Source organism: Ailuropoda melanoleuca, chromosome 4 (genome assembly GCF_002007445.2).
Source record: "Ailuropoda melanoleuca isolate Jingjing chromosome 4, ASM200744v2, whole genome shotgun sequence".
NCBI lineage: Eukaryota > Metazoa > Chordata > Mammalia > Carnivora > Ursidae > Ailuropoda > Ailuropoda melanoleuca.
Genome location: NC_048221.1, coordinates 50,857,779 through 51,001,957, shown reverse-complemented (window position 1 = coordinate 51,001,957; position 144,179 = coordinate 50,857,779). Strand labels below are relative to the sequence as shown.

General features: G+C 45.6%; 2 protein-coding genes across 13 annotated transcripts in view; both read right to left on the bottom strand.

Moving 5' to 3' along the window:
- The window catches only part of ATG7 (autophagy related 7), a 250,057-nt gene extending 220,096 nt beyond the window's left edge, over positions 1–29,961 (bottom strand). For 6 of the 9 annotated variants that reach the window (XM_034658783.1, XM_034658784.1, XM_034658787.1 and 3 more), the window contains exons 1-5: positions 29,903–29,961; positions 12,736–12,908; positions 11,796–11,850; positions 3,121–3,238; positions 1,143–1,220 (exon numbers count right to left, since the gene is read on the bottom strand). In XM_034658783.1, the coding sequence (XP_034514674.1) occupies positions 1,143–1,220; positions 3,121–3,238; positions 11,796–11,850; positions 12,736–12,895 (411 nt within the window). In that variant the 5' untranslated portion in view covers positions 12,896–12,908; positions 29,903–29,961. Of the gene's footprint in view, positions 1–1,142; positions 1,221–3,120; positions 3,239–11,795; positions 11,851–12,735; positions 12,909–18,584; positions 18,688–29,387; positions 29,874–29,902 lie in introns of those variants that run through there. The other 3 variants (XM_034658780.1, XM_034658782.1, XM_034658781.1) reach the window with 3 other exon arrangements.
- A 5,133-nt stretch (positions 29,962–35,094) lies between these two features.
- Positions 35,095–113,781, bottom strand: HRH1 (histamine receptor H1). 4 transcript variants are annotated; one of them, XM_034658776.1, is made up of 2 exons: positions 113,620–113,781; positions 35,095–38,178 (listed from the first exon to the last, which is right to left on the bottom strand). In XM_034658776.1, the coding sequence occupies exon 2, from the start codon at positions 38,141–38,143 to the stop codon at positions 36,680–36,682; it is 1,464 nt and encodes a 487-aa protein (XP_034514667.1). In that variant the 5' UTR covers positions 38,144–38,178; positions 113,620–113,781; the 3' UTR covers positions 35,095–36,679. The 4 variants fall into 4 exon arrangements, with proteins under 4 accessions (XP_034514667.1, XP_034514666.1, XP_034514665.1 ...); XM_034658775.1 differs by lacking the exon at positions 113,620–113,781 and adding an exon at positions 113,164–113,263; XM_034658774.1 differs by lacking the exon at positions 113,620–113,781 and adding an exon at positions 58,640–59,650.
- Between the last annotated feature and the right edge of the window lie 30,398 nt (positions 113,782–144,179).

Genomic DNA, 144,179 nt, shown 5'->3' with positions numbered 1-144,179 from the left:
TCTCTTCCACTATTACACAGAAAGCATTATAACTTGTTAGGAAATGTGCTCCTTATAGATAGCCACCCTTTGGCATGGCCTTCAGTATGATTTTTATCATTCTCTCCTTTGCTCTGGGCAGCAAATCAGATAGGCAGCATTCAGAAGAAACAGAGGATTAGCTCATGAAGGAAGAAGAAAGGCAAGACCTATAGCTAGGCAAAAAAAAAAAAAAAAAAAAAAAAGGAAGGAAGGAAGGTAGGAGAAAGATAAATAGGGGGGGGGGAAGAGGATTAATATCCAAAGTGGATGAAGCTGGTAAAACAACACACTCAATACATGTCTACATCAATATGTTTCTATGCCATCTCTAAAGAATTTATTCAGTATGGCCAATACTGTTCACTGCAGCATTTTTAAAAATAGTGACTATCAGAAACAATCTAGATACACATCTACAGAACATACACTTGACAGAATATTACACAGTCAACTTAATTATAAAGGCTAAATTAATTTTATACATAGATATATATACAGACATACACACATGTATGTACGTGTGTGCGTGTGTGTGTGTGTATGTGGCTGGTATCTCTATAATAAACCCTTACATTTCCCCATACCGCCCATCACGGAGACCAGGTCCTCCCCCTACTTCCCTAGGCAGCAGATGTTACACTTACACAGAACATTTTTCATTCTTAAAAAAACACAGCTGTGTGGACAAACTATGTAGTGTGAACTCCTCTAGTCCGGAAGCTGCTGGGGATAGCCAGGATCCCCAAGATGTCATCTTTTCCTTATGCTGATGGACCCAACAACTGAGCTCCACAAGACTATACTGAACAAAAACATCAGCGACAAAGAACCACTACTCCCTGAAGCTGACTTTATTGTGTCCCGAATGACAAGACAGGGGTCACTGTGTTACATAAACCCTGCAACTAACAACAGTATGGTAAGAATGAATTAATTTTGTGCTGGTGATAAGTGCCAGCACTGTTGGGCCACTTATCAAATGAATGTTTCTTGAACAGCTCTGGCTTCAGTAACACCAGGTCGTAGCTTCAGTGCGAAGAGTGCAAACTGTCCTACTGGCACCCTGGACTCAGCCAGGGCATTTCAGCAATCGAAATGTGACTGAGAGTCCGTTTACTTACTGCAAATGTCAAGAGGAGGAACTTGTTGAGGAGGACAGGGTTTTCGAGAGCAGCACCTGATTTTATGGCTTCCCATATCTGCCAGAAGAAAGAGAAGTGTCAAGGCAGGTTCTCGGACATCTCTGAGCTTCTCACTCTCAAGTGAAGCACAGAGGCGAAAAGCTCCAAGCTCTTCTTTCCTCCAAGCCCAGCACCACTTACCTCAAGCTGTAAAGTGGGTTGTTACCTCACTCTGGCCACTTTGGATGGCCTCTCCACCAGCCACACTCCCTGCAGAGGCTGAGGAAATTGAGAGAACCCAGAAGCCTCCTCTCAGTGAGACTCAGCTTCCAAGGAGGCAAGCAGGCCATTTTCATGTCTTCCTTATTTCCTCCAGTAAATATTTACTGATTGCCTACTATCTAACAGCCACATCAGGATTACAGAATAAAAGACACAGTCCCCACCCTCAAGAAGCTTCGGGTTCAGTGAGGGAGACATGCATAAATGTTTGAGTGCACCAGCAGGTAGGACATGCTACCACAAAGACACATGGAATTGCTGGCAGGAGCACTGAACTGGGCTGGGGAGGTGGGAGGGAAAGGAGCAGGGAAGGGATCTTAGGAGGCAGTGATTTGAACTAGGTATAGGGGATTTCTGGAAGTGTCACTTGGGATTATCTTGCCCTGAGACATGAAGGAAAAGAATGATGAGTTTACGCATACTCAGCAAGTACTGTCATAAGAAGCAGAAGCTGGTACTGGTGTGTAGCTGCTGATCACAAGATGTTTTAGTAGCTAAGATTAACTGCTAAACTTTGTGTCACTAAGCAAGACAAACAGTTGTACCAACTGGAGTCACTGGGTGAAAGAGGGAAATAAGCAAAGAGAAGTTCCTGCTATTGACATAATAACCTTGGAGGAGCTGGACCAGAGAAGAGGAGGCCCTGCTTCTGATAAACTAAGGCGGTGGGAACTGCTAGGGAGTGTGGATGGGGGTGAAGGCTGAGCCCCAGGGCAAGGGTGGGATTTCTGTGGGGAACAATCTGCGATTTTTGATGATGGATGAGAACCTGACCCAACTCTCTGGGGACAGCCTTTGAAATGTGCAGCCAGAGCAGGAGCCCAGGAGCAGTCATGCTGCAGGCCAAGGAAAACCACCATCATCACCTGGGTCACGAGCTACATCCATCTCGAGGGATGTAAGGGAAGGCTTCCTCAGGACCATAGATGGAAGATTTCCTTCTCTGACCATGATGCCCACACCCATCTTTTCTTTTTTAAGACTAGTGTGAAGACCACTCGATTAAGTGGGTTAGAGGGGATAGGGATAAACTGTCCTCCTATTTTAATTCCTCACACTAACTCAGATATGAAGAAGTAAGGGAAAGACACTCCCAGGAGAGAGAATATCATGTCCCAAGGACAGGGGTAAGAACAAAAGTAGGGGAAGGAATTTTAAGTGATTTGCTGTGACAGGGTCAGAGAAGGCGAGGGCAAGAGTGACAGGAGAGAAGGGCCACAGAGGCCAGGCCACAAGGGGCCTTGTAAATAAGATGGAGTAGTTTAGATTTAGCCCTAAAGATACTGGAGACAGTACGATCATCTCTGATAGCTTTATAGCGCTTAGGACTGGAAAGCCAAGGGGCACAAAGAACAGAAAACCCAAAGACATGCAGACACAGTAACACATGTCTCAGGGACAGGTCAAGCTGCTTCCAAATGCTACCTGGAGAGCAGCAGCAAAGCTTTTCACAACTGCCCTGCCATGACTTTCCGGCCTATCCCCAGCTGAGAGCCTGAATGTCTTCTCCCTGACCTTCCCGCCAATGCAGGAGAGCTGCAAGTACTCTCTCTGGGAAATAAACCAAAGCCCACGACGATCTTTAAGTATCGACTCTGTACTAGTTTCCCTGACAGACCCACACCCCTGATCAGAGACACCAGGCCTACCAAGACCAGGGAAGACAGGACACACACAACATCGTTCACCAGCTAACCTCATCCGCTGCTTGCTCCAAAAGTAGCTTCTTATCTGCGGCCTTGAAAGCCTCGAGTGTGTTGGTGTTAAAGAGCGTTCCAACAGCTGGGCAGCAGCGGGCTGGGGTGGGAGCACTCCTGGGCACAGGAGAAACATGGTTAGGCAGGCACAGATGGGTTAGCATCGGGAGACAAAAGACAGTACTCTGCAGGGCAAAGACAAAATCAATCACACATTTCTTTGGGAAAAGATAAATATCTTTAAGAACTAAAAAAAAAACCAGGCACTATTCACACAAAAAAAGCCTCTGTATTCCCTTTACCCTCATCTTTCATTGTTCTTCCACTGCTCACCACACCCCACCCCACCCCCAACTATAAGTCCATTACCTAGTTTTTACTCTTTCCCATCTTTTTTTTTTTTTAAAGATTTTATTTATTTATTTGACAGAGAGAGCCAGCGAGAGAGAGAACACAAGCAGGGGGAGTGGAAGAGGAAGAAGCAGGCTCCCAGCGGAGGAGCCTGATGTGGGGTTCAATCCCAGAACGCTGGGATCACGCCCTGAGCCGAAGGCAGACGCTTAACGACTGCGCCACCCAGGCGCCCCTACTCTTTCCCATCTTTAACCTGAAAGGGAAACATCATTTATTCAACTTCTACTGTGTCAAGAACTATACAAGTTTTAAATTTTCGTAATAGCTCTTCCTCCCAGTTAAAGGCTTAAGTAACTTGCGTAAGGTCACATAAAGATAGGCAAAGCAGGAATCTAAAGTCAGAACTAGCAGACTTCAAGGTACTGAGCTGCCTACTCCCCCCTCAAACCCTCCCAGGCTTCAAGGCCCTACTCTGAACCCTCCCCTTCCAGGAAGCCCCTCCCATTTTCTCTGGTAATGGCTGGCACAGGAAACTGAGCATCACTTTTTAAAGATTTTATTTATTTATTTGACAGAGACAGAGACAGCCAGCGAGAGAGGGAACACAAGCAGGGGGAGTGGGAGAGGAAGAAGCAGGCCCACAGCAGAGGAGCCTGATGTGGGGCTCGATCCCATAACGCCGGGATCACGCCCTGAGCCAAAGGCAGATGCTTTAACCGCTGCGCCACCCAGGCGCCCCTGAGCATCACTTTTTAGAGTGTCTTCAAGATTGACCGTCACAGACACCCGAGTAGAGGACAGTAAGCTACCTGAGGGCAGGGAACATGTCTCCCTCTTCTGACCGTCTCCAGACCTCACCAAGCCCAAACAGGCTCTACAAAGAGCTGCTGCTGAGCCAACTCCTGGTGGTCGTCTGAGTCACACGGGGAAAATGTGTCATACCTGGGCTACCTGCCAATCTGTCATGACACATGCGTATCACACTCTACGCTGTCCCCTTACGGTCTTCAGAGTAATCAAAATCGGGGAGAAGATGAGTTAATTCGGAATACAAACTCAGATGTGGTAACATCCGGTCTCTTCTCCGAAATGATTAACTTGTATTTCCGAGGTTACAGATGCTAAATGAAAATACTTACTTCATTAGTAGCCTAATACTGTTGTCAATTACAACTACTGCAGAAAGAATGCATTTTTATTGATTGTACAGTTTCAAAGAACTCATGTCTCTTGGAGTCTGTAAACTTGGGTTCACAGGGGCTGTAAGGAGAAAAGATCGAAACCTAGACCAGGTGTGGAGGGGTGTAATGGGTGGTGAAGGTGGCTATGCCAAATGCTATGTGTGGAGCTCAAACGCCAAGTCCTGGGAAAAGAGTAACTTTCAATGGCCAGAGCCTTCCTTTGGGGGCTGACAAGTCAGCAGATCATAGGTTGTTTCTCATAACTCTACTCCAATAAAATATGTTTCATCCATGTGGGAGGAGGACATCAAAGACAGTCTTGAAGAGAAAGAGACATCACAAACGGGCAAGACTCAGTCTAGAGGGAGGAAGAAGGAAGCACAGTGGTTGGTACACTAGGTCCCCTACATTCAGATTTGGCTTTATGAAATTACTGCTGAAATAGAAGGAACAAAGCTCTGATCTAATTCTGACACACGTACAAGAAGAAGGGACCCTTCTTCGTTAGTGTCTAAGTGTGCCAGGTGTGTGAACGCAGTGTCAAAATGTCATCATGAGAAGTCAAGTAACTGCCAGCATGCTGGCCAGGCTCCTAGAACATTAGTGCTCATGCAAGTTAACAAGTGAGAACAAGGTGAACTTTCAAAGGGAAGAATTTTTCATGAGTAAAGTCCCACCAGGGGAGGTAGCCAAGGAAACGAATTTAAAAACTGATAGTGGGAGGGAAAGACATTCTGCCAACCTCTCCAGGTTCAAGTTCACTTGTTCCACAGATCGATGGCTCAGATGAAGAGTAGAAAGAGCCCTGGACTTGGAAACAAGGGAATTTAGTCCACACCCTGGTCCTAGACACATATTAGTTTAGTTTCCTACAATTCCACTGATATGAAATGCCCAGGATAGGCAAATACATAGACAGAAAGTAGATCATGGTTACCAGGCCTGGGGAGTGGGAGAAGGGAAGAATGTAGAGCAACTGCTTATGGGTATAGGCTTGCTTTCTGGAGTGATGAAAATGTTCTAGAACTGGAGGTGGCAGCTGCACAACCTTGTGAAATACACTAAAAACTGCTGCATTATACATTTTAAAAGGGTGACTTTTATGGCATGTAAATTATATCTCAATAAAACTGCTAAAGGATCAGAATTAGAAATCTTCCCCCGATACTAAAGCCAACAGTGAACTCGCAATGATGTATAGACTAACCAGGTAAACTATTGATCTTAGAAAGGCCTCAAGCCTGGGCCTGCTTCGGGATGCTACCTCCAGAAACTTGGCCTGCACTTTACTCAGTCTCCCAGTACTGAGTGAGGAAAGTACTGCAGCTGGTTTGCACCTGTTATTCACACCTGGCCAAAGGCAGGCATGTGGCCAGAGCCTCTAGGACAGACAGGCAGGGTGGTGGCCAGGACAGAATAAATCCCCCAGAAGAAAGACAGAGGTGATTTTTCATTATCTGGAGGAATCTATGCTCCACGTGCACAGCTCTGCATGCCCACGAGGAACTCTGGGGACCTAGCAGTCATACTCAGTCTGGGGGCATGCACCATTATCTCCTGCTTTCTGTAATAATCTGTGAGTGTTTTGCAACATCCTCTAACAGGCTCCACTGCTGTCTCTCCACCAATCACACCACATCTCATTTTGACAGCCATGCATTTAGACCGCTTGTAACTGATTTCAACAGTTATTCGAGCAACTAGTACATGTCAGATCTGTGTTAGGGGCTAACGAGATAGCAGAGAGTAAGAGAGCCTGTATTCTGTGCTGATGATTTTGCATATGAGTTTTATTTCCTTAACTATTTTTTAAAGTTTTTTTGATGGCAAGGGTTATGCCTTCTATTTCTCTAATTAAGTCCAACCTGAGGCTTAGAAAAGAAAATATTTCTTCTAACTGCAAAGATAAATGTTCCTCAAGGGAAAGAAGCCCAGAGAAAGACCAGAGAAAGGAAAATTTATGCTTTAATGAGTCAGTTTCACATTTATGCAGAGACCAAAATCTACTCTTCCCTTCTTAAACAGAAACAGAGTACACATATGCTGCTTGTGGTGGGGGCACCACGCTTCCCAGTCTTCCTTGCAACACAGGTGAGGACTCACACTTTCCCCAGTGGAACCTGAGCAAAGTGACGCATGTCTCTGCCAGGCAGTGACAATTCAGGTTGTTGGGGTTTTTTTAAACTTTTTTTTCTCTTTCTTTCAAGATTTTATTTAAATTCAAGTTAGTAAACATATAGTATAGTATTAGTCTCAGGGGTAGAATTTAGTGATTCCTCACTTGCACGTAATACCCAGTGCTCATCACAAGCACCCTCCTTAATGCCCATCACCCAGTTACCCCAACCCTGTATCTCCCCTCCAGCAGCCCTGTTTGTTTCCTCTAGTTGAGTCTCTTATGGTTTTTCTTCCTGTTATTTTATTTTTCCTTCCCTTCCCCTATGTTCATCTGTTTTGTTTAAATACCATATAATTTCACTCAGGTGTGGAATTTAAGATATTTTTTTTAAAGTAGGCTCAATGCCCAACATGGGACTTGAACTCGTGTCCCTCAGTTCAAGAGTCACATGCTCTACCATGTGGGAGTCAGCCAAGTACCCCCGACAATTCCGTTTCAAGCAGCACACAAGGACAAGCCCTCCAGAATGATGGGAGCCGTCGAGGGAAGAAGACTGAACCCTAGTCCTGAACTATTAAGTGGCAAGAAATAAACCTCCTTTGTGTCTGGGCCATTAGATTTTGTTGTCTGGTTTAGCAGTATACTCTACCCTAAGACAGCTCTCTCCAGTGCAAGACGGTTGATGCCCGATGAAATACGATTTGACCGCTATTCACCTAATACAATGTGGAGAACAGGATCTTACAGTGCTAACTGCTGGCAAAGACCCATCAGGCTTCTGGGGACTCAGAGGATAAGGGATTTATCTGGTGCTATGCAAAGCTGAGATACTGTTGGCATCTATAAATGAGTACTAGGACTGTAAGCTCTTCAGCTGTACCTTATTTCTCTCTGCATGCCCAGTGCCTAGCATATTCTATTGCCAAGACACAGAGGAAGCAATCAATAAGTATTTCTGAAATAACCACTACCTCTTCACATTTATTACAGCACAGAGCACACTACAATGCAAATATATATCTTTACCTCTATCCAGAGCTCTGTGTTTCCTAAGTCTTCGTATTCCTACCACCTACACATCCTGCACGTAAGAGCCATTAGGTGTCTGATGAATAAATTTATAGATTTTTCCTACAAACCCATGCAGATGTACAGCAATAAAAACAAAGAAAGAATAATAACGAAAATAATTTGAATATGAAGAATTCCTTTCTTTTGTGGAACTCCAAGCACTTCCATTAAACTCCCTCACTGTCTTAGTCTGTTTGGGCTGCTGTAAGAAAATATCACAGACCAGGTAGCTTATGAACAATAGAAATTTCTCATAATTCTAAAGGCTGGAAACCCAAGATCAAGGTGCCAGCATGGTCAGGTTCTGGTGAAGGCCCTCTTCCAGTTAGACTGCCCACTTCTCACCACGTCCTCCCACAGGCCCCACTTCCTGATACCATCACCATGGGTATTAGGGTTTCAACATATGAATTTTGGCAGGGACACAAACACTCAGACCAAAGCACCAATCCTCCTAAGACAGATTCAGAAAATCACAGACTTGTAAAATTGGAAGGAGTGTCAGAAGCCAAGTGCCAGAGATGAGGAAACTGAAGGTGAGGAAACTAAAAGCACTTATTCTAGGTAACAGAGTTAACCCGCCGTAGGTACCAGGTCGGCCAGCTCCAGCTCCGCCACTGGGGCCGCGCCTCATTCCTGCTTATTTCCCCAATCACACACCCTCGCAGAGCGCAGGTGTTCAACAGCAAAATGAAAAGTTCAAATCAAGCAATTCCCGTGAAAGTCACCGCTGCATGATCACAAATGTTCTTACCTCCGTCAACTAAAATTTCTGGATCTCTCAAGTTTAAGATGTTTGGATTTTGTAATAAGATCAAAACCTAACTTCTATGAACTACTTTTTTCCTATAATATTGTTCCCAAGAATACAATTATTAAAATCTTCTAAAAAAAATTCAGTCTAGTACTAGAATAAAGATGGGAGCAAGTTTAGCTTGCAATTAATGTTAGATTTTTGAGATCACATTAAAACTACACTGCTCATATGCCCCCTTGAACATCTTCAGATAATTTAATGCTTATACACTGTTGGTTATTTTCCTTATTATTTCGTAATTGCTTCAAAGGTAAGTTAATCTCTACCAAAACAAGAGAGAGATTACCAGGATTTGATTTGTTTTGACAAGCAATCACAAGGAATTTATTACAGAGCAAGAAAGGTCTGAAGAGAACAAGAAACAACAACACATACCTTAATTTTAAAGATATAAAGACTAATATATTTTTAAAATATTTTTTAATATTTTGTCCACATTTTATTTTTCCTAAGCCTTTCTTTCCTCTTAGAGTGTGGTGTGTTATTTATTTCAGCATATCAAATCCCTGATTTACCTGGTATAGGGGAAAGGATTAATATAGCTTTGGATTTATGTTATGCAGTTAAATTTTGCAATTTGAGATAGAAGAATCAAATGTGTTGACTTTTTGAGAGATTTTAAAAACATTCTATGGCTAAAATCAACAACACAAATGACAGGTGTTGGCAAGGATGTAGGAAAAAAAAAATCTTCATGCACTGCTGGTGGGAATGCCAACTGGTGCAGCCACTGTGGAAAACAGTATGGAGGCTCCTCAAAAAATTAAAACAGAATTACTGTATGATCCAGTAATTGCACTACTGGGTATTTACCCAAAGAATACAAAAACACTAATTCAAAGGGATACATGCACCCCTATGTTTACAGCAGCATTATTTACAATAGCCAAATTATGGAGGCAGTCTAAGTGTCCACTGATTGATGAATGGATAAAAAAGATGGGATATACATATATACAATGGAATGTTATTCAGCCATAAAAAAAGAATGAAATCTTGCCATTTGCAATGACATGGATGGTGCTAGAGAATATAGAGAAATAACTCAGAGAAAGACAAATACCATATGATTTCACTCATTTAAGAAATTAATCTTAAGAATTTNTTCAGCCATAAAAAAAGAATGAAATCTTGCCATTTGCAATGACATGGATGGTGCTAGAGAATAGAGAAATAACTCAGAGAAAGACAAATACCATATGATTTCACTCATTTAAGAAATTAATCTTAAGAATTTGAGACACAAAATAAATAACCAAAGGGGATAAAAAAGAGAGAGAGACAAATCGATAAACAGATTCTTAATTAGAGAGTATAAACGGATGGTTGCCAGAGGGGAAGAGGGTGAGGGGATGGGTTAAATGGGTGATGGGGATTCGGGAGGACACTTGCCATGATGAGCACTGGGTGATGTGTGGCATTGTTGAATGACTACATTGTGCATCTGAAACTAATACAATACTGTATGTTAACTAACTGGAATTAAAAAAAATAATAACTTCAAAAGCCAAAAGCAAATGAATAAAATTAAAATAAAAAATATACTCTAGGGATACCTTACTTGGACCACCCTAACCTTTGACTACTACGACTGCCAGGCAGTCCTTACAAAGACCANTAATAACTTCAAAAGCCAAAAGCAAATGAATAAAATTAAAATAAAAAATATATTCTAGGGATACCTTACTTGGACCACCCTAACCTTTGACTACTACGACTGCCAGGCAGTCCTTACAAAGACCACTTGGCCTTTCTCATATCCCACATCTCGACACTGCTAATGTAGAGAAAGCAGGAAACACCGACCACCTGACCACACTGACCACAGCCTTCAATTCTTCAACCATTAATTGTCTCATAGCCCCTTAATATGGTTTCAGCTCCACCCTTCTGTGTGGAATTCAGTTTGGGACTGCAAACAGCCTATCAACAAATCCAATGACCCTTGCATTGAACACTGACCCTTCTGTTTCTGACACTGTTGATCAACTCTTTCCTTCCTGAAAGCATCCATCTTTGGTTTCGGTAAAACTTTTCTGGTTCTTCTTCCTCTCTGACAACTCTTTTCTCCTTTGACAGTTCTGTACCTTCCTTCTTGCACTGCCTGATCAGATTCATTCACTGTTCCGGCCCTCTGTTCTTACTTGACAGTCTTCCTCTCTTAGAGCCTCATGATCTCCTCTACATGAATGACCCTTCCTCCTTGACCCCAGGGCCTCCTCAGCAATTCTACCAGATGATATCATCTCTAACTCAACACGTTTTAAACCAAGTGTTCCTCCTCCTAAAATCGTATCCCNTGTATCCCCCTCCTATTCTGTTTCTGTAGAAGATAACAAAATGCCCCCAGCTAGTCAGACTACAACCTCAGAAATCTATTTCACTCTTNCGTATCCCCCTCCTATTCTCTCTGTTTCTGTAGAAGATAACAAAATGCCCCCAGCTAGTCAGACTACAACCTCAGAAATCTATTTCACTCTTCTTTCTAAATTTAACCACCTACAACCTTGGGCAAGCCATTTTACCTTCTGACCTATGGTCTCCTTGTCTGAAAAAAAAAAAAAAAAGAGAGAAAAATCACATTTGGCAGGTCTGAAAGGATTATGTATGTGAAAACACCTGCATAATTAAGTCAATAAATGTCTCTCTTCTCTCCAGCACTCCCTATGCCCCCCAATCAGGAAAAAAGAAAAAAAAAACCCTTTGAGTTTATATATCATATTTCTTTTTATAATGCCTTACACAATGGCTTGTATGCAGAAGTAGCCTAATAAATGTTCACTGATGCCCATGGATAAGCAACTGAAAGAGTAAGTCAAGAAGTACCAAAAAGGAATCATAAAATATTAACTAAAATCAAAAGCAGAAGGGATATTATCTAAGTCTCAATCAATCTAGATGATACTTGGCACCTAACAGGCTCTGATAATTATCTGCTGAAAAAAATATATACAATAGTCCTAAGCATCTAGCACTTGTCTCTGTGCAATGGGGGCTACAAGAGAATTGAAGAGCTGGCCCTGCTTCCAGGGGCTCCCCCAGTTCCCCGTGGCCCACCTATGTATAAAGTTAAGAACGCTCATTCCTCACAAAAAGCAAACACTTTAGATTTTAAGCAAAAGAAATACTCACATGTCAAAAGCACTGAACTCCAACGTTAAGCGAGCTGGCAGCCCAGCAGAATCACCTGGACAGAAGATTATCACATTTTCCATTATGAGTCAGTAATAGCAGCATTCATAACTAAAACATTTGTGAATAATTTTGTTCTCTTTCTTGAGCCCTAAGTGCCCTGTCCAATTCCTGGTCATCCATATTCAACAGGGACTTAGCAGAAGATGCCAGAGCTTTTCTGAATTGGAGGAATTTGTCAAGACTATAAAAAAAAGATTCATTGGGGAAAAAAAAGTTTCCAATCTCTTCCCTCAGCAATTCTAAGTAATCAGTATTAATTCTTTGGATTAATAACTGGAGTCTCACTAGTCCTTTTCCCCACAACAGAGGAAAAGAAGTGAAAATGAATTGGTGTCAAAAGTCAGGAAATAGGGGCGCCTGGGTGGCTCAGCCATTAAGCGTCTGCCTTCGGCTCAGGTCATGATCCCAGGGTCCTGCTCGGCGGGAAGCCTGCTTCTCCCTCTCCCACTCCCCCTGCTTGTGTTCCCTCTCTCACTGGCTGTCTCTGTGTCAAATAAATGAAATCTTAAAAAAAAAAAAAAAGCCCTGAAGTAAAATGGGGATAAAAGGTACAGCATAGGGAATATAATCAATGTTACTGTAATAGCACTGTACCGTGACAGATGGTAGCTGCACTTGTGATGAGCGCAGCATAACGTACAAACTTGTCGAATCACTGTTATAAATCCAAAGCTAATGTAGCATTATGTGCAAACTACACCCAAATAAATATTAATTGATTAATTAAAGACAGACAGACAGGAAGTAAAATGGAAACCAGTGAAAAGCATTAATTATAAAAGACAAGGGTGTCCCTTTTTAAAGGAAAGCTGACCCTATACCGGTGGGCAGAGAACATAATGGAAGACGAGGGAATACGGAGTTTACTGTCACCTACCATTGTAGTAATAGCCCTTAATGTCCTTGGGAGCTTCATCTAGCCGATACTCGTTCAGCTTTCTCTGAGTCAACTCATGCCAGAATCCAACATCCAAGGCACTGCTAAAGGGAGCAAACTGCAATTTGGAGAGCCCAGGATCCCCCGGAGCTGCTGCCATTATTTGTTGCCTACTAAAAAACAAAACAGAACACAGCAAAATAGCACAAAATATGGTGAAAAAAAAAACATTTGTAATAAGGCATAATCAAAACAAACAAAAAATGATGGGAGATATGCAGGCTACCTGAAGACATAACTGAAAATCACCCTGAGTACTCTGCCTATGTTGCCAAGTTTTGCCTCCTGACAACACAGCTGATTTTCTAAGTAAAGTCCTTTCTCTTAGGCCTTTCTGGCCCTTACTTCTGTGCATCTTCCTTTCTTGTCCAAGTCAGTCTGACTGCTGCACAAGTGCTACTCCTTCGTTGACATAATTATACTCAGAAATTTTTGCCCTCCTGTGTGGTCCTGGAGAACTTCGCAAGTGCAAAACCCGAGCCCAGCCAGTCAGAAACACGATGCCAACCATCAGAGCTCTGAATGAGAGCAGCACTTGAGCACTCCCCGCTGAGGAGAATGAAGAAATTTCTGCCCACCTAACCTGAATTTTTTTACATCTCATCTTTTACCTTTTAAATGCATGGAAAATTTGCATTTTACTATACTATATGTATTTTAATATTTCATTCTTCCCCTGAAATCATCAAATAAAAGTGACCCTGCCGGCAATCAGGCATGAGCACACTGTAACCCCCCTTCCCCCCGCACACACTCTCAGGGGGACACCACTGCCAGCTGGAGAAGCACAATTCTAGAGGAACTTGGCATTTCCAAAGAGAAATAGGGGAGGTCTCTTCACTTTCCACCCTAATTGCCCTATGACCAGTCAGAGTAATATTTCTACAGCAGAATGTATGAAGAGTCACGCCAGATGACGACATTTCACATCTATTGCCTGAGTTTTGGGCCAAGATTATTACATAGCTTTCAGTTTCCCAAACTTGTTCGATTTTGGAATTAAGAGATAACAAGCTTTCGACTGATAATAACTAGATGGTAAAACGCAAAGTTAGCACTAAATGAAAGTGCTAAAAATCCAGAAAGAAGAGATGAGTGTGGGGCAAAGCAGGGAGGAAGTCTCAGGGAAGGATCTCTTTAAAACTCCCCACTGGGGGCGCCTGGGTGGCACAGCGGTTAGGCGTCTGCCCTCGGCTCAGGGCGTGATCCCGGCGTTGTGGGATCGAGCCCCACATCGGGCTCCTCTGTTGTGAGCCTGCTTCTTCCTCTCCCGCTCCCCCTGCTTGTGTTCCCTCTCTCGCTGGCTGTCTCTATCTCTGTCAAATAAATAAATAAAATCTTTAAAAAAAAAACAAAACAAAACTCCCCACTGGCTCAGTACGCATTCTCAGCATCATGCATCAATGTCTGACCAAAGGTTTTCAAACTTTCCCCACCTTGATGGCTTGGGGGGGTAATCAGAAGGGGGAATGAAGCATGAGAGACTATGGACTCTGAGAAACAAACTGAGGGCTTCAGAGGGGAGGGGGATGGGGGAATGGGATAGGCTGGTGATGGGTAGTAAGGAGGGCATGTATTGCATGGTGCACTGGGTGTTATATGCAACTAATGAATCATGGAACTTTACATCAAAAACCAGGGATGTACTGTATGGTGACTAACATAATATAATAAAAAAATATTATTATAAAAAAATTAATCACTTAAACAAAACAAAACAAAACAGAAAAAACTGAGGAGGCCTGGGCTCCACCTGCTGGAGGGGAGAAGGGAGGGTGAGGGTGGCCAGGAGTCTCCAGGTTGACTAGTGCCCCAGGCAGGTCTGATTCAAGTTTGGTACTCTCTTGATGGCTTCAGGCCGCTGGCACTCTTACTTTTGGAGGCCCCACCTCTAAATCATTTCAAACATATTTAAATGTACCCTCATCCCATATTCAATAATTTCAGGCTTTTAATTATTTGAAAGACTTTTTATAATTCTGTACTCCCAGAATGTTCATCTTTTTCCAGGCCGCATCTATTTCCATAGGCCCGTGGAAAGCTTATGGAGCCCACTCACTGGGGCTTCAGTGCCGAACTAAGAAACAGACCCTCAAATAGGTGAGCTGGGGCCTTCGTGTTGAGACACATGGTTCTAGAACACCCAAACAGCTTCCTCCAATCACTCCCTTCTACTCTTCCTCCACAATGCTTTCCACTAGTGGTTTTTGAAAGATTCCATGTTAAACCCTCTCCTTGGTCTGTAAGTTTTCTCAAAAGCAAAATTACTCATTTTCTATATCAATTTCTATTTATATGTCCAGTAAACTGTAGGACTATACTTCCAGAGAGCTAACCTCCAAACATGTACAGTTGACCCTTGAACAACACAGGTTTCAACTGCATGAGTCCACTTGTACGTGATTTTCTCGATACAGTACAATACTGTAAATGTATTTTCCTTATTATTTTTTTTAAGATTTTATTTCTGGGGGCGCCTGGGTGGCTCAGTCGTTAAGCGTCTGCCTTCGGCTCAGGGTGTGATCCCATGGTTCTGGGATCGAGCCCCGCATCAGGGCCCTCTGCTGGGAGCTTGCTTCTTCCTCTCCCACTCCCCCTGCTTGTGTTCCCTCTTTCATTGGCTGTCTCTCCGTCAAATAAATAAAATCTTTAAAAATAAATAAATAAAGATTTTATTATTTTATTTGAGAGAGAGAACATGCGAAAGCACTAGGAGAAGCAGGCTCTCTGCTGAGCAGGGAGCCTGACATGGGGGCGCTCGATCACAGGACTACAAGATCATGACCCAAGCCGAAGGCAGGCGCTTAACCGACTGAGCCACCTAGGTGCCACTCCTTATGTTTTTCTTAATAATATTTTCTTTTCTCTAGATATCTGTATTGTAAGCATACAGTATATAACACACATAACCTAGAGGTTATGTGTTCATCGACTGCTGATGTTATCAGTAAGGCTTCTGGTCAACAATAGGCTATTAATAGTTAAGTTTTGGGGAGTCAAAGTCATACATGAATTTAACTATGTGGGGGGGTCAGCACCCCATCCCCCACATTGTTCAAGGGTCATTTGTATAAGTATTTTTATTTTTTTATTTATTTTTTAAAGATTTTATTTTTATTTATTTGAAGAGAGAGAGACAGCCAGCGAGAGAGGGAACACAAGCAGGGGGAGCGGGAGAGGAAGAAGCAGGCTCCCAGTGGAGGAGCCTGATGTGGGGCTCGATCCCAGAACGCCGGGATCACGCCCTGAGCCGAAGGCAGACGCTTAACGAATGCACCACCCAGGCGCCCCTGTATAAGTATTTTTAAAGACAGGACTTGGATTTCTCACAGAAATCTCAAGTTTGACAAACCCCAAACTGAACATTTCTTTTCCCAAAATTCTGCCCCTTTTCCAAAATGTCCTAGTTTGCTTAATAGTACCACCTACATCTGAGGTCAAAACTCAAAGTCATCTTCAATTTTTCTATCTCTCACATTCCATAAATCAGTAATTGCTAGAGGTTCAACCTTGAACGGGCCTCTGGAATGAGATGAAGGTGACAGCTACTGAGCATTGACCAGGACCAGGCACTGCAGCAGGGTATGCACCTGGATTTACTCCTCCAGAAAGCCCCAAGAAGTGACAGCTCTAACTTTACAGAGGAAGAGACTGAGGTTCAGAGAGGTAAGAAGTCCACAGAAGGACATACAGGTAGGAAAGTGGGGTGAACTGGGGAGGGTGAGGATCTAAATTCCATACGCCCATACTCTTCATGTAATTTTGTGCTTCCTGTCAAAGTCAGCTTCCCTCTCTCCTCCATCCCCCCTGCCACATGACAGGCCCACCATCTCACACCTCAGCTCCTAAAGTAACATGTTCACAGGTCACTGCCTTCTGTCCCTGCCTTGTCCAAACAAGATGTTACGTTGCCATCAGAACTGATCAGCACAGGGGACTCCCTTGTTTAAACAAACAAAACTTGATTACCAGCCTTACCCCAGAGAGAAAAAGGTGCCAACGCTGTCTCAGCTTGCTCGTTTCCCAGCCTTCTGCCTTTCCCTAGAAAACCTCTCCCCATCTCCACCAGGAAAATTCCATCTCATCTATTAAGATTTTTTATGAAGCTCTCATTAACGCCCACAGTCAGTGGGTATCAATGGTTCCCTTCTCCACGATGACAGATGAAAACTTCCATTAGAGCGTTTACCATCGTGAATCATACTTGCTTTTTTGATCATACCCTTTTTAAAACTTTTTACATAATAGCAGCAGTAGTAGTTAACTATTCTAATTGAATCTTTATTCTGTGCCAAGCACTACACATTTTACACATTATCTTACGACAACCTCAAAGCGGTTGCACTATGCCTACTTCACAGAAGAGAAATGGAGGCACTGAAATACCGCCCAAAGTCACTTAGTTGGGAAGCAGAAGAGCTGAGACTATAACTCAGGTTGACTGGTTTCAAAGCCCCAACTCTCATCATGATAATGTACTGCCTTGAAGGAAGACACCCCTTTTCAGAGCCTTTATATTGCCCATCAGCCGCACATATGCTAAAGAAGAACCACTTTGAAAAACATTTACATACTGACTTCCTCTCCAACAAAGTCAAAAGAAAAAGGTCACAGCCAGAGTAATCACCCAATACAGAAGGAAATCAACACAGAAGCAGTCAGTGGTACAAATGGATCTCTGAAAGCCTCTGTGTGATGGGTCATCAGGTTCCTACATGCTTTAGTCACCCACAACTTACTCTTAAAGGTCAGCGGTAACTCATCATCATTTGGATGACCTACTGAAGTCATCAAGATGGAATTTTACCAGTGCCAGAGACAAAAGAGAAGACACTCTTCTATACTGCACTTCAACAGCTGGGAAAAAGTGACTCAGGGAGACCACTTAGAAAATAACAGATGGGCATACTAACAAAGTAATCTGCATAAGAGGCACATCCTTCAAACATTTTCTGACTTATTTGATCTTTTAGAAATTTCAAACAAAACCCAAGAGACTATTTCACAAGAGAATATGGTTGGTATTCAGCCGCTGAACTGCTGCCTGACAGGCTAAGGAAACACAAAGGTCCTAAGCAGCAGCAACATGTGATGAGGACATTGCTGGAAACATCTAAACAACACACTCAAGTATAAATGTATCACTTAGGAGCCCATACATCTGTGTCACACTGCCATCTTCTTTAAGCTGGAAGGGAAGATTTAAGGAAGTAATGATCAGAATGGAATTCTGGAGGGAGTAGTGAGTTAAAGGTGCAAAGTCATTTATGTGTCACTAACCTAGATCCAAATGTCACCTGCTTCCTAAAAAATCACTTGCCTATACAACCCTAGATAGCACAAGGTAAGAATTCTGGCCTCTGCTTTGCTTAGAGAGTTAAAGACTACATCTACCATACTTCAAGACAGCATATAGACATATCCAAGGAAGGAAACCGACAGGGGCGTCAATGTAAGTGTGGTTCAACTTTATTTCTAACTATTTCTATCATATTCAGGATGTGAAACCCAGGAGTTACACAAGATGGGACTGTGTCACTTCCACTGAAAGAGGAAAGGCTTTGATGAGGATTCAACACTGTCATGAACAAGAATCCCAGCAGTAACCAAAATATCCAGTCAAGATGTAACTGAAACGGAAGGTGGGTGATTAAGCAACACAAACTCTTGGGGCTGTGTGTACCACCCAAACACGGTACAAATTTCAGGCTTTATGAAAATAAAACTAAGTCACACTCAGCAACTTACACAAGTAGGAGCTCAAAAAACACCACTGTCTGAATACTTACCAGAAGTTTCTTTACAAATGGTCCCAAACCTTGGGTAGTGCTGTTCTTTAAAGTCAGATCTCCACAGGAAATGGGTAACAGCAATTGCCTCCCAAGAAAGCAGCTATGGAGTCAAGAGATAAGGGTGTGGAAAGACTTATTTTCACTGTATGGCCCTATTCCCTTTGTCTTTTGTGTTCGAAATTCAATGAATTGTGTATGTGGAATAACAATACAGAAACAAATAAAATTAAAAAAAAGTCCCAACCCAATGGCAAGATGCGGAATGAAAGACACCCAAGACTACCAGCACAGCCACTTTAATTCCAAGAAACAACACTCAAGAGATCCCTGATGCAACAGCCATGTCTTACTCATCTTTCTTCAGCACTCAGCACACTGCCTAGAATATATTAGAAGTTCAGTAAATGTTGACACGCAATAATAGCTCTCTTCCCCCAAAAAGGCCAATAGATGGATGCTATAATGACAAATTACAGCAGACTTTAAAAATTACTAATAGCCTGAATTGTCCAAATAAGAAACAGATTGGCTGGAGAGATAATGAATTTTCCATTAGTGGAAGTGTCCGAGCATATATTAGATGATTATTTGCCAAGTCATATTGTACAAAGGATTACTGTATCAGGCAGTCAGACGAGACCAGGGCTTGGCAGGCTTTTTCTGAAAAGGGCCAGATAGTAAATATTTTAGTCATTGCATGCCAAAACAGTTTCTGTCATAGTTTCTTCTCCTTTTTTATAACCCTTGAAAAATGTAAAAACAATCCTTAGCTCGTGGACGGCACACACACAAAAAGGCCTTGGTCAGGATCTGACCTGCATGAGGACCCTTGAACTAGATGATCTTCCACACCTGTCATTTGGGTGAAGCGGACTCAAGGTCACATTTGCTGGTCTATGATAGAAACCCTGGAATGTTGCAAATACATCTTTATGAACTGGAGAACGAAGTCTACACAGAACACTCACACATATGTCAGCATCAGTAAGCTACCATGAAGCTCAGTTAATATGTACTGAGGCTTGGGGCGTCTGGGTGGCTCAGTCAGTTGGGCAGCTGACTTCCGATTTTGGCTCAGGTCATAATCTTAGGATCCTGGGATGGAGCCCCTGCAGAGGGCTCCGCGCTCAGTGGGGAGTCTGCTTGAGGATTCTCTTTCCGTTCCCCTCTGCCCCTTACCCTGCTCGCTCTCCCTCTCTCTCTCAAATAAATAAATAATGCCATCAGTGGCAGTTCACATACAAAACTGGCATATTACCACACCTCTGATGGTTTCCTTCCTACTTCTTCCTGGACCCCTGCTACTGCCTCCCAGCTTCTCTGTGCCACCCTGGTGACCTTGCCACTCCTCACCTCTGACTTAATGCTGAAGAGACATCAAGCTGCTTGGTGCTCCTCTAACACACCTGCTGTCCTGCCTCCGCAACTCTGAACAACCAGCTTCCTCTGTCTAAAAGACATCCTTGCCCCTGTGACTGACTGCACTTTTCAAAATCAGCTCAGAGGTCATCTGCTCCAGAAAGCCTTCCCAGAGCTGCCTTTCACTCTCATTACTCCTTGTTTGCTCTTCTCCATCGGCTATGGTTAATCACTTTTGTCTCTAAGCTACCTCTACATTTAGTATTTTTTAAAAAAATTTTTTAATGATTTTTTATTATATTATGTTAGTCACCATACAGCACATCCCCGGATTCCGATGTAAAGTTCGATGCTTCATTAGTTGCGTATAACACCCAGTGCACCAATCAATACGTGCCCTCCTTACTACCCATCACTGGTCTATCCCAATCCCCCATCCCCCTCCCCTCTGAGGCCCTCAGTTTACATTTAGTATTACTGTCCAACTCTTTGCTGATCTGTCTACCTCCATCAACCTGACTGTAAATTCTACAGATACAGATCCTGGCTCATATTCCTCTCAATATCCCACAGTCCCTTGCAGAGTGGCTCTCAAATGTTACTAAGATGAGTTCTAGAAACCTTTTAATGAGTACCTTCCACAAGAGAAGCAAGAGAAAGAAATAAGCCAGGCTTCCATGATTGGGAAGACAAACTCTAAGCTCATTACCATGGAATACGGAGCTTAGAGTAAGAAATCATGAAGAACATATACAAATAGGCCATATGACTTAGAAGGTCTCTAAACCTATTATTGTTTTTTAGGACTAAGATCTTAGTGGGCAAGAGATATGCACATACAAATCAACTGAAATGAAACCTTACTCAACCAGATACAAAGTTAGTGAAGAATAGATCTTTCTTCCTCAAAGTATTCCCATGGTTACAGAAGCTAAAAGCCTACATTCACAGTCTCAAAGTATCTCTCCACAAAAAAAAAAGGTTAATTTCAAAGGAGAGAAAAAGTGACTCTACAGTGACAAAATCTGGCAGACACCATCTTCATGTAGGGATTAAAGTTAACACCAGCAGCAATGGGACAAACAGACATGTATGCTATCTGATGGAATGCCATGGAAAGCACAAACATCTATAGCACTCGGCTAAAAACATGACTTGGGGCTCAGCAAGAGGAAACATCAGGTAAACCTTAACTGAAAAAAATTCTACAAAATGACTGAGGCTAGCTTACAATCTTCCAAAGTGTCAAGGTCTTAAAAGTCAAGGGAAGACTAGAGAATTGTTCCAGAGGGAAAGAGAAAGACATGATAACGGAGGGCAACATGTCATCATGGACTGACACTCTGCTTCTATAAAGGATGCTACAGGGACAAAATCTGGATGGAGTCTCTGGGAGAAGGGTAGATGAAAGGTCTTTGTCTTATTCTTGTTAAGGTTTCTGCGAGTTTGGGGGCGCCTGGGTGGCACGGCGGTTAAGCGTCTGCCTTCGGCTCAGGGCGTGATCTCAGCGTTATGGGATCGAGCCCCACATCAGGCTCCTCTGCTGTGAGCCTGCTTCTTCCTCTCCCCCTGCTTGTGTTCCCTCTCTCGCTGGCTGTCTCTCTATCTCTGTCAAATAAATAAAATCTTTAAAAAAAAAAAAAAAAAGGTTTCTGCGAGTTTGAAACTGTTCCAAAATAAAATATGAAGACAAATTTAGCACCTGCACACACCTAGCCTATGTTATATTCAGCAGCCAAACCAATTACCTGATAGAAATTAGAAGAGTAATTACAGGCTGGGGTGGGGCTACTGACTGGAAAGGGGAAATAAGACAAACAAACTTGTCTTCAGGGAAACTAGACCCTTGGAGGGACAGCAGAAAAACAGCCCAGCCTATGGCATTAAAAAAATAATGTCTTGCTATAACTTTTCCGTGTGTGTTGTTGGGTTTGCTTGTTTGCTTTGTGTGTGTGGGGGGGGAACAGGGGGACTTTTAATGGTTCAGAGAAAAGATGCTAATGTGACTGTAGTTGGGAGCCTGGTCTTCAGATAGACCCAAGTGTGAGTTCCACTTCCACCTCTCACTGGCTGAGGAGCCTCGGGCAGGAACTTCATCCCCTGTGTCTCGATTTCCTCATCTGCAAAATCAGGATAATTGTACCCAAGCCCTGAGGTTGCTGGGAGGGCTAAATGAGAAAGTGTGTGATGTGCCTGTCCCAGTGCCTGGCCCAGTCAGCAGTCCATCAACAGTAGTGCTATTAGTTCTTCTTGTCAACACATCCCTCCCACGTGAGCCAACAGCACCTGACTAACGTGGCTGCCCTTCCCCGTGTTCACTATGAAAATTTCCTCTGCCTCAAACACACCTAACTGAAGCCTCACCTCCTTGAACGGAGCACTGCAGTCACAGCAGAGGTTTAATTAAAACGGAACGGTTGGTCTCCTGCTATAGGTCATCACAGAAAGTCCAGGGGAACAAGTTCTCAGCGTTAGGAGCACTTTGTGTTCAATTTCTCTGAGGCCGTGTGGGGCCATTCACTTCACAGAAGTGCCAGAATAACCGCAATTTGGCCCTGAAGTACCTTCTCTGGGCCAAAATGGAGCACAAAGAGCAGACTTCTGTTCTCATTCTCCCAGCTGCGGGGCTGTGAGCTCTGGCAGTCATTAAAGCAAGCACCAAACCACACGGCCCAGTCCCGCTGACAAACAGAGCATGTTCTTAGATGCTGATGGGTTAAATAAAAAAACAGAGAGAGAGAGAGATGGAGATGGCCAGGAGTGGAGAAAGGGCCCCTTCGGCATATGGAGCCAATGCACGTTTTGTCGGCTAATGATGCTCTGCAAATTCGTGAGTTTTGGAAATAATGTCCGAGGCTGCCAAAGAGGGAGGTTTACAAGCCCTCCCTTCCAAAAGGACGGGGGCAAAGTTCCAAACATCGAAGACAGATTAGGCTTTACTGGAAGATGGAAACTCAGGACTCCTACAGGGAACCAGCTGGGTTCGGAAGCCTCAATTTCTTTTAAAAATCGCATTAGAGTCAAGATGCCCCTGAGCCAAACCGATGTCTCCACAAGACACCAAGGCATCTAAAATGGCTCTTTCTGTAACTGTAGTGTGAGGTGGTCACAGCTGATCACATAAGCAGGCAGGATAATTGCTACTGCAGACGAGTTGTCTCCCTCACCTCCACATATGCCACTTCTAACCCCTACAGATTGACATTGCTTCTTCAAGAAGTCAATCAGAGAATGGACAGTCACCTCCATAGTCTTCAAACTGTAACCTTCATTCTCACTTGCTACTTCTGGGAGTTGTTTTTCCTTGGTTTTCCTCCTGCTTTAATGACCTTAACCTTCACATACAATCTGTTCTTGTTCAGCCTCAGTTTTTGAGAATAGGTGCACTGGATACCAGCACTGGGAGCAGCAAGCCTACGAGGGAGAGGTAGTGAGAGCTGTAAAAGGCCTGTGAGAGAGGAGAGACAACACAAGGAAGATAGAGACAGGATGCCTGGATGCCTGCTTTTGAGTCCTTTTTGTTACCTGCACCAATCAACAGTGTCACATTGTTCCATTCTGTACATGAGGGACAGCCACCTGGGTTGACCTGAACCACTGTGGAGCCCTTATGTCAACCAACAAGTAAAATCCGTGATGGTTTCCTAAAAGCTAGCTGAGTTATGGAGGCTAGCTTCTGAGTAACAGAGGCTCTGTGGTTTTCAGTTCCTGTGATATTTAAGGAGTCCTGGAAAAGGAAGAGGGGCTGAAAAATTGGGCCAAGACAATATTTGATACCAGATTCTCCAAATATTTGATTTCCAAAGATGAGAATAAGGTTGAATTCTACAGCCCACTGGACAGAGATTTTGCTCCCAGGAGGACTGTCATGTGGGCCATTCTAGACCACATGGCACTTTTGTACGATTAGGGAACTGCACCCCTTCCTCAAGATGGTTTACTTCCTTTCCTTAGAAAACTGCTGTAATACACTTATGGGTTGGCTCAAGACATTCTACCCTTGCATGCCAGAAAACTGGCACTACAAAAATAAACCCATTATGCCTATGACCAATGTGAAACACCCCTCAGATGTGGCCTCTTACACAGTGCACAACTTGCACAACTGTATGCAGCAGTCCCAAGTAGTTAATTATACGAGGCCACTATGGTTTAAGAACAAGTCCTGACAGAGTAACAGCACTTCTTCCTTGATCAAAGAAGAACCACAGACATAAGACATAGGATATCTGGACCTCAGCAAGGTCTCTGACAAGAATGCTCCAAATATCCTAGTAGACAAGATGATGTCATAATTGAATACACTGACATAATCAGAGGGATCAAAAACTGGTAAGATAATTCAAAGAATGTTGGTTAAGGTATGAACTGATGTTAATAAGAAAGGAGCTAAGAGTGATAAGTCATTGGCTCAGTCTTTGGTCCTGTCTAATTTATTTTTATTTATCTGTGTGAATGAATATTCATCAACATTTTCTAAGTATTTCACGTGTGCTGAACCCTGTGTTAGGGGTTTAGAGCAGGGAAACAAACATGGAAATCACATAAACAAATATATTCAATAAGGTATACTTAATGCATTTTACCAGTGACTTGGGTGATGATAAAGGTTTGTTTATTAATTCTATGCATGACATGAAGCAGGAAGGAATAGGCAATATAACAAAATTTCAGAATAAAAAAGATTCTGACCAACTGATATAACATGCCTATTTTAACAAGACTATAAACTTCACAGAGGTAAATATAAATTCACAGAGGAATATAAAAACTTCACAGAGGTCTTAGTCCCCCCCCCAAAACAAAAACAAGAACAAAAACAAAAAACACAACACTGGACAGCAATGCAGTCTGATGCCCTAGAGGCAGTATGGTAATGGAAGGGCCTAGCTTCACAAGCCAGAAAGACCTGAGTTAAAATTCCACCTCTACTACATCTAGCCACACAACCATGGGCAAGTCATTTAATTTCTCTGAGCCTGTTTCCCCACCTATAAGATGGGACACCACCTGCTGTACAGAATCACTGTGCGGATTCAACTAGAAAATGCATGTATCGGACACAGGAGGCACTCAAAAACAGAATTAATGTTGCCAGCAAAACATGTGTCAAAGACAGGGGGATTTCCATTTAGTTATTCCTTTGATAAACACTATATTATGTACAAGTTCCAGTGCTATATTTCAGCATTCAATGGCAAAAAAGCTAAGCTTTTGCAGGATCTAAGTTTTGAGGATTACATAAACCAGGATGATGGAAAATTACATTTACCATCTATCAACATCGAGTGGGCAATTTGTGGATAAAACAAGTGCCGTGCATGGTGCACTGGGTGTTATACGCAACTAATGAAGCATCGAACTTTACATCGGAATCCGGGGATGTACTGTATGGTGACTAACATAATATAATAAAAAATCATTAAAAAAAAAAAAGAAAACAAGTGCCGTACAGTATAAGTGTTTTACAGGGTGTTATGGGAGGAGGAAGGAAGGGTATCTAAATTAGACTGAAAAAGCAGGGATTTGTATTTCAGAAAAGATCTGTCTTTTCGAAAGGACACTCTGGCACCAGTGAGGGCCAGACAGGGCAAGCAGCTCAGTGGTCATGCAGGAATATAGGCAAGAAGCGAGAAGAATCCAAACTAAGGCGGTGGGAAAGAAAATGGAGGAGAAAATGTGTCAGGAGATATCGAGGAAGGAGAATCTGCAGAACTTTTAATGACTGCGTGGGATGCAATGAGAGGGAAAAGTCCAAGGTGACTCCAGGGCTCTGGTATGAATGACTAAATGGAAGAAGGAGAATGAGTCAGAATAAAGGATGTAGAAAGAACTGTAGATTTGGAGGGAAGCTGATGAGCTTCATTTTGGACTCATGGAGTTTGAGGGTTGGCCCTCAGGAGAGATCTCAGGTCAGGATACAGAACAGGGGTCTTTGGCACGTAAGTGGGAACTGAAGTCGTGGGTGAGAAAAGCACAGAGTATAAGGCAGAGCCTTGGAGAAAACTAGTATTTAAGGGACAAAGGGATGGGAAAAGCCCACAATGGATACAGGGAGAACAGCCAGAGAGCACAAAGCAGGAGTGGTTTTCCTGAGTGAAGGAATACCAGCAATATCAGATGTGCTCAGAATTCAAAGATAAGGAAGGAAAAATGTTCAGGAGTTTTGGTAACACGGAGGTGTGAAGCCTAGGCAGAGCAATTTTGGAGGACGAGTGGGTGGAAGCAGGATTTTAGCGAATGATGACTTCAGGAAGTCAAGAAATGTGGATGGGAAGAGGTGGTGTGATGGCAGAAGTTAATGGGAAGGTGTTTTGGTTTTTTCCAGATATTTAAATGAGAAGAGATGGTTAAGCAAGAAAGAAATGGAATAAATGATGGAACCAGGTCCTGAGGAAAAGGAGATGGAATCTAAGCACAAGTAAAAGAATCAGCCCTCGGGCGCCTGGGTAGCGCAGTCGTTAGCAGTCGTTAAGCGTCTGCCTTCGGCTCAGGGCGTGATCCCTGCGTTCCGGATCGAGTCCCACATCGGGCTCCTCCACTGGGAGCCTGCTTCTTCCTCTCCCACTCCCCTGCTGTGTTCCCTCTCTCGCTGGCTGTCTGTCACATAAATAAATAAAATCTTTAAAAAAAAAAAAAAAGAATCAGCCCTAAACATATTTCTTTCACAGAATTAGGCAAAGTGATAGGGTCAGCTGGAGATAAGTTTGTAAATGATAGCAGCTGAAGAGCCTTAACTGATGGTTGCAACTTAGTGAAGTCCAAGACAAGGTTACGAAGTTGGGAGAGAAATGAAAATCTGAAAGACAAGGAGATGGGCAAGGGAGCTGTCCAAACACACATGGGGAGTGCCAAGCAGCACCAGGAGCCCACAGCGTGATAGTGTCCAAGGGCAGGATGTATCTACAACAAAGACGGGCGGGGTGCTAAGGTCACCACAAAAAAACAGCCCTGGTCTGTATGGTCAGACTCCTGGAGGAAAGAGATCTTTTATACACCACACTCTCAAAGAGAGACTGTCAAACAGGAACAAGTTCAAGGGAGGGTAATCACAACAAAGGAGGTGTGAGAAAACCCTAGAGGTGATCATCTGGGGCTCCACCGACACCGAGTTGTTGTTGTTACCCAGTCTGCCAAGACCACGGAGGTGCATACTGTCTACTGGGTAACAAAGCAGCATGTCATTATTCGCCCTTGAATACACAACCAGGCCTTACAATACAGAGAGGTAGAAGGATCGGGAGATAGAAAAAGGAGGAGGGAGGCATTTCTGAACTTCACTTCCCATGGGTAAAAGTGGAGAAAAGAGGCCATTTGGACTTCCAAATAAAATCTCAGAGGAGGTCAGAGATAACCCCTCAGGGACCACTAATCAAAGAACTTCGTTATTACTTACGTCCACACACAGGATCCATCCCCTCCACCCCCAATATCCCAATTCATCTTCCTCCTCTCTCCATGTGGTGTTATCCAGTAACCAGTCCAGCAAATCCCACTTCCTTTATCCCTTAAACCCACCCATCTATCTCCCTCTGCACAGCCAATGCCTTGGTTCAGGCCTCCCTCCTCTGCCTCCTGAACCAAAGCAATAGTGCCCTCACTGGTCTCCCTGCTGGCCCCGCCCTGTCCAGCCAGTCTAATCACCATGGAACTGCCTGGGTAATTTAAAATAAAGAGCATGTGACACCCCTTTTTAAACTTTCACTGTCTCAACTCTCCAACACCACACCTTCAGCAAAGTCCAGACTTCTCTGCATGGCAATATTAATAGCTACATTTTATCATTTACCAACTACCAACACCAAGTGGGTAACATATAGCATTCAATTCTCACAGCAACCCTGGGAGGTTAGCTTACACGTGAGGAAACTGAAGTTTAGGAAGGGAGTGACTTGCTCACGGTCGCAAAACTAGTTCGATGGCAAAGCCAGCATAGGTACACAAGTAACTTATATTCCAGTCTGTGTTCTTAATTATATATTATACAGTCTTATGCTGCCCACAAAGCACTTTTTGAACTGCCTCCTGCTTACCTTTCTACAGTCCTACCTTTGCCTAGGTGAACTACCTGCAAGTTATGCAGTCACCTACAGTCCTCTGCTCACGCCACCACCAATGTCTGCAATTCATCCCCCCCTCACTCTTCTGACTAGTCTTGCTCATCCTTCAGGCCTATGAGCAATACGTCCTCACAGAAGCCTTCTCTGATGCCTCAGACTGACTTATGATCACTCTAAGTCCTCGTTTGGCAAATATCTACACATTAGCTTCATACCATAGTGCTCTTGTCTATCTCCTTGACTTAAAAAATAATCAATTCCTTGAGGCCAGGGATGTGTATCTTGAATGAGAGTCTGTACTTAACTCCTTAAAGAATTTCGAAATCATGTCACATGAAGGGCAGGGAGGAGTTGGCCAAGAAAAATGGAGGGGAAAGGGGAGATGTTTTAGGCAGCAGAAGCAGCAGGAGGAAAGGGCTACAAGTGAGACACAACCTGTAAACAGTTTAACAAGACCACAGCACAGAACTGGGGGATGGAGAAACAATTAGGCAAGACGACCTTTCACAAGACTGTTTTTTCTTCATTCTCATATTAGTTCCAAAGTCACCTCCTCAGAGAATTCATCTCTGACCAGCTAGATTTTATAATACCTCCCTCCACTTACCCCAAGTTACTCTCCATCTCATTACTGTTTCTTTTTTCTGTAGTGTCTAACAGTATCTGAAACACCCACTACCCACTAAAACCGCTGTATTATTGACAACTGCCACCACCACCATCAAAAAAGTAGGCTCCATAAACAGCACTCTACATCAGCAGTGCTTACAGTGATGCCTGGCACATAACAAAATTCTCAGGTGTTGTGGAGTTTACTATGGGTAAGTAAATTAAATGTGCTCAGCTTGGAGAAGAAATGGTGTGAAGAGGAAGACAAACTAGCAGCTTTCAAAGGTGTGGGGGCAATAAAGTGGGAGATTCCAAGGGTCTGAAGGAGGGACAATGAGCTGAGATTATGGGGTAGCTGCTTTCAGCTCAACATATGACTTAAGTCAAAGCTAGGGGAAGACGGAACAACAATAACCAGAAATAGTGGGTTTTCTGCCACTTAAGAAATCTAACCAGTGGGCAGGGGTGTCATAGAAGAAATCCAAGTAGTCAATGGGAAAGGGAACCTGGGACCCAGGGGTCTGAAACTGGCAGTCACATATATGCCTGGTTTCAGTTGCAGAGTTAAAAAACATTTTTTAAAAAATTGGTTTTGAAAAATTTTATTAGTCATCAGTGTTTAATAATCAAGAGATTACAGGCAACACACGAGTTTTGTTTTCATTTCTCCAACTTTTTATATTTAGTACTGTGCTCATAAAACTCGATTCAATAAAAATGCTTGACTATTATTGACATGGAAATAAATTTCTTACACCTACATTTACCTTACCTGATTGAATAAGCATTAAAGTCTGTAACTCCTGGATCAAACTGAGGATGGAGAATCTTAGCTCAGAAAAACCCTGACAAAAAAAACTGACTTTAACGCCCTCGCTTCACAAATGACATTATCATCACTCCCATTTTACAGATGAGGGAAGAGAGGCTCAGAAAGAGGTGGCACGCCACAGTCACACAGCAAATCCTGGCTAAGCCAGGATAAGAACCCTGGCGTCCTATCTCCGGTATTCCAATACCGAAGATGCAAAGGACTCCCTGCCAGACGACAGGAGGGACTGACTTAGGACTTTAGGAGCTTTCTAGTCAGAAGACACCGGACTGAACCAGTCTCTGGGGACGTGGCTGGAGAAGGAGGGCGAGAGCCGGAGTCAGTGACTCCCTGGAGGGAAGATCCTGAAATCTACCAAGACTTTCGCCCTCACTGCCGAGCTCGCCTCTTCCCGCCAGGCGTCCAAAGCCCAGCCGCAAGACCCCGCTACTCCCTCACCCGCGCGGCTCACTTACCGCCGCTCAACTTCCGGCAACCACAGCGTTGTCCGCAGCGCGCGCCCCGATGACGCAATATGGCCCCGCCCGCCCGACTGAGCCAGTGATGCGCATGCGCACACGGAGGCGCGGGCCGACCTGGTAAATGAGCCCCTAGCACCGGGCTGAGTGGGAGGACTTTGAGTTGCAGCGAAGGCGGAGCGTCAGGAGGTGGGCGAGGCCCCCTGGTGAGAGCCGAGCAAGGTGTAATAAACCAGTTTATCAGCTGTGGGAATGTGTATTTGCCCGCCATGCTTTGAAAAAACTGCTCCACTTTCTCTCTTTCGATTTCAGAGCATGACAGGAATTATGATCATTTCCGTTTTCCAGGAGAGGCAGCATTAAACGTATCTTAGGTGCCATTAAGGAGGCAGGTATGGAGACAGATGAGAATTTTAATGGGTAAAAGCTCATGAAGGTCGTCTGATTAACCTGTTCTTTCTAAACCAGGTATTATTCTCATAGCTCCCTGCTGTCAATGGGATAAAGTTACTCCTTCCAAGTTATTTATCGCGCATAAACTATGTGCCAAGCATCGGTCAGATATTGAAGCCACAATAGTGAGTATAAACTTAACGTGACATATAAGGCCATTCATCATAAGGAATGAAAGTGACTTAGATGTAGCTCAATAGACTCATAATAACAAGAGTAATGACTACTATTATCTACCATGTTTTCAGGGTTTCATATTTTCTAATTACCACAAAGGTCCTGAAACATAGATGTATATTATCCCCATTTTACACATAAAGGAACAGAGACTAGGAAAAGTTAAGTGGCTTGCTGAAGGGCACAGAGCTTTTGGGATAGGATTCTAATGGAAGCATGTTTGACTCTGCCAAATAAAATAAATTCAGACTTAGTAAGGAGATACTTTATTTGAAAAGATCATTGCAAGAGGGAAGATAAAGGGCAGGGAAGGAACTATTGTGATAGACCACTCTGACTAAAAGATCTGCAAGTGTCTAAAGATTATTCAAAAAGAATTTTTCCTTAATAGGGAAGGGTGAAGAAGGCTAGAAAGTACTGGGTGTGGGGAAGTGGGAGGAAAGGGTAGCTTGATTGGATAGTGGTAGATCAGAGAATGTTTTACCTTGAGGTCAGCCTATTCTTTGGAGGGGTTGTATGGTGGATCAGGCTAAGGGTAAGTCAAAAATAAGGGGCCTGGAGGGTATGGGAGAAGCTGAACTCAAGTTGGTTAACAAAGAGTTTTGTTTTGATTGATCAGTGGATACAGGTAGTTCAGCTAAACATTTATACGGCAAAGAACAGCGATTCAGAAGGACTGTCTTGCCTTGTCACAGGTAAATAAGGAAGGTATCCATGAGTCTTAACCTAAGTCATACAGGAATGGATATTTCTTTGCAGTAAACCCTTTCTGGAGCACAAAAGAGTGGAGGGAGGGTGTTGAAAAACAAATACTTCTAAAATTTGTATGGACCACGAAAGAACCCAAATAGCCAAAGTGATCTTGAGAAAGAAGAGCAAAGCTGGAGGTATCATAATCTCAAACTTCAAGATATACTACAAAGCTGTAGTAATAAAAACAGTATGGGACTGGCACCAAAAAAAAAAAAAATACATAGATCAATGGAATAGGATAGAGAGCCCAGAAATAAACTCATGCTTATATGGTCAATGAATCTATAACAAAGGAGGCAAGAATATACAATGGGGATAATACAGTCTCTTCAATAAATGGTACTGGAAAAACTGGACAGCCATATGTAAAGAATGATATTGGAGCACTTCCTTACACCAAACACAAAAATAAACCCAAAATGGATTAAAAACCTAAATATGAGACCTAAAACTATAAAACTCCTAAAGAAAACATAGGCAGTAATTTCTGGGACATCGGCCTTCGCAATATATTTATGGAAATGTCTTCTCAGGCAAGAGAAACAAAAGCAAAAATAAACTATTAGGACTACACCAAAATAAAAAGTTTTTTCCCAACAAAGTAAACCACCAACAAAACAAAAAGGCAACCTAGTGAATGGGAGAAGATATTTGCAAATCATATATCTGATAAGGGGTTAATATCCAAAACATATATAGAACTTACATAACTCAACACACACACACACACACACACACACACACACACGAATAATCCAATTATAAATAGGCAGAGGACCTGAATAGACATTTCTCTAACGACATACAAAAGGCCAACAGACACAAGAAAAGATGCTCAACATCAACTAATCATGAGGGAAATGCAAATCAAAACCACAGTGAGATGTCCCCTCACACCAGTCAGAACAGCTAGAATCAAAAAGACAAGAAATAAGAAATGTTGGTGAAGACATGGAAAACAGGGAACACTTGTGCACTGTTGGTGGGAATATAAATTGGTGCAACTACCGTGGAAAAAGTAGGGCGGTTCCTCAAAAAATTAAAAATAGAAATACCATGTGATCCAGTAATTCCACTATTGGGTATTTACCCAAAGAAAACAAAAACACTAAAATTAGAAAAGATACATGCACCCCTATGTTTATTGCAGCATTATTTACAATAGCCAAGATATAAAAGCAGCCCAAGTGTCCACCGATAGGTGAAAAGATAAAGAAGATACAATGGAAGATTACTCAGCTATAAAAAAAGAATTAAATCTTGCTCTTTGCAACAATGTGGAAAGACCTAGGGAAGACCTATTATGCTAAATAAAATAAGTCAGAGAGAGAAAGACAAATACTATATTATTTCACTTATATATGGATTCTAGAAAAACAAACCAAATAAACAAAACAGAAACAGATTCATAAATACAGAGACAAACTGGTGGTTGCCAGAAAGGAGGGGGTGGCAGGGTAGGCAAAATAGGTGAAAGGGATTAAGAGATACAAAATTCCAGCTGTAAAATAAGTCATGGAGATGAAAAGTACAGCACAGAGAATATAGTCAATAATATTATAATCACATTGTATGGTGACTTAGTGTGGTGAGCATTGAGTAATGCATAGAACTGTCAAATCAAAAATCACCTGAAACTACTATAACATTGTACGTCAACTATACTTCAATAATAATGATGATGATGATGATAATGATAATGATAAACACGTTGAAAGGTGGGGAAATCTTAGACAAAATAAAAAAAAGAATGCATATCACATAATTACATTTATGCAAAGTTCTAAAATCAGCAAAACTAATCTATAGTGATTAGAAGTCAGATCAGTGGTTGCCTGGGGCATAGAGGGGGCATGAGAAACTTCCTGGGTTGATGGAAATGTCCTATATCTTGATTGAGATGGGGATGACATGGGTGTATACATCTGTCAAAACACACTGATCTCTACATTTTAAATGGGTGCATTTTACTGTATATATTGAATGTAACAAAATTGGTTTTTAAAATACTCAGTAGGATGATACCCACCCACCTCTAGGCTTCCCTCTATTAGGCATACATGAGCCTGGTTGAAGTCAGTTCTTTATAAGCTTGTTTTCTTTGCTGAACTTCAGGATTCTTATAATTAACACCTTTTTGGAGTTTCACCCAGCTCACAATGACTCCACTTCTCTGGGAACTGTTGGTCTTCCAGCCATGTTTGTACCACATGTGCCATCTGGCCCCGTAGGGTTACCCCTTCAGAGCGGATTGCAGCACAGGTAGACACAGGATGATTCTTTCCTCTAACCTTTGGACTTTTGAACCAATGCTCATGCCTTGAGGCACCAAGATGATGGAGCATTATGAAAGATGCAAGACCAGGACCCTTAAATAGGCAGAGAATGTTCTCAGCCACAGCAGGCAATGAGGCCCATGACACTTACTCAAGATCACAGCAATTCAGATCAATCCACCTTCATCATTTGACTGGCAGCTCAGTTGAGGAGAGCACATGCTACCCACAATGGGAACCATATGCTGCACAACGTAGGCTTTGAAAGCCCAAGAAATTGTGGAATGACATATTGGCAAATTAGATCTTAAAAGCATTATTTTTTTACAGAACTTAGAACGCGTCTCAGCCAGAAGAGCCCCAGCATCCTTTTCACCCTGTGTTAGGACTTAAATCTACCTCTGGAAGGCCCATTTTCAAAAGAGACACCAGCAATTTTCTGCAAGCCAAGTAGCCAAACAGCCAATTCATCAAATGGCCAATCTGCAGACTAATGGATTTTCTGAATGAACACTTTATTAACATTACCAACTTCTAAGATCTATAGCAATTTCTATTAGATGGAATAGTTTCATAAGCTTTTAAAGATTTATGTCATGCAGTAGTTGACTGATTTTCATGTGGTCTTCAGAGAATCACTTGAAGGGATTTCTATTTATCAAAAGTTAAGGATGGTTTATTCTTCTTTTGAATATATTTAACTTCTGAAAACATTAATACAGAATATGTTCTTGAATGTACATTTTTTTGAGTGTATTAATATTATGCCACTTGGTTTATGCTCTTCCTGTCCCCCACTTTCTACTTCTCCTTTTCTGTCTGCCTTCACATTCCTCATTTTCTCTCTGTGCCTCAGTTTGCCTACTTGTGAAAACACAGAAATCTCCCTCATGAGATTGGTGTATAGGTTAAAGTAAATAATGTTCGTAAAGCATAGGACCTGGCACATAGTATGCTCAGCATGTTTTAAAACTACATATGAGGGGCGCCTGGGTGGCTCAGTCGTTAAGTGTCTGCCTTCGGCTCAGGGCGTGATCCCAGGTCCTGGGATCGAGCCCTGCATTGGGCTCCCTGCTCCGCTGGGAGCCTGCTTCTTCCTCTCCCACTCCCCCTGCTTGTGTTCCCTCTCTCGCAGGCTGTTTCTCTCTCTCTCTGTCAAATAAATAAATAAAATCTTTAAAAAAAATAAAATAAAACTACATGAGTCCCGACTGTGTATGCACCATAAACACCGTATTCAGTAATGCATGGGGCTCTTTTTTTTATGGTCTGACAATTTATATTGATGATTTCTTGTTCTTATCAGACTCAAATCCAGGTCTCTTCAACCCAAAGTCAGAGCTCATAAACATTTCTCTTCACTAGCTGCCTCAACCATTTGTCAGCATAAATAATGGGCACTTGGGAAACGTTTTTTGACCTGGAAACAGACCAGCTGAAGCTTTTAAAACCAGCATAAAGGTCTCTTTTGCTCCCCCAGTTTTGACCAAGAAGAGCTTTTGGGGGATGCCAAGCAGAGAGTGAGCCTTGTTATTAAAAGTAAGTTCTTTACTAAAGACATTTACAAATGTGACCAGAAACCAAAGAGAAAACCTATATCAGATCTTGTAATATTTGACAGTACGTTTCAATACATCTTCTCAAAGAGACTCAGAAAGGTAGAATTAAATAAATCAAACTCAGTATAGTTTCAAATATCATATTTTAAGTAGGTAAAAATCTGTCATTTTAACAGATCATGCAAACAGGAACACAAAGAGACAAAATACCAGCTTGTACACACACCCCACTTTGCTACATATATGACAGTTTGGCAATAAGTTTTAAAATATAAATCACAACCAGATTGCGATATAAACCCCAAGGAAAACTGGATGTTCCCATGCCTTTGCTAGTTCTTACTGAAGAAGTGTGACTACAAAAGGACATGGTGACTTTTCTTCAACAAACACGGCAGAACTCACAGAGAAAAATGCACACGAGGGCTTCAAAGTATCACCTTCTGTGGCCTCAGGCATATTCTATGTCAGCTGTTCCTTCTCTCAACACATCCTTTTGAGAATTGCCACCACTTTCAGGAATATGTGTGTGTGTGTGTGTGTGTGTATGTGTGTGTGCGCGCACACACGCACATGTGTTGTCTACTTAAAGGATAAATTTTTGCCTGTTGGAGGAAACGTGTGACAACGAGCTGGAACCCCACCAGGTTTTCATTGTAGCTATGTGATGTTTGGCACTTATTTCACCTTGCCACACCTCACTTTGCACCTCTAGTAACAGCATCCTCCTGCTGTGGAGTGTCATGGAGCTTCAACGAGATAAACACGACCCAGCTTTCAAGAAATATGGCTTTCTTCTCCCCGTTCCCATTTTTGTTTGTTTTTATTGTGCAACCATTAAAAAAATACCCTTTTTCTCTTTCTTTTGAGGGCAGCTTTTATCATTATTTTGTTACTAGTCAAAAGGAATTCGGGGCTGAAAACAATGAACGTACAAGCTGCATAATTTCCTACCAACTCTAAGATATGCGTGGATGAGAAATAATAAGGCAGAATTTCCAACATGGTTCAGACACTGGTTCTGGAGAAAGCTGTAGGAGGGGCTCAGAGGAGAGGTGTTCTGAGAAGTGACAGTCAAGATGGAATCACTGTCATGCCTATCAAGGTGACCCCTGGAAGGGGACAGCATCTATCTGCATATGTAAGGTCTCTGCACAGTCCTATAACTCCATTACAGTAAGGCTTGAGAGTTCCATCTAATTCAGCAGTAAAACTCTCCCCACGTGTTCCTTCAGTTTCCAATTAATTCCAGTCTGCAAGCTTGAATTACAACGAGAGTCTGAGGCTCCCACATTTCCTGAGGAGCAGGAGAACTCATCCAGATCTGATTCTCTTGGAAATATCCTGCTCTCTACTCAGAGTACAATCTCTCTGCTGACCACCGCCATCTGCTGTTCTACCAATGGTGCCTAAGAACTCTCCAAGTTACCTGGTCCTTAAGACTATTCTTCCGACTCCAGAAAGCCCAGGTGCCCGGCAACTCATAGGCCTTCATCCTCCATTTTCTTCAGGAACATCCTAAGTGTCACTTTAGTTGCATCCCCTTGTTGCCTCCCTTAGGAGCGAATGTGCAGAATTTTCTTGAATGTCTTCTTGAAGTTTTCATTGCACAAGGGGTAGATGAGGGGGTTCAGCGTGGAGTTGATATAGCCCAGCCAGATGGTGAACATGTGCACACGCTCATTGCAACAGCTCTTGCAGAAGGCAATGACCATGAAGAAGATGAAGTAAGGAATCCAGCAAAGAATGAAGGCCGCCATAATAAAACCTAATTGTTTGGCAGCCTTCCGTTCTCGGTTCATGTGCAGGCCAGACACATACTGTCTTGAATGTGAGCGGAGCCTCTTCCAAGTGAACTTGATGTAATCCAGGCCTGTGCTAGACCCACTTCTAGGTTTACCTTTCCCTGATGTTGACTCTGTGGGGGTGTCTGAGTCTGTCCGGGAGAAGGACTGGCTATCACCTAGGATCTGATCCTCTGACATTTCATTAGGCACATGCATGTTCAGGCTCTGCTCATCCATCCCAACTGGGCTCTGGCTCTGGTCGATAGCTACGAAACTCCGGCCACTCCCCTCTGCCTCAGTCTGCACTTGCACAATGTTAAGTGGAAAGCACTGGAGTTTGTCCACTTCTCTGTCCTCCTCTTGGCTGAAGACACCTGGAGATTTCATCTCGTCTGGGTCTTGGGATGGTGGCTTCAAGACAGGCTCACCACTGGCATCTTTTGACTTCCTTTTCAGAACTTCCCAGGGAGACTCCTTCCCTGGTTTCTTGGCGCCTGCCTTGGGGTTCTCTGGCTTCAGCTTAATTTCAGAGAAGGAAGGGAGGGATCCATTGATGAGCTCTCGGTGCTGACAGTGCTGCCGAACGGCCTTGTAGATCTTGGCGTAGAACCAGAGCATGAGCAAGGTAGGCAGATAGAAGTTGATGATGGCAGTCATGATCTTGAACCAGGTGACATCATAGAAGTCTGTCTCACACCTGTCATCCCGGTGTCCTGAGGACTGTGACATAAAGTGATGCCATCCCAGAATAGGAATAATCCATAGGAAAGAGAGAAACCAGGCCCCCAAGATGGTGACTGATGCTCTGGTCTTGGTACGATACTTCAGGTATCTGAGGGGCTGCTGGACAGAGCGATAGCGATCAATGCACAAGATGAAGACACTGAAAATGGATGCTGTGCTGGCCACGTAGTCCATAGAGAGCCAAAAGAGGCAGAGAGGCTGGCCCAGGGACCACCTGGACATGAGGAGGTAAAGGATGTTCATGGGCATGACGACAGCTCCCACGATCAAGTCTGCCACGGACAGGCTGACAATGTACAGGTTCCCCACGGTGTGGAGCTTCCGCTCACTCCGCACAGCATAGAGGACCAGCAGGTTGAGTCCCACTGTGACCAAGGAGATGGCACTCAGGACCACCACCAGCGGCATCAGTTGGGGGCTGGCTATGGTGGTCTTGTTCCCCTCGCACATCTTGTCTTCGAAGGTGCAGGAAGAATTGGGAAGGGTCATTGGCACAAGAGCAGCCTCCAGCTGGGGCTCCCTCCCTGGGAAGAAAGACACAAAGATTAAGATCAGAGCCTTGGAGATCAGTAGAGTCAGCTGGTATCATCAAGTTGACCTAACTGGGGTTGTATGCCATTCAGGGCAGTAGATACTGCTGTTACCTACGGTCTATATCCCCTTCTTCCTTAGTCATTCATTTCTTCACCCATTCAATGACCATTTAGTGAAATCCTGGCATTGTTCTGGGCACTGGGAACACAGCAGTGAACAAAAAAATTTCTGCCCTCACAGAGTTTACATTCTAGTGGGGGAGCTGGCAAAAGCAAGACAAAGTTTGTATAAGTCCCATGTTGCATGTGTTCTGGGAAGGTGGGCTGCATTATGACTGGTCTATGCTGGAAATGGCACTCTAGTTTGAAGAAAACTGAGAAGCCCTAACAAAGCGTAAATCTCTCTTAAAATTGAGCAAAAACAAACTGCTTCCATATTAAGACAAAGCCAGATAAATTCTTGAGAAGAAAACTAAACTTGTATGATTTTTTTTAAGATAAAAAGCAAGACCTTAAGACATTTGATCCTTTGGGAGGAACCTTTGAGTTACTTTGTCGGAAAAGCATCATGTGGGTAGCACTGATTTTGTCCCAGCTCTGCCACTGATATCCTGAGTGATCTCTCAGCCTGCATTTTCTCATGGGTCAAACGTGAAAGGTGGCACAAGTGATCCCTAAAGCCTTTCCCAGGCATCCTGTTTAGAGTCTTGCTTTGGGTATTTTTCCATATTCTCCTCCAGCTCTGAACTGCTCATCAGAGCAACCCTTCAGCTTCTTCGAGTGTTCCTCCTCTGAACAGCATCACCTTCTCCTCTTGTGACCCAGTCTCGCTCTCTGCTCCTGTCACTCTCCGCTGTCTGCCTCAGAGCCTTCCCTACTCACCCCCGTCAGCCCCAGCCATCAGCTCTCTGAGGATAATAGCCCCCAGTTCTACAGCTTCAGCCTGTCTCTTTCTCCACTTCCACACCTCAAACCAGGACCTCCAGCTTCACCTTCAGCCCTGATCCAGTTCACTCCCCTTGGAATAGCCCGCAGCCACCCCAGGAAGGCGCAAAGAGGCTACGGAAGTTCATCTCAGGTTTAATTTTGATTTTGTTTGGTAGAAAGCAGGAAACAGTTCCCCCAAACACTCCCACCGGCTGGTATTCTCAAGGTAGCTCCAACCACCCTCTGCTACAGATGTGTCTCATTTCTCTTTTTCCCTTGTTCCCTTGAGGAAAGTTCTCTTTTCTTATTTCTCTCTTTGCCTCATTGTGCACCGAGAGCCTCTTTTCACTGTGCATATGCTATTTGTCATTCAACAATGTGACAGAAAATGATTTTTTAATATAAAAATCATTGATTTTTTCTTTTTTGACTAAAAAGAAGAACTGTGATGATTGAGTTGAGATCACTGAACTAAAAATTACTGTCCCATATTAAGTGTTTCAGGGTGAGATCTACTCAGGTCTGCAGCTTACTTTGAAATGAATCAAAAAACAAGTTGGATGGATAGTTGGTTAGAGGAAGGGATAAAGGAACAGACATATAATAAAGTAGAAAGAACAAAATGTTAATTTATAACCTAGGTGGTAGATTTATAGGCGTTCGCCGTACAATGCTTCCAACTTTTCTATTTTATCAATAATTTTCATAGGAAAATGCTGGGGAAAATTAACATAGCATGTATACATTTATCTTCCTCACCTATCACTGTAAGCTTGACTTTTTGTCACATGTTCTCCTTTGTAGCTTGGACATGTTAGTCTGCATAAACATACAAGCAAAAGATCAATACATATTTGGTAAATGGATGAGTGAGCGAGAGAGAGGCAGATGCCGCGAAGCATCTCAGCTCAGAACTTACTCATTCACTAGATATTTACTGGTGAAAGGTTCCCTTCAGCTCAGGGACCTGCTTCAGGAGCAAGATAATCCATTTTTGTCCTCTGAAGCCATGGGATTGAGAAGGATTCCTGGAAAGGCAACCGCAGAACTTGCCTGCTGCATGCAGACCCATCTTGGCCCCTGCCTTCCCTGAGGAACGCGGGCTGGAGGGCAGGGCATCAGGGAAAGAGGAAGAAGCCTGAAGGAGCCATGAAAAGTGGGCCTCACAGGCTGGGCGCCCACAAGGGCAGCAGAAGCAGCCACATCAACGGTGATCTCATGTCCCACTCAGGACTGGCTATGTAATTTGCGGGGCCCAGCGCAAAATTAAGAATTAAACAATTATTAAGAATTTCAAGATGGCAACAGCAGAACATGACACTGAGACACAGGCCCTCCTGAGCACAGGGCCTGTGTGGCTGCCACAGTCACAGGCCCATCTGCCATTTCTGGTCTCTGGTCCTCTTACCCAATCCCGAACACGCCCCAGCTGGTGAGATAACTAATGTAAGGCACTCCCCCCCTCCCTCAGGGATCTGCATTCTGAAACGCAGATGGTTGAATGGTTTTCTCTCTATAAATGCCAAAGGGACGTGGAGCTGAGTGTGCAAATTACCTGGGGACATGGATCCTCACTGCACCTCACGCTACACAGAAGGCCATGCTCCCTTCAGGCAGCCCAGACCCCAGCAGGTTCTGAGGTGCTCTCTCCAGGATCAAGGCCAAGACTAGAGAGATGGTGCAGGAGATGGGTGTGCTCTGAGAAGAGAGAAGGGAAGCTAGAGAGGCACTTCGGACAGGACAACTGGAGAAGAAAGGCGGCACCTTCAGATTCTTTATAGCGCTGTGTCCCTAGAGAAGCAGGTGATGGAAGGAGGGGGTTCTCACCCCAGCTCTGCCACTTGATGGGCCCTGTGGAGCTTGGGTAAACAGCCACACCTCCAATTTCCTTACCTGTAAAGTAGGGAACACATCATTACCTCCCTCCCGGGGCTGTTGGGAGGGTCAGTTGAGGCAGCAGTGTGGGAAAGCTCTGCTAATCCCCAGGTAACGACGACCGGGTGACAAGCAGAAATGAACCCCTTTTCTCGAAGAGGCTCATGTGCACAAGCAAGTCATCATTTTTGAATTAAGGCAATGGCTCCATTCCAAAACCATTAGCTGCAGCAGGATTTTTTCCAGAGTGATTACAAATAGTCTAATCCAATCAGGCCCATGTGCCAGCAAGTAAACAAAGGTAGTCAACGTTCCTTCCATATCCTGGGAATGCTGACTGGAGCAGCCACAACAGTAAGGAGCTGAGCCCTGGGCTTTTCAGATATCGGTTATTAAATGCCTACCACAAGCCTAGAGGGAGGTCTTGTGATGATCTCAAGGTAGAGATAAGGAAATGGTCAGCTCAGGTTCAGAGAGGTGAAGCAACCAACTCACGGTCACACAGGAAGAGACTGGCGAAGTCAAGATGCAAGCCTGATTCTATCTGTTTTGCAACCTTTGCTCTATTGACATTTTGAACTGGATAATTCTTTGTTGTGAAGGACTGTCCTGTGCACTGTTGGCTGTCTAGCAGCATCCCTGGCATCCCTGGCCTCTGCTTGCTAGGTGCCAGTAGACTCCTCCCCCCTTCCCAGTAGTGACAACTAAAAATATCTCTAGACATTGCCAGATATCCACTAGGAGGCAAAATGATCCTTAGTTGAGAACTATGGGTCTAATTGAAGAATAAACACCTTGAACTGCCAAAGAATACAACTTAAGGTAAAAAAGGACTTCCTAAAATTGATGTTATCAAACAATGCAATGAATTGCCTTGATAGACAGTAAGTTCCCCATCATGGGAGGTATGCAGGGAGAGGTGGCCTGAATTTGACTCCAAATTAGAAATATTCCTTCTTTCTCAGGGGCATTTATTTACCTAAATAAACCTGCAGACCTTGGTTTTAGATAAAAGAGACCAATAGGCAGGGATTTCTGCTAATAGGAAGGGGAGGCAAGAGGAATTGGTGGGTTTGGAGAGATGCTACACTTTAAATGAGGCTCCCAGTGGCTTTACCTTCACCACTTTCCATCCCATTTCAGCAATGCTGATCCACAGAAGGCTCAGAGCTCACTTGGATGGAAGAATTGGGCAGTGGTTAAAAACCCAAGCTTTGTAAACCAGTTAACCTCTCCTGCTTCTGCCCTAATTAGCTGGGCAAGATATTTCATTGCACCAAGTCTTGGTTTTCCTCACCCCTCAAATAGGAGGAAAGCACCTCGTACAGTGCCTGACATAGGAAATGCTCAATTAATAGCAGCTGTTGTATTTTCTTCCATTTCTGGGTGAATAGCACAACGATCCCACAGCCAGTCCAGTCTGGCTCAGAGGAATCATCCTTGACCTCCTTGTTTTCCACTGTGGCAGAAACTGCTCATAGTCTTCCAGTATCAGTTCTCCTCTATTTAGGAATAGACCTCTATTTTTCTAGCTGAGTACATGGCTGCCTGGAATAGACATTACATTTTCCAGGCTCCTTTGTAGCTGCATATGGCCATGTGACTAAGTTCCAATAAAATGGAAATGGAAATGGAGTTTGCTACTTCCAGAAAGCAGCCCTAAAGGGAGGATGTGTTCTTTTCTTTGGCCTTGATTCTTCCAGCTGGCTGGAATGGTGATAGGATGAATAGGGCTTAAGCAGCCTTCTTGGGACCATGAGGAACAGCCACAAAATGAGAACAGTGAAGCAGCAATTTGGATGGAGTTGAGATCTCTGATGACTGCAGAGCTGCCAAACCAGTCAGGGCTCTCCCCCTCTGGGATAGTTTAGGTTTTCTATCACACACAGCCAAACTGAAACCTAACTGGTACACCGCCTCTGACTTCAAGGAGTTTGTCAATTAACATGAGAATAAAGACAAAAGGTAAAGGAACAGCACCAAAAAGTAAAAAATTCTAGAATGTAACTGGGACAAATATGGTGACTGAGGTAAGATCAAAGCAGATGACAGGACAGAGGAGAGAGGGACAGCCTCTCTCAAGGTGGAGTGCGGATGTCAAGAAGAACAGAGAAGGAGTGATGTGTGAGGTGGGCTTCGAAGGATGAGTAGAAGTTCACCAGGAGGAAGGAAGAGGAATTTAAGGATGAAGAAAAGAAAGAATAAAAGTACAGAGCTGAGTTCGAGGCATTAGGAGGGAATCGTTGGAATGATGAGTCCAGGAAGGCATCAGGGGACAAGGAGTAAGAAAGCGCTTTTACACCTCTATGCTTTTGCTTGTGCTGTTTCCCCTGCATGGAGCACCATCCGCGTTGAAGCTCTTAGTTGCTCCCCCTTCTGTGTCTCCACAATGCTTCTAACACTCCCCTTGACATCACCTAGCTTATCATCCTTTCTTTAGCTGATTGTTCCTAACTAAACAGGGAGCAACTCTCGGGCATGGAAAGTGTCCACTATTTCTGTTTCCGATGTGAGACACCCATGACCATCAGGGAGACACCCCCTCCTTCATGGCAGGGCCCACACCTTTTCATTCACTGCCATTCTCCCATGCTGGTACATGAGGGATTCTCAACAGATGTTTGTTGGATGGGCTCTGAAAAGCGAGGCACGAATGAATGAAGGGCAGCAGGAGACACAGGAAGAAGGATCTAACTGCAGAAGGCATGAGCTTAGTTTTCACAAATATGTCTAAACCAACAAAAATTGGAGGTAAGATTTATGCTATTGATGAATATTGATAACCTTCATTTAACTTTTCTACTTTTTCCTGGAAACTTTATTGTTGGAAATTTCTCTCATGGTAATCCAAATCATAAATACAGATTTATGCACAAGGATGCTTATTGGCACATCATTTATGATAGGCAATAAAAGGAAAGAAATCTAACATCTGGGAACTAAATATATTATGGGATAGCTACAGAATAGAGTATCATGCAGTCACCAATAATCACATTTATGGAGCACCATTAGTAATATGGAAAAATGCTTACAATGAAATTAAATTTACAGCAGATGTTGTTTATCCAGAATGATGTCAATTCTGTTATCAGGTTTAGCATAAGGGTGAGTCTCCATTATGTTATATTAACAGTGGTTTCCTCTGGGTGGTGGGTGATGTTTACTATCTTTGGCATTTCCCAAGATATCAACAACGAGAGCATCTTAGCTTTATAACAGGGAAAAATAAGAACTAACTGCATTCATTTTTTAAAACAAAATAAAACAGATTTATTCCATTGGAAAAAAAAATTTTTTTTTAAGGAAAGGTCTTCCACATTCTTAGCACATCTTTTATTTTCTTTAGTGCAAAGTGAGAGTTTGGGATTCCTTTCTTGATACATTCTAAATTGCCTCACCCACCACTCCTCATTCCAAACTGCTCCACCCTCTGAGAATCATTTGCATCGGATGCTCATTTTAGTCAAGTAAGTCTGAACATTAGTTTCTTTGCTCTAGTTCTGAGGGTGAGGTGCCATGCATGAAAGTACCCCAAGTATTGCATATTCTCATTGAGTCTGGCCAAGGCATAATTTCCATAAAACACCCAGTCTTATCAGTGCCACTGGCTGTGGTGCAGAGAGCAGACTGCAAATAGCAAAATCACATTATAAAGCCAGTGCTACCGAATAGGCCTGACTTTGAATGTAGGGCAGTGCCGGGTGAAGAGTTAGCCTCTGGGTAAGATGCAAGAGGTAGATGACCTTGTGGGAAGAGAGTGGCCCCGAGGATTTTTCTGGGGGTGGAGGTACACATTCAAATGTCTACAGAGTCAGGAAGGGAAAGTTAATAAGAACAGGGGACTGTGTGTCGAGCAAAAGGGAGTGGCGGGGACTGGGGCAACCTGAGATTATATTCTGTCTGAAGAGGGCAGTTCTTGCTTAGACACCACCAACCACTGTAGGCCCAGATCTGCCTATTTTTTAAGTGAAGCATAAAAGCTGGATTTTTACATGGAAACTTTTAATTTTAGATGTCACTTATTTAGTTGTTTTATTTGTTTTCTTGAACACTTGATCACAGGTCAAGCAAAAACAAATTTTGAGGACATGACCTGTGAGCTCCAAGCTGAAAACGTCAAGTTAGTTCATAGGGAATCCGGAGTGCTGAATACAAGGTAACCACCCTAGAATAGAATCGTTTTGGGGTATCTGCCCAGCTCACAAGCTTCCTTCTTGGAGAACAATCATCCAGCTAGGGGTAGAAACTGGCAGCCAAATTTATACCATGTAAACCTGATCCCTAGTCATGTGATTGGACTGGAGGATGTCATCTGACCCAGAAGGGCTAAGTCCCATTCTCTCTTCTGGAAAACTGGAATGGGGGTTGTGCAGCCAAGACAGTCTGTTGGTCTCATGAATTGAAGTGACAAGAAGAGGGGGGTGCGGCTGCCATTGGGGGGCGGTGTTGCTCATTATGCAGGCACACTGAAGTAGATGAAGGGATGTAACAAGGCAGGGGGCAAATGCCATGACCTGTGCTGGGATAACTGATCTCTCCATGTCCAAAGATGAATCTAGAACTTTCCCCCTCACAGCATACACAAAAATCAACTCAAAATTGACGATAGTCCTAAATATAACAGCTAAATGCCTTAAAACGATCAGACTTTGAAATCATAGGAGAAAAGCTTTGAGCTCTTGAGTTAGCTGAAGATTTCTCAGATACAGTGCCAAAGGCACAACTCATAAAGGAGAAAATTAAGTTGGACTTTGTCAAGTTTTAAACTCCTGTGTTTCAAAAGGCACCACTAAGAAAGTAAGAAGCTACAGAATGGGAGAAAATATTTGTACCTCATATATCTGTTGGATCATATGTCTGATATATCCAGAACATATAAAGAACTCTTCCAACTCAATAGTAATAAGACAAATAACCCAATTTAAACATAGGCAAAGGATTTGAATAGATGTTTCACCAAAGAAGGTACAGGAATGGCTCAGAAGCTCATGAAAAGATGTTCAACATCATTAGTCATCAGGAAAATGCAAATCGAAACCACAGTGAGATACCACTTCACACCCACTGGATGACTATATTTTTAAGAGACAGACAATAATAAGCATTGATGAGAATGTTGAGAAATTAGGACTCTCCTATACTGCTGGTGGGAGTGTAAAATGGTGCAGCCACTATAGAAAAATTTGGCAGTTCCTCAAACAGTTAAATATAGTTACCATAATAACCAGTGATTCAATACCTAGATAGCTACTCAAGAGAAGAGAAGGTATACATCCATGCAAAAATTTGCATGTGAATGTTTCTAGTATTGTTGATAATAGCCAAAACATGCACACAACCCAGATATTCATCAACTGGTGAATGGATAATCAAAATATGGTATATCCATGCCATGGAATATTATTTGTCAATAAAACCCCCCCAAAGTACCGATGTATGCTATAGCATGGATGAACTGCAAAAACATCATGCAAGTAAAAGAAGCTAGACACAAAAGGCAACACATGGTATGATTCCACTTACAGGAAAAGTCCAGAATAGGAGATCCATAGAGACAGAAAGTGGATTAGTCATTGTCTGAGACTGGGGGTGGAAATAAGAAGGAGTCTTTGGAAGTGATAGCAATGTCCTAAAATTGAATTCTGATGATGATTATACAACTCTGGACATTTACTAACAATAATTGAATTGTATGATTTACTCAGAATGGGTGAATTTTGTGATAGATTATATCTCAAAAAAGTTGATTAAAAAGAAATTCAGGGGCGCCTGGGTGGCACAGCGGTTAAGCGTCTGCCTTCGGCTCAGGGCATGATCCTGGCGTTATGGGATCGAGCCCCATCAGGCTCTTCCGCTATGAGCCTGCTTCTTCCTCTCCCATCCCCCTGCTTCTGTTCCCTCTCTCGCTGGCTGTCTCTATCTCTGTTGAATAAATAAATAAAATCTTTAAAAAAAAAAAAAAAAAGAAATTCAGTCATCCAAGCAGGAGGCTGTCTAGGTTTCCAGACTTCTGTCTGTTTCAAAAACCTGTTTTGGTACACTAGTATTGCTCCCTAAAATACTTACCAGGCACTGGGATTTTTTATAGAGGAAATAAAAGAGTGTTAGGCAAATAAGAATGAAACTAAGGGTAGATCCTAAAATGCCACTGGAGTTGGGTCACAATTTTGTCTCTGAGCTTCCCAGGAGCCAGAGCAAAGAGGAAAACAGGATCAATTACAAGATTCTAGTGTCATTTGAATAAAAGCAAAATAGTCACTTCGCAGAAAGACAGCTTTAGCTGGAACTAAGTTTTAGATAAAACGGTTTCTTGTAGAGGGGGCACAGTGAGATGTTACAAATAACTTCTTAATCCTTAGCAGCAGAAGAGTGGACATGACATAGCTACATCAACTCTTCCCTCCTGTGCCTCCATGATCCTCTCTCATTTTATAATTTGGCTTAAGAGTTTGGGAGGTTGGGGTGCCTGGGTGGCTCAGTGGTCAAGCGTCTGTCTTTGGCTCAGGTCATGATCCCAGTGTTCTGGGATTGAGCCCCACATCAGGCTCCCTCCTCAGCGGGAAGCCTGCTTCTCCCTGTCCCACTCCCCCTGCTTGTGTTCCCTCTCTCACTGGTTGTCTCTCTCTTTCTCTCTGTCAAATGAATAAATAAAATCTTAAAAAAAAAAAAAGAGTTTGGGGGGTTGGATTTGTTTATCTGCTCTTCCCAAGCCTCACTCCTGGTGTGACAGGCTGGGATTTTGAAATTAGGCCACAAATGGGGAGCTGAAGGATAATTATCACTAAATGGCAAACAAAAGAAGTATAAAAAGCCCAGCTCCATTCTCTCTTACTCTCTGACATTGAAAGCAATGAATAAGAAGAAAAGTAGTATTTCAAAGCCCTCCTACATACCAGCATTGGGCTGGGAGAGTTTCCATGTTGCTTCATTGAATCCTCACAGTGCCAGTTATGATAAAGGAATCATTTTTTGCCCCCATTTTAATGATGTGGAAACAGAGATTTTCGGAGTTGATCCAAAGCCCAGCACTAAGGTCCAAAGACGACTGAAGAACAAGTCCCTTAACGGCCCAAGTGACACCCACCTTCTAGGCTATTTGAATGAGCTTCAGACCCCCTGCCCTAACCCACCCACCTTTTCACTATAGTAAGAAAGAGAGAGAAGTAAATACAGGTTTTAAATAAAGATTTCACGGCATTGGAACTAAAAACATCTATGCTAACATTAGACAAGGACACTGTACACAACACCAGACCCAGCATACACACACGTATCATTTCAGGACACAATGAATAATGTTTTATTTTTGTTCCAAATCCCCAGAGATTAAGCCTTGAGAAAGGCACTTTCAAAGACCAAAATTACCCAGGCTGTTTTCTCCTTGAGAAAAAAAGAATTGTGTATGATATTGAAGGAAATAAAAGAGCTGGTAGAAGAGAAAGGAGAGGCAGATGAGATGTTTACAAGAGGTAGCTCCTAGGTAATTGGGAGTTTCTTTAACGTCTGTCTCCTTCAGTCAAGGGACCCCCTGCCTGACTGTGCAGCAGCCATCCCAGCACCGCACCTGGGGCTCCTCAGCGCCACCTGCTGGCCAAGCCCCCTCCTGGTACTGGGGCAAGGCTTGTCTCTAGACTGAGGTATATGCGGACAGGAGCATAGGTAAGAGTGAATCAGTCTGGCAGCTCGTTCCATTCTCATATGCATTCATTTACCCATCCATCCATCCATCCATCCATCCATCCATCCATCCATCCAACCACCCATCCACCCATCCATCCAACCCCTCCTCCTTCCACCGATTAATCCATTCAAAAACTTATTGAGCCATCAGGCACAGATGCTATGCTAGGTGAAAGTTGGACACAATCCCAGTGCTCATGGAACTCATGGCCTATACTAGTTGTTCTCAACCTTGGCTACCTGGAGACCTTTTAAAACATACTGAGACATCTGTTTCAGGGAAGATTGAGTAAGGGTACTTTTCCCTATTTTTCTGCTAAGTATAGTAAAAACAAAACAAAACAAAAGAAAACCCTGAACATTATATTTAAAACAAACATAAGACAACTCCAAAAGGTGGAGAGGCAAAGGCAGACCAGCTAGGAATCCCAGGACCCAGAGAATGACACAGTGATGAGCTGCCTGGGTTTTTGTTTGGCCATATGTATCTGGGGACTTTGAGCTATAAAGGTTGGCAGCTCAGAAATGCCAATGGGCTCAGACAAAAAATAAATAAATAAAAAGCCCCAACAAAAGCCTACTGTGTCTAGCCAAAGGACCAGGAAAGGGGCAGCCTAGCAAAATAGAAAACTTGTAGACTAAAACTGGTCTACCTGCAGCCAAATGCCACCGAAAACACTAGAGCCCCATTCCGATCCTGGCCAGCAGAGGCGGAGTGGAGCCAAGATTTCCACCCTCGCCAGGCTACAAGGTGACCCAACCCTCCTGCTGGGCAGGTGTCCCTATGGCCCCTAATAAGAACTTTCATCCTCATCAGGTAAAGAGAAGCCCTGCACTCCACCCCCCCCCCAGAGAGCGGAGGCCACATGGGGAGCAGTAAGGAGGCACCTCTACCCCTCCCAGCCAGGGAGTTATTCCTAGAGGCCTGGTAGGGAGCCAGAACTTGTCCCCGCTCATGAGTAATGAAGACCCCTCCCCCTTCAGGTGTCACAGAAGCTGAGCTGGGAACCGGGACTTCTACCCCCACCTGGAACTAATGAAGCAGCACACCGTCCTCCCACTGCCTCCTGCTTCCCCTGCCAGAGCAGTGTCTCATAACACCAGATAAAACAGAAGAATTAAATTTGATCCAGAGTCTCAAATGCCCACCTAAAACGCCCACATTTCAGTCAAAAATCATTCCTCGTATGAAAAACTGGGAAGAGCTCATACAGAATTTTTCTTAAAGCAATCAATAGATACCAATGCCAAGATGAGAGGGATGCTAAGATGACCTGACAAGCACTTTAAAGTAACCATCATAAAAATGTTTCAATGTGCAAATGGGAACATGCTTGAACAAATGAAAAAATAGAAAGTCTGGGCAAAGAAACAGAAGAAAAAAGAAGAACCAAATGGAAATTTTAGAACCAAAAAATCTGGTGACTAAAATAAAAACTCAATGGTTGGGTTCAACATCAAGATGGAGGGAACAGAGGAAGAATAAGTGAACTGGAAGACAGGACAGTAGAAATTACCCAAACTGAACATCAAAAGGAAAATAGACTGAAAGCTAAAAATAAAAAATAAAAAAGACAGAGTCCCAGAGATCTGTGGGACAATATAAGAAAAGCATCAACACTCATGTAGGCATGGTGCTAGAAGTTGACAAGAAGGAGTGTGTGGATGAAAAGGTACTTGAAGAAAACTTCCTAAATTTGGTAAGAGACAGAAACCTTCATCAAGAAGCTGAGTGGGGGCGCCTGGGTGGCACAGCGGTTAAGTGTCTGCCTTCGGCTCAGGGCGTGATCCTGGTGTTATGGGATCAAGCCCCACATCAGGATCCTCTGCTATGAGCCTGCTTCTTCCTCTCCCACTCCCCCTGCTTGTGTTCCCTCTCTCGCTGGCTGTCTCTATCTCTGTCAGGTAAATAAATAAAATCTTTAAAAAAGAAAAAAGAAGATGAGCGAACCTCAAACAGGATAACCTCCTCTGAAAACCCACACCAGGACACATAATAATTAAACTTTGGAAAGCTAAAGAAAAAAAATCTTGAAAGCAGCCAGAGTAAAACACCTTACTATAATGAGAATGGCAGTAAATTTCTCATCAGAAAATGTGGAGATGAGAAGGAAGTGACATACTATTTTCAGAAGCTGAAGGAAAAGAAATGTCAACCCAGAATCTCACATTCGGTGAAAATACCCTTAGGAAATGAAGGGAAATCAATACATTCTCAGAAGAAGAACTTGCACAAGACTTGTATGCTGAAAACTACACAATGCCGATGAAAGAAATAAAAGATCTAAATAAATGGGGAGATACACTGTGTTCACAGAGTAGAAGATTCAGCAGAGTAGATGTGTCAACTCTCCCCAGACTGATGTACAGATTTAATGCAATTCCGGTTCAAATCTCAGCAAGGTGTCTTGTAGATATGGATGAGACCATTCTAAGATTTATATGGAAAGACAAGGGACGAGAATAGCTAAATGATTTTTCAAAAGAAAAATAAAATGGATATTTCAAGACTTACTACATAGCTGCAGTAATCAAGACTGTAGTATTGGTTGAGGGGTAGGCACAGACCAATGGAACAGAATAGAGAACCAAGAAACAGGCCTGCACAAATACACCCAAGAGATTTTTGACACAAGTACAAAATCAATTTAACTGGGGAAAGGGTGTTTTCAACAGATGGTGCTGGACCAGTTGGACGTCCATAGGCAAAAAACTGAACCTCACTCAGAACCTCATACTTCATAAAAAAATTAACTCAAAACAGCTCACAGACTTAAGCATAAAAAGTAAAACCATAAAACTTTTAGAAAAACTCAGAGAAAGTCTTCAGGATTCAGGGCTAAGCAAAGGGTTCTTAGACTCGGCACCATGAGAATGACCCATAGAAAGAAAAATTGACAAATTGGATCTCTCCTCCAGTTGTTTGCCTACTCCCATTATAATCTTTGCTGGATCTATGTGTTTCTTATACCATCCTTTCCTTTATATATGTATTTAACAGATCCACTTTTTTAAAGCTCCGGTTTATTTTACTATCATGTATGAGAAGCCAGTCATCTGTTTTTTTGTCATCTATAGAAGATTTCCATAAGAATAAATATGATGACAACAAAACAAGGTGATTAAATTCTAGCCAGATATTTTGAGGAAGGCTCTTCATTAAAAAACAAAACATGAGTACTCACAATATAGGTATTAAAGATCTACCAGCACTAAATGGAGACTCTCCTGCAGGTAATCAAAAGAATAGAAAGCCAATGTGAGTCAATATTCATCAACGCCATGACTGTTTACAATTTATAGTCACTTTAGGTACCACCTAAAATGTAGTAAGCATTGTTTTAAATCTCATCACATGCTCATTTTGCTCCCAAATGCCTTTAAGGAAAAGTGCAAACCCTTTAGATGGCTGGCATGATATTTCCTTCATGTTTGACCCACTATACTGCAGTCACAATCAAGTCACTGGCCCCAGACACCTCAAGTTCTTTCAGCCTTTGGGCTCTGTACATGCTGCTTCCTCCTCCTGGAAGAGGATGTGCCTTCAGAGTGGGGACCTCATTTTTGTATACAATTCTCTCCTTCTGGGCCTACTTCAGAGCCTGACTGCAATGACAAGGTGAGAAGGATGAGAAGGAGAAAGAAGGGGATGGTTGATAAAGGTTGATAAAGAAGATGGGAAGCTGGGTGCCTGGGTGGCTCAGTCGGTTAAGCATCTGACTTGATTTCAACTCAGATCATAATTTAAGAGTCTGCACTCAGCAGGGAGGGAGTCTGCTTCTCTCTCTCTCTCTCTCTCTCCCCCTCTCCCTCTGCCCCTCCCTCTGCTCGTGCATGCTCTCTAAAACCAATCAACCAACCAACCAATCAATCAATCTTTAAAAAGAAGATGGGAAGAACAGAGGAAGAAGAGAGGAAGGCAGGAAGGAAGGGAGGGAGAGAAAGGAAGGAAGATGATGAACTACGTCTTTTAAAGTTTATTTATTTGTTTATTTATTTATTTAAGTCATCTACATCCAACGTGGGGCTCAAACTCATGACCCGAAGATGAAGAGTTGCATGCTTTTCTGACTGAACCAGCCAGGCACCCCTGAATTTCTATTTATCATACAAAACTTATCTTAAAATTCCCTTCCTCTTTGAGGTTTTCCTATATTCTTTAGCCACATCTAAGCACTCCTTCCTCTGGGTTCCCACAGTATTGCTTCCATATCTTTTTTTTTTTTTAAGATTTATTTATTTATTTGAGAGGGAGAGACAGAATCTCAAGCAGACTCCCTGCTGAGCGGGGACTCCAATGTGGGGCTCTATCTCATGACCCGGAGATCATGACCTGAGCTGAAACCAGGAGTCAGATCCTCAACTGACTGAGACACCCAGGCATCTCCCATATCTCTACTGAGGTATTTAATGCTCTGTATTCTACTGAATGAATGAAAGAAGGTATCTTTCATTTAGACTTTGACCCTTACAAGGACAGGAGCAATATGATAGTCACCTATTATTCCAGTACCTAGCCCAGAGGTTCTTAACCGTGGCTGCATGTTAGAATCCCATGGGGAGTTTTCAAAAAAAATTCTAGGGGTGCCTGGGTGGCTCAGTCGGTTGAGCGTCTGCCTTCAGCTCAGGTCATGACCCCAGGATCGTGGGATCGAGCCCTACAATCAGAATCCCTGGTCACTGGGGAGTCTGCTTTTCCCTCTCTCTCTGCCCCTGCTTGTGCTCTCTCTCTTGCTCACTCTCTCTCAAATAAGTAAATAATAAATAAATCTTAAAAAAAAATACTAATGTTTGCCTCCCACCCTCAGACAAGACTCTGATTTTCTTGGTATGGAGTGTGGTCTGATTATCAGGATTTTTGAAAACTCTCCAGATGTAGCCGAGACTGTGAACCATTGCTTAACCCAAAGCTGAATGGTAGGAGGAGCTCAATAAATGATGAATGAGTGAATGGATGAATTCTTTCTTTAACACCTCACAGTCCTGACCCAACATGACCATTTTCTGGGTTTCATGTTACACTAATTCATTAATATATTCAGGAACTATTAATTAAGCAATAATGCAGTGCCAGGTGTTATGCTAGGCCACGCTGCTGGAGATGGAAATATGAGTAACACTCCTACTTCTCCCCCTGTTCCAATGTGCCTCTGGGAAAGCTGGGGCTGTGTCCTTGTTTGTCCAAGAACTTTCTGTCCTGCTGGTTAATTGGGCAACACCAACAGCAATCATCTCTGCAGTGACTGACAGAGACCTTACTCCTGGCTGCTTCCTTCAGCAAATGTAAGGACAGACTCTATAAATGCCCAGAGAGAAAGTTCCTGGAGGGTAGGAGTGAGTCAACAGAGCAAAAAGAGAGTGATCCTGCCTAGAGCTCTCCAAGCACTGCAGAAGTAACAGGGGAGTCTCACAGGCGGCCGACTCAGGGGAGTCTCACAGGTGAAACCCTGTGCTACTTAAATAACTTCCTTCTGGGTGTGTATTTACACAAAATCTAAGGCCTTAGGATATGATTAGGATCTGAACTACCTCACACTTCCGGAGAACTTCCTTCCCAGTTGCTGCCCTCTCCTACTTAGAGCTGCTCTAAGATTGGCACCACAGATTACCGAAAAGCAGAGATAATGACCATTTGTGCCACTGCTGTTCTGGTTTAGACTTTGGTAATATCTCTGCTCAACTGTTCAACAGCTTCCGAACTGGTCATCCTGATTCTGATCTAGGTCTCCTCAGCCCATCCTACATGCACCAGCCAGATAATCTTTCTAAAAACCACACATCCAATCACCTCTTTCTCCTATGGAAAGTCTAGGGCCATTGGGCCACAATAGGATACCCAGGATAACCCCCCTATGTACCATACAAGGGTGACCCAGATGAAACTGGGCTGTCTTGTGTCCAGTCTAACTACGGTACTATATTCAGAAGAAATTCAAGTCCAACATCCAGGAAGAAAACAGAAGGAAAGTAACTTACACCTTTCCCAAAGACTCTTAAAGAGGCAAAAAGAAAAAAAAAAAGAAAGAGAGAAATCCTAAAGCACCCCTTACCCCACCCATTACTCTACTGGGCCACTTCCTGTGTCAGCTGCTTTCCTGGTGCTTTCTCTTCTTTTCCCATAAATTACTCCAATCAGCACCACAGAAACCCAAGAGACAAGCATTCAAAAACAGATGCCACACTGGAAACCGAGGGCCGGGGCCAGGCAGTGGCATGTCAAAACCTTTGACCTCACACAAAGCCTTTTCCATCGGGATGGACCCAATTTCCTGCGTTAGCCTCCTTTTCTGGGACTCCACGTTGCCTCCACAGACCTGGCTCTCGCGTACCCCCATACCCTTGCAAATGCTGTTCTCTCTGCCTGAGCTGCCTGTTCCTTCCCTCTCAGTCTGACAACACATTCAATTAATTCTTTACAACCAGCTCTGATCTCACTTCCTTTAAGACTTTCTCAGTTCCACAAGACAGGGTTCATTGGCTTCCTTCTCTAGGGTTTTTCTGAACTTTGTACAGACCTCAGTTACAACCCCTGTCAAGCTGGGTTGTAATTCCTTAATTACTGACCAGACTTTTCATTAGACCATAGGTGCCAAATTTAAGTCTGAGTCATCTCTGTGTCCTCAGCCCCAAGAACCAGGGAGCTGCTCAATAAACGTTACTAAATGCTCTAGAAATATGCTCCAGCTATGAGTGCTGCAGAAAAGCATTTCCCAGTGTTCTCCCCTCTGCTCATTAGCCTGGGAGCTCATGTCACAATGGAGCTTGAGAGATTGGCCCTGACACTCACATGGCCATCCCTCCAAAGGGTAGTCTGTCCCTCTCTCTGACCCCAGCCAGGCCTGGTTCTCACCTAGTCGTAAATAAATGAAGTTAAAGGCAGCCCAGCAGTTAGGCATGAGAATGCAATAGAGGCACACAGACTTGAAGAAGTCAAACTTCTTTATTTGCAGATGATAGGATCTTATATCTAGAAAATTCCAAAGATTCTACAAGAAAATGACCAGAGCTGATGAGTGAGTGTAGGGGGCCTAGGTCCTCAGTTTGGGATGGGAGAGGCCCTGCTGCCACCTGGCTACACTTTCCTGTGACATTTGCCAGCACACCTTCCTTTCCCATGCTCTTAGCCCCAACACATGGGGTGCCCTGTGCAAGGCTGCCTGCTCTGCCCTCGTGTGCCTGGGCAGTGCCTTTGTCTGGAAGGCTTCTTTCCCACCACCGCCTTATCTATAAATAAGAGCTACATCTATTGAAGGTGAGAGTTTGTCATGCATAGTCTCATTTAATCCTCACAGCAACCTGGTCAGGAAGGAGCTATTAGCATCACCCCTATATTTTTAGGGGGGAGTGGCAGAAGGAGAGGAAGAGAGAGAATCTCGAGCAGACTTCCCACTGAGCATGGAGCCCAACACAGGGCTCAATATCACGACCCTGTGATCAAGACCTGAGTCGAAATCAAGAGTCGGACACTGAACCGACTGCGCCACCTAGGCACCCCTGTCACCCACATTTTTCAGATGAGACTCTGTTCCTGTCCCTTGCCCAAGCTCCATGGCTACATGGCCCAGCTCAGCTTTGAAGTAAGGGCTGCCTGACCCCAATACCCAAATTCCTAACTGAAACTCTGGGAAGATAAGAGAGGCCCTGTTCCAATACCACCTCCCTAATACTGTAGGGAAGAGACACGTTCCCTCCTTAACCCAAACGCGAAGGCTGGCATTTAGCGTGGACTCCGTAGCGGAGTCACTCATGTAAAGCTTCTCTCTTCCCCGGTAGGCTTCTCTCCTTCCCCAGAAGGAGCCATGTCCTCATCAGTTTGACAGCCTCATACACCAGCACTGCTTGGGCGCACAGTAGGTACACATATCACAGGGCTTCAGCAGGGATGGAACGATATGGTGGGGGAAGAGTCTACTAAAGAGAACGCATGTCTGTTCCTTTTGGCATGTACAGCAGTGATGGCATCACTCAGATGTGGGGTGTGAGGATAATCTGGCAGGCACACATGGTGGGTGGGGCAAAGGCTGTCCCCTTCACTGCCAAAGCTCCCCATGATCCCATCCCCATTCTCTGCAAATCTGCAGAGAAGCCATCCAGTGAGAAGAGCCCACTCTTCACGGCACAGGATTTGTCCTCTCATCTTTGTTTACTGTGCATCTGGCTCATAGTAGGTGGTTGGTAAGTATTTGTTGAATGAATTTGTTGTATGACTTCGAACACTTCTCTCAACCTCTCTGGACCTCCTCTAGCAAACAAGGGGGTCGCACTAGATCGGAGGATTTCAAACCTCCCACCCCTTTTCTTGGTAGCACAACTACTGGTTCTTACAAAAATTTATAATCAGAGAAAAGCAGATTGCTCTGGTTAAAGAAGAGGAAGGGGGATCCCAGAGCCCCATCTGCTTTGCTCTTCCCCTCCCTCCTTGTCCCAGAATCCCCAGAAGCCCCTCAGAATACAGTTTGATAATAATCGAGCTAGATGAACCCTAAAAATCCTTATGGCTATAAAATTCATATTGCTCTTTAAGGAACATATGCATTTTAAGAGAGTTGCTCTGTAAAAAGAAGCCCTTTCTGACATATTTGGACAACTATGATTGCATGTCTCATGTGCTTGAATGGTGGAACCTGAGGCACCTTGACTGGAAGGGAGAGGTAGGGTTGTCTCAAGATGGAGGATGGATGCTTCCCAGTGCCTTGACACCACACTGGATAGAGAGGACCACTTGGTCTGCCTGGACATATTTGTAATTTGGCCTTGGCTACGCAGCATGTCAGCAGTCAGCAACCTGGACCACCGTACCTTCCTGTCAGCCTGCCATCTTTTTCCTAAATGGGCATCTGCTTCATAAATGGTGGCCAAGAGAACATTTCCAATCCAGGAAAGTTACAGCTGTGAATATGCAACAGGTTTCGGTTCCTTGTCCTGGCCCAACCCTGGCTTGTCCTTCACCCCCACCCTGGCCCCTGCCTCCAGCTACTTTGCTATTTCCCCAGTTCCTGAGCCCAGGGTGTAGGTGTTAAAGAGAGGCTGACTGTTAGTACCCCATGCCATTAGAACAACTACACTATCATTGGCATATAGGATTAATGGACGATTTTAAGGAGAAACTGATATAATCACGTTCACAGTGGCATTATTCAAAGGGTGGAAACAACCCAAGTGTCTATCAACCAATGAATGAATACACAAAGTATGGTCTATACCTACAATGGAGTATTATTCAGTCTCAAAAAGGAAGGAAATTCTGACCCTTGCTACAACAAAAATGAACCTAGAGGACATTGTGCTAAGTAAAATAGCCAGTCACAAAAGACATATATTGTATGAATCTATTCTTAAAGTGCATTTATAGACAGAAAGTAGAGTGATGGTTGCAGGACCTGGGGAAAGGGGTAATGGGGAGTTGGTGTTTGATGGGTACAGAGGTTCAGTTTTGTAAGATGAAAAAGGTTCTGGCCAAGCAACTCCTTACAACATTCTGGGGGGGGGGCAGTGTCTAACATGAAAGGATTTGTCAGTTGAAGGGGCTCTTTAGAGGGAATCATCCTGGGAATTTGAGGCCGATTGAATGTGAATGTCTAGTAGGTGTCAGGGCATTCACTGAATTGTTACATTTTACATTTTCTTACAAACTCATATTTCTACCTCCAGATACTTCAGGGAGCAGCCACCCCAGTGACTCTATCTGACTCGATTTCTCCTTTCAGTTCAATCAAGGAATCAGGGGTTGGTCGTCTCTTTCCTGCTCCTGGGGAAGCAGGATCGTGAAGGAAAAGTGACCCTTTGATAGGCAGGGAACCCTTCCCAAGTAATTACCCTCCACTTGTCTGTTCCTTTAAGCTCAAACGACATGGTAAAGGCAGTAGAAAGGGAGTAGAGGCAAACAAAGCTTAGAGGAGGCAGCCCAAGCCTAGAAGGGTAAAAGCAGCACCATGTCCCCTACATAAAACACCAGAAAGCAATTTACCGTCTCCGCCTTGTGTCTCCAGCGCATTTTCACCTGCCATGGGCAGGCTCAGGAAGCGTTGGGGAGTCCACACCTCTCAGTGCCTGCTGTTTCCTGGGGCCACTGGAGGCTCCGCGTGTTTGGAGGAAATACAAGTATGAGCAGGCTCAGCCCAGAGCACCCCAGGTCCCAGCAAGCAGCCTATGCACCTCAGTGACAGTTCTTACAGGGGATGGGATTTTCAGGAGAATCAGGAGGCGTCGGACCTCGGAGAAGCGACTCTGCTAAGATCACACAGCAAGTCAGGGGTAGAGGTGGAGACAACACTCAGGGCTTCTGATACCCAGGTCTGCTTCTTTCCAGGACCACCACCTCACACTGACAGCTCTTACAGGGTCCAGGTGTGGTGGGAGGGCATGACCTGCATTCTCTTACACAATGGCCGGCACAATGCTAGGAGCTAAGTGCTATTACAATTTCTTTTCCAGATAAGGAAACCAGGCTGAGAGAGGTTAAATAACTTGCCAAAGGTCAGAGAGCTGACAGGAGGCCGACCTTGAATTCTTATCTGATTGTATCCAACACCTCCTCCCTTCTTATTTTAAAAGTGTGTGTTTTTAAAAAACCAAATATAAACACAGGAAACAACACTAATCTAATGAGTTTACCCAACAGATGATGGTAAGACACACACCACCCAGGTCAAGAAAGAGGATTTTGCACCCCCACCCCTGAAGCAAGCCTGACCAGTCCCTGAACTCTCTGCCTCCTGACTCTTTGCTCACGCTGTTCCTTTTTCCTGCACCACCATTCTATAAAATCAGTACTGACCTGCTGAGATCCTACCCAACCCAGAGGCCCAGCCCAAGGGCTACCCCTCCTGAGACGTTTGCCTGATTCCTATGACCTGGCCTGGTCAGAACCTCTGCATCTCTCAACAGGACAGCCTTTTGCACACCTCTCTCATTTTCTTTAGTACATACTATCTGAATTTGTTGGTCTAAGTAATAACCATCTAAGGTCAATCATCATTATTGAGAACTTTCATTTTGTTGGTCACCATGCAAAGAACTTACATGCATTGTCTCATTTAACATGTAAACCTATATTACCATGTCAGTTTTAAAGACTTGGAAACTGAGGCTCAGAGATACTAAGAAGCTCAAGGTCACACAGTTAGCAAGGAACAAAGCCAGGCATTCATTCATTCAATTAGTCAATCAATCAATCAATCATTCATTATTTATTAAGGGCCTATAATATACTAGACATATACTAGATGTTAGGAAAATAGCAGGAATGAAGTCAGACAAAGTTCCCATCCACAAAGAGCTATCATTCTAAATTAATTCACAGTTAATTAAAAAAAAAAGTAAATACTACATTAGGTGGTCAGAAATGCTTTGAGAAAACAAGGGGATTATTATGTCTGGGGCAGGTGTGCTATCCTATAAAGAATGGTCAGGGTGATGCGGTGGCATTTGAACAGAGGCCTAAAGGAAGTGAGGGAATGAATCACGCAAAGATCTGCAAGAAAGAGCATGACAGGAGGAGGGATCAGCCTGTGCAAAGGCCCTGGGGTGGACACATCCTTGACATGTTTGATAAACACCCAGGACATCAATATGGCTGGAGCTGAGTGAGAAACGAAGGCAGAGAAGTGGTAGAGATGAGATCATCTGGGGCCTTACAGATGTGATAGATACTTAGGTTTTGACTTTGAGGGAGATGAGGAGCCACTGGAGGATGGTTCCTAGAAACCATGCTCTTCATTACTATGCTATACTTTCTGATTGTTACTTGAATGAGAGCCAAAAGGTACTTGTGGACATTTTCTCATTAAAGCCAGCAGGATGGCAGCCAGACAGCCAACAAAAAGAGATGGCAAAATCAGAGCTAACAGGGATGGATGACCTATCCCCTTGCTTGTCAGGAGGCTCTGTGGTCCCCACAGCACAGGAGTGGTTGGGGTTCTGGGGTGACCTGAGTGGGTCCTCTAACTGGACCTGGCAAAGTGTAAACTTCCCAGGCCTGTTCCTGGGGAGGGCTCAGCCCCTCCATGAAATGTGTCCTTTGCTTGAAAGAGGCAGAGAGAAGGAGGCAACTTCTGTAATGACTCAGCGGAGAGAAATGAAAATTGTGTTCAGGCTGGAAAACAATCCATTTGAAAGTCACACATTTGCCTCCAGAATATATATATATGGCTTTTTTCTTTTTCCTTCTCATTAGAAGTATGGCAGAAACTTCTCACACACACTGCTTCACAGCGTGACAGAAACCATCTCCTGAAATTCCTGCCTTCCTTCCTGCTGCAGTTCTCTCTGAGACAAAAATACAAACCTGAAGATGTGGGCAGGCCCCCAACCCCCAGGCTGACTGGAAAGTGCCGTCCGACAGTAGGGTGCACGTGGTGGTGGTCCTTAGGACCATCCTGGCGGCAAATATTCTTCTGATGGGTGCCCCCACCAGCCAACCAGCCCCCAACTTTGGAGGGCATAGGAACCTCTGAGAAGCCTGTTAAAATGCAGATAGATTCCAGGGAACTGGACCCGGGAGGTCTGGCACAAGGCCCAGAAACTGAGTTTTTAATAAGGAGTCCTTGATGATTCTGATGTTGGTAGTCTGAGAAACACTGCCCCAAACCCTAGGAATAGCACCAAGAGCCCAATCTTCCTGCATCGAAGCTTCCAGGAAAGTGGCCGCAAATTCTTTCTCAGACCACAAGTAGCACGTTTTGGCTCCTAGCAGGGGTGGGAACTCTCCTGGGTAAATCTGAGCGGTAGAGAATCTTGAAATCCCAGTCCTTGCTGATGTTCACCCCAACCCTCTGCATTTATTATCCAGACTTGAGCTACCAACTCCGCCCAGGGTTTGCTCTCTGGGTCCTACCCAGGAAGACTCACCCCCTGGGACTGCGGTGCCCAGGGGACAGCCATAACTGGAGAGGATGCCAGACCTGCTCTGATGTGAAAGGTAAAACAAGGTCTAATCCTGATTATGAAATGCTGTTTCATCTCTCAATATGCTGAATTTACATCTTGGCAACAGGTACTCCTCTAACAGTTGGAAACAATAGAGCTCAATGGGCAACGTTTATTATTATTATTATAATCGCTGGAACCGGGAGCCACTAGCTAGAGCTCCTGGTTGGCACCCTTTCCTCGGGATTTACAATAGTGATTTGAGAGCCCTGTTAGCTGCTTGCTTCAGGCACCAGATTTGCTAATTAAAATTTTCCCATGGTGCATTCAAGTTCATTTATATCTGTGCTCAGATGTCACCTTCCTTGTCCATTCTGTCTAATGAATTCTCCTTCCCCAAGCCTTCTCTCTTGTCTAATCTCTTAGCTTGCTTTATTTTTCCTCTTATCCTGCTTTCTTTTTTTTTCTTCATAGCACCCAGCACTACTGGAATTGATTTATTTGCTTGCTACTTTATCTTCTATCTCAATCCCCTTAGCAGGTTAGCTCTTTGGGAGCTGGCCTTTTATCTTGTTCACCGCTGGATTTTGATGCTTGGCACGTAATAGACACTCTATCGATATTTGCTGAGTGAATGGATAAGTGAATGGATGATGTTACTATACTCTGAGAGTACATGGAACCATCTTTAACTCCGGGGTGCTCTACTCATGGGATCCCGGGGTCTTTGGGGGACTAAATTAATATACCAAAAAGAATAAGTTTATTCAGTGCTTACTATGTTCTGGCTGCATGCACTATCTCCTTTTGTCCTCAAGGCAGTTTTGCAGGGTAGGGATTATGAACCCCATTGAAGGGATGGAAAACAAAAGCCAAAGCCACAGAGCTGGTAAGGGGAAGAGGGCGGGTTCAAATCCAAGTCATCTAAGGATAAGGTCTTTGCTCTACCCATTAGACTGGATGCTATCTGCCTTGTGTTAACACTGTGATAGGATCCAGAGGCAAGCAAGACAAACCCCTATCCTCCAGAAGTTGTACCTACAGTCTACCTGGGCATGTAGCAGAGTGACAATGGGCAGGGAACTGGAGTCAGCCTCCCAATCTGAGCTCCATCTCTTATTAGCTGAGTCTCATGCTCCTCTTCTATAAAATGGAGGTCATAATTCTCTCCTCGTAAGGATGTCCGCGGAGACAATACACAGAGAGTGTACCGAACAGAGAGCTTGGCATGGAGCAAGCACCCTAAATAAACAATCGGGTTTATTGGCTACCACTGGAGAGACAAAACTCACATTAAAAGCGATGATCTAGCCCTCTGGTTCCCAAACTTGTCTTCATGGAAGTTGCCATCAGTTGAATGCCTGTGTCTCCTGATTCATATGTCGAAGCCCTAACTGCCAATGTGGTGGTATTTGGAGATGGGGCTTTTAGGAGGTAATTTGATTTAGATGAGGTGGCTCATGAGAATGGAGCCCCCATGACAGGATGAGTACCTTTGTAAGATGAAGAAAATACAGCAGAGGGTTCGCTCTCCACCATGTGAGGACGCAGTGAGAAGGTGGCTGTCTGCAAGCCAGGAAGAGAGCCCTCGCCAAAAGCTGATCTTGGGCTTCCTACCCTTCAGGACTGTGAGAAGTTCTGCTGTTTGTGCCCCCGTCTGCTGTGCTTTGTTGTGGCAGCCTGAGCTCAGGCAGAAGAGGTTCCGGAAGTCACAGGACTCTTATTAACCAAACACTCTAAACTACTGATGGATTAAATTCCTTCATACAGACTGGAAGCAGTTTTATTACCAGATCAGATGTTCCAGGAAAAGAATCAAGAATCTCTACATAATTAAAAATTGCCATCACAAATAAATAATTTCCAAATCTCTTTGTTAAGTACAGTTGACCCTTGAACGCCATGGGGGTCAGGGGCACCAACCTGTGCTGTCGAAAACCCATGTATGACTTTTGACTCCCTGCAGAACTGAACCACAAATAGCCTACTGTCAGCTGGGAGCCTTACTGATAACATGAGCAGTCAATGAACCCATAGTTTGTATGTGTGTCATATACTGTATTCTTACAGTCTGCTAGGGAAAAGAACACTTTTAAGAAAATCATGAGGAAGAGGAAACACATTTACGGCACTGTACTGTAAAAAAATCCATATGTGAGTGGACTCGTCAGTTCAAACCTGTGCTGTTCAAGGGTCAACTATATTTCTTAATTGGACCTTTTGATTTTTGCATCCTCACGAGCCCTACGAGGCCGATGAGCATGTGGGAAGCCGGCATCTCACAGCTGGGGTGGGTTAAATTAGGCCTCTTTACCAGGAGGCCAATTTGGTGATTTTTTTTTAAAGATTTTATTTATTTATTTGACAGAGAGAGAGAGAGACAGCCAGCGAGAGAGGGAACACAGGCAGGGGTAGTGGGAAAGGAAGAAGCAGGCTCCCGGCGGAGGAGCCTGGTATGGGGCTCGAGCCCAGAACGCAGGGATCACACCCTGAGCCGAAGGCAGACACTTAACGACTGAGCCACCCAGGCACCCCGATTTTTTTTTTACTCAAAGTCTTTAAAATGTACCTCCTTTTCTTCAGCAGTTCTACTTCTGAGAATCCTTCATCCCACAGCATACAAAAAGGCGTTCACCATAGCTGTTTATATTCTTAGAAAACAAGAAACTATATAAATAATGATCATTATGGGATTGGTTAAGTATTGGCTCATAAGAACACTGAGAACATACGCAGCTGTTAATAACGATGTGGCTTTCTCTGTGGATGTGGGAAGATATTCGTGGCTTTCAAATTAAGAAGGTTACAGAGTGGGATGTAATCATAGCATGCAAAATTGGATGAGTGCGTATCCTTGGAGAAAAGTTCCCTGAAAATTCACAGTTGGTTTTACCTTGGTAGAAGCATGTTAAGTGACTTTAAAAAAAAAAAAAAGTGTTTGATTTAATAGATATAGTATTGTGTTAGGACAAGTTATGCAAAAAAAAAAAAAGTCAACTTAAAATTGATTTAAAGAAAAGTGTTAAGATTGTGTTGTACAGGTACAACAGGGAGTAAAGAGACATGGAAATATTGCGAAGGGAGCGTGAAAGTTTGAAATACGTATTTTAAATTCTTCTCCACTTTGCTCTTGGGTACGCTCCACAAAGTGGAAAGACTGTTCTCACCTTTAAACAATAAACTTCTGAATGAGGAAAGCTCCCCCTTTTGTTTATCCATTGATCTAGTTTTGCTGGTCCACAACACCCACCCTTCTTGACAGCTCTCAGGACACAGGCTAGACAGACCACTGGACATGCAGGGATGGCCATTCTCCTTCCTTGGGTCTTGCAGTGGCTCCCCATCCCTAACCCCCCAAACGAGGGGAGCAGTGTGTACCTATTGAAGGTTCCCTTTGGAAAGACCGTGCTAATCTTTTGTGCATCTTTTTACAACCACTCTGGAAGGGAGGCCTTTTGATTACCACCCCCTCCATTTTATAGACTAAGAAACCAAGGCTCAGAGAGGTAAAGAGTCTTGCCCAAGGTCACACGGCCAGTAAGTAGAAAAGCCCAGACTAAAGCCCAGGTCTGAGTCTTGAACACCTCACTCTAAACCTCTGCTGCGGTCTGACTTAACTTGGCCTTGGAGGCATAGCATGATCTTGCTTCTACCTGCCTTTCCTGCCTCCCCCCACCACTGCCACTCCCTGACCCCTAACTTCAATACATCCAAGAATCTCATACCTCCATGTCGCTGCTCCTGCTGTTCCCCACCTCCAGGAATGCCCTTTCCCCTGCAAATCTCCAGAGACTTCCACCCATCCTTCAACTCCCCAGCTAAGTGCTCCCCCACACCCCACACCCCACACCCCACTCCTCTGGGTTCCCTCCACCACAGCACTTCCACCATGATGGCATTTTCTGTCCTCCTGTCTGCTCCTTCCTATAAGTCTTCATGCCCCTTGAGGTTACAGACAGCGTTTTCTGCTCCAGGCACTGGGCACAGGGCCTGGCCCCTAGCAGGCACCTGGGAATTGTAGAGCAATTTGATTAGAGGGCTTAAAAATCATGGGGCGCCTGGGTGGCGCAGTCGTTAAGTGTCTACCTTTGGCTCAGGGCGTGATCCCAGCATTCTGGGATCGAGCCCCACACCAGGCTCCTCCACTGGGAGCCTGTTTCTTCCTCTCCCACTCCCCCTGCTTGTGTTCCCTCTCTCACTGGCTGTCTCTATCAAATAAATAAATAAAATCTTAAAAAAAAAAATCAGGTTAGGAGGTATCTGGGTGGCTCGGTCAGTTAAGCGTCTGCCTTCGGCTCGGGTCATGATCCCAGGGTCCTGGGATCAAGCCCCACGTCAGGCTCCCCGCTCAGGGGGGGGAGCCTGCTTCTCTCTCTGCCTGCCTCTCTTGCTCTCTCTCTCTCTCTCACTTTCTCTATCATAAATAAATAAATAAATAAATAAAATCTTTAAAAAAAATCAGGTTAGGAACCGGACATAGTTTGAGTTCCAGTTCCACACCACATCAGCTGTGTGACCCTGGGAAAGTCACTCTACCTCTCTGAGCCTCAGTTTCTGCATCTGTAAATTGTGTGGGGATGAAATAACATAATTATAGGCAAAGAACTTGACACAGAGAATACATAACAAATCCCAGGTATGATCATGATGATGTCAGTCAAGCAGTTTATTTACAAATGAATCTGGCCACAGGTGCAGGGGGAGCCAGGTGATAGGAGGATGAGGAGTCAGGTACTGAAAGAAAATCCGGGCCAGCAGGCTGATTTTGGTATCCAAGGATGGGAAAAACAGCCAACCAACAAGTGGCAATCTGTGTCAAAGGTCAGCTGCTGGGTGTGCTCCTGCTTCACAGCCAAGTGGACCACAGGGACAGGGCATCCAGGACCTGAGTAAAGTCCAACTCCGAGACAGCAGACCTCTGGCAGCCGCAAAGAGAAGTTTGTGAGCCTAGGGTTTGGTGGCAGACCTCCTACCCCTGTGGAGCATGGGGAAGTGGCCGAGCAACTGAAAATGTCCCACATTCATGCGCCAAGGGCTTGCTAAGCACTTTCCACCCATCATCTCATTTCATCCTCAAAGCAACCTTTTTGGGTGATGCTGTTTGTGTCCCATTTCACAGAGGAGGAAACTGAGGCCCAGACAGATTGAGAAACTTGCCCAAAGACATAGAAGGTGAGGGTGGAGTCAGGATTTGAAGCCAGGAAACTGCTTCAGCCCCTCCTGCCCCACATTGAGGGACCCGGGCAGGGTAGAGCCCATGGGCGGGGGTCCAGGGGCCCAGAACCAGGGGATCCCCACATCAGGGATTATGCTATCTAAGTAGCTTCTGCACAGGGCGTTCTACCTGGGGTGGGTTGTGCTTCTCCAGCGGGAAGAATTTATCCGTGGAGAGCAGCCAGACGCAGCGTGGTGGGTGGCAGCGCGTACGTTTCCCATATCCTCAGCCCCACCTTCTGAGAAGAGAGGCACCGATGAGAGCCCTGTGTCACCAGCAAAATTGCCTCCAAATTGCCTTCTTCATTAACTGTACAAATTTGCATCTTAATTAGGCTTAATGGAATATAATTACCAGACCCCAAGTTTCTCTCTCTCTGATTCCAAGCAAGGATGCCACAGAGGCAGGCCAGGAGCCAAAACATGGGGCCGAGGAGAGCCGGGCTGGGCTTTCCCCGCAGGAAATCTCGCGCCTGGAAGAGGAGGGTCGAGGTGGGGGTGACAGGGGGATGGCAGCCGGGGTGTCCAGGCCCCTGAGATGAGAAGCTGAAGATGGCCTGGGCTTTGGAATTGGATGTGGCAGGAAGCCTGGCTCCACCTCTGACCCTCTGTGGGACTGCAGCTGTCTGCTCTCTCTGAGCCTCAGCTCTCTCCTGTGAGAAATGGGATGGTGAAAACATTTTCCAGTGGGTGGCTTCTGGGATCAAATGAGATCACGTGTAGGTCAGCACCTGGCCCAAAACCTAGTATGTAGTTTGTCCTCTTTCTCATGTCCTCTCTTTCTGCACTGCAGACTCAGGAGGTCATGCGGAGCCGATCCTTGCCTACCCCTTCCTGATTCAGTGCAAATGATCTTACATCATCCCCTCCGTGCTCTAGCCACACACACCTCTGAGTGCTTGGAAAGCTCTAAGCACTTCCTGCCTCAAGGCCCTTGCAAGTATTCTTTCCTCTGCTTGGATCACTGGCCCCTGCCTGCTTTAATACTCACTCACGCTTCCAATCTGCACTCCAGCGTCACCTCCTCCAGGAAGCCTTCCCTAGCTCCAACTACACTCTCCTAACACCCTTTATCTGTGGGATTATTTCACTAGAGTCCCCCTCTCTCATCTAGCTAGACAATAAACTCTGTGAGTGTGGGAAACACTTACCTTGTGTCCTCTGCTCTGTCTCTAGCTTCCGGCTTGGGGATCATCACAAGGTCCTTCCTTCTTATTTGTTTAATGTGCACATCTCCCTGAGCCTCACTGAATGCATCTGTCAAATGGGAATCATCATCCCACCCTCACGTCACGGTGTTGTAAAATGATGAAACAATTTTTGGCACACAACAGGTCCCCATGGACCATCACTCTATGCCCCCATTCCTTTTGATGAAGGAAGAGTCAGAAGCAGCAGTGTAGCCAGCTCCAAGAGCAGTTGGGCAGGGGACGGCAGAGCGCAGAGGGAGCCCGGACGCTGACACCACATAGGATCAGGATGGAAAATAAAGGAACCTTAGAAAAGATCTAGTTAATTTGTTCCCATACAAAGTCTTCTTTTAATCTTCCCACCATGAAATAACTTCATCTACCACGAAACTACACGAATTAAGGAAAAATCCACTCTCCCAGCTTTGAATTACTCAAAGGCATTCTGCTTTATCCGTCTGGTGCCTGCCCAGTGTGAAGGGAGCCATGTGGAGACACCTTGCCAAGTAATTCCAGTAAAAAGGAAGGCCCGCCGGGGCCTGGGCAGCAGGAAAATGATTTCCTTTAATTTCCCAAAATGTTAACCACAGCCTCTGGAGGCCAGGCACAAGGGCCAGAGTTAAGAGTCACTGTGGGACCACACAAAGGGAAAACCTCTCTGCTTTTATTTTTCCAGGCTAGACCTGCTTCCTGTTGGCAGGTCAGCAGGCGCATGACAAGGCCCGGTGAGGATGGAAGGCTCCCTCTCAGGGGGCAGTGACAGCCTTAGTAACACCTTTAATTTACAGACAGCCCTTGTCCCCCAGAGTCTGAGGTGGTGTGGACTTTTCAGCCTGTTTCTTGGAAGGCTCACGTCTGACCTTAGGCCCTCATGAACCTTTATAGAGATTTCCTGCCCTGATCCCCACTCTTACGACACGCCCCAGAGTATCCAGAACTCGGCCACTTCCCCTTGGCTTCTCTCCCACTCGCCATTCTCCGTCCCTCCTGCCGCCCTCCACCATCTCTCTGGTTTCATCTCTGCTTCATTCTAGCTGCACAGGTACTCCGCATCCATAAAATCCGGCACCCTTTCACACCTGGGGGCAGGTGCACGTTCTTTCTTCTTGGCCGCCAAGTGGTCTTCCTCATATGAGAACCCGGCGAACTCCTACCCAAGCAGCAGGGCATCCCCCGCATTCCCCAGCAGTTCCTGCTGTCACCACAGCCTGCCTGTTGCAACGCCTCTCGGACTGGAGATCAGTGGTTTACTGGCACGTCTGTCTCCCCTTCTGCATTGAAGGCTCCTCCGAGTCTTCACTGCACCTCCGCGCCCCCTACCTCCAGCTCTGACACGGCTGGAAGGCAGGGGGTGGGCCTCTGAAGGCTTCTGTCTATCTCAATGGAGTCCCTAAAACTGCCCACAGAGGTAAAGGGGGCAGGAGCGTCTTTCCGGGGCGAAGCCATCGAAGGGCTCTCTTCCCCGACAACGGTAAAGATCCTCCACCCTAGACCCTGAGTGTCTCGATGGGAGAGAATGTGTCTGATTCTTTCCTGTAATGCACAGCCCTGCACAGAGCAGACCCTTAATATAAAATACTATCAAGTCATGGAGTTTTTTTGAGTTGGAGATTTAATCTAAACTTCCCATTTTACACATGGAAAAGCTGAGCCCCAGAGCAAGAAAATGACTTACTCATCTGTCAGCCAGTTGAAATGCTTAGGGGAAACACCTTCTCTCTTATAGGAAGGAGAGATATTAATATTAATTTACTCACCCTTCCATTTATTCCCCAATCAGTTTTCAAGCACCTAATATGTGCAGGGTATAACTGGGAGGATCCAGAAATAACTGACACACAGGCCCTTTTCTTGGGGAGCTCACAAGCAACAAGGAGGAAAGACACACATGGATTATCAAGATACACAGAAGAGTCCAGAGGAAGGAGGACTGACTTCCTGGGAGGCTGCTGGGGGTGGGGGATAGGGCGGCAGGTGGCGCTCAGGGAAGGCTTTGTGCGGAAGTGGCATCCAACCTGTGCACAAAAGATATCCCAGAACCTTCAATGCTGGAGCCAGAGCCCACATCCCTGCTCTATTCCCCACTCAGTCCCAGACTGTACTCCCTCTCCATGGTACAGTGTAATTGTTAGGATGATCTAGGATAAAAGTCACAGAAAACCCCAACTCACTTGGCTTATGTAATAAGGAAATATATTCTCCTTCTAACAAGAAGTCCTGAGTTAGAGCATCTCCAGGGTTGGTTAATTCAACACCTCAAAGACATCATCAAGGACTTCAGTCCTATCTATCTTTTGGCTCAGCCATCCTCAGCATCTGTCAAGAAGATCACCTCCTGGTCTCAAGATGGCTGCCACTGGCTCAGAGGTGACACCCAGACAAGACAACATCCTGAGGAAGAACCATCCCTCCCCATGTGTGTCTTCCTTGGTGGGAGTTAGCCAGGCAGGGAGACTGTAGGCAGCAGAAACAGTGAGTGCAAAGGCCCTGAGGTGAATGAGAGAGATGACTCCTGGGGCTGGCAGCATGCTTCATGCATAAGTGCAAGACCTCTGAGTCAAAGAGATTTACTTTCCAATCCTGAGGTCAGTACTAATGGGGAGTATGACCAGGGGCAAACTGCTTGACCTTTCAGTGCCTGAACTGTTTCACCCATAAATAATATAGGGTTAATAACACATGTCTAACAGGGTGTGTGGCTCAAATAAGGTCAAGTCCATAAACCTCTCACCACAGTGTAAATTCTCAATTATCATAATTATCATATTGTCAGGATTGGACCCTACAGTGCAGAATGCACCGAGAGAGACGGGTGGGGTCCATCTGGCTCCTTCCCATGGTTCTCTAAGGCAGCCAGGCTGGACTTGGGCTACCCAATAAGTGGCCACAGCCTTATGTGACTAGTGAGTCCTTGAATGTGGTGGGTCCATATTGAGATGGGCTCTAAGTATAAAATATACACAGGTTTGAAGACTTAGCCCCACACTCCCAAATGTAAAATATCTGATAATCATCTTCATAAGTGTTTACAATGGTTACACGTTGAAATGATAGTATTTTGGATATATTGTGTTAGATAAAATATGCTATTGAAATGAATTGCACCTGTCTCTTTTTACTTTTTAAAACGTGGCTACTAGGATATTTACAATTACATTCATGGCTAGCATCCTATTTCTACTGGATGGTGCTGGGCGAAGCACATTCTCCCACCGCAAAGGTCAAGAAACAGAAACACGAATGCACCCAATGCCTGCCTGCCTTCTGTGGCTAAGACAGTACAGTGGGGACGAGGGCTATGGCATCCACTCCTTGGCCAGCGCTCATTCCACTCGCTTTCCTCTCACTCACTTAGCTGATGTGATGGCAGTGGCACTCCCCACCCTACCCCAGCTCTCTTGTTTTTCAGTCTCTAGTCTGTCCTTAGTTTGTCTAGCCTGTCTTCTCCAGGTCTCCAGCTTCCTCTTTGCTTAATGAGCCCTACTTCTTGGAACCGTTGACAAGTGGCACTCTCAATACACAGACAGGGAGGGAGGGCTATACAAGCAGTGGATGACTGTTCTGTGAGAGGTGGACTGAGCCCTAAATACTGGCCTTGCAGCCAGCTCTGGGGGCGGGAGAGGAGCTCATCAGTGGAGTCCCCCCAGACCACTGATGCTCAAGGGCTCTAAACGCATATGGGGGCGCTTGGGTGGCTCAGTTGGTTAAGCACCTGATTTCGGCTCAGGTCATGACCTCAGGGTCCTGGGATTAAGCCCTACCTTGGGCTCCCTGCTCAGTGGGGAGTCTGCTGGTCCCTCTGCCCCCCCCCACTTGTACTCTTGTTCTCTCTCTACCTCCCTCTCTCGAAAAAATAAGTAAAATCTAAAAAAAAAAAACCACCAAAAAACCCAAACATAAAATAAACACATATGAAGACCCCCACCCTTCCAGAGCACAGTGTCAGGAATGTTTGATGGCTACTGCAGTGTCACCATCTTCTGTTTGGGGACATCTCCAGCTGGAAGTCTCAGATGCCTGAGACTCAACCCATCTGAGCTGTCTCATCACCTGTAGCAAACGTCTCTGGTGTCCCACCCATACGTACTTGGTCTACTCTGAGACAGCTGTCTACACCACCAAAGTTCTCTCTCCACCCCCAATGAGGAGCAGGATGGAAGTGCTGGATAGTTAACACCCCAGGACGACATGTAACCAGCTTCAGGGGGCCATGCTCAGGCATGGCCCAGAGTCTGTCATCGGTTCCCAGGTGGGCTGAGGCACAGCCCACAGCAGTAATCCCTGCACCAACACACCTTCCATCAGCATTCTTCCTTGCCCTGGCTCACTTCCCACTCCTACCTGGAATACCTCCCTAATAAAGTGCTTACCCAAATCCTTGCCTCAAGCTCTGCTTTGGGGAGAACCCAGACTAAGTCATCATCTTTCCTCCAGAACTGCATCTTGTTCCATGGACGGCATTGCTCTCCTCTCGGATGCTATGGCTAGAAAACTGGGAACCACCCCTGACTTTCCCCTCCAGCTTACCTCTTGTATTCCAACCATCTCGAAGTGCTGCCCATTCTGCCTCCTAAATGGTTCTCAATTTCATCCACTTCTCTGGGTCATTTTGCCATGGTTTCTGGGCCAGGCCATTGTTGTCCCTCATCTGGACAGAAGCTCTAGCCTTCTGTATCCCTGACTTAACTTTTTTTTTTAAGAAGACTCCCCGCTGAGTGGGGAGCCCGATGCAGGGCTCGATCCCAGGACCCCGAGATCATGACCTGAGCCAAAGGCAGATGCCCAACCGACTGAGCCACCTAGGCGCCCCTGCCTTAACTTTTGAACCTGGTGGTTCCTAAATCTGCCCAGATCTGCCAAGCCCCACCCGTGTTTCTAGATGCTTCCTGGACAACTCCTCTTGGAGGTGCACCTCAAACTTGCCATTTCCAAACCTCCTTCTGGGGCATCTACATCAATGACTGGGTTCCCCCCCCCCAACCTTATCAGCCACACACCTGGAAAACAGGAAGTCACCTTCAGTAATTCTCTTTCCTTGCTGCCCCGTTTCCGCCTTGGAAATTTCTTACACATCAACCCTCACCTGTTGTTTCCATGTCACTGGCTCCATTCAGGTGGCCCACGTTCCCAGCAAGAATACTCTGACTCTCTCCTAACTGGTCTGTTTGCCTCCACTCTTGCCTCCCTGATCCCTTCTCTATGTTGCTATTGGAGGGATTTTCCTAAGACGCCAATCAGATCATGCCACCATCCTCTCTGACTCTTCACTGGCTCCCCATCTCCTCCAGGATAAATTCCATAAAGATCCCTTATAATGTGGGTCCAAACAACCTTCACTCCCACCTTTCCCCACAAAACCCAGGGCTGCAGCCATCCCCAGACTATTCGTACTTTTTCTTGCCTTGGGCCTCAAGGCTGTAAGGGGTGGGGCCCAGGGATGGGGATCTCCCTCATCGGTTCAGCCAGACATTTCAACAGGAAGTCCCCACTCTCCTCCCCCAGAGAATGGCACTACAATCCAGCTGCACATCCAACCGAGAAGCCAGGCAAAACCAGATGTCCAATCCACTGCAACAGTTATTATAACACTAAGACACGGGTCTCTCAGTCATTCACATGCTTTTGGCATTTAGTTCCTTCTTAAAAATCCTGGCAGCAGGGCTCTGAGGAATGGAAATTAGACAGATCAGAGAGAGTGAATGTTTGGAGCATGGGGAATTGAAAAGTGGTTGGGGGGGGGCAGAAGTGGATTTGGGTGGGACTTTGTAGGGCAGGGCAACAAGCAAGCATGTGGGTGGGTGTGCAAGAACAGAAAATATGAGGGCACGCAGGACCCACTGCAGCCCTTATGACCTCACAGCTTTGCAGAAGGCTTAGCCAGGGTCGCCATGTCCCCCGTGCTACATATAACGGAGGCTACGGGTGGCGCAGGGGGCACGTGACTGAGGGTACTGAGGGTAGGTGAGGGCCCCGCAGAGAGCTGGATAGCCCAGCCCTCTGCTAGTGAGTGGAATACATGACGTCAAAAGACAAGCAGAGTTGGAGAGCAGCATCCCCATTTCCCAGATGAGGAAGTAAAACAGATCACTTGTAATCACTGACTGGCAAAAGGCAGGGCAGGGGCCTTCCCACGACCTGCCAGATGTGGTCTTTCTTCCTTAGCTCCTGAAGGCAAATGCTGTAGCATTAGCCACAGTGTGCAGCCGGGAGGGAAGTCTTGGATGAACTGTCTGATTTTTAAAAAAAAATGATTCTGTGGTTGTATGTCATGACCCTACAACATAACCACACACTGTAATACTTTGAAGACGATCTTCAAAAGGCATGTACAGTGCTGTCTAGCAATTACAATTGCAAAGTCATACTTTCCAGAAATGATGACTAAATTGGGTTGTGTTTCTTTACCCATTGTTCATTGAATCCATTGAGTGACCTCTGCAAATATCCAAACTAGCTAGCATTGAGGTCATTTTCACATTAATGTGCCTTTCCCAGACAGTACCTTTTGTTCAAACAAAGTGATTTATAGAGCATTCTATAATACAATAGATGTTGGATGGGCCCTTTTCTGGGGGATAACTTCAGGGGGGGAAAACATCCTTGCCTATGTATGCCAGGTTATATCTCAGGCACTGAGGTTAAAGAGGTGCACGAAGCAACGAGGGTCCCTGTCCTCAGGAGGCTCACAGCCTAGAAAAGAAGTCCAACACTAAAAAAGCACTTATAAATGGAAAGAAATCAAGGAAGGTTATAGGAACATGGAAAAGAATATCCTGACCCAGCGCTCCTCAAACTTTAATGTGCACATGAATCCACTTGTTCAAATACAGATTCGTACTGAGTGGGGTTGGCATTGGGCCTGAGATTCTGCATTTTTAACAAGCTCTCAGGCGATGCTGATGCTGCCAGTCCGTGGACCACAATTTGAGTAGCCGAATGGCTTCTTATGATCTGGGATATAATTTCCTATGACAGCATCATGCCCTGTTTCCTAAAGGGCAGCATCTCAATTATTTTATATGGCTATGAAACTTGGCTGCTCTGAAAGGCTCTGAGAGAGGACTCAGTTAAAGGCTCCAGCATGAGCACTGCTGTTATCGAGGAGCACTGGCTATGTGCTAGGAGAACAAATGGACCTATCCCAATCCTGATGGAGTAAGCAGTAGAATGGGGGTAGATAAATAAAAATCCAAAAACCATAACACAGACAAATATGGGGGGAGAAGGACTATAACCAGATTACATTTTGAAAAGATTCCGAGGATGCGGCGCCTGGGTGGCTCAGTTGATTGAGCGTCTGACTCAGGTCATGATCTCAGGGTCCTGGGATGAAGCCCTGAGTCAAGCTCCTTGCTCGGAGGGGGGTCTGCTTGAGATTCTCTCTCTTCCTCTCCCTCTGCCCCTCCCCCACTCATTCTCTCTCTCTTTCTCTCTCTCTCTCAAATAAATAAGTTAATCAAATAAAAAAGAAAAGATCACTGGTTGCAGGGAGGAAAATGGACTGGTGGGCCAGATTGTATAGCCCCTTCGCTGGGGGTGTGGAACTGGGCCTAAGAGAGCATTTCAGTCTCTCTCTGGGTGGCATAAAACTCTGAAACTGTGGCTGGCCACTCTCGGCCCCTGAATGCTGGAAGCAGGGACAGATGATCTGCTCAGAACAGGGCATGAATGAGACAACAGGAAGTAACTGGGACAGAGAGGGCTTGCAGGGGAGCAGGAGGGGAGCTCTGCAACATGAATACATGTAGATTCCTGAGCTCTGACAGGGCCACGTGAGGTCACCCATGCCCTCCGTGGAGGTGGGGGGGATTTCTAGTCAGCCCAGGATTGTGAAGGTGAGCTGGGGAGGGGGGGAGGTTGTCAAGGAATCACATGGCAGATATGCCTAAATATAGTCTGGCTGGAAGCACAAACTGGCTTTGAAGGTTCACTGCTGGCACCGTCCAGTCAGCCCCCCTCAAAGTTGTTTATGTTTTCTCCTCACGCTGGAGGTTTGCGTTTGATTTACAAGGGACTGAGATGAATATGAATCTTTTCAAAAGGAAAACAACCGCGCAGAAGCGACATGTTCCAGGGAGCACTCCCTACAATGTTCTGCTCTTTTTGGTTACTGGCGAGAAGAAGACTGAGGATCTGAAAGATCCCTCTTAAAAAGAAAATGTCTGGAAGGAATGCCAAACTGGCCCCTCAAAGGTACTGATTGGATGCGTGCTGTTGAGAGGGAAATCCGTTCCTTTATCTCGAAAAGAAGGGTAGTTCTCCTTTTGACTGGACGGCTTGGGGATTAAATTCAGACATTTGGGCGTCCTCAAGTGTGGTGTGCATATCAATGTTGCTTAGCACACTGATTCTTTTTTTTTTTCTTCTTTCTTTGATCTCACACAAAGAAAATTGTTGTTATAATGGTTATGCATATATTTTAAGGCATGTTAGAAAAAAAAGCGTATCAAACCCATAATTTCATGGCTACAATTGTTCAGGATGAGGCTTAAACTAAAAAGTGATCTGACTTAGAAAGTTCTTAAGTAAATAATAATAGCGCATTGGTGTACCAAAGGTTGTGACATTTGCAGAACAATGGGACGAAGTGTGGGTGAGCGTCAGGCACGGGCACAAAGTGGTACAGAGTAGGAGCCCTGGCGTGATGGTCACCACCGAGCAAGTGCCTAGAGCATCAATAATCCTTACAACAAGCAGGGGTAGGAATTACCGTTCCTATTTTACAGTTGAAAAAATCGACTTGGGGAAATGGGATCGCTTGTCCAAATGCAGAGTACGATACAGCACCAAAGCTGGGATCTGGACATAGGTCTGTTTGCCTCCAGGCCCCAGATTCTCAGACGGCACCGTCCCACCCTGAACAATATATCACTCTCTCACTTCTAGGGAGAACAAGGGTCCTTCCTACAAACACCTCATAAATGCCATACTTGGGGCGTGGCCAATTTTACCCCAATACACTAATTTATGCCACATTATCTGCTTGAGTTTGTGCTTGGACAACCCAGGATCAACCCAGGAAATTTCAGGACCAGCTCTTCCTGCCACAGAGTGGGCCCAGCGCCCTGTCCTCAGAAGGCCTGGAGTGAGCAGCCCAGGGCAGCCTGGCCTTGGGACAGCATGTAATGGCTGGGTCTCTTCCCACTACTGGGGTGTGCAAGCATTGGGGCTTGGGTGAGGATGAGGAAGGGGCCCTTCCAGTCTGGTCTGGTCATGCTCACTCGGCATCCAGGTGGGTTTCTGGAGCCACAGTTGCAGACTGACATTTTGCTTCATGTCCTCTGGGCACTTATATCCCCCCTTGGGACTTGCAAGGCAGGACTGGGTGTTCCAGGGCTCCTAGCTAAATGCTGTCCGGATGACACCCTTCTAACCAACATTCATAAGGGTTTCCCAGAGACCTCGTGTCTTGCTCCAGAAAGGCTTCTGCTCTCTGCCTACACACAGCCATTCCAGAGGCACATGCTTCCTGCCTGTCTCTCCCCCAGTTACCTGGATTTACACTATTCTCACTCCTTTAGTAGTCATTTTTCACAAAAAAAGAATGTGTGTGTGTTGTAAGTTGATCATCATATCATTCCATGTGAGTGTTAACTTCTGTCTCAGCAAAACAACAAACTGTTACATGTCATGGACCACTAAGGTCCTTTGAGAATTGTCAAACTATGCACCCACTGATGCCAAGCATCTCGTTAGAGTCCTGGCTAAGATCCATGGAGCACTAACTATGTCCCAAGCACTATTCTAAGAGCTTTGTATGTGTTTGTTTACTTAATTCTTCTTTAGATAGTTACTATTACCCTCTAACTTTACAGATAAAGAAAGTGAGTCACAGAAGGACTGACTAGCTGGATTATGAATGCATTGCCAAGCCCTTCATCATTGGGCTGGTCTACAACACGAGTTTAAGGGTGTCCCCTGGATCCAGAAGGAGAGCAGGTTTATCCGAGAGTAAAGAATCTGGGTTGCAGTTACACACGTGCCATGTGACCTTGGACAAAACACTCCACCTCACTGAGACCTTTCTGGCACCTGTACAATGGAGACAAAATCTCCCCTTCTCATTCAAAGGGTTTCTGTGAAGATCAGAAGAGATCACTAGTACGCAAATACTCAGTTTTTGGCAAATGTATGCATCAAGGGGCAGAGACAAATGGATTAAGTCCAGTGCTACTCCTGCCTTCAGGAAACATTTAGGATCTTATAGTAGAGGAAAGGCAGAACACACGTGCAGTTTCTTCTGTGGACTTCTGCAAACGCTGAGGCAAAGTGTTTAAGGCACAGTGAGGACAGTTACCAAGAACACACTGTGTGATCTGAAATAAGGGACTTCCCATCTCTGGGCTTCACCCTTCTTAACCCCAAGGTTAAGAGGAGGTCCCTTTCTCTTCTAATGTCTTACGACTTGATCTTGTTTCTGGGTTAACATATTTGTGAAACAGCCAGCAGCTCACACTGGGGATTCTTCTTGCTGGAGGGAGCAAACAGCAGCCATGTGTCGGGTGCCAATGGCCTCTTCACATGCAACATCAAGGGGTGGTCACTACAAAAGTAATGTTTAAAATTGCATTTTTGTCTCTCCATAATATTAGCATTCTAATTTGGGATCTTGAGCCCAGATGTTCCTTCTCATCCTGAACTATGGACTTACTTCCCCTTTGTCCTGCCTCCCTAGTCTCCAACCTTCACCTCACACAATATATTCTCTTGTCTAAGCTTCCTTGACCTTGAAACTAGTTTAGGAGGAAAACACTAGCCTTGAAGTCAGACGGCCCTGAGGTAGAACACTGACTCTGCAACCTCCTAGCTACAGGACCCTGGCTGGGCAAGACTCCCTCAGCTTCTGCTTCCTCATCAGGAAATGGAGACGGTAGGCGCTCTCTCACAGGGCTGCTGTGAGGATTAAATGGATTGAGCAAGACCAGTGATCGGGCATATAGTAGGCATTCAATAAACAGCAGCTGTTATTACTGAGGTGATATAGGGACTGTACTAGTCAGCACAGGAGGGGTTATTCTGCAGAAACAAATTAACACCCAAATCTCAAGGTGTAACCAAGCCCAGGTTAATTTCTCACTCACGCTAAGTGACCAGTGCAGATCGGCAGAGGATGCCGCTCCATGTGGTCATGCAGGGAACCAGGATGAAGAGGTTTCATCGTCTGAAACATTGTTAACACCACAGCAGAAGACAGTGCCAATGAAGTGCTTTGGACTCGCCTGGTTTGAACTAGTTACTGGCCCTGAATGGCTGCAAGGGGCCAGGAAATGCAGGGGAGCACATGCACTATCAAATGAGCAGTACTCTATGTGATATGGAGCCAAAGTTTTTTCACTTTTGATTCTCCCACAGTGCTTAGCACCGTGACAGGCAAACGAGAGATGATCAACACCATGCCAGGCTTATTAGAGAAATGAAGACCCAGGTCAGAAAGAAGGCTTCTCTGATGATAAAATTTCCTAGCAAAAATGATTTTCTCTCTCTTTTCTTTCACTGTAAGCAGATGTTTGTTATTCTCACCCTACAGTTGGTCATTGAAACAGGTATTTCAGTTTTATAGACAACAGTTGTTTTGAGGAATTTTGCAAATGCCCTTTGACTGAAGGGAAAACCCCAGGTCATGTTCAGGTCATGAGTTTACACTTGCGAGGAAGAAAGAGAAGAGGCGACAGGACTGCCTGGGACAAGATGACAAGATGTTTGCATCTCTTAACAATGCTTCTAGTGCTTCTCGAGCCCTTCCTCTGGGCCCTTTGGTCACCTAGGGGTAGGTGGGTGGATCATGTCTATGGAAATCAATGCAGGGAGGCAGTATGGCTTGCCCATGGATCCAAAACAAGTCAAGAGTAGACCAACATTCCTGCCACACTTTTCTCTTCTTCCCAAACCCTGGCAAAGTCCTTCTTCTTGCCCAACGTTCACAGAAACTATTGTGGGTCACAATCTGTCAGTACATCTACTCAAGAGAACTTCTGAGAGCTGCCACTGATCTCCCCCTTAGCCTAGGTGGGAAAAGGGGGCTCAGAACGATTCTTTCCGACAGGAAGGAATCACCTAGCACCCCATTCTCTTCTGGGCTCACAGGTGTGTTCTGGTCCTGGCTCTACCACCCAGCCACTGGGTGACTTTGGATAACACACCACTCTTCTCTGGGCATCCCTTTACTCACCTGTAAAGTCAACATGCATGGAGTGCAGCCTGACAGAAGGGCTAGGAATGTGCAGATGACTAAGCCATGAACCTGACTTCCAAGCAGAGGAATACATGTAGTAGGGACCAGGAGGACTGCCTATGCCAGCAGCCCAGGCACAGATGACAGGGATGGGAGAAACAAGTGAACCGGGTGGGTGGAGGGGTGCTGTGGAGACCAGGCACCTGCAAGCTGCCACCAAAAAACACTTTAAGGACATGTTTTCAGCTGACTTTCCAAATGGGCTATTCCAGTCTCTTAGGAGCCCCCTGTATTTGTGTCACGGGAGATGAAAAACTTTTGATTTTCTAAGGCCATTCTGTTGCCACCTTAATCAGCAGAGAAAAAGATATCTTTGTCCTCAGTGGCAAGCAGGGCTCACCGTAATGACCCTGAGGCTGGTTTATTCCAAGCCTTTCGGTTCCCTCTATTTCCCCTACCCTGAGGTCTGGGAAGAAGGCAGGTCTGGAATTGTATAACTCTGAGTGTGGCCTTTAGTCAACTGAGAAGGAGACAGAATAGCTCCTGCTAGAACTAGCAGGAAGCCTTGCAGATCTGCAGGGTCAGGAACCACCCAACATGAGCTCCAGATGGGCCTATTTTACAGATGAAAAAACTAAGGCCCAGAGAGGGAGAATTTCAGTCACTAGGACAGATAGGCTGGGGCCTATGTGGTGCCACATGTGGGGTGCCCATAATGACCTTAAGCAACAGTGACAGCATCATTATTACTACTGATACTCTACGTTAGTAGACCTTCAGGCCCTTTTCAAAGCATGTCCTCTTTTGACTCTTGCATTTGATCCTCACAATGGCCGAGAGAAAAAGGCAGTGCTGGAATTTAGCATTCCAGTTTAGCAGAAGAGGAAACTGAAGTTCAGGGAGGGGGAAGGAAACTATTCTATTAAGTACCTTCTATGCACCAGGCATTTTTGCATTGTTCTGTTCTTTTATTTTTTAATTTAGATATATGATAAATACATTTGTGCACAGGGTTAGGAAAAAGATATTAAAGAAAATAGAGTACAAAATTCAACTATTGGGACTACACCAAAATAAAAAGTTTCTACACAGTGAAGGAAACCATCAACAAAACAAAAAACAACCTACTGGGTGGGAGAAGATAATTACAAATGATATTTCTGATAAGCGGTTAATGTCCAAAATATATAAAGAACCTATACAACTCAATACCAAAAAACCATATAATCCGATTAAAATGAGCAGAAGACATGAACAGATATTTCTCCAAAGAAGGCATCCAGATGGCCAACAGACACATGAAAAGATGCTCAATACCACTCATCATCAGAGAAATGCAAATCAAAACCACAATGAGGGATCATTTTACACCTGTCAGAATGGCTAAAATAAAAAACACAAGAAACAAGTACTGGCGATGATGTGGTGAAAAAAGAACTGTTGGTGGGAGTGTAAACTGGTGTAGCCACTCTAGAAGACAGTATGGAGGCTCCTCAAAAAAAACTGAAAATAGAACTACTCAAAGATCCAGTAATTCCTCTACTGGGCATTTACCCAAAGAAAACAAAATCACTAATTCAAAGGGATATACACGACCCTATGTTATTGCAGCATTATTTACAATAGCCAACATAGGGAAGCAACCCAAGTGCCCACTGATGGATGAATGGATGAAGAAGATCACACACACACACACACACACACACACACACACACACACACACAGAGGAATATTATACAGCCATAAGAAAGAATGAAATCTTGTTATTAGCAATGACATGGATGGACCTAGAGAATATAATGCTAAGTGAAATGACTCAGAGAAAGACAAATACCACACGATTTCACTCGTATGTGGAATTTAAGAAACAAAACAAACGAAGAAAAAAGAGACAAACAAAAAACCAGACAAATAGAACAAACTGCTGGTTACCAGAGGGGAGGTGGGTGAATCAGGTGACGGGGATTAAGAGTACACTTACCTTGATAAACACTGAGAAACGTATAGAGTTGTTGAATCATTATATTGTACACCTGAAACTGTTATGATGCTGTATGTTAATTATATTTCAATTAAAAAAAAAAGAAAAAAGAAAGTAAAAAAAACCCCCAAGCCCTATCCCCCAGCCACTGAGATCTTATTCCCAGAAGCACTTCTGTTCCTAGCATCCTGTATCTCCTTCCGGGCCAGGCTACGTGCACAGAAGCACATGTATAAACATAAATTCTTTGCTCCTTCCTTCCTTCCTTCCTTTCTTTCATTCAAACAAATGACCCTTGAAAATCTTTCTATGTCAGTTGCTATGAATTGAGCCATTCTTCTTCTTAGTTGCATAGTAAGACATAGATGGCTATATGATCATTTATTTAACCAGTACCCTAGAGGTGGACATATATGGTTACTTCCAAGCTTTTGCCACTTCAGACCTCCTCAGACAATCACTGATTCACACACGTGCAAGTCTGTCTGTAGTAGGATAGGCTTCTATAGGTGGAATTACTGGGTCAAAGGATTTGTGTGTTTTAAAATTCCGCAGGATCCAAAGTGTTCTCCATAGGCTGTACCATTTATGCACCACTGGCAATTTCTCAGGGACTCTGTCTCTGAACAACCTTGGTAACAGGATGTCTTGTTGAACTTTGAAACCCTTGCTTGCCTGATAAGTTAGGGTGATATGGTTGTACTTTATTCATACTTCTTGTAGTAAGGGAGGTTGAACATTGTTTTACATAATTAAATGCCATTTGTATCCCCTTTTCTGTTCACATTCTTTGACTACTTTTTTTCTGTGGGGTTGATCTTTTTCTTTCTGGGTACAGGGACTCTTTATATATTAAGAAAATTAGCTCATGTGTGAGATATATGTTTAAAACTACTTCTCCCCAGATGACTTATTTGTCTTGACTTTGCTTATCTTATCATATTGTAATGAAGATATTTACATTTTATAGGTGTTAGAATTTATCAAACATTTTTCGTGCATTTTTTATTATACATTATACTTAGAAAGTCCATCTCCACTCACTCTGAGGTTACTTTAAAAATCTCTTATCTTCTTCAAGTAGTTGTATTTTATCTTTTTTTAAAAGTTTTTTTAATATAATAATATTTTTTATTATATTATGTTAGTCACCATACAGTACATCCCTGGTTTTTGATGTAAAGTTCAATGATTCATTAGTTGCGTATAACACCCAGCGCACCATGCAGTACGTGCCCTCCTTACTACCCATCACCAGTCTATCCCATTCCCCCACCCCCTCCCCTCTGAAGCCCTCAGTTTGTTTCTCATAGTCTCTCATGCTTCATTCCCCCTTCTGATTACCCCCCCTTTCTTTATCCCTTTCTTCTCCTCCCGATCTTCCTAGTTCTTATGTTCCATAGATGTGAGAAACCATACGATAATTGTCTTTCTCTGCTTGACTTATTTCACTTAGCATTATCTCCTCCAGTGCCGTCCATGTTGCAGCAAATGTTGAGAAATCGTTCTTTTTGATAGCTGAGTAATATTCCATTGTATATATGGACCACAACTTCTTAATCCAGTCATCTGTTGAAGGGCATCTCGGATCCTTACACAATTTAGCTATTGTGGACAATGCTGCTATGAACATTGGGGTGCATATGGCCCTTCTCTTCACTATGTCTGTATCTTTGGGGTAAATACCCAGTAGTCTAATTGCTGGATCATTTTTTAAAGTTTTTGATCAACCTGGGACTAACTCTGGTGAAATGAGTTGAGGTCCAATTTAATATTTTCCAGGTAGCTCTCCAGTGGTTCCAATACCATTTATTGAGTGATCCATCTCTTCTCCAGTGATTTGCAATGCCACCTTTAATACATACTAAATTCTCATATATCCATTTCCAGACTCTTCTGTTCTTTGTGTCGGTGCCTATCTGTTCTGGAGCCAGGTGCTTTCATACATAGGCACACTAACCTGCACACCTGTTGTGCAGGTGAGGGTAGAACCAGGTCTCCCAGTCTGTGCTACTTTATCTCCCACAATTGGTGGTGAGGCTCTCCTGACCCTGTGGTGGAGGATCAGAGAGGCCCCGGATCCTGATCCTCCAAGAGAGGGAGACAAACCAGGCACAAAAGTCAGCCTCTTCTTCCCCTTCATTCACTTAGAGGCAGTGAATGGCATCAGCCAGCTCTGAGCTGGATTTCAGCTTTCTCAAGAGTGAAGTAGTTTGCCCTCAGGTCTTGGAGCCTTGGTTTTCTCATCTGCAAAGTGGTAATAATAATATTGCCTATGTCATGGTTCCAGGACTCAGTCATCTGACAGCAGATGGAAGTGTGGTAGTAAAAGCCACAGTTATGATGACCAAGAATGTCGCCATCAGGGCAGAGCGGCTGTCCTTTATTCTCAGGCAAATAATGTCCATCACGGCACAGGGCCAACCTGGGCAGCTTCTTGACAGCTGGTTAACAGATATGAAGTTTTGGCCGTGCACACCCCAAGGGTAGAGAATTCCCAAGGGCAAGTTCCTTGGAAGACCACTGGAATGCTAAATCTGACCTTAGAGCTGCAGAGCTAAAAATACTTAATGCAGGGACGCCTGGGTAGCGCAGTCGTTAGGCGTCTGCCTTTGGCTCAGGGCACGATCCCGGCATTCCGGGATCGAGTCCCACATCGGGCTCCTCCGCTGGGAGCCTGCTTCTTTCTCTCCCACTCCCCCTGCTTGTGTTCCCTCTCTCACTGGCTGTCTATCTCTGTCAAATAAATAAATAAAAAATCTTTTTTAAAAAAATACTTACTGTAAAGCCCAATTCTGCTCGGGAGGGGTCTAGGATCCCCTTCGGAGCCCTGAAAGGTGGGCAGAAAGAACAGGAAAACGGGGAAGGTGGTTGGAGGTCAAGGCTTCCACACAACACTGAATAACTCAGTGACGCCAACCCCTGCAAGCCACACATGCTCACATCTGGAGCCGCCATCTGCCCTCCCTGAGTGCTGCGAGCCCAGGGGAAGCCAGGCTCAGAACCCACAAGTTGCCCTAAACGGCATCTCTCAGAATGCCCACGTTCCAGAATAGGAACCACGTCCTCTTCCTCCTCTTCCTTCACCCCACACCAGCATGGCACCCTCAGCTTACAAACTGTCCTCACACTGTTGCTGTATCATCGGAGCTCCCCCAAGAGCAAAGCATTAATATTATTCCCATTTTCCAGATGAGCAAACTAAGACTCACCTAGAGCACACGAGTAGCCCAAAGTCAAGAAGACAGAAAGGCACGAAGTGAGAACTCAGGTCTTTTTGGTCTGTAGGCTAGGCCACGAGATGCTCTGGACATAGGCCAAAGAGGCCCGTCCGCTTAGTCATCTATTTGTTCAACAAACATCCATTCAGCACCAACTTCATATTCAGCACTGGAATCAGTGTTGGATGTGCAGCAGCTGATAAGACCATTCTCGCTCAAAAGGGCCAAATAAACAAATAACTACTCCATGATGTCAAGTGTAATGGGTGTACCAAATGCTGTGGGAGGTTAAGGAAGGAGCAATCAGCTACTATGAATCGGGGGGGCTTCCCGGAGGAGGCAGTTGTGAGACAGAACTTGAATGATGCTTTCATCATCAGTGATGAGCGGGAGTTGATCTATCCCTCAGTGATTGAAAGGTCAGGTTCCTGAGCCCCACCGCTATGCTGTACTTTAGAAATTCCAGGGCACTTGTTAGAAATACCCATTCTTAAGCCTCACAGAGGCTTAAGTACAGAGCCTTGGGGCTTGATCTCAGGATCCTGAGGTCATGACCTGAGCTGAAGTTGGACACTTAACCGACTAAGCCACCCAGGGGCCCCTATTTTTTTCTTTTTCTTGCATCTTGAATCCATTGCATCAGCAAATCTTAGTGTCTCTATCTTCAAAATGTATTCAGAATCTAACCACTTTTTAATACTTCCACTGCCGCCTGAATTATTGTAATAGCCTAACTGGTCTTCTTGCTCTCATCATTGCCCCCCTAAAGTCTATTCACAATATAGCAGCTAAAACAGTCTCATTTTATTAGGTAAATTCTCAAACAAACAGCAAAGGTGAAAAAATTTTACTTTGCTCCGTCTGTATACCCACTCCCTAGATTCTACTATTAGCAGAACAGTCCTGCTTCACGATGACAGATTCTGTAGCTCCTCTGTCCAAAGCTCTCTGATAGCTTACCTCATTCAAAAAGGAAAAGGCAATTCCTTACCATAGTCTTCAAGACCTAGTATGATCTGGTCCCTAATTCCATTCTTCCCTGTTATTACTCTTTAGCCTCACTGCACTTGTTGCTGCTCAAACATGGCAAGTACATTCTCGCTTTAGGGTCTTTGCACTTGCTGTCCCTTTGCTTGGGATGCTCTTCTCCTAGGTATTTGAATGACTTGCCTCTTTCTTTGGATCACTTCATCAGAGGTCTTTTCTGACTCCCCCAAGTAAGTATTAGGTTGAACAATTTAATGTCATTCAACCATGTTGAACCACATGAATCCAATATTGTTCTGAGTTTAAAAAGAATGTAAAAAGGATCAGGAATTTCATATGGTTCAAGCTAATAAAATAGCGCCACCCTACCCTTTTATTCTCACTTGGGTTCCAGTATTCTTTATAGAGCTTTTCACCATCTTATGTACTATCATAATGTATTGTCCAGAAGGTCCTCAAAGATAGAGGATCTTTCTGTTTTGTTCAATGCTGTGTACTCAGCGTGCAGATTGGAACTTGGCCTATAGTGGGCACCTTCTGAATCTGAATTTATAGTGCTAGTACCCAGAGGCACTTGAGTTTTCTCCCAATCCCCCAGGTTTTTATCGGAGGGCATGCATCTGGAGCCTGCTATCCAACGCACAGATATTGGCAGTTTTTTCTTAGGACCATTATTCGTTTTAAGAAAAACTAAATCCAGTGGGAAAACAAAGCCAGAAAACCCAGGGATAAACCCCATGTCCATTTAGCCTCCACAATTAGTCTGATTCTCTCCTTCGTGCTTGAAAAACATTATCCGGGTATGTTAGGAAAGTGCTTCCTCCACTCCCATTAATAATGTCCAGCATGTCAGAAAAGCTTGGAGCTCTGGGAACTTCTTGGGTCTGTCTGGGAGAAAGCTGGCCCCAGAGACAGGAGGCTGGGAGGGCAGGTGCGCTTCACCAGCAGTTTTTAAGAAAGGGAGCAAACATTCCATGATAAAGAGCATGGAGCTAGACCACTTGTGTTCAGATTCTGCCTCTGTTACTTCTGAGCTGTGTGACTGCAGACAAGTTCCTTAACCTCTCTGTGTCTCAGTTTCTTTGTCCATAAAATGGGGACAACAGTAATATCTATCTCACAGGTTATGTAAGGATTGACAGAGTTCACCTATGTAAAACGTCTTAGAATCGTGCCTGTCAGATATAATAAATTTTACATAACTAGTTGCTTTCATTATATTAACTTGGGATTTGGAGGTGAAATTTGGGGGTGGGAGGCTGGCCATCACGAAGACTGGGGCAGCTCTTAAATCAACAGGAGGCATCTTCTTGGACCACCTGTTTTCATTCAGCAAGTCCTGTCTGAGAACCAGCTAGGTTCATTTACTGTGCCGGGCACAGGAAACAGAGCAGTGAGTGAGACACAGCGCCTGCCCTCAAGAGGGGCCAGGCTGCAAGCAACAAGCAAACCATCTCATCATCTGCCTCTCTGAGTGGCAGGGACCTGCCTAGGGCTCAGGACCCTGTGTGCTTTCAATAACACAGCAAGATTTCCCACTGCCTGTCTTCATCACAAGCTTATTTGTGACTCCAGCCTAGAACGTAGGAGGGAGGAGAAGAGGAAAAGAATGCTCAGGCCTCAAGTACAGAAGATCTTCCTGGGGAGTAGAATCACCCGCATGCACACGGACACATGCCCCTGCCCCCTGTGGGCCCCTGGGGACAGCAGGACCAATCCTGCTGGTGTACCAGCTTAGAACAGACTTTCTCAGCCTCTGCACTACTGACACTTTGGGGCAGAAGAATTCTGTTTGGGGGCTGTCCTGGGCATGGTAGGATGTATAGCAGCATCCCTGTCCTCTACCCACTAGATCCCAGTAGCATCCACTCTCCCAACCCTCCCCAAGTCGTAAGAACCAGAAATGCCTCTAGAAAAATGCCCAGTGGGGGCACAACCACTCTGGGCTGAGAACCACTGCTTTAGAATCTGAGCCCCTCTGCCCCAGAGAACCCCTTCCTCCACCCAGTGAGCACTCAGGTTTGCCTGACTTCTAGAAGGAGAGGCCCAAGGGATCTTGCCTTCCAAAACCCAGCATAGTCTAGGCCAGGGTTGGCCTTGCCGAAGGTGAACTTCGAGCCTCCCCAGGCCACCACTTCAATACGGGCTGGGCCTAGATTGCATTCAAAATGCTGCAAGTCTAAAAGGTAATGAAAGCATCAGATATGACCAGAGTGGGAGTGCCTTTTCCTTTTTCCTCAGGTTTCCTCAGAGACGATTAGAAAGTTTCTGATATAATCACAATAAACAACAGAAAAGAGAAAAAGGAAAAAGTGCTTTCCTGGGGTGATCCAGGAGAGAGAGTACCCCAGGGGTCATGGCGTGGCAGCCAAGGAGAAGACAGACATTGAGGCTGGAAAATCCTGATGCTGTCACTTCCCAAACAGGAGCCCTCAGGCAAGGCACTTCACCTCTCTATCAGTTTCTACATCTGTGAAATGGGCAGGTAGGAACACCTATGACTTTGGGAAGTTGGGAAGGCTGAACAAGATGACGTTCATGGAGTGTTTCAGACCATGCTTGCTCAGTGCAGGCTAGCTCTGACTCCCTCCCTCGCCTCCATTTTACAGATGAAAACAGAGGGGCATGGAGAGAAGTGACCTGCCCAAGGTCACACAGCTGGACTCCACTGCAGATCTGCTTTAGACCATTTCTGAAGCCAAGAGCAGGAAGTAACTTTCCTTCTCCAGCCTGAGTTGCTTCATCTGTGGAATGGGTAGATAGAAGGGAGGGACAGATTGGATAATATCAGGAGGCTTATCTGTGAATGAAGAGAATGTTCTATTGGGGTGCCTGGCTGGCTCAGTTGGAGGAGCATGGGACTCTTGATCTTGGGGTCATGAGTTCAAGCCCCACACTGGGTGTAGAGATTACTTAAATAAATAATTATTAAAAAATAAAAGAACGTTCTATTAATGATACCAACTAACAGCTACCCAGTATTTACAGACGCCTTATGTACTTTGTATCATAATCTAGGGAACAGCAAGTTACAGATGAGGGAAATGAGGCCTCATATTTCTGATAAGGAAATAATAATCCAGAAAATATAAAGAACTCTTACAAATCAACAATAAAAAGACAAATAAACCAATTAAAAAATGAGCAAAGACTCTGAATAGAGACCTTTCTCCAAAGATCTATGAATGGTCAATAAGTACATGAAAAAATGCTCAACATCATTAGCCGTCAGGGAAATGCAGATCAAAACCACAATGAAATATCACTACACACTCACTAGCAAGGCTAAAATAAAAAAGGCAAATAGGTGCTGTCGAGGGTGTGGAGGAAGTAGGATTGTCATATATTTTGATGAGACTGTAAAATAGTGCAGCCTCTTTGAAAAATAGGCAACCCCTCAAAAAAACACACAGTTAAACACGAAAAGTTAAAATACATATGACACAAATTCCACTCCTGTGTGTGTGTGTGTATACACACACACACACATACACACACACACTCATATATATATATATATATATGCCCAAGGGAAATAAAAACATATTCACACAAAAAACTCATTCACAGCAGCATTATTCTAATAGCCCAAATGTGTAAACAACCCAATTGTCCATCCACTGATGAATGGAGACAAAATGTGGTAAGTCCATTATTACTCAGCCACAAGAGGGAATGGAATTCTGACATTTGCCACAACATGAATGAACCTTGAAAACATTATGCTCAGTGAAAAAGTGAAAGTGAAAGAAGACAGATACGGCTGAAGACCACATATTATATGACTCCATTTGTAGGAAATGTCCAGAATGGGCAAATCTATAGAGACAGAAAGTAGATTAGCGGATGCCAGGGGCCAGAGGGTGAGCTGGGGTGAGGAAGGAAATGGGCAGTAACTGTAATGGGTAGGGGCTTTTTTGCAAGGTGATAAGAATGTCTTAAAATTAGATCATGGTGATGGTTACACATCTCTGTAAACATACTGAAAACCACTGAACTGCGCACTTTAAATGGATGAATCCTATGGTATGTGAATTATGTCTTAATAAGGCTATTAAAAAAGAAGAAGAAAGTAACTGAGGTCTAGGGAGGGTCCCAGTGCATGCCTTTGGGGCAGAAGCACAGTGAGTTGGAGGGGGCTCGAACAGAAGGTGTAAGGAGATATGGTAGATCACCAATACCGTCCATTTCAGGCACCTAGGTGGGAAGTAAGGGACCTGGGATTTGAAAACAGGTCTGTTCCCAAAGCCCATGGCCTTGGCACCCTCTTTAGGAGAGATGCGCCCATAGACTAGGCTGGGGAATGGACCAAATGTATAGGCCTCCAAGGGCGAGGAGGACAAGCTGGACCTGGAAGGGAAGGAGGACAGCACCCAGAGGCCACAGTCTGGGGAGGACACGAACCTGGCCACCAGGGTGAGACAAGAGGACGAAGTATGTACGAGGCAGAGGGCTGTGTGCTGAAGGACGATGACAGGGGCAGGCAGACAGCACCTCCTCCCTCCAAGGCCTGGGTCTAAATGCAATCCAGCCACATCTTCACAGCTGCTGGAAGCTCTGGTGTGGGCATGGAGGGGCCCAGATAACAGAGATGCCTACAGGAAGCAGATGTGTCTGAAAGAACCCCCATGGAGGGAACTCTTTTGGATAAACCTCTTCAGAGGGAGGCTGAATTGCCGCAGGGACAGGCTGACTCCTGTCTCTATCTGTGCCAACTGAGAAGCTGCTGTGTTTCAAGGGAAGCCATAAACAGCTCGTAAATCCCAGGTGACTGTGACCTGCTCTACTTAGTCACCCAGCATGAAGGGTCTGCTCTGTGAGCAACTTAGCAGGCAAAGTGAATTGATTCAATCAAACATAAATTCTGCACTTTTCATGCCTGTGATGCACCTGGATAGCACTGTGTTGGACACTGGGGGTGGAGGTGTTAAAAGGAATCCAACAAGGTCTCTGCCTTCAAGGAGCTTATCATCAAGTAGGGGAGACAGACACAGCAGGAATCACAACACAGAGTGATAAGTGTCATGGTGAGTTAATGATGGGAGCATAGAGCTCAGAGGAGGGACTACTCCCTCATCCTGGAGGAGCTAGGGATAATCCACAAACGAGGTTATATTGGAATTGGGTTTTGAAGGATGAGTAAGAGTTCACCAGAAAAGAATGAGAGAAGTGCTATTTCAAAATTACTCAACAGATGAATAGCAGGACTGGGTTTGTACTTGACTCCAAGCTGTGCTCTGGAGTATGTAACACTATATTGACACTTCCATTACATTAATCTCCCACATTAATTTTAAAAACTACAATAGAGATTATCCCCTTTTGAGCCGGTCCTGTTTGAATCCTGGCTTCACCCCTCATTAACAGGATGACCTTGCGCCTGAGAGTAAGCACTCAATAGTCAATTTCTTTTCCCCCTTTCCTACTTGGCTATGGGCTTATCCTGCCCAGTTCCTGAGCCAATTTGAGACACTGGACACCTTCAGGTTCACCAGTAGGTGGCACCCGGCACTGTAGCCAGAGGCCTGCAAGGCAGAGTCCAGCATGCTGGGGTGGGAATCCTGGTGCCTGTGTGCCTCTCTAAACCTTAGATCCCACCACCCCACTGTGCTGCCCTAGAAGAATGGCTTTCAACAGGCTGTGGCAGTGGTGGCGGTGGTGTTTGGGGGTATCTCTTATGGAGTAGCTGGAAATGGATGTGGTGTTCTGAGTTATCACGGTGATTTGGAGGGCACAACTGGCATTTCATGGGCAGTGGCCAGTGAAGTCCCCTACAACAAGCACTGTCCTTTGTCCTGCCTACCTTTCAAAGGTTGCCTGGACTATATGTTGATGGAAACACGTTTTATCTAAACACAGAACCCCTACTTCCACTTACACACAAGCACAAGAACTCATTGCATGGTTTTAATCTGCTCTGAATTGTTTAATATTGCTCTGATCACCTAAACTGAGGGAAGGTGATACACTGATAAATTGAGGGAGTTTACCATGGGTTGAATCACTTGGAGACATTCGATCTGCCGGTTCAACACACCTACATCCACCTGCATTTGTAGCTATGCGTTTCCCTGATTCTAGATGTGGCTGCAGGCATCTGTCTGCTTCAGAAAATCTTCGAGTGTGGGCACCCTGAGCATTTATGTAGTGAAATCTGTATTATTAGTACATTATAAATGGTTTTCCTTTCATTTCTCCTTTACCATAAGATTAGTTTCTGCTACTTACATTAGTAGTAGTACATTACATTCTACTAACTACATTCTGGTAATTACATTCCTACTGTTACTACTAGTATTTACTTAGTATTTGTAGATAGATTGTTTGATCCACGTTTGAACCGCATTTCAGGATGGTAAAGAGGGCATCGCAAACTTTTGGTAACAAAAGCGAGCATTAGGTCTGAGGGATTTTGAACCATTGGCCTTGTCCATACAACTGGGACTCTTTCCCATTTCTTTGGGATGACAGACAGTAGAGCCTAAGGATAGAAGCCAGGGTTTGGGAGCCAGAAAGACTTAGTATGAAACCCAGATCTACTGCTCACAAGTTATATGACCTGGGGGGATTTGTATAATCCTGCGGATCCTTAGCTTCCTTGTCTGCCAAATAGGGATAAAAAGCCACCTCTAAGGGTTGTAGTGAGGGTTCAATGAGGTTGATGGTGGAAGGGCACAAATTAAGTGCTCAGTAACAACAGGAATTGATTTACCATTATGTCCTTGTTGCTGTTTCTACATGGAACCCTCCCCAGCTAGAGCCCTGAGCTGTGACCAGGCCTTAGCATTCCAGCCACACCCGCCACTTGCAGCCTGGCTCAGCATCCTCATCTCCAGACACCAAGAGAGATCCACAGGAACCATGAAACCAAAACACCCCTGCTGGGACCATATGAATTGGGCCTGATTTGCTACTGAATGTTGCCCTGGGTGGTGTAGGTGAAACGTGTTCTATTGCCCAAAGCTCCTCCAGTCTCTGTGCTGGCTTTGAGCTCAGCTTCGCCACTTTTCCCACCACTGCTGGGGCCCTGGCATGCCCTGTGCTGAGTTCGTAGGCTGTGGGGACAAGCCAGGAGCCGCCTCCCAGGTTCCAGCGCTGGCCTCTGAGCCTCCAGGATCAGCCAGGCCCGCCTGCACCAGGTCCATGCCAGCCTCGGAGCGCTGGAGACAGCTGTGGTCCCCCCATGGTTAGGCATCCACGGACCCCTCAACTAGTTCTACATACGCCACCAAGGGACAGTTAATGGCACACAAACTCTGGAGCGGGCCCTGGGAGCTAGCTTTTCTTCTCATCATTCTGGTGGGTCTCTCTGCTCTTTCATTGACCTTTGCTCTCTAGTCCTCTCAGTAATCCCATTTTTCATCTCCTGCTTCCCAGGAACCCCAGGCAGGCCTTGAATCATGCATTTGGCCATCAGAGGAAACTGATTCCTCCCCCTAAGGCAATGGGAACCAGCAGGGGTGTCAGAGCACAGATGTCCTCTCCCAGTCTCAGAAGACCCAGAGCCATCTCTTCACGCCTCCTCTCTTTGAATGAGTCATTAGGAATTCAGAGAAGGTGATGAAGGAAATCTGGTCTTGATCACATGTTTTCTGAGAGCACCAAGATAACACACACGTGGAAGCCTGCCCTGAAGAAGTTCATGGTCTAGCTGGGAGGAGATGGTCATGTAACAGATAACTAGAGTTAAGTGTGGTACATGTTGAGTATGACATTCACTCTAGAGGCCATAGACCTTCTCATGGAGGAATGGCCAACTAATTCCACCTGGGCAAGATGGGAAGCCTTCCGAGAGAAGTTAACATTGGAATGGGGTATTGAAGGATGAGTAGGAGTTCTCCAAGGCTTGGGCTAGACTCGCAAGCCTCACCCCATCCTGCTAGCCCTACAACTCTGGCATGGTCAGCCCATTCCTTTCTTCCTGAGTCACAATCTTGGGGGAAGAGGCAGTGAAGAAAAGGAACTGAGAATGAAACACAACTCTACACCCAGAATGATCCATATTTAGACTGGATTCTGGTTCAGAGACATTGGCTTCCCCAGACTACTCCCAAAACACAAAAATCAGTATTTCCCAGAGTCCCACAGAGCATGAATTCCTTAGAAAGTCCTGTATGTTATGTGAAAACGTGACTCCAAAATCAAATAAATTTCAGAAACACAAAGTTAAGCAAAGTCAAACAGATTTTACTGCAGGATTTCTCAGAGCCTTTATTTTATTTTTTTTAAAGATTTTATTTATTTATTCGACAGAGATAGAGACAGCCAGCGAGAGAGGGAACACAAGCAGGGGGAGTGGGAGAGGAAGAAGCAGGCTCATAGCAGAGGAGCCTGATGTGGGGCTCGATCCCATAACGCCGGGATCACGCCCTGAGCCGAAGGCAGACGCTTAACCGCTGTGCCACCCAGATGCCCCTCTCAGAGCCTTTAAAGGTAAAATAATAATAGTAATTTATATATTTAAAATAAATTTTTATAAATAATAATTTAATACTATTAAAAATGTAATAATTAAACAGCTATCCTTTAGTGTTTCCTAATGTGCAAGACAGGTCTTGTGCACTATCTCACAAATGTTCATGATAACTTTACATCATTGGTAACTGCCATTATTTCCATTTTGCAAATGAGATTGAATCAACCCAAGAAGTGAAGCTCACTGCCCAAGATCACACAGTAAATGCTGCAGCTGAGATTCAAAGCCAGGTTCTGCCTGACTTAAAGTCCTCATCATTTACTGGGCATTGTGAATCCCTAAGATATGATATGTAGCATTCCCAGACTTACGCAGCCATGGAACCTCCTTCTATTCAGGGTTCCACAGAGCAAGTTTGGGAAACAATATCCTACTTTCTTCCTAATAAGATGCACCAAAGGTAACAGAAGAACTTCCGAGGCTCTGTTTCTCTCTTCCTCTCCCTTCTCAGCTGGGCCCAGGGGTCCTGAATCCTAAGCAGGGCCTTCCATGTTCACCCCAAGGGCCGGTGTGAGAATTCAGAGGAGTTCCCAGGGGAAGCCGAGAGTCTAGCCAGCAGTTCCTAACTAAACTGTCCAGCTCTAAATAGATGACCTCACTGGGTACATATCATGCACAGAGGGTTCCAGATTTTATTCTCAGCTAGTTCTAAGTGACTCCTTCAAACTTAGCAGCTGCTTCTGTCTCCAGCAGACTAGATAGGTTATGAACTCAGAATTCTTGTGACATTACCCACTTAGCAGGACAAAGTATAGCCTCTGAGGGCTGGTGCAGTGTCACCAAACAGGGCCACTGGCCAGACCCAGGCCTGATCTTTTGTCACTTGGACCCTGACATCAGCCTCTGCACTGACGTCTCCAGACCCTTCTTGCCAATTCCTCACTGCTGGCAGCGTGGTCTTTCAATCAGCAGCATTTTGTCACTCCCTTCCTTGGAACTCCTCGATGTCTCTCTAGTGCCCTGGTAAAAGTCCAAATCACTTGGTCTGATTTTCAAGGTCCTGGGAGATGTGGGAGTCTTTGTAGTCCTTGCTCCTTTCTCAAGAGAACACATGGATGAAAAAAGGTGCTATAAAATTGACATGCACAAGGTACCCCATCCCCAAAGATAAACCATCTCATGGAAGGAGCCAAGTAAGCAGCGCCTGCTGCATCTCTGGTCCACATATCTTTTATTTTGGAGGCTCTTATTAATAAGGAACAGAGAAAAGCTTTCTCCTTAACAAATGAGTAAGAAAGTTGTACTCATACATCCCACTCGATCCTGCTTGAGACCACGCAAGAGACCACAGGGAGGTGGCAAAAGGGATTCAGACATGTCCCCCTGGAGGGCAGTCCTCAAATAGGGGCAATGCCCTCCTAGTCCTCATCTAAGACCAATGACACATGCCTACTTGGGGGTCCTGCACTGCTTGAAGAGCAATACGCCCACCTTTGCCAGGGAGCTGGAGGGAGAACAGGAGATGCCCGGATGCCTTCTGGCCCTGACTCACCTCATTCTGGAAGGTGCCTACATGTCATCCTGTTCAAATGCAGATTCTGATTCTGCAGGTTTGGGGCGGGGCCTGAGGCTCTGCATTTCTAACAAGCTCCCAAGTTACGTTGTTGCTGCTGGTCCTAGGACCACTCCACGAAGGGCAAGTTTCCTGAGAATAAATGGGCAATGCAAACCCTTCCACCCGCCCACTGGGTCTCCTGGAGACCCTGAATCTTTCACTCATTGGGATGAGAAGATTCCAGGTTAAATCAAGGGAGGCAATGATCCTGCTTCTCTCTCTAGGCGTGTCCATCTCCTACCACCCCCTGCCCATAAGCTGTATCTTTATTTTTTCTTTTAAAGATTTTATTTATTTGACAAAGAGAGAGTGAGAAAGCATAAGCAGGGGGAGAGGCAGAGGGAGAGGGAGAAGCAGGATCCCTGCTGAGCAGGGAGCCTGATGTGGGGCTCGATCCCAGGACCCTGAGATCATGACCTGAGCTGAAGGCAAGGACTTAACCGACTGAGCCACCCAGGCGCCCCCCCATAAACTTTATCTTCTGCTCTGGCAAAACCTAACTCCCTACGGTTTCCTGCACACACCATGCTATTTGTTGGAAAGCTGTGTGGTTTTGCTGAGACCATAACTTCTGCCTGTTAGCTCATTTTACCTCATTTTGCTGAATTACATCCCGCTTATCTTTGAAAACTAGGCAGGCACACCCTTAGGCTGAGCTAAGTACTTCCGCCTAACCCCTAACCCTTACGATGCAGCCGTAAGCCTTGTGTCCATCTAGACCTAACACATATCTTATTACGTGGAGACTGACTGGATATGGGTCTGCCCTCCCCACCATGCTGCAAGTTCGAAAGCATGGATCATGCCTTGTCCTCCTTTGTCTCCTCAGAGCCTAGCATGGAGCCTGGCACATAGGCACACGATAAACATCTGGCACACTGATCTGAAGCTGGTAACATCTCCTCCAAGGAAAGAGTTTAGCAGATTCTTGCCATCTTAAAGAGAAAACACTTAATTTTATAAACAAAGTGTGTTTTGGGTTTGCTTTTTTGTTTTTGTTTTTTTCTGCTTCCTTCCCTGCTCCTGAGTTTAAAGAAAGGTGTGAAGTGATAATAATGATAGTGCAGTTTGCAGTTGCTTCAGCGGGATTAACTCATTGAGTCCTGTGAGGTAGATCCCGCTAGGAACCCCCTTGAGCAGATAAGAAAACGGGGACTCCCGGGGGCCACTGACCTGTCATGTGGTGTGCAAGTGGGGATTCCAAGCTTTGTGTGACTCCAAGCCCTGGGGTCCTTCTGCTGAGTTCCTCCAAAGCTGCAGGGCCTGAAGTGTGCATTCTAAATAGGGGAGGGGAGGCCTAACAGTGTCCACATGCTGGGGGAGGGGGAGGCAGTAGGCACTGTGGGATGGAGTTCCAGAGGGCTGGGGTATGGAGAAGGGGGAAGGGGATCCTTTCCTTGAGACAAGGTGTCAAAAGGGATCTGATTATTAAAGAGCACCTGGATAGAGGGATTAGGTCTCAAACGGAGCCGTTCTTGCTGTAAGACAGTGAGCAACTCATTTTTGATATTAGTTCACAGAAACAGAAGGGCTGTCGGCTTTGACTTGACAGAGATGTGGTAGGGAGGTTGTTTCAAAGGGCAAGACAATGAATGTACTGCCTCTTGAAGGGGGTGGAAAGAACAGCAGGTGGATAAGGGATTCCAGAATGAGTCATATCCCGGCTTTGGCCTGCCTAAGTCTTGGGGGGCCTGGGAGGTGGCTGGGAGTGGGCCCCACAGGTGGTGCCCTGTGTCCCACACTCCCTACAGGAACAAAGCCTCCAGTTAAGCCCAGCTAGCCTTTGTCTCCTCCATCACGGCCTGGCTTCCCGCCCCCACTTTGTTCGTCTGAGCCATCACTGGTATAATGAGCTGGCTGAGGTGGGCTAGAGGGTGAGCAAGGGAATGATGTCCCCTCCCCCTGGGCCTCTGCTAGGCCTCTCCTACTCCCCCTTCTCTTGGTTTCCATGACAGCGTCTGGAAATGAGGCATCTACTTCAAAATGCTGGCAGGAGCCACAGAGACATAGGCCTAGGGGGGACAGAAGAGAGGTTTTAGCTGTTGAGTGCCTACTCTGCACGGGTCCCATCTAAGACTTGACACCCAGCCCCTCCCCTACACCTCACTGCAGCCAAGCAAGGAACCCGGTATTGCCCTATTTTCAGCTAAGGAAACCGAGGCACAGAGAGGGACATGTTCAGGATCACGCCGAGCAGAGCCAGGATTCAAACTTAGACTTCTGTAGGCCCCAAGCCCAGGCCTTTAATCACTCTACCACTCTGCCTCTTGGCCACGGGTCAGTGGTTCAGACCTGAAGTTTACCACTTGCCACAGGCCCCTGGGTGAATCCCTTCACCTGAGACTCTAGAATGGGGTCGGTGAGTTCCATTGCTCCAAGGGGTTGCGAGGACTGAAATAAGCCCCAGGCTCTTATTTGGATTTCAGTAAAGGGGTCGGCCCTCCATTTCCAATTGGAAACATCCCAATCCCAGGGTTCTGGCCAGAACAGAGGCAGGGCTGCCCAAAATCCACCAGAAAAAGTCCAAGCCAGAGGTGTCCCTTGCATGCTGCCATACCTCCCATGCTCCTGACAATAACGGCTCTCATTTACTGGGCACCCACTTTGCACCAGGAGCCCTGCTAGGGCCCTGCACGCTCACAATGACCCCAAGAGGGAGGCATGATTATTATCCTCCTGTTACAGATCCGGAAACTCATCCGTGACACCCAAGGTAAGCCCCTCAGGAGCAGACAGGAGGCAGCCTTTGCGTCCGCCTGGGCAACTGGGGGAAAGTATGTCAGAGGGACATCCATTATGCTCAGTTCTTCAAAATAGACCTGAGAGCTCATCACGTCTTATCATGTCCACACTATACCCTGGTCTAGGCCACCACTGCCCCTGCTTGAATGACAGCATTAGCCTCCCTGGAGTCATTCTGCCACCACTCTTCTCTTCTTTCAGTGTATCGCCTACACAGTAGCCAGGGTGATGTTTCTTATCGTGCATTTGATCATGCCATTGGAGGTTCCCAGTGTCTTCTGAACAAAAGCCATGTCCTCACAACGGCCATCGAGGCCTCCCATGCCTGGCCCCGTGACTCTGACTCGATCCCCTGCACTTGCCCTTGCACACTCTGCTGTAACTACTCAGGTCTCCTCCCTCTTTCTAGAACATTCCAAACCACCTCCAGCCCAGGGCCTTCCTGTTTCCTCTGCCCAGAAGGCTTTTCCCTCAGATATAAGTACGCTTCAGTTCCTCACTTGATTCAAATGCCACCCTGCCTATGTAAATGGACAGCCCTCATTCTCTCACCCTGCTTATCACTTACTGCATTTTATATTCACTGGTTGATTTATTTCCTGTCTGTCCCCCAACTAGAGCATAAGCGCTAAGAAGGCAGCACCTTTCTTTCTTTTTTTTTTTTTTAAAGATTTTATTTATTTATTCAACAGAGATAGAGACAGCCAGCGAGAGAGGGAACACAAGCAGGGGGAGTGGGAGAGGAAGAAGCAGGCTCATAGCGGAAGAGCCTGATGTGGGGCTCGATCCCGGAATGCCGGGATCACGCCCTGAGCCAAAGGCAGACGCCCAACCACTGTGCCACCCAGGCGCCCCGAAGGCAGCACCTTTCATCTCGTTCATCCCTGTATGTTAGCACCCAGAACAGTCCTCGACAGTATTCATGGGTTATCCATGGGGTGGCCGGGGGCAAAGTCTCTGGGCAACCAGATACTGACTAACCGATCTATAAGTCTGCCTCTTGAAATGCAGAATGTGAAACATACAGAGCAGCCGCAGTTGGTAGAAATCAGGGACAAACATCAAAAGCCATGAGGTCATAGAAATGATGACACAACAGACATCATGGGCCAGCAGAATCCAGAAGGAGCATATAGGCTCCACCTGGACAGGCATCTTTGTTGGCTTCGTTCTGCTGCATATCCCAAGTGCCGAGAGGAGGGCCTGGCACACAGTAGATGCTCAAGAAATGTTTGCTGAATGAATGAAAGGTGCAGCAGGGCAAAAAGGAGGCTCAGTTGGCATCAGCAGGAATAGCCAAAGCAGAGGAGCAGGTAGGTCACTGAGGCCCCTCGCTGTCCCTGTTCTAGAGAGGGGAGCAGGGGACACTGCTGCAGGGGCAGGACAGGCTAGTGAGTTTCCAGTGGATCCGAATGACCCTTCCATTCCCCGTGGGGCCTGGCACTGTCCCCTGACAGTGGTGACACTGCTTTTCATCTTTCTCACATCCCACTATATGCAGACCATACACCCCAGGGTCACTATAACCCCAAACAGCCTGGTAACAGGGAAGGCTTCCTGGAAGAGGCACCACGGAAGGGAGAGCTCAGAACAAGCATTCCCCTGACTCCTTTCCTTTCTTTCTTTATTTAAATAGTGGCACTGAGATACAATCTACAAACCATACGATTCCCTCAGTTTGCTCTGTATATTTTATCATAATAAAAAATTCCCAGAATAAAACTCACTTGTTTGAAGTGTACAGTTCAGTGGGAACCTAGGGCTTGAGTGGGCAGGGGAAGTGGGAGGTATGGTGGCAGCAAAGTCATGGTGACAAGGAGCCACGAGGAGCATCTGGGGAAGGGTGACTTGTCAAGCGTGGATGGAGCCAGTGTGCAAAGAGCCCACGGACAGAACTCTGGCTTGGAGTCTAGGTTTGATGTGGGAAGTCTCAGAAAGAGAACAGTCTGCCCAAAGCCAGTGGTGGCGCCCACAGAGGTCATGAGACCTGGGTTCTAAAGCCAGCTCTGCCATCATAGGAGGTGTGACCCTGGGCCAGTCCCTCTCCCTCTGCCAGGCCCCCGTTCCTCCTCTGAAGGAGAGACCCTTGTAGCTCTAACTTCCCCTAAAGAATGTGGTAAAGAACAGGGGCTGGGAGCCAGATTTGGCTGTGAATCCCGGCTTGTCCACTTTCTGGCTGTGTGATCATTAAAACAGGGACAACAGTCCTGATCTCACGAGCTATTTAGAGGGCCAGATGAGGGGACAAATATTAAGTGCTCAGCACGATGTCAGACACATAGTAGATGCTCAGTGAGCACCATGATTACCGGTGCCTTGTGTTAGGTGATGCCAGTAAGACGTGTGAGGGCAATACAGTAAGGTAACAAGCATGAAGCTGAGATTCACGCCCCCCCCCCGCCCCACAGTACTTACAAAGTAACATTTAGTGCACAGATACACACAGAGCTCTGTGTCTGGGATGAAAGGGAGTCAGATGCATTCACCAGGAAAACGCTTGGTTTCCCCTAGCGACCAAGGACGCAGAGAGCCCGGGGTGTTCAGAACTGGCAGGGCGAGCTCGCCATTAGGGAATTCAGCACTGACGGAACAACCTGGGTGTCCAAGCCTTGGGCGTCCAAATCCCTGTCACTCACTCAAGCTCCCCACTTCGATCTGCAGAGCCAAATGTTCCATTGAGTTTTTCTTTCCTACTTGACTGCCTGCTTTTCCTCCTTGTAACAGTGAAATCTCTTGGTATTGGTGAGCTCTCCACACAGGAAACCCAGGGTTTAATGTTGTGACTGACTCCTGCTACCCAGCCTGGAACTTACACCTAGAAAGATCCACTTTTTGTATTTATAGAGGATGAAATGAATGGAGGAATGTAACCTGAGAAACCAAGCTAAGAGGTCAGATTGCCTTACACTGAGCAATTTCTAAAATGTTCGGGGCAGTTACCTTTAGGGGCTTCATGGCACTAAGGAAAATGATCTAAGTTCAAATGCCAGCTTGGCTAAACTGTAAAGGCAATGGGTGCGTCTGTCTGTCCACTGCAGCGTCCCCAGCACAGAGTAGGGGCACGAACCCCACAAACAGACCCCAACTCCTGCTTTACCTTCCCACACCTCTGCCGCTGAACCCAGGCAGCACTGCCTGTTTGGGTTTGGCAAAGACTCCATTCAGCCCCAAGAACTTCAGTGAGGACTTTCTCTTTTGCAGGAACTCTCGTCAAAAGACTGATGTCTGCCTCTGACCCAGGACTGAACTGCCAGTCTGTTTCTGTTGCTGGCTTGATACAAGGACTCCAGAAAGGAAGTGGAGTCACATGGATGGTTTAATAAAGTACAGAATCTATAAATCCTCTACTCCCACAAAAACTAGAGTGATTTATACTAGGATCCAGGTATCAGAATGCACAACACAATCCATGTCTGTAGCCCTATGTGGCAGAGGAAAGCAGAGATGGAGGAAGAAAGAGTTGCTCTTTGTTGGCAAGAAAAGGTTTAGAAAAAAGAGAAGACATACATTTCCATCTCTTGTGATGTTTGTAGTCTGGAGGTGGAAAGAGACAGGGAAGGCAGGGATTTATTTCGCGTTATGCTGTGGACACAGCGTCACAGCAGCCCCTGAGCCAGGCTGGGGGATCAGCAGATGAACGACAGAAGGGCACGACACCCCCCCACACACACAAATCTCTTCCTTCTCTGTGCCCTCCCTTTACATCTACTTTCCTTTTGTTTACACAGGACATTTCTTGTGCTCACTACCTACCTTCCAACCTTAAGTCTTTCTGTCACTCTGCGATCACACTCTGCGATGTGGCCCGACCAGCCTACTTACTCTTCCCGAAGAGTGCACCTTCCTTCCCACCTGTGTGCCTTTGCTCACCCTCTTGCCTCTGCCTAAAATGTTCTTCCTCTACACCTCCACCCATTGAAACCTTCTGTTTCAAAGCCCTGCTCATATTCACTCATTCACCCATTCATTCATTCAACAAGTATTTTTTGAGGGCTTACTATGCCCCCCCCACTGTGATGGGTACCAGGGACCTAATGGGTGAGCCAGCCACAGCCTGTGTTCTCAGGCTGCTTACAGTCATGAGAAGACAGACAGTTACAATAAGGAGTAATATGCGTGGTAGATGTAAGAGCAGGGGGTGCTGTGAGTCCAGAAAAGAGTACTAGCCCAGCCTTTAAGCTGGGGGGGGGGAGATGTTTAGGGAAGCCTTCCTGGAAGAGGAGACTTCTAATCCAAGTTCTGAAGAATGAGATGAAAAGAGAGAGAGGTACATATAAATGTATGTGAACATATACAATTATGGTCATGATAACGATCAGCAATTATAGAGTGCGGCTAGGAGCCAAGCACTGGGCTAAGCCCTCCTTTAACCCTCTCAACCCTTTGGGAGTGAGCACTGCTGTCGTTCCCATTGTTCCACTGAGAAGTCTGAGGCACAGAGACATTAAGAACTTGCTCCTGGCCACACAGCTACCAAGGGGCGGAGCTGGGGTTCAAACTCAGTATGGCCCCAGAACCCATGCTTTTGACCACTACACAGTGCCATCCTACGCCATCAGAGCTATCCTGCCACATCCTCTTCTCACTTAATGACACGTTTACCATGGACATCTTTCCAAGTTGCGGTACTCGGGCTTCATTCTATTTAATGGCTACAAGGATGTCATTGGATTTTGAGCAGGGGATTGACATGATCAGATTTGCGCCTGGCAAAGAGCCCTCGATGGGGGGGGCATCAGGGTGCTGTAGGGGGTCCTGGGGAGGGAGGGAAGGCCTGAGCCCAGGCTGTAATAGGGGGGCTGCAGAGGGGGCTGGGCTCCGGGGAATAGGACAGGGCAGTGGGTGCAGCAACGGTCAATACTGAGGGAGGGTGGAAATGGGGGAGGGGGTGGGCAGGACCCCGTTCTTTACAAGACCTCTTACAGACCCAAGCGTCTTTTCCCTTGGCCCCAACCTCACCCCCGTGTGTTTTCATTCATTCTCCCCCAGCACGCTCCAGCTAGCACTTTCAATTAAGACTGAGTGATCATCAGTTTCAGTTCCGCTGAGATGTGCAGATGTGGTGCCTGTGGAATTCTTAATTCTTCAAATAATCTCTGCCCAGGAGGATCACGTCTATTCTACCCAAAACACGAGAAACAAGCAGAAAAACCCACGAGTTACCCGACGGCACTGCTTTAACGCTGTCCTCAAGTAATGCCCCAGCCGGGCTCACCACACTCTGTCCTAATGCATCTGCTCCAAAACAGTGTCAGTGTGTCCCCTTCTCCCCCTTCTCTCTGCTGCCACCACCTCCTGGTCTAAGTGACCATCCTCTCTCATCTGGGCGACTGCAATAGCCTCCTTACTGGTCTCCCCAGTTTCACACTAACATAAGTTAGTCAACATCTCAGACCTCAGTTTTCCTATCTATAAAATAGGCACACCCATTCTTATCGCACAGGACTGTTGCTGGAACTGGTAACATAAGGAATGGAAAGTCCTGGCCTGGCATGCTTGCTCTACAGACGGCAGTTCTTTTCCTTCATTGCTGGATGGGAAGGCTCAGAAGGCTCACAGCTCTCCTTCTTTCAGAGTCCGCTGGTATATATAATGAGCCAGCATCAGAGGCCTCTGGCTCACCCTAACTCTCTGGAGGCATCTTGTCCTGTTTCTTCCACACGTTTCCTTCCAGGTAATGGGAGCTTCACTAGCTTCATACCCCTGGCCTCTCCCCACCTCCTCATTTGTTCATCCCCTGGGTCTGTGCTGCATGCCACATGTTTATGAGTGAGTTGCAGAGATGAAACAGGCGAGTGTTACTCACGCCCTTCTCTGCTTCCCCTAGAAGCCAGCCTGCCTGCAGGAAGCATGTATCTGACTGTGCTCTCTACCAGGAAGGAGGAGGGGCTGCACCCCTGTGGGGCCCAGCACTGCCTGCACCCAGGCAGGCGGGGACACCGTCCGGATCTGGCCTTCAGCCTTAACCCTCCAGGGTTACTGCAACCAGTGCTGACAGGGACACGTTGTTCCCCAGCTGCCCAGCTGGGCGGAACTCTCAGTCGAGCCAGAACTCAAGCCAGGCAAAGGAGTGCTATGTATCGGACCCTTGCAGCCCCAACAGGAGAGACTAGAGGGAGACACCCTGCCCTCTGTTCCCAACTTGTTAATGGAGCTCCTCGGGGCCTCAGTCAAGCCTGGTGTCGGGTGCTGGGAGAATCGATCAATCAATAATGGACAAATATTGATTGCGTTCTTGATACAACTGTGAAAAAGAACCCATCTTTGTTCAGTGTTTCTTACCACTCTTGAAACGCCTAAAAGCATTTTTGGTTGTGTGAGTACTACAAAGTACCGGGTACTTCGCCATCTCGGTGCTGTCTGTTGCCCTCCGTGTGATCAGGGCGTGCCCTTGTCTTTAAGGCTCTAGCTGTGATCTTACTTTCTTCATCCAATAAGTTTTTAGTGCACACCCACTAGGTGCCCAGGGGTAGTTAACGGAGTCACTGTGGGCATAGCAGTAAACCAGGCAGATGACGTCCCTGCACCTCGGGGGCTGGAAGTCTGATGGGGGCTATGAAGAAAATCAATGGAGAGGAACCAGACTGGGGTGTGTGGGGGGGAAGTGGTCAAAACAGAGTGGTTGGGGAAGGCCTCCCAAGGAGGGGACATGTGAGTCCTCAGTGATGAGAAGATCAGTCACTGCAAGCTTGGGAGAAGAGGCTCTCCGTAATGCTGTGAGGATTCTTATTCTTATTATTCCCCTTTTATAGATATGGAAACTGAGGCCAGGGAGGTTACAAGGCTTTACAAGGCTTCCTCTGAGGCCAAAGAGGTAACTATTGATGGATGGCATCAGGATGTGAAACCCCAACTACTGCTACCAAACCCACGACCTCTGGGTTCTAGAACCTCATAAAAGAATCTGATCTTGGGGCAGTTCAGCTAAGTGGCACACAGCATGCCCTCAAGAAACTTCCTGTGTAATCTGAGACAATATCTTCATGCCAAAAACACTAATTACACAAGGAGGGTCAGAAATTGATGCATAGGGTTAACACCATTTCAACTTTTAAAACCCAGCAAGGTTTGTTTTGGAACATGACAAAATGACTCCCAATTTCTTAGGGGAGAAGAAACCCATAATATATTTACTTACTAAATGGTTTATTTTATAAACATTTATGAGTTGCCAGACTCTGTGTTAAGTCCTTTTCAAATATTAATTCTTTTGAACTTCATGACTTACTTATTACTCACAGTGATGCTGTAAGTTAATACAGTCACTAACCCCACTTTATACTTGAGGGGATCAAAGGAAAGATAGGTGGGATGACTTGTCCTGGACATAGTCTAGCAAGTGGTGGGGCCAGAATCCAAACCTATGTCATCTGGACCTGGAATCTCTGCTCTGACCATAAACTGAATTTACAAGTGCCACTTATCCAACGAAATGTATCTATACAACATTTTCTCTCTTTCTGTCTCACAGGAACTTGTTTTCAAGAGATTGTAATGATCTGCAGAATTTAAATGCAGAATTCATGGTCCCCCCCCCAATTTGTTCTGGGGAGTTCAAGGAAGGCATTTTGAAAAGCTAGACCATCCTTCCCCAGGGAGGCTGGGACTAGATCCACCTGAGGCCATGTTAGGCCCATCGGGGTGGACCCACTACTCAGGCAGGTAGGTGCCAAGGACAGTGGAAAGAAAGTGAGGCTTCCAACCTCGGCCCATGATCAACAGTCACGCTGGCAGAGGTTCCAGACCACACGTGCGGACTGGCGATCGACTGTGTTTCACATAGGTCAGGGCGAGGGACAGCAGGATGGATTTATTTAATGATGATTTTCTCCAGGAACAGAGAAAAGCCAGCTAGTAAATAAACAAAGTTCTCAGAAAGAATAAGCAGAGCAAAAATTGCCTAGAAAAGTTTAGAAGAGAGAAAAAAAAAAAGAAAAAGAAGACAAAGGAAGCAGACATCTTTGCCAGCTCTTAAAACATACAGTACACAGATAATCATCAGAGCATCGTGGCACGGTCCCCACCACTCTCCTAAGCCCAGTTGGCATCTGCTCTCTGTTTCCCGCCATGATGCTGTCAGCTGGTCAGCGGCTAGAATCAGCAGAAAGTTCAACACCAGGACAGACATCCTGGAAAGAGACCCGCTAGTAATGACAGGGTTTCCAGGTCATACACCCTGATGCCCAAGATTGGAGACCATGTGACTAGTGTTCCCCTGGAGTTGTGCCAAGCTGCTGTCGCTTCTGACCACACAGAGTGTCTGATACAGGTGGCATACAGGTGAGGAAGGGAAGAAAGCTGCTGTAAACAGGATGAGGGCAGCTAGTTAAAGATGTGAAAAGCAAATTAAAATGCACCTTTATCTTACACCCAAACTCAAATAGTTTAGAGAAGGACAATTTAGTGTGAAATAGGAAACCATTGAGATAATGACGACCCCAAACCTTGTTTTCCTAATGTGAATAATGGGGATTATAGTCACTACCTCATAGCATTGTTCTGGGGATTAAGAGAGATGATCCAAATTAGCACAGTGCCTTGATGCTTTGGTAAAAGAAGATGGAGGGAAGATTGGGCTGAGAGGTTTGCCCAAATCTAGCTACCCCAGTGGGATAGGGGGAGGGGGGAGTCAGCAAGAAGGGTGTGGTCCCAGGTCCCAATCAGGAGATTCCAGACAAACTGTTATCACAGAGAGGGAAAGCCTCTCCAACCAGAAGACAAATGGTGAAGGGAGGCAGGTCCCTCCATCTGTTGGCACCAGGGACTAATAATTCACAGTGAGCATGCTGTCTGCGGCCGTGGTGATTTTAGAAGCAGGACGGCACTCAAGTGGAGCTCAAAGGCATCAGATTCTCACCCTGGGCTGAGCTCTCTTCATCTAGGATCCCTAGTTGCAAAAACCCTACCCAATGTCCAAGGCTGGGCTCTCCCCGCAGCACTTAGGACAGCTGGGGCTCACGGTCCCTGAACCCCTACCTGAGGCAGTCTGAACCTCTCGCCATTAGGAAGTTCCACTTTGGACAGAGCTGAAACCAGCTGTCTTCCCCACCCTTTTCTTCAGCTTCCATCCTCTGGGTCCTCACTGGTGAGTTCACCAAATGCTCCACAAAAACAATACCCAGCTTGCACAATCTCTTCTAGAGAACTGAAGAAGTGGGAACACTGCCCACCTCATTTCATGAGGCCAGCATAACCTTGACACCAAAGCCTGACAAGTAAGCACCAGAAAGAAACATCACCAGATCTCACTCATGAAAACATAATGTGAAAATCTTCAACGAAAAAAGTGAGCAGAAATAATCCAGCAATAAAGATACTACAGGATGACCCAAGCTGGTTTGATTCCAGAAATGTAAAAGTGTGGTTCATCGTGTTAACAGATTGAAAGAGAAAAATCATGTGACTATCTGAGCAGAAGCAGAAAAAAAATCTGTCCTTTATAACCAAAAAAGAAGGAGGAAGAGGAGGGGGGAGAAAAGAAAGAAAAAGAGTAAGTGGAAAACTGGGATTAGAAAGGAACTTCTTTAATCTGATCAAAATTATGTACCAAAACCCTAGACTAAACATACCTAATTGTCAAATGTGGACAGCTCCTCCGTAAGAACTACAAAAGGCAAGATGCCTACTATCACCTTTTTAATTCATTCCTGTCCTGAAGTCTTAGGGCTATAAGGCAAGGAAAAAAGAAAAAAAGAAAAAAAACCCGAAAGGATTGGAAAGGAAGAAAAACTTATTTGCACCTCCTACAATTCTATACATGTTGTTTTCAAAAGAACCTGCAAATACACTTTTTTAATTAGTAAGAGAGCTTAGCAAGATTTCTATATACAAAATCAACATACAAAATGCAAACATTTTTCCAAAATGTAACCAACAAAACATTAACTTAAAAAAATATGTGTGTGTGTGTAGTTTATAATAGCATGTGAAATATCAAATGACTAGGAATATATCTAACAAAAAATGTGCAAGACTACTAAGGGAATATTGGGAAACTATACCATGAGAAGTTAAAGATATCTTACATAATGGAGAGAGATACCATGTTCATGGAAGATTAAATACTGCACCTTCTGGACCCCAGTGGGGCAACAGAAAGCTCAGTATTAGGAAGCAGATAAGAGCAAACTGGCTTATATTCTACTTCCTGCCGCTTCTAAATGTGTCTCTGGACATTCCACCAACCCCTCTGAACCTGCTTCCTTGCCTGTAAAACAGAAATAGCCATTCTGTCTAGTTGTTAGGGGTCAATGGATATGAAAGCACTTTGTAGAGTGCTGTATAAATACAGGGATTCTTATGACCAGTATTACTGCCTCTTGTTGGTCTGAGGGTGGGGAAAATGTTCTCGCTCCACAGACTCTGCTCACCAATTTGTCATCAAGGGCATTGCTGGGTGCTTATTCTGTGTGTAGCGTTTCCTCATTCAGTACTCACAGCAAGGTGGGTGCTATATTAACCCCATTTAAAGATGAGAAAGCTGAGGCTCGATCAAGCAGTTTGTCATTCATATATCCATTGCTTTATTCATTGGACGTTCATGAACCCCTTCTATGCCCTAGGAGCGATGAATACTGTGGTGAATAAGAAGACATGGACCCTGCTCGATCAAAACTGATAGTCCAGCCGGGAAGACGGCCAAAAGTCATACCACAACTAATGAGCCAGCAGAAGCAAGATTCAAACTCAGGCCTATTGAACACCAGAGCCTATGCTTTTAACCACTCCCTGGTGGTGCCTTCCTCAACCTCCTCTACTACGTTCTCTCTGTTGTGACGTAGTGATTTCTAACATCCATTCTGCTGGCAGAGGCAAATTTCAATGGGCCTTGCCATGCAAGCTGCTACACAAATTGAGAGCTGTCAGCTTCGATCCCGGCCCGTGTGATCCTCGTGCATTATCACTGGAGAATTACAGCAGGGAAGATGAATGCATAAAAGAGAAGAGGCATCCTGGCCCCCCCTCCCACAGCATCAGCAGCATTGTTCCCAACGAGTGTGTGCCTGAGTCCTCTGCCACCATTAATGGCAGAAGTGAGTCACTTATAAATAAGATACGGGAGCTTTATTATAATTACATCCAGAGATTCAGAAATGCTCAGCGTCACTGTGAAAGGGAGGGCAGCAGGTGACTAGGGCTTGAATGATCCTCTGCCAGGTACATCTTTCAGATAAAACGTCTTGGATCAGGAGCAATTACAGCTAATGCTTGGCCTGAATGCTAATGAGAATTACTTACAATTGCATGCAATTCTTTGCCATTTATACTACCTGCTTTTTTCCTTCTTTTCTCTGCTTTTCAATCTTGTCATTATTCCTGAGAACCAGACACTGGGAAATATGATTAGTGGCCATTTTGCAGATGAAAAGACTAATGCCCAAGGTCACTCATCTCAAAGGGCTGGCTAGGTTCTAACCCTGAGCTTTTCTTTTCTTTCTTTCTTTTTTTTTCTTTTTTTTTTTAACCTCACCATTCTGCTTCAAGGGACAAAATTTTCAGAGCTCTGGATGTGTCCACTCATCTGGAAGATGCACAAAATATCCCAAGTCAGTAAGATAATCTGAAAGGCAGTTCAAGTGGTGTGTTCTGTTGAGGCCCTTGCCTTGGCGAGAACAGGACACCTTATGAAATGAGTTTCAAACCTACCCTCTGCCATCCCACAACCACCAAGAGGCCCATACTTGGACTTGAGAAATGATCAAGAAGAGAGAGCCTGGCTAAAAGATAGGAAGAACCCTTTCCTTACCCATAGAGAAGTCAGAAAACTGTCCCAAACCCATGGCCCATGGAACCGAGCCAAAGTATGAAGTTCAAGCTACTGTGTGAAGGAATGAGGTTCACCATCACAGTGATAACCGTGGTAATGCTCAGCATCTGCGTTAGATTGCACTCTGTAGAGTGCCAAAAGTTTCCATAAATCTGCCCCAAGACATCGTGTTTTAGGCTACTTAAAGCTTGGGACCACACTAAGACTTCCGGGACACACACTTATGTCTCCCACTTGACATATGAGAAAGCAAGAGGCTTGCACTGGTAAGGCAGCTTTGCAGATGGCAGAGCTGGGCCTGTTTGACCTTAATACTAACAATCATGACAACTAACTTTGAAACAGCACATTTACACATTACATGCCCCGTTTAAGTACATCGTGCATTTGAACACAATTCTTTCAGTTACCTAGTGAGGAAGGTGCTATGAACCCTCCTATTCTAGAAATGAGGAAACTGAGGAACAGAGAGGCGTAGCAACTGACCCAAGGCCACAGAGCTCATAAACAGCATTGGGATTTGAGCTAGTTCCAGGATCCACACTTTTGCTCTCTTTGCTATCCCTCCGCTTTGGTAAGGAAAGGCCACTCCATTTCTGCCAGGCACAACTCAAATGTGAAAAGGAAAGTGCAAGCATGGAATTCTGAGAGAGCCCAGGGGCAGGAGGTTCAGCTATAAGTTCTTTCTCCCTTGAACACTCAGCTGAGGGCCAGGAGGGACCACTCTCACCCCAGGACTGCCCAGTCTCCTCAGGGCTGCAGGTGCCTTTGCAGGCAGCTCTAGTCTCCACCCAGCTCCAAAATCATGGACAGGGAGGTGCTGGGCCATCTCTTGCCTTGGAAAGATTCTGCATCACACTGGACATTGGTACCAGGCTTTCCTTCCCCAGTCCACAGACTCTCCCTCCTCCAGGGGAAATATCTCTTGATAGAGCCAGGCAGCCTCAGACAGCCTTGGGCTCATAGGAGGGTCCAGCCAGCCCTGAATCATATCAGCATATTTACATGGGGTTGTCAGGGATTCCTGGGAATGATAACCCACTCAGCAGGAGGCCTCCTGCAGGACACCCGTCAGAGAAAAAGGAGAGTGGTGCACAGGCATCAGGGACAGTATTCTCTACCTTTGCTGCTGCCAGCCACAAGCAGGAGGGACCCACCCCCATCAAGGAAGGAGTTACCCCAGCGCCTTCCAGTCAGGCTCACATAGTAAGACAAACACTGGTCCCCTCATGTCAGGTGCCAGGTCTGAGGTGGGAGCCCCCTGCCGGAGAACAGCGACCCTGCCTGGAGCATCTCTGAACTACCAGCAGCCGGGCTGAAACGACACCGCAAAGAGATTAAGGGATTGGGGCGGCGGGGGTGTCTTCTTGTGGGACGGGGGAGTGGGGTAGGAGAGCGGTAATCACCCAGAGAGAAAAAGTGGCTTCCATAAAGGACTGCTGCGCTCCAGCTCCCAACTTCCTTGACTCCTTCCAGAAAAATCTAGAGCAACTTCCAGAATTTGGTCCCCTCTCACTCTTGCCCTGAAAGAGCAGCCCCAATGCGCTTCGGCCACCGAAATCCACTCCCTGGCGGTAACGACCACCCATATTTCCGAAGGATCCTCCGAGAGATAACAATGAGGAGGTGGTCCGTCCCTCCTGGGCTTGCAGCCTAGTCGCAGAAGACCGCTAGCCCTGGTCTTGACGCTTCCCATACTGGACGCCTGGTGACGCTTGCCGGCGTGCAGTTAAGTGGTTTGAGTCAGGCCAACTGGGGCTCAAAACCCCGGCTCTCTCCTTGACTTGGTTGCCCTCCTGGGCCAACTTTCCCTCTCTAAGCCTCAGTTCCCTCTTCTGTAAAATGGGTGTAATAATACCCGGTTTCCTCTCCTCCACAGGGAGAATCCCAAGAGGTAACAGATGCCCAGCGCCTGGCACAGATAACGCACTCAACACATGGGTTGGGACTGCGGTTAGCATCAAACTCAGGCAGCCCTGGAAAAGCTGGGGACTCGTCCTCTCCGCCCGAAGGCTGATGCTCGCGGCGCGCACCCTGGCGAACCCCGGGGAAGCCACAGGTGTCTGCGCGTCGGGGCGCCGCACCAGAACGGTGGATCAGGGAGGGTACCCTGCAGCGAGCCGCGCTGCGGGACCCGCCCCAAGCCNCAGGGGTCCTGGAGCCCCCAAGCACGCCCACCCCGCGCCAGCCGGCTCCCGGGGTCCCGGCCGCTCCACAAGGATGCCCAGACCCCAACGGCCCGCGCACAGCCTCGCCCCGCCGCTGCGGCCCCGCTGCGGCCCCTGCCCGCGCCCTGCCCGCGCTCCGTTCTGACTCACCGGCGCCGGCTCCCGGGAAAGTTTGGTGGCGCGGGCGGGCGCGGCAGCCAGGCTGCTCGGTGCTCGGTGCTCGGCGGCGGCGGCGGGGGCGGGGGCGCCAAGGGAGCGGACTGAGGAGGCGGGGCTCCAGAGGAGGAGCCGAGCCGAGGGGGGCCAGCGGGGGAGGGAGGCGGAGACCCAGGCCCGCGGGCCTGCGGCGCCCTCTCCTAGGGCTCGGAGCTCCCAGGTCCGCCCCCAAGCCGGGAGGGGGCGCGAAGGGGCGCGAGGGGGCGCCTCCGGCTCCGACACTTTCTCTCCCACCTCCCGCCGCGCACCCCAGTCTCCTGTCGGCGCTGCGGTGCGGCTTCTCGGGTTTGGAGGGAGAAGTGACAGAAGGGTCAGAATTAAAAAAAAAAAAAAAAAAAAAAAAAAGATGGGTCAGAACCCTGGCGAGAACTCCCCACCGCCCACACTCACCTGAGGGTGGGCAGACGGAAATAGGTAGTCCAGATAAAGAAGGAGAGATGGAAAGTCAGAGAGGAGATGATGTTTGGCAAAGACAACCACAGACCAAAGGATAAACAAAGACATATAATGATACCCCACCTCCACTTATCCCTGCTCAAGAGGCCAAACTAGAAAGAGACGGACAGAGCCAGCCAGACGGAGAGACAATAAGACTGACAGATAGGGACCCTACCCTGGAGTAGAGAGCCCCCCGAGGTCTAGAACGCCACAGCCCTCCTCTATCTCTCCGTAGGCCCTCCAAATGAACTCAAGTTTCACAATTAAAATGTGTTTCAATTAGCATCCTGTGCTAGATCAAATCTAGAGTTGGGGCCAAGAGAGGTTGCAAGGGTGGGAGGGGGGTTCTTCTGCAGGTCCCCAGAAGCCTCTGCCCGCTGACTCTGGCAATTTGAGAATTCTTACTGGCTGCCTTCAGTTCCAAAGCCAGGGAAGAGAGGCAAAGTTTTCTTTCCTCAGTGCTAGGAAAACTCCATCTGAACCTTTAAGCAGTTATGACCTCAGATCTTATCTCAGTGCTTCAGAAGAGACACTCAAGTGCAGAGGGCAGAAGGGTGTTGAGGAGGAAAGAACCCTGTGTTTGGGGGAGGAGGGGCAGGTAGGGTGTGGGTTTGGGGCACAGCAGGGCTTTTAGCTTCCTCTGAGTAGAAGGCAATTCCGCTTACTAGCTGTGGGATCACAAGGAGCTAGTTTGAGGCCTGGCTTCACAAGCTGTGTGTGGTATGTGATCTTTCTGGCCTCCTGGACTACATGTGCAAAATGAGGGTTAATAAAAACAGATGTCATGGTGCCACCTACTCTTCTAAGTGTTATAGGTGCTTACTCATTTAATCTTCACGACATGAATAAGTAGGAGCTATTATTATTCCTATTTCACAGAAGAGAAAACTGAGGTACAGAGAGGTTAAGTAACGGGCTCGAGGTCACACAGCTAGTATACAGGAGAACTGGAAATCCACCCTATGCAACTTGGCTACAAGGTCCAAGATCATAGTTACTGTGCTGTAATCTTCATCTCACTGGGGCTGCTGGAAAGTCCCATGGGGTCATTTACATGAAGGACTTAGCAAGTCCATAAATGGTAGCTCATAGACCACTGAGCCTTTCTGCAAGTTAGGGATTAAAGGACTGATGGTGATGCCCAGTGATAGGAAAATCTGGGCTCAAGATGGCTGACAGTCCATGTTACCGTCCTGGGTACCGGTTCTGACATTCATTAATCAGAGGAGCAAAGGATTCCCCGTTTGTTCCTCTGACCAGACCGCTGTTGATGAGCACACCCCCCAATTAGGACTCACTCTGAATCCACAGTAAGACCCCTTCCATTCCCTGGTGATTCTCCAGGGCCTCCATATTTTATACTTTACCAGACTGATGCCCCTTTTGGAATTGAGTTAGCCCTTGAGGGAGCAACTGTTACAAACTCCAAGGGAAATGCAATCTACCCCCTACAGCTGTGGGACTGATAGGAGTACGAATTTGGGGGGAGCTTGAAAATGGCTGGGTCCACTCCCATCCCCTCGCATTTCTGCCATTCAGCAAAAGCTTGATTATTTGAAAAGCCTCTCCAAAGTTTCACTTCCTGGGCTGGTTTTAGGCCTACTAAGCCCCCAGTGATCACCATTTTTAGAAACATCAGCACTTCCTGGGCTGGTTTTAGGCCTACTAAGCCCCTAGTGATCACCATTTTTAGAAACATCAGCATTTTAAAAACAGCATGTCAGACATGAAGCCCCTGGTGAGCAGGGTGTGTGTTGCTTCGTTGTGGCATTTGGAACTGATATATCATAACTCAGGCCGCATCCTGGGTGTGTGGGACGGAGGTGGGTAACCAACTTACTAATAACATACAAGCGACAGAGGAAAAATAATTGAAAGCCCTTTGTCATACTTACCATGTGCCAGGCTCTAAGAGCATTAGACATAATTGAGAGCACTTATTCCTCCCAACAACGCTATGAGCAAGATACTATTAAATTCCTATTTTGCAGATGAGAAGAGAGAGGCACGAATTGGGGAAGAGACTGCTTCAGGGTACACAGCTAGTAAGTCATTCTAAGGTCAGATGGCTAGGAAGCAGCTGAACTGGGTCTGGAACCTGGATTGGCCTGGCTCCATAAGCCTGTTCCTACTTCTGTGCTTTGTGGAGGAAAGCTAGGAAAGGGGGATTATTTGAGTCCCCAAGTCGAGAATAGAGGTGCGAATTAAGAAGGGGTAGGTAAAAAATATCTGCTCTGCCACTTATTAGGTCAGTGCTCACATTGCTTCTCTGAGCCTCAATGACTGCATCTGTTAAATGAGAATAATACCACCTGGGTCATATCCAGGATTTTCATGATGATTCTTCCGGTGGCAGGGAACATAAACCCAATAATAACCAGGTTCAGCCAAAAAGTGTTCTCAAGTGAAAAATTTCAGAAGACATTTTGGATTCAGACATAGTCCGTGCCAAAAGCTCAAAGGAAGTTGTCATGAATTTGTTTCCCTCTGTGTCTTGACTCTGTTTCCTTTTGTGTCTGTTTTATTAGCAGCCTGGGTCTTTCCACAGGGAAGCAGAAATGGCCAATTAAGCAACCTCAAGGTAAAGCGATCACTTCCTTCCCAATACGTCCAGCAAAAATCCCAGTGTTGATATCCATTGGCCTGGATTGGGTCATATGTCTAGCCCAAACCCACTAAAATTGCTCTGATTGGCTAAGCCTGAGTTACATGCCTATGGCTAGAGTTAGGGAGTGGGGTCAGCCCCTCCTAAGTGACAGGGACTAGCAGTGCATGGGGGATGGGTCCCTAAAAGAAAATCAGGGTGCTATTAACAGAATAATGGAGGATTGGGGCTGGACAGGCACAGATGTCTGGTTTCTCATGGAACCATTGTTAGGTTTAAATACGCTCATGTGTGTGAAGTGCTTGACCGTTGTGGGTACTCGGGAACTGAGACCTGTCTCTTGGGAAACAGAATTCATGGCTCACCAAACCCAGGCCAACTGCTTCCTTGTTCACATGGGGAAACTAAGAAGCTCCAGAGAGGGGAATGGACCAACTGACCCAGCTGACCAGCTATAGAACCCAGTCATAGAAGCCATGTCCCTTGAACTGAAACAAACCCCAGTTAAAGAACTGAGAAATCTGAGATCTCTCACTAACCAAAGGAGTTTTCTTTTCATTTGCACAGGGGACACAGGAAATCAGAAAGTCCTTAAGACCTAGAGGAAATGAATAGCACTTATGTTGGACTCCCAGACTGCGCAACAAGCTATGGATGGGTAGACGTGGGCAGAGTGCCCAATCCATCTCCCCACCCGGCCTGTTATGAACTCGGCCATTTCCTCTGGGGACTCTGCACTCTGGGTGCTGAGAAATCCAAGCGGTCATTTTTCAGATAGCTGCCCAAAGAAGGCAAGATGGCCCTTCTCTTGTTTTATTTCCTGCTCAGTTTGTAAGAACAGATGTTCGTCCTTCAGGGCCAAAGTGGGCCAAGAAGCAAGCATGTTATGTAGAATTATCAAAACTGACCCTTTCAATTTGGCCCTGAGGGAGTTTTAAAGTTTCTGGCCTCGGGCCCTTAGTGTGGCTTCTCCACTCTGAATTTAGTTAGACTGGAATGCTGTGAAGCTTATCTATTCAAAGGAAGGTGAGTAAGAATGGCAAATATCAACCTGGAATAAGATCTGCCCCTCCCTTCCCCGCTTAAGTAAAGCGCATAGGTTTGGAGTGCACAATGCTGACGGAAGCGTGAATTGATAGATCATTTCCCGGAGGGCAATTTGGAACCAAATGTTGAGGACTTTAAAAATGTTCAGTCTGTTATTCCATACTCAGAGAGTTTTTCCTGAGAAAATAATCATGAATATCGCCAAGATATACATAAAGATGTTCATTGCAGGATTGCATATAATAGGAAAAGATTGAAAATAATCCAAATGTCTGACTATAGGGAACTGGTTGAGTAAATTATGGTATATAGATAGAATGGACCTGTTAAGGTCATCCTAGACACGATGGAATTATGTGAAAATGGGTTGTGATGTGAATATTAAGTTAAAAGGGCAAGTGACAAAAGAGTAGGTATGCATGAATTCGTTTTGTGAAAAAGTGTAACTATGTATAAAAAAAAACCTTAACAGTAGTTGTGTAAGGCATAGCGGGAAGGAGAAGATAGGTGCTTCTGGTTTTTACTCATCTGTATTTCCTAATATTTCTTTAGTAAATTTGTATACTTTGGTAATTAGGAAGAATGCCCTATAATTGTTATAAAAGGATTTGTGTTTGGTTTCCTTTTAGAAAAGCACTTTCATTTATTAAAAGATCACAAACCAGAAGTGAGATTAAATTGACCTATCTCCCTCTCTCTCTCTCTCTGGCTAGGATGTGTGGAAAGGAACGGGGAGCTTAGGGTTGGGAGTAGCAGCAACAGCTGCAGACCAGGGGTATGCAAGGTACAGGGTGGACCAGGAAGCTCTACCCCTTTGCTGTGTGGCCCTGGGCAAGACACTCAGCCTCTCTGGGCCTCAGTTGCCACATTGTTAAAATGAAGTGTTCCGTTACATTATCTCTGGAGTTCTTTCCAGGGCCAAAACTCTATGTATGGAAAATGTCTGTGAGCTCTAATGAATGTTCACATATGTTAGGGGAGAACATGTCTGGCCTAGAAATGGGTTCAGCATAAATTATTTTTGCCCCTCCAGCCCTGTACAACTGCTGAAAGCCCTGCTTAGCTTCACCGTTTCTTAGCTCCTATCTCCCACCTAGTTACTTAGGAATTGGCAAATTCCGGGGGAAAGCACATGGAATACTGGGCTCACCTCCATGTGTTTCTCTTCACTCTGGGATCTTGATCCTTCAGGTCTTGGCTTCCTGGAGAACTCTTTGATGCCTTCTAAGAGATTTTTATGTTCTTTTTAACAGTTCTAAACGGGTTTTCTAGTTGTATATGGAGAGGATTGCTCTCTACAAGCTAGTTTGTCTTGAGTAGAAGCAGAAGTTCGGTCCTATGTTATTTAAGGGAAAATGGCTGGTGATAAAAGGTACGCACAGTGGGAGCCTATTCATATGCAAAACATGTCTATGTGTTTATGCCAAAGAAACAGTGAAAGAGTGAAAGCTACATACAGCCTCTACCTCTGGCTAGGTTTTCATTTTCTTAATGTTTAGCTGTATTTTTCAGATTTTATACAGTAGACTCTGATAATGTCTAAACAGGGATTGACCTTTGAGGTCATTTATACCCATGTTAAAAATGAGGAAACGGAGGTCAAGAACATGTATGTTCATTTCAAACAATTATTGGAGGCTTGCTGTGAGCAGAGATCCATGTTACGGGGCCTCTGGGGCATCTAAAGAAAGGTAACACCTAGTCACTTATTCCTCCACCGCAAGTGTCCCGATTGTGCTTGATTTTGGGATATGAGGACGAAGATGACAAGAATCTGCCCTCGAGGTATTCTAGCTATGGAGAAAAATATCCAAATAGACCATCCCAGGTATGAGGTGGTAAATGCTAAAGTAATGATGTGGCAGAGACCATGCTTGGCATCTTAATAACCATTCTTTCAAATATCCCACCAAAAGATTGGATTTCTCGGCCTCCCTTGCAGCAAGGTATAGTCATGTGACTAACTTTTGGCTGATGAGAGGTAAGGGTAAATGTTGTGGGGGTTACTGAGAAGTCTTTTAAAAAGGAACTTACAAAAAAATAATAAATAAGTAAATAAAAAGAACAAGCAAATTCTCCTTTCCTTTTTTCTGCCACTTGGGATGTAGATGCAACGGCTGGAACTTTAGCAGCCATTTTGACCTATAATATCACTTTGGGAAGGGAGCCCCAGACTCAGATGATGGAGCAAATAAAATTGCCTCAGTCACTGACATGATGGAGCTGCTATATCAGCCCTGGACTGTCTATTTCCATACTTCTTTTACATGAAAAAGAAACTTATGTTGCTTATCACCCCATTATTTTGGATTTTCTCTTTCATACAGATAAACCCAATCCTAACTTACACAAATTCTAAAAATAAAGTGCTATGGGAATGAAGGAGTAAAGGGAGGGAGGAATGAGTATTTCTACTCGTAAGCATCAAGGACGTCAGAGGAGGTGTGAAGGGTGTGAAGAGTTCACCAGTGGGATGGGCAGACAGAAGAAGGTTTCAGACAGAGTGAACCATGCAGGGAGCATGAGCACAGGGCTGGAAACGGGCATTGGAATGCACTGGAGATGGGCACATGTGTACTGGAATCAAGAAGCCTGGACTCAAATCTTATCACAATCTTTAGCAAGTCACTTCATTACTCTATGCCTCAGTTTCTCCATCTGTAATATGAGGATAATAGTATTAACCTCATTGGGTTGTAGTGAGGATAACATGGGTTAATATATGAAAAATGCTTAGAGCAATGCCTGGCACATGGTGAGTGCTCAGTAAATGTTGGCTGTCATATGTTTGTCTGTAAAATGAGATAATCACAGCCTGATGCCCTATGCTGGCCAATGCATATGACATGGCACATGGCTTTATAAAGAGGAGGTGTCCACTATGTAGCTCTCTTTCTTTCCCTTCCCTCAAGGAGCTTACAATCAACATTTAACAAATCTTCATTAAGCCCCTACTCTGTGCCAGGCTCTGGGCCAGGAGGTTGCTGATTCTAGAACAATCAGACCTTATTGCTGACTCCAGTGGCTTCGTCTCAAGGAAAGGAAGTAAAATAAGGACACAAGCATAATACAGTGTGAAAAGTACAGCACTGGTTCAATTTCAGTTCACGAACTCGGGTAAGCAAGAAAGGTAACTTTAGTTCTGTTACATGAGCTCAGTCTCTGCTGTGATCTCCCATTTCGGGTGGGAATCCTTAATGGCAGGTAAGTTGGGTTTTTCTTATTTCTCTGGGGGTAGTATGTCAGTTCTAAGGATCTTGTGGGGACACACACACACACACACACACACAGGGCCCTGGTAAATTATCTTTTGTTCCTGAGTCTCATTTCCTCTCTCAGCTGCTGCTGGGGTCCTTGCAAGTGCACAGGAGCTGTTGCTCAGCCTCCGTGGCCCCTGGGGCATAGAGAGCCCTGTTAGACATTTGAGGTTCTTCGGCCCAGCCACACACAGCCATTTTTCTGCCAGAGAGTCTGCTTAGGAGAAGAGTACAGGTTTTTCCACATTCAATTTCTCTGAAGTTATCTGGGGATCCTGGGATCTTTCTCCAAGCTCAGGGCCATGTCCAGAGAAGGAGCAAGTTCAAGTGTGCCTTTCCTCAGGGGCTTGTGCCATCCATCTCCCCCTTTGCTGCGGCTCCAGCTCTCTTTCCTACCCTTGTCTCTGTCAACGTTTTAAAAGAAAAAGGTAAATGATTCAGCCAGCAAAATCCAGTCTCCTCAGAAAGAGCAAAGGAATTGCAATTTGGGACAAGCAAAATATAACGGACCATAAGCAAGTCTCCAGAGCAAAGGAGGGGATTTCTTTATAGAAGGAAAAAGGGAGTGGGTGGGGTTGTTTTGAACAAAAGTTCATTAGAAGAAAATGAGAGTTTGAAGTGGGGGCAGCCTCCCATTGGCTGCAGGCGACGGCAGCTTGCCTTTGCCAGCCCAAAGGAAAGCTTCCTTCTTCCTGCTGCACTATGCAAGCTCCGACCATGGCTTCCCTACTCCAATTCTCAGTTCGGTTTCCTTAATGCATTTTCACATCTGGAAACTCTTGCCTAGCTTCAGAGAGGTGGAACCTTGCTCCTAAACATGCTGTATTTCCCCATATTAATCATGTCATCAGTACGTACAAAACTTTTCCTGTTGCTACTGAGACACTAGACTTTTGAAACTCAAAAGGCAGGAAAAGATTTTGATTTCTTTTTTTTCCATGGAGCCAGAAATAGAAAGTAGCCTTCAGACAGTAGCTTAAGATAAGACCTCTGGGTAACAGAAATTAGCAAGAATGAAAAACAATTCAATTCATGCCCCCCTTCAGAATGGCTGAAATAAAGACAAGGGACAACATCAAGTGTTGGCTGGGATGTGGAGCCCCTGGAACTCTCCACCATGCCTGGTGGAGATGCAAAATGGCACAGGCACTTCGGAAAACTGCTTGGCAACTTTAATAAACATAGATCTGCCTTATGATCCAGAAATTCCACTCCTAGGTATGTCTTTGAGAGAAATGAAAACATGTCCACAGAAACTGTCCATAAATCATAACAGCTTTATTCCTAATAGTCCAAACTGGAAACAACCTAAATATCCACGCAAACAGGAGTTTGAATAAACAGATTCGTTGTCTGGGACCCCACAGCCATCAAAGTAGATGAACTACTGTTGCCCACAACAACACAGAAGAAAAAAATCATTATTTTAAATAAGAGAAACCAAATGCAAAAAAAAAAAAAAATGAATATTGTATAATTCTACTTATATGAAGTTCAATAACTGGCAGGACTAATCTATGGTTTTAGAATTGGTTACCTCTGGGGGTGGGGTGGGGAACAGGACTGTTATTGACCTAGAAGAGGCACTGGAAGCAGGTGCTGGAAAAATTCTATACTTTGATCTTTGGGATGGTGACACAGGTACATAGATAGGTAAACATTTTAATATTTGTGCATTTTACTATGTAGAAGTCAGTTTCAAAAATCTCATTTTAATTAAAAAATGCAGAGGCAAATATTTCAAAAATAATGCTACCATTGGTGCTATGAAGAGATAAACACACAGGACTCTGTGATAGCCCAGGAGGGGTATTAGCCACACCATGTGTGGGGTAGGTGTGCGGTTGGAGGGGTCCCCAAGGAAGGCTTCCTGGAGGAAGGGATGGCTCAACTAAACGTCAAAGGACTTGAACAGAAGGTCAAGCAAAAGATGTCGCTAAGGGCATTCTAGGCACAAGGAACAGCATGCAAAGGCACTGGGTGAGTCCCAAGAGAACTTGACTGGGGGTGAGGGTGAGGGGATGAGACTGCAGATGGAAGTAGCAGTCAGATCTGACAGAGCCTCATATGCCAGAGGGGAGCTCAAAGGGGGAGGTCCTGAAAAGTTGCGGTCAGGTCTGGACTTTAGAAAAGCTCCTTCAGGAGGAAGCAAGGACAGTGGTGGGGGGGGCGGGTTGCAATGATCAAAGAGATGGGGGTATGTGCTCTGAACGAGGGCAGGGGTAAAAGGGTTTGGGGTTGAGAGAAAAGCTTCCAGGGACACTGAGGAGGAAGGCTTTGGCAACTGATAATATTGGGGGGGAAGTTAAGGAGACTGTCAAGATCTTGCCTTTCATGTCAGGGTGGAGCCGACTGCTGAGAAAAAGATCAGAGGAGGTAACATCTGTAAGTGTTGTAGTTGTTGGCCAGATGTTGTTTTGACTGTCCAGCCCGTTTCCCCCTTTCTCTTATGACAGATCCCTGCTTTTCCTAAGGAGAACTTATTCCTTCCTAACCTTAGGCCACGTGCATAACGTGGGTGTGTAGGACATGTGACCGTGGCCAATCAGGAAGTTCCAGCTCTCTGGTGGAATGCACTGATTGGTTCAGGGTTTGACACATGACCCAGATTGATCCAATGAGAGTTAGCCCTGGAAATTCTGGTGGAACTCTTGGCAAAGAATCCCGTCTTTTCTTCTGGGATTGCTGGGCTAGTGGAATGGAAGCCTGGAGCTGCTAATGGCCCTCTCTGCGACCAAGAATGGGAAAGGCTGCCTGAGATAAAGCCAGCACTTGAGTAAACAGCGCCGAAAGAAAGAGAGCACTATGCCTGATGATACTGTTTGGGCTTTTAGATCCAGCCATGCCTGAAGACTAACCTATGTTTTTCACTTTGGTGAGCCAATGGCTTCTCTTTTTGGAGTAATCCTTTGAGTTGAGCTTTTTGTGACTTTTAACTGAGAGTTCTGAGGACTATAGGCTTGACTGAAAAGTTTCACTTAGGTACAGAGCTTCTGTTAGGAATGATGTAAAAGCTCTAGGAATGGATAGTGATGATGGTTGTACAACATTGTATATGTACTTAATGCCACTGAATTGTACTCTTAAAAGTAATTAAAATGGTAAATTTTATCTTGTGTATATTTTATCACAATAAGAAAAGTTAGTAAGAACTTTTTAAAGAATATGTTATGAGAGATAAGCAACCCATTCCCCACACAACAGGTAGAGGGCCCCTTTGATGCACACTGGATCATCTTTATTGAAAATCGTCCAGAGTCTTCCCATCCCACTTAAAGTTTAGCCCATACACCTTCCCAAGGTCTGCAAGTCTCCCTATCATCTACCCTTGCGTCCCTCTGTCCTCATGTCCCACCCTCCTCCCTGGGCTCACTACCTTCCTGTCACTCTAGTCTCCTTGCTCCAGGCAAACACAGCAATCTTTTGTCCTGTGTTTGGGCCTCTGCACTTGATGGTCCTTCTGCCTGGGACACTCATTTCACCCCCTGCCCCCAACCTCCTCACCCTCGCCAATCTTTCCACAGTCCCCTCACCATCAGTCAATCTGTACTTAGGTGCCACCCTTTGGAGAAGCCTTCCCTGGTCAAAGTAGTGCCCTGTGCCTATCATTTCACCCTTCACGGTTCTCAGGGCTGTCTGCAGTGGTCTTTTTCTTTGTTGGTTTGTTTATTGTCTCTCAGCCTACATTTGAATGTAGGAGGGCAGCTAGAGTGCAGTAACTCTAGCTTGTTCCTCTCTGTGTCCCCAGCCCTGAGAAGAGTACGTGGTCCATAGTATATGCTTAATAAATGGTACTGAATGAACTATTTGCACAGGTAAGTTCCTTACAGGCATTTCTCCAAGTGGGGAAAGCTGAGCCCAGAGAAGGGAAGGGGCTTATCAAAGGCATCCTACAAATCAGTGTTAAGAGACCTAGACCCAAGACTATTGGTTCTACATTCAGTTCATTTTCTGTAATTCCCCTCCACCTCTTTTTGTCAAAAGAGTTGCAAGGCTTCAGTGATTTTCCACCCTGATGCAAGTATCTCAGAACAGAAAGAAGAGTGAACTAGAAGCCAGGAGACTTGGGAGCTGGATCTAGCACTGCCATCCACACGCCCTCCAGACTGGGACTCCTGGAGGACAGGGGCATTGTGAGCATCTAGCGCACTCATAGTGCAGGAGGCGCTTAGGCAAGGTTTGCTGAATGAGTAAGTGATTGCTTGCATGAAGAAATGGGTGTCAACAAAGGGGGATGGTTAAGATCTCAGAGTCTGAGCTAGACAGATTTGAATTCAAATCCTGACTATGCCACTTTCTTGGACACCTGATCTCACAAGAAGAATATACTTGGCATCATCTGTGCTAGTTAGTCTCCAAGATGGGTCCCAATAACCCTCACCCCCTGGTATTTATGTTTGTGTGTAGCCCACATTAAATTACGGTTGGCCTGCATTGACCCACAGAATACTGCAGGAGTGACAGTACGTGACTTTGGAATCTAGATCATAAAAGGCATTGCAGCTCCTCCTTGGACTCGTGGATGGTTCACTGGGTAAACCAGCTATCATCTTTTAAGGACACTCAAGGAGTTCTGTGAAAAGAGGGACCAAGGCCCCCACCAATCCCAACAGCTAGCACCAGCTTGGGAACAGATCAGCAAGCCACTTGGAACTAGACTCTTTGGCTCTGTCAAGCCTTCAGATGACAAAAGCCTCAGCTTTATGAGAGACCTTGGGATAGAACTGCCCATTCAAGGTACTCCTGAATTCTTCACCCACTAAAACCACAAGAGAGAACAAATGATTATTGATGTTTCAAGTCACTAAGTGGGCGATTTGTTATACAGTAAAAGGTAACTAATAGATCATATTCATCTTTACTGCTGACATTTTCTGAGAGCTTACCATGTGATTTTTCATTTGAAACTTCCCAGTAATGCTATGAGATACGTGCTGTTATTTTTGTTTTACAGATAAGAAAACTGAGGTGTAGGACAGCAAAATCTCTCCTTGCAGAGCTCCTGAACTTAAGGGCTTTATGGTCAGGCCTGAGAGTCAGAAACTCAGATATGTATGACCTAAGGCAAATATGGCTCTAGGATCCCAGAAGGGAGAGATGGATTCTGGATTCTGGTAGTTTCTCATAGGTTGAGAGAACGCTCCAGATGCAGCAGACACATCCCTGCCCTTGAGCACCTGACTAGTGGAGGTCAGATGCTTATGAATTGCGTATGGTGTTCCGTTGCTGAGAAACACACACATGTTTACACAATAATGATGAAAAAGAATAATCCTTCATAAAGGTCTGGCACTTTGCACATATAAAACTTCATACCTGCAGAATTCCATGGAATTCCACCTGGCAGGTAAGCATGGATTTATGGACTGAATGTGTCTCCTCTCTCCCAACCAAATTCATATGTTGAAGCCCTAACCCTCAACATATGGTAGGTATTTGAAGGTGGGGCCTTTGGGAGGTAATCTGGGTTAGATGAGGTTATGAGAGTGGGACCTCATGATGGGATTAGTGGCCTTGTAAGAAGGGCACCATGGAGAACTTTCTCTCTTTCCTTCTCCCTCCTTTCTCCTTCTCCTCCCCCTCCCCCTTCCCTTCCTTCTTCTTCCTGTCCTCCTCCTCTTCCTTCTTCTTCTCCTCCTCCCCCTCCTTCTTCTCTCCCTCTCTTTCCCTCTCCTCCCTCTCTCTCTCTCTCTCCTCCTCCTTCTCTTTCTTTCCATGCACACACATAGAGAAAAGGCCACAGCAAGAAGGTGACTGTCTATAAGGCAGGAAGAGAGCTCTCACCAGAACCCAACCACGCTAGCACCCTGATCTCAGACTTCCAGTCTCCAGAAGTGTGAGAAAATAAATTTATGTAGTCTAAGTCACCCAGTCCATGGTATGTCACAGCAGCCTAAACAGACTAAGACACATGTATATTTTACAGATGGGGACACTGAAGCTCAGAAAAAGTTATAGGACTCTCTAAGAGTCACACAGGCTTTAAGTGGCAGAGCCCAGGTTAAAGCCTGGCAATTGGGTGTCTTTACAAGTGCAAAGGGGCTGTCAATGGGGTTCCTCTAAGGGAGTGTCTAGGAAGAAGTGAGCAGAGAGCAGGGTTTTGAGATGGGGGGGGCTGGTGGAGAGGATGGGGCATGGAGGGCCTAAAGGGCAGGGTGAGCCCCAGAAGGCTCCTGGGGGGTGTGAAGACAGAAAGGGGACGTAGCCAGAATGGAAAGAATGAGCAAGTCTGGGTGTGTAGAAGAGGCTTGGCTGAAGGAATTCGAGTGTTAGGCACAATTGCAGCAGGAGGGTTGTGCAGAGTGAGAGACCCTGGAGCTGGGGCCAAAGTCAACCACTGTGCCTAAAGTGAGAAGAGCCGATTTTGCTTCTTGGGTGGTTTTAGAATATTCACAATATTTTGCAATCATCACCACTATCTACCATCACCTCAAAGAACAACTCCATATCTCCCCATTCCTCCCTCCCCCATTCCTTGGCAACCACTAATCTACTTTGCCTCCATAGACTTCCCTGTTCTGCACTTTCATATAAATGCAATCAACTCGACTACATGCTGTCTAATGTGACTGTCTTCTTTCACTTAGCATAAGTTTATCTATGGTTTTCAGGGTTTATCTATGTTGTAACATTACTTCACTCCTTTTTATGGCTGAATAATATTCCATTGTAGGGATATTTCACATTTTTGTGTATCCATTCATTCATTGATGGACACTGGGTTGTTACCTCTTTTGGGCTGTTACGAATAATGCTGCTATGAACATCCTTGTGTAAGTTTTTGTGTGAATATATGTTTTTGTTCTCTTGTGTATACATCTGGAAATGGAACAGCTGGATCATATGGTAATTCTTTGTCTAAGTTTTAAGGAACCACCAAACTGCTTTCCAGAGCAGCTGCACCATTTTACCCTCCCATCCCCAATGTTTGAGGGTTCCAAAGTCTCCATATCCTTGCCAACACTTGTTGTCTTGTGTTTTATATAGCCATCCTAGTGAGTATGAAATGGTATCTCATTGTGGTTTTGATTTGCATTTCCCTAATGACTAATGATACTGAGCATCTTTTCATATGCTTATTAGCCATTTGTATAACTTCTTTGGAAAAATGTCTATTCAGATCCCTTGTCTATTTTTAGTTGAGTTGTTTTCTTTTTAGTATTGTTTTGTGAGAATTCTATATAGAAACTAGATACTAGACCCATGTCAGATATATGACTTGCAAATATTTCCTCCCATTCTCTGGGGGTCGCCTTTTTCTTTCCTCCCATTCTCTGATGGGCAGGGCTTCTCTGGGGCTGGTAGGGACTTTACCCCTGGTGCCAGATCACCGAACACTCTCCCACCATGGAAACAAATCGTTCCTCAGAGGTCTCACCCAAGAGAACATGTTAGTACCTCCTCAGTACCTTTGCAGCCGGTGCCCCACCTGCCAGGCACTCAGGGCATAATTTTAAGATAACATGGTCCCTTCCCCCTTGAGTTCCCTGTCTCCATGAACAATACCTACAATCACCCAGACTCTCAAGCGCCCCCTCAGGCCACCGGCCAATTTGCCACCATAACCCTCACTTCTGGTCCTCTCTCCTCCCCCCACATCCCATTCTAGGCCCTGGTTACCTGAAGGATTTCAATGGCTCCATAATTGCCTAGAGACCTCCTGGCTTGCTTCTTCCAGTCCATTCTCCCCTCCATCAGCGCAGAAGCAGAGTAACTTTTCTTAAGTAAGAATCCCATCATGGGTCTCCCCTCGCCAACAACTTCTCAATGGCCACAGTCAAGAGAGAAGACACATGCAGAAGCAGTGGCATTTGGCTTAGACTGCTCTCTCTACCCTCTTTCTTGAAGTGACTCAGCCAGACTGAACCTTTTCCCAATTTCCCAACTCGCCCCGCCTCCATGCTGGACAGAAATCACTCACTCTGACACAGGAAAGAGTAAAGAGATGGCCGTGGGGAACTCCAAAATAGGTCATGGGTTGGGCAGCAACAGGTCATGGAGGAGCTGGGGGTTTGTGTGGGGAAGAGGGAGGGGAAGGGTGCAGGGGGAGGGGAGAGAACCTCACTCACACATGCAGTGACGCGCTTGGACTTGGACGTGCAGGCCTGCTCGGCGGACTCACCTAAGTCTCTGGGGTGTGTGAGAGCCTGAGTCAGCCCCAGGTGTTGGGAGGAAGATTTTGCTGCACACACCCCGCTCAACTGGCCCTCCCAGATTCCTTAAACCCAAGCACTGAAAAAGCCTTAGAGATTCCGTGGCCCATCGCTCATCCCTTTGCCTATATTAAACCCCCATTCTTCCCACCTCAAAAATGGAAAGGATGACACCCTCTGGGCTTTTGTAGAGCTCAAAGAACACATGTGCCTGGAAAGCACATCTAGGCTCTTGCGTTAATTTTTAGATCACATGGGGAAACTGAGGCCCAAAGAGATAAATCGGTAGTTTTCAAACTTGACTGTGGCTGAGGATCATTAGGAGAATTTGTTGAAAATAAGGATCCCTGGATCCTACGCAGCTTCTGGTAGGTGTCCTGTCATCTGTATTTTTTAACAGGTGACTCTGCTGGGAACCAGGGGAGCAGCTGACTGCTCTGAGGATACACGGAAAGGTGTGGGAGGGCGAGGGGGCCCATCTTCTGATGAGGTCTGGTTCTCTTCCCAGAATTCTGAGAGGTGCCTCTGGCGAGAGGTCACTGAGGTCCCAGCTGTGTGTGGTTGACCACCTTACTTTCCCAGACTGGAAGCCAGAAGCTGGCTTTCCTGCTGTCAAGCTGCTGGAAATACTTCTCCCTGCTGGATTTGGCTGTTAAGGATGTTCTGGGGAGAGAAGTCTCTTGGGGTGCAATCTCTAAGGAGCTGGGAAGGGGCAGTTTGGGGAGGGAGGGAAAGGAAGCTCCATCCCAAAGTGAATAGAACTGAAATCAAATCAAACAGGAGACAAGTTTGTCTTGGGGCAGGGTGGGGACTGCAGTGAGGAGGGGGTCGGCTAGGGCAGGAGTTTTGGTGGTCACCTCGTTGTCTGTCTCAGGCTCCTGGCACCTTCCTGGCTCCCTGCTTGCCTTTTCCATCTAAATGTGTTCTCTGGACAGGATCTGAACCACATCTACACTCAAGTACAATTGCCTAATAATTCCAATCTAAAACATGATCATATTCCTTCTTTCTTTTCTCTTTCCTTCCTTCCTCCCTCCCCTACCCCTTCCATGGCCTGCTTTCTAATTTTGCCTCTGGTCTTGAGCTCTTAATCTGAATTGCTTTCCTCAGGTCTTTATTTCTTCGTTGAGGATTTGTGTTCTCCATACTTGCTCTGCAAAGCAACAGCTCTGGTCATGTCCGCGCTCAGCCAATGCTGTATCCACCCCCATGCAGCTGCAGCGAAACAGCCACCCTGGCTGTGCTCGCTTTAAAATCCGTGACCTTGAACGTCAAGAGAGCTCTTGGTACTGCCTGGAAGTTAGGCTCTACCTACCTACCCACTGGCTCTCCAGCTCTGTTAGACTACTGTTCCACTCCTCTGCTCCCCTAAACCCTTAGTACCACGCCACCCACCCACACTCTCCACTGCCTATTCACTGACAAAATCCAAGCAGTCAGAATGTCCACATACCCACCACATACCCACCACGCGCTGATCCTCCCACGTACTCAGGCTTCCTACTTGCTGCCACAGGTGAACGGCCCGTGAGCTCCTGAACTTGTCCTTGTGCACTGGACCCCAGCCCCCTTCATCTGCCCTCTTTTTCCACAGCATCAGTTTTATTTAAAAAAATTTTTTTGTCACAGCATCATTTTTAATCTCTTCTGGATCATTCTCATCAACATACAAACACGCCGTCATTTCTCCCATCTTTAAACCAACAACAACAAAAATCTGGGCTGCTACGTGCAAAAGAGTAAAACTGACCCACTTTCTTACACCATATGCAAAAATAAACTCAAAATGGACTAACAACTGGAATGTAACACCCGAAACTATAAAATTCCTAGAAGAAAACATAGGCAATAATGTCCTTGACATCAGTCTTAGCAACATCCTTTGGGATCTGTCTCCTCACGGAAGGGGAAAAACACAAAAATAAATGAGTGAATTATGCTATGCTCAGTGAATTAGGTCAGAGGGTAAAAGACAACTATGGTATGATTTCACTTATATGCAGAATCTGAGAAACCCAACAAACAAAACAAAACAGGAATAGACTTACAGTTATAGAGATTGAGCAGTGGTTACCAGAGGGGAGGGGTGGGAGGATGGGAGAAATAGCTGATGGGGATTAAGAGGTACAAAAATCTACTTATAAAATAAATAAGTAACAGGAATATAATATACACCATAGGGAATATAGTCGATAATATTGTAATGACTTTGTATGGTGATGGGTGATAACCAGACCTAGGTTGGCGATAATTTTGTAATGTATAAAAATATCCAATCACTATCTTGTACACTTGAAACTAATATAATACTGCACGTCAATTGTAATTAAAAAAAAAAGTGATGCCATCACTACTAAAAAAAAAATCTTCTTGACTCTTCCTCCCCCTTGAAGATCCCTGCATGTCTCTCTGTTTGGATTAATTACTGCTGTATAGCAACCCACCCCAAACTTAATGGCCTTCAAACAACCACCATTTTCTTACGTCTGCATATCGTGGACTCCATGGTGTGGGGTGACAGGGCTCTGCCAGGAAGCTCTTCTGCTTCCTGTGGTATCAGCTGGGGCGGTAGGCTTCTGGAGGCTCCACTGGGCTGGGATGTCCGAAGGCCTGTGGTTGGTGCTGGCTGGTGGCTGGAGCTTGGTTTGGCCTATTGAGTGCAGGGCCTCCCTTCTCCCCGCCACGTGGCCTGCCGTGTGGCTTGGCCACCTTACAGCATCCTGCCTGGGTTCCAGCAGTGTGGAAGCTGCTGGGCTCTCCTAAGAATTAGGCCTGGAACTGGTGCCTTTGCCACATTTTATGGGGATAAAGCCGGTTCCAGAGACAGCCTAGATCCAAGAGAAGGGACTTTACAAAGACTTGAATACCAGGAGACAAGGTCTCTGGGGGCCACTGAGCAACAAACTCCAACACTCTCCTTCGCAACAAAACTCCTCAAAGGAACTGTCCATCCTCGATCCTTCTGATGCGTCCCTCCCGTCGTTTCTTTGTAAACTCATTCTGATCAGAGGGCCACTCCTGCTGCTCCGTGGGTATCCATTTTGTCAAGGTGGGTGGTGGCCTCCTTATGGCAAAATCCATGCTCATTTCTCAGTTCTCGTTTCTCACATGGGTTAGCACAGTTTGACTGCTCCCTTCTCTCTCGTCTGATTTCCGGGTCCCTGTGCTCTCCCAGTTGTCCCCTTACCTCACTGGTCTCTCCTCCTCCTCCTCCACTGGTTCTCTTCTCTCCCCAACCTCTTGATGTTGAGAAGACCTGGGGCTTGGTCTTTGATCCTCTTCTCTTCTCCGTTCTGTATCATTGTCTTGGTAACCTCGCCCAATGTCATTGCTTTCAATATCATTTTTGTGTAAGTGACTCCATGTTTAGGTCTATGTCTATACCTCTCTTGAATTCCGACCACAGTGACTGCCTGTTTGACATCTCCACCAGATACCCAATGCACATCCAAACCCCTCCTGTCCAAAACTCAACTCCTAAAACCTTGACCTGACCCCAGCTCTCCCCATTTAGGTGGGTGGCAACTCCTTACTTTCAGTTACTTGGGCCAAAAACCCCAGCATCAAACCTGATTCCTCTCTTCCTCTGACACCAATATCCAAATCACCATGAAATCCTGCTGGATCTACCTTCAGAATATACCCCATCTCTGACCACCTCTCATCCCTTCTGCCCCCATTCTGGTGGAGCCACCATCCCCTCTTAGGCAGATGACTTCTCATAGCTCTTTCTGCTTTGATTTCAACCTCCTATGGTCTACTAATTTATAAGAGTTTTCCAAGGGATCCTTTTAAAATGTAAACCAGGTCACATCCCTCCTCTGCTCAACACCCTCCTGTGGCTCCCATGTCCCTCAGCAAAAACACTGACGTTCTCACCATCACCTACAAGGCCCTGTGTGACCTGGCCACACCCAGACCTCTGACCCTCCCCCCACTCTCGCCTGCACTCACTTTGCTCCAGGTGCTTGGCCTCTGATACTATACCTTAAACACAGAGGCACACTCCCATCCAAAACCTTTGCACAGGCCCTCTCCCCCACTTGGAATGCTCTCCCCCTAGATCCCTTCAGGGCTCCCTTCCTTACCTCATTCAGGTCTTTGCTCGGAGGTTACCTTCTACATGAGTCCTTCCCTTATCTCCCTGTTTAGAATGACATCCCACCCAGCCTCTTCGGCTTTTCTAATCTTTTCCAACCTCTCTTTCCCTGCTCTTTTCTCTCATCAATAGCTCTTAGCCCTCACACATACTCTATATAATTCACTCATTTGTTATGTTTATTGTTTATTGTCTGTTTCATGTTGCTAAAATGGAAGGGTTACAAGGGGAAGAATCTTTGTCTCTTGTTCACAGAGACACATTCTATTGCCTAGAGTGAAGCCAGGCAGAGAGACTGTGCTAAAATTTTAGTTTTTAATTTTACTGTAAGTATCTTGAATCCTCTTGAATATCTCAGATCCTTTGGGACGTGAGGCAGGATGCAGACAAATTTATTCTTGCGTTCACCTACCCATCCAATCATCCGTCCATCCATCCACCCAATCTACTGCCTGTCCGTTCGCTCTAACCCATTTATCTGCTTATCACCATCCATTCATGTCTGTCCACCCGTCCGTTTACTTATCCATTCATCCCATCCAATGTATTTCCAAACAATCTTTCAACAAACATTTTTAAAGCATTGACTTTTGGCCAAGCACTGTGCTGGGCTCTAGAGTCAAATCCATGACAATAAGACTCTGACCCCTGAGGTGGCAGTAATGGGATAACTGTTGCATAAGAAAAACCCCACAACCACAGGGCCTCAAGTCTTACTGTAAAGAATGACACCATAAATGACAGGTGTCGAATTGCTTGGGTGCAGGTGGACTGGGGGAAGGAAAGAGGGAAGTTGCTGGCTCTTCTCACGTCTCTGCTTCAGCTCCAGGCACAGCAGGCACAGACCTGGGATGTACTTCCCTCCAGGTCCCCAACTCCCAGTCTCCTCATCTGTGAAATGAGACAGCAGCACTCACTTGACAGAATTAACTAATGCTCGTGGGAAACTTTCTGTATCGGTGGTACTTAACCCTGGCTGCACATTCTACCCCTCAGGAAGTTGATGCCCGGGCTCCACCTCCAAACAATGAAATCTGAACCTTCTGAAGTAGAGCCTGGGCATCAGCATTTTAATCATTTGGTGGTGGGGCCTGGGCATTACTGTTTTTAAGAAGCTTCCAGGGGATTCCAATGTGCACCCAAGCTTGTGTACTGCTGGAGCTAGAGCCATTTAATCAATGCCCCTTATCTATTTAATTGATCTTGAATATTGCAGCCGGAGAAAAGCAGATTTAATTAGAGCAGACGAGACATTTGTGAAGATGCTGAAGACAATGTCTGGACACTTTCAAGGACCTCACAAGTTGTACGTTTCTTCTTATCTTACTCTTAACTTGTTTTTGATTTGGCTTATGTTACGGGAAAAACTCATGTTCATAAAGCTTAATTTTTGGAAGAGGGAGTTAAAGAAAGTAAGAGTTGGAGAGAAACTCTCAAAGGCTGAGACCCAGAGAGAAGAGAAAGAGAGAGGAAGAGGGAGGGAGAGAGGGGTGGAGAGAGGAAGAGAGAGGGAAAGAGGCAGAGGAAGAGGGAGAATGGGAGAGACAGGGAGAGGAAGGGAGAAGGAGGGAGATATTTTCTTGAGCTACTTGGCCAAGAGTAAGTGGAGAAACAGCAAAGAAAAACCTGTGGAAGCCCAAGTGCACTGGCCAGAGACTATATTCCCCAGTGCCCAACATGAGCGGTGAGAAAGTATGCTGGGCAGGGGCTCCCCTCCCTCCAGAGGAAGGGGGGTGTCTTGGTGGGAAGAAAAACCTTGGACCAAGGTTCCCACCTCATGGTCTTATTGAGACGGGACACCCATCCAAGTCCTCTGAGAAGCAGACCCCAAGACAAGAGGTGTGCAAGGGATTTGGGGGGAGGCACTTGTGAGGAATAATCAAGGGGAGGAGGAGCAGAAGGAGACAGGAGAGCCTCAGATCCAAGTGCAGTTGGACACCTGTGAAAGCCGAGCGAGGAGGGGCCTCGGATGGAGTGGCGCTGAGAATGCCGAGGCTAGGTGGATGCGGAGCCCCAGGACAAAGACTGTCTGTTAGAGGGAGTCTCCGTTGGGAAGGAAGGCCCAGCACTGGTACCCCCAACTGTGCTCAGTGGTTTTGAGCCAACTGGGGCAGCAGAGGGAGGCAGTCAGCCAACTGCATGCCTCCCAGCAAGGAGCCTTAAAGGGGCAGCTCTGTGGCCATACAGACACCCAAAAATGGAAACGTTCATTCATCCAAGCAATGTTATTGAGCTCATAAGAAACATAAAGATAGTGTGGCTATGACCGTGAACCAGGCAGGCATGTCCCTGCCCTCCAGGAGCCCTATATCACTGCTGGAGAGACAGCATTCCACAACGAATAAGTCACAATTAAGAGACGCTAGAAGGGTCTATAATGAATGGTTGACCATTTGATTTAAATCTAGACCCTTTGGAAACTGAAAGTGAGTGCTATTAATAATTATGCCTGGAAAACTAACATAAACTGGGACTCTCCTGGGCAAACTGGGATATACAGTGATACTGACATAGAGAAGCACCAGCTAGCCCAGGGAATCAGGGAAGACTTCCTTGAGAAAGGGACACTGGAGCTAGGTTCTGGAAGATGTGTAGAGGTTAACCAGTTGTTTGGGCCACCATTACATGTTATCTGAGCCTGGTGATCCCCCTGCACGGCTGGCACCACAGGTGTTGGTTGATCATTCGGTGATTGATTTCTCACAGTCTTATGGGCTCCCATGTCTGGGATGTCACCACTGTGTGGAAGAGCACTGCCTGGGATTCTTTGCATGGCAATGAAATGGAAACAAGGGCACCTAGAAGAATCTGTCAAAGGCTTTCCCTATGCCTTTGATTATGTTATTCTGGACAGAGAATAAGGGAATCTGTTGACATCTGATTACGACCCATTTTTACCTTTTATTTAATTTTTTAAATTTAAATTAATTTTAATTATAATTTAATTAATCGATATATATCATATATTAATATATAATTAATTAAGATATAATTACTATATAATGCCTTACTCTTTTCAGAGGTAGAGGTCAGTGATTCATCAGTCTTATATAACGCTCATTACATCACGAGCCCTTCCTTAATGTCCATCACCCAGTTACCCCATCCCCCACCCACCTCTCTCCAACAACCCTCATTTTGTTTCCTACGGTTAAGAGTCTCTTATGGCTTGTCTCCCTCTCTGATTTCATCTTGTTTTATTTTTTCCTCTCTTCCCCATGATCCTCTGTTTTGTTTCTTAACCACATATGAGTGAGATCATATAATTGTCTTTCTCTGATTGACTTATTTCACTTAGCATAATACTGTTTAGTTCTGTCCACGTCATTGCAAATGGCAAGATTTCATTTTCTTGAAGGCTGAAGAGTATCCAGTATCCATTATTTTTTAAAAGACTTTATTTATTTATTAGAGAGAGCGAGCGAGTGAGCACGAGCAGGGGGGAGGGGCAGAGGGAGAGGGAGGAGCAGCCTCCTTGATGAGTAGGGAGCCCAACATGGGACTTGATCCCAGAATTCTGGGATCATGACCTGAGCTGAAGGCAGACGCTTTACCAACTGAGCCACCCAGGTGCCCCCATTTTTACCTTTTTTGAAACATCAATGAACCTGCTTTCCACTAATCTTTCTTAAAATTGTTGTAAAATACATAACATAAAATTTGCCATTTTAACCATTTTTGAGTGTACAGTTCAGTGGCACTGAGTAAATTCACACTGTTGTACAACCATCCCCACTATCCACCTCTAGAACTTTTTCATCTTCCCAAACTGAAACTCTGTTAAACACTAACTCCCCAATCCCCTCCCCAAGCCCCTGGCACCCACCATCCTACTTTCTATCTCTATGAACTTTACTCCTCTAAGGACCTCACAGAGGTTGAGTCATACAGTATTTGTCCTTTTGTGACTGGCTTATTTCAGTCAGCACAATGTCTGTCCTCAAGGTTCATCCATGTTGTAGCGTGTGTCAGGATTTCCTTCCTTTTTTAAGGCTGAATAATATTCCATTGTATGAATTTACCACATTTTATTTATCTATTCACCCATCAATGGACGTACAAATTGTTTTCACCTTTTGGCTCTTGTGAATAATGCTGCCATGAACATGTACATAGAAGAAAGCAAGTCCTTGTTTTCAATCATGTGGGTATATACCCAAAAGTGGCGTTGTTAGATCATAGGGTAATTCTATGTTTATTTTTTTCAGGCATTACCTCACTGTCTTTCACAGCATCTGCACTATGTCACATTCCCACCAGTAATCCACAAGCCTTCCAATTTCTCCACATCCTCTCCAACACTTGTTAATTTCTCCTCTAATCTTTTATAGGGACTTAAAAATGTTTTTGAGAGAATTGTAGATTTACATACAATTTTAAGAAATACTGTGGAGAGGTCTTATATACTCTTCCCCCAATTTCTCCCAATGGTAACACCTTTCACAAGTATAGTGTAATATCACAACCAGGATATTGAGATTGATACAATCTGCTGACCTTATTCAGATGTCAGTTTTACATGCACTCATGTGTGCGTGCGTGCATAGGAGCAGTTTTTTGTAAATTTGTCCTCTGTGTAGATTCAGGTGACCCTCCCCCCATAGTCAAGATACAGAACAGTTCCATCACAAGGATCCACAATAGGGATTTAAAAAACCCTTTTGTTTCGGAAAAATGAAAACTACACAAAAAAGTAGAGACCATAGTGTAATTGACACCATGTGCCATCAGCCAACTTCAGTAATTCCCAATTTATGGCTGCTTCCGTTTGCTCTGTGCCTTGCCCACTCCCATTTTATTATGCAGCAAATCCAGCCTTCTCATCACTTCAACTGCAAGCATATCAGACTAACTCCAAGAGACAAAGACACCCATTTTAAGCAGAACCACAACACTACCCTTATGCTCTATCCCCTGCTCCTAGCCAGCAATAATCCCCAAAAGGGCTTCACAGGGAATTGGCAGATATTGTAGCTTCTCCTCCAAGCTACATCTTAGGAAGGGCACACATCGGCCATGAATAAGTTGCTGAAGGGTAACAGACAAGAGTAACAAGTTTTCTCCCGGACCCCACAACCAATCCATCAGAAAAGCCTGTCACTCTACCTCCAAAATAGAATCAGTATCCAACCACATGTCACCACCTCTGCTCCTGTCACTGTGTCCCAGCCTGCACCGTCTCTCACCTGGGCTGCTGCAGAGCCTCCTCTCTGCTCTCGCTGCCTCCACCTCTGCCCCCTACTGCCTCATCTCTGCACTGAGCCAGAGGATCTGTCAAGACAGAGCTGAGAGCGTGCCCCTCTTCTGCTCAGCACCCTTGAAGGGCTTCTCATCTCACTCAAAAGCCTAGACAATTGCCCCCATGCAGACTCCCGTTACCTTCCAATTTTATCGGCTCCCCTCACTCTGCTACAGCCAGAGGCCAGTCGGCTGTGGCACAGATGCCCTGGGCACACTCCCACCACAGGGTCTTTGCTCATGCTCTTCCTTCGGCCTGGAATGCTGTTTTCCACATGTCCACTCACACTTATCCCCTTCGGGTCTCTGGTCTAATGTCATTGTGTAGCTTCTGTTTGCACGCCTGGATGGACTCAACACCTATTTCCACCCTACTCTGTCTCCGGGATGCTGACTCTAGCAACCAAATCAACAGAACCTTCGCCCTCTGGCTTCCACTGGGTTGGCCTGTGGAGGGCACTATGAAAAGGAGTGAGGTCGGGTATTTATTCCCTGTGCTCCCTCCCAGGTGACTGTTACAGGCTGGCTCTGGCCCTGTCAGGTGGCCTTTCTACACTGCCTCTGTCTTCTGCCATGTGCGCTCCCTTGCCAGCCTCAGGGTCATAGTAGCCTCACCCCACTGTCCCTGTGGTTTCTTTCCATCCTGCCCACATCATTGTAAATTGTTTCTATGCTAACTCTTCTCCAGCGACTTCACTTCAGTGTGCCAGCTGTTCCCTGCTGGGATGCTGACAGATGCTGTCATCTTCTCAGTGAGCTTGTCCCTGGCCACCCAGTATAAAATTGCACCCTCCCACATGTCCACACCCCCTCTGTATTCTCTGCTTTATGGTCCTCAGCATTTCTCACCATCTACTGTGGTACATATTGTACTTATCTGTGTTGTTTATTATCTATCTCCCCCAACTGGGACAGTTGTATCCTGTTGCACAGGGTGTGCACTGCACAGTTCCAGAAATCACTATTTACACAGACTGCAATGTGATAGGGCAATGGCACCTCCTAGAGTTGTGCAGCAGGGTGGCCCTGCCTCCCATCAGAATATAAGCTCTGACATTTTCCCTCCACTATTCTATCTCAAGTGCTTAGAAGAGTGCTCAGCACATAGTAGTTCTCACAAAATTGTCATCAATGACTGCTAATCTCTTTTACTTCCCATGAGAAGTTTAAGTGCAAGTACCCTGATAGGGTGGTGTCAGGAGGTCTTAGTGAGTTTTCTAAGGTTTTCCTTGATACATTGTCTTGCAACTGCAAGGCCCTGCGAGTAGGAAGCATGTTTACCTTCTGTACTACCTACTGTAGTGTGTGCTCTTGGAGCCCCTCCCAGCCCTCAGCCAGATGGGAGCCCTCTTGCTTGGAAGGTCCTGCCTTCCACACCTGGGAGAGTGCGGCCAGGGACTGACACAGGTACAAAATCCTGCCCCTTGTTTCAAGGTGGGACCAGCTCAATGGTGCACACTTGCAGGGCCCAGATGAAGCCAGCCTCCCTGAAAGGTTGCATCCTCACCTAGCTCTCACCCCGCATGTACATAAGCATCCTGGCTCGGGCCCCCCTTCCTGGGCACCTGCCCTAAGATGCCTGTGTGCTCTCCATGTGTGACATACTGCCCAGCACACAGCAGAGGTCCCGTCACTATTGTTACTGAATGAATAAACCCGCATGGGTTGGCTTCCCAGCCCTGCCACTCACTAGCTGTATAACCTTGGCTAAGGCAGTCTTGATCCTGAGCCTCAGTTTCCCCATAGACGAGGTGGAGTAATCCCATTCATGGAGATGACCCTGCGTGCCGTGAAGGACAAATACTAGTCAGGGATGGCAAACCCTCACCCTGCCCTGCTCAGCTCTTTCATTCCTCCCTGAATGTTAAATCTTGTCTGGCCAGCTTCCTTGTTAGCTCCTGGTGGGGTGGCTTTCTGTCTCTTGGCCTCTTTCCTCCAGGGGACAGGGCTCACAGGCGCTCTGTGGATGCTCTTTGCTTGATTGAAAGTGCTTTGGGAAACAGGAGGAACTTGGGGAAAGGCAGCGATTAGAATAGACCATTAGGTATTAATGCCACCCACCATCAGTGCTGCGGCCAGACTGGCTTCCTTTGAGTCTGCTGAACTGGAGTTAATTAGCTTTTGGATTTCTTAGCTGTGGGGTGTCGCTTTAATCATCTGCCACCTGGCCCCAGCTCAGCCCTGGAGTGAGAGAAGCCTTTAGAAGCATGAACTGAAGGGAGGCCAGTCTTGCAGAATGAGAGCCCCTCAGAGCTGAAACTGCTCCAGCAACCAGACTGCCCACCTGCTTGCCCCATTTGAGGGGACTGAGGCCTGAAGAGGCTGGACTGACCCTCGGCAGGCAGCAGAGCTGGGATTCAAGCTCAGGTTTCCTGTGTTATAGCTTGGGGCTTTGTCCATTTTATAAACTTTCCCTTCATTCCACGGATACTTCCCTAGCACCTCCTCAGGGTGGGACACTGGGATTTCATGGATGAGAAAACCAGAGCTAGTCCTTCCCCTCCCGGGGGCTTACCCTGCAGTAGTAGCCACCGACGGGCAAGTAAGCAGATACAGTGATAATGACAACTGGTGAAAAGGACCATGAAGGAAACCAGTAGTGCAATGAAAGGGAGTACCATGAATCACCCTACAAAGGGCAGCAGGGGAAACCTTTCCAAGGGGCTGACTTACATTCCCTAAGATGACAGGAAGTTTTTCTCTATAGAATGGCTGCTAATAAATAAAGATGAAATAATAGCATGAGACTATCATAATTTTGCAACCCCCAAAGGATTAATGGACCATCCTTTGAACATCAGTGGCCACAAGCATCACAAAAAGGGAGGCCAGCAGACACTAAGTGCCTCCCAATGGAAGAACATGGCATCACCCTGAAATTGCCAGAAAATTGAACCTAAGTCTGGTCAAGCCCTTAGCCCAGGACTATTCAATGAAATACACACAAATGCAAGTCACACAGGTCACATATGTCATTTTAAATTTTCTAGAAAGCACACTGAAGAAGAGGTGAAATTAATTGTAATAGATCTTACTTAACCCAATATCCGACACGTTATCATCTCAATATACGATCAATACAAAAAACGGTCAAGGAACTCACTTCCATCCTTCTTTCATACTCAGTCTTTGACATCTGTGTGTTGTATGTATACAGCACATCTCAGCTCAGACGACCTGCATTCCAAGGGCTCTGTAGCCACACGTGGCTGGCGGCCACTGTCCTTAACAGCGCAGCTCTGCTCAACAACGGGTTTCCAGGAAATTCAGAAGACAGAGGAATGTGTGAACGCCACCACCCTGATGCAGTCTGCCATGTCCACAAACTCTGATTTTCTGAAAAACTCTATGGAAAAAGCGATCTAGCTATTTTTTTAAAATAAATACATTTTAAAGGGGAAAATTAATGGAGAGAGGACCCATAAATTAAGAGAGTTTTCAGAGACACACATATCAACCAATAACCGTATGTGAACCTTATGGGATCCTGGTTGAAGCAAACAATCTGTAAACAATCTGTAAAACATTTTATAGTGTTTATGAGATAGCTGGACATCTGAACACTGAATATTTGGTGCTGTTAAGAGTTGTTATTTGTTCTAGGTGTGATAATGGTGTTGTGGTTATTTTTTCCTTTAAAGAGTCATTATCTTTTAGAGAGCCATACTGAAATATTTATGAAGGTACTTTGAAATAATATGAAGTCTGGAATTTGCCTCAGAATAATCTGGGAAGGGAGAGAATAATGGGGGTGGGATGAAATGAAACAGGATTGATAATGGGGCTGCTGGATGAAGGACACATGGGTCTTATTACACTATTCTGCCTACTTTTGTAAATGTTTGATACTTTGCATCGTAAAAAAATGTTCTAAGGAAGTTGGCATGATGTTGGAAAGGGATATAGATAGCAGAGGCCACAAAACAAGAGATTGCATGAGGGTAGGGATGTCTGCCTGATTCATTAGTGTCTCCTAGCATCTCACATGGAGATAACACATGGTAAGTACTTAGTACATCTGTCCCTTTAGCATTTATTTCTGTCCTTAGGGCTCTTCAGGTATACCCCACCAGGGCTGTACAGTCAAATTGCTCTGTCTTTCATCATAATTCTGTGTGTGGTTACATCAGCAATGCTTTCTTTTTTTTAAGGCTTGTTTTATTTTTTACTTTTAGTGATTTTTTAAACTTTTATCTTATAATCATGTAAAATATTTGGATGCTTCCCAAGTCAAGTCTACAAAACAAGGCATATTCTAAGAAGTCTGACTCCAACCCCTGACACTTTTCTTTTGAGGACTTACCTCTACCCTTTGGTACAACTAACAGGAGTAAAGGCAGGCACCCTCCTCCTGCCTGAAAGTTTGGCTCATGACCCACCAACAAGCTCATATCATCTCTTTTTGGAATCTGAAACTCTGACAGAGGGACACAGACATGACAGTAGTTGGATTTGACTCCTCAGGTGGTGGCCCCCTGACCAGACTGCCCTTGCTACAGTCCTACTCCAGAGATCCTAGCATCCTAGCCCTCTGACATTGGTTCCTGCCTCTGTCCCAGCCAGGATCTCCAGCTTTCACCTAGTACCGAGCCCCCAATATGAATCCATTAATTTCCCTTTTGCTTCCCTTAGCTTGAGTCCCTTTCTGCTGTTTGCATCCTAATACCCCTAACTGAAGCAAGACCTCCAGCAGCACATGGCATAGTTAAGTACTTAATCCAAATTCTGGTAAGACACGCCCAGAGTGAGGGCCCAGAGTGAGAATGTGGGGGGTGAAGTGAGCTTGGAGAATGCCCGGAATCAGGCAAAGCTGGAGAAGCCAAAGTGGCAGCCAGGACACCTATGCTGCAGGCAACACTGGATTATCGATGTTCCTGAGGGCCGCACACCTGGTGGTATCAGCCCGAGGGTCCCAGAGCTTGTGCTTAGGCCAGCACTCCCTGAACCCTTCTCCCCCTGCTCCCCAGCTTACACATCTCCATCTATGACGTCACCAGAGCAACGGCTGTGATTGCCACAGTAGCTCAGCCTTGTTAGCTATTCAGAGGATAGACCTTTGAGGTTGAGGTATTTTTTGCTGTATTGAGTTGTCCTGACCCTACTCCTGGCAGGCTGATCAAAATGCCTGGAGGAGCTAGGCCAGGTGTAGGACAATATGGAGCAGTGGGAACTGGAGAGAGCTTGAAGGGTTCAGCTACTAAGTTCTAGAAATTGTCACCATGAGGCTCAGGGTCACCAGATCTCATTTTTCATGAGAACCTAAAAATTAAGAATTTTATGTTAAATGTTCTTATTTTTAAAATACTCTAAAAATGATTCAATGGGATGAAGTCATCCCATGGGCCATCAGTTGGAAACCCCTGGTCTACCATCTACATGGTGTGCTTTCCTCTCTGTATGGTCATCGTTTGCCTGTCTGTCTGCCTCTCCCATAAGATCACGAGTCTCGAGAAGGCCAAGATCATGATTCTCTTGTTTGCAGCTGAATCCCACATGCCTCGCTCACTCCCTGGCATACGGCAGAGTATAACGTATGCACGGGTAGATGGATGGACGGACGGACAGACAGATGGGAGGGAGGTCACACAGTTCATGGAGGACGACAACGCAAAGATATGCATCAATACCATACCAGGAAGGGGGAGGGAGAGAGGGAAGAGAGGTGACTTGACTTCTCAGCTTGGATGTGGCTGCACCACTAGCCATTAGCAAGCTCCTCAGTCCAGGGCCACAAGGGCCAGACCAGTCCTTTTTCGAAGCTGCCAGAGTCTATTCTTGGAATAGTGCTTCCAGAGCACTCACTCCACCCACGGTGAGGCCCTGCCTTCCTGCGTCCACAAAGCTTACTGCCCGTGGTTACTCAGCGCGGAGGGCCCCAGGGCTATGGCTCCCATGCTTTCCCCCTGCCTGGCCTTTGAGCACCTTGGTGCCCCTCGCCCCAGCAGGGAAGCAGACTGCCTGGCCCCTTGCCAATCTCAGGGCATAGAAGTCATGGCTGTCAGGCCAGGATGGGGCAGGGAGGTGGGGCTCCCCTTGGTCTGCCCCCCTTCACTCCCTGCTGGCTTCTTTTGAGGAGCTTCGTCCTTCCATGCTCTGCCGCCCACTTGGCTGTG

Coding starts and splice junctions, on each gene's coding strand:
- HRH1 (XM_034658774.1), bottom strand. CDS start 58,679: ATGGCAGGTGAAAATGCGCTGGAGACACAAGGCGGAGACG. Junction 38,179..58,639: donor GGAGACACAAGGCGGAGACG/GTAAATTGCTTT, acceptor CTTTCTTCCCAG/GGAGGGAGCCCCAGCTGGAG.